Source organism: Bombus vancouverensis, chromosome 6, assembly GCF_051014615.1.
Source record: "Bombus vancouverensis nearcticus chromosome 6, iyBomVanc1_principal, whole genome shotgun sequence".
Taxonomy (NCBI): domain Eukaryota; kingdom Metazoa; phylum Arthropoda; class Insecta; order Hymenoptera; family Apidae; genus Bombus; species Bombus vancouverensis.
Window position 1 is genome coordinate 1,036,239 of NC_134916.1, and position 112,260 is coordinate 1,148,498.

The 112,260-nt window shown below is 32.3% G+C and overlaps 6 protein-coding genes and 2 long non-coding RNA genes across 21 annotated transcripts; 4 read left to right on the top strand and 4 right to left on the bottom strand.

Annotated features, from left to right (window-relative positions):
- Positions 1-2,880: 2,880 nt before the first annotated feature.
- Ipk1 (Inositol phosphate kinase 1) lies at positions 2,881-81,414 on the bottom strand. Its single transcript, XM_033342707.2, has 9 exons — positions 81,130-81,414; positions 45,261-45,349; positions 16,219-16,426; positions 8,198-8,402; positions 5,176-5,375; positions 4,331-4,753; positions 4,046-4,249; positions 3,405-3,760; positions 2,881-3,252 (listed from the first exon to the last, which is right to left on the bottom strand). The coding sequence occupies exons 1-9, from the start codon at positions 81,157-81,159 to the stop codon at positions 3,060-3,062; spliced, it is 1,908 nt and encodes a 635-aa protein (XP_033198598.1). The 5' UTR covers positions 81,160-81,414; the 3' UTR covers positions 2,881-3,059.
- Positions 32,461-40,076, bottom strand: LOC117161286 (protein BTG2). Its single transcript, XM_033342717.2, has one exon. It carries the CDS (start codon positions 39,334-39,336, stop codon positions 38,821-38,823), a length of 516 nt encoding a protein of 171 aa, XP_033198608.1. The 5' UTR covers positions 39,337-40,076; the 3' UTR covers positions 32,461-38,820.
- Positions 65,976-74,869, bottom strand: LOC117161285 (piggyBac transposable element-derived protein 4). Of its 5 annotated transcripts, none has more exons than XM_076619089.1 (5): positions 71,109-72,048; positions 68,632-68,799; positions 67,657-67,972; positions 66,806-67,029; positions 65,976-66,728 (listed from the first exon to the last, which is right to left on the bottom strand). In XM_076619089.1, exons 3-5 carry the CDS (start codon positions 67,721-67,723, stop codon positions 66,183-66,185), a joined length of 837 nt encoding a protein of 278 aa, XP_076475204.1. In that variant the 5' UTR covers positions 67,724-67,972; positions 68,632-68,799; positions 71,109-72,048; the 3' UTR covers positions 65,976-66,182. The 5 variants fall into 5 exon arrangements, with proteins under 5 accessions (XP_076475204.1, XP_076475206.1, XP_076475207.1 ...); XM_076619091.1 differs by lacking the exon at positions 71,109-72,048 and having other exon boundaries at positions 65,976-66,272; positions 66,369-66,728; positions 68,632-69,472; XM_076619092.1 differs by lacking the exon at positions 71,109-72,048 and having other exon boundaries at positions 65,976-66,379; positions 66,501-66,728; positions 68,632-69,471.
- Positions 75,073-80,450, top strand: LOC117161287 (uncharacterized). Of its 7 annotated transcripts, none has more exons than XR_013058586.1 (4): positions 75,073-75,204; positions 75,339-77,055; positions 78,749-79,504; positions 79,588-80,167. It is a non-coding gene; the product is annotated as an uncharacterized LOC117161287 (long non-coding RNA). The 7 variants fall into 7 exon arrangements; XR_013058587.1 differs by having other exon boundaries at positions 75,088-75,226; XR_013058588.1 differs by having other exon boundaries at positions 75,190-75,932; positions 76,007-77,055; positions 79,588-80,194.
- A 1,164-nt stretch (positions 81,415-82,578) lies between the features above and the next one.
- On the top strand, positions 82,579-87,153 carry Sas-6 (Spindle assembly abnormal 6). Of its 2 annotated transcripts, none has more exons than XM_033342691.2 (4): positions 82,579-82,939; positions 83,049-83,575; positions 83,652-84,400; positions 84,631-87,151. In XM_033342691.2, exons 1-4 carry the CDS (start codon positions 82,748-82,750, stop codon positions 85,179-85,181), a joined length of 2,019 nt encoding a protein of 672 aa, XP_033198582.1. In that variant the 5' UTR covers positions 82,579-82,747; the 3' UTR covers positions 85,182-87,151. The 2 variants fall into 2 exon arrangements, with proteins under 2 accessions (XP_033198582.1, XP_076475760.1); XM_076619645.1 differs by having other exon boundaries at positions 82,833-82,939; positions 83,071-83,575; positions 84,631-87,153.
- Positions 87,154-87,767: 614 nt separating this feature from the next.
- Plekhm1 (Pleckstrin homology and RUN domain containing M1) lies at positions 87,768-90,609 on the bottom strand. 2 transcript variants are annotated; one of them, XM_076619644.1, is made up of 2 exons: positions 88,069-90,609; positions 87,768-87,989 (listed from the first exon to the last, which is right to left on the bottom strand). In XM_076619644.1, exons 1-2 carry the CDS (start codon positions 90,016-90,018, stop codon positions 87,933-87,935), a joined length of 2,007 nt encoding a protein of 668 aa, XP_076475759.1. In that variant the 5' UTR covers positions 90,019-90,609; the 3' UTR covers positions 87,768-87,932. The 2 variants fall into 2 exon arrangements, with proteins under 2 accessions (XP_076475759.1, XP_033198581.1); XM_033342690.2 differs by having other exon boundaries at positions 87,768-87,972; positions 88,069-90,605.
- A 1,727-nt stretch (positions 90,610-92,336) lies between these two features.
- Positions 92,337-111,801, top strand: LOC117161316 (serine/threonine-protein kinase PLK1). Of its 2 annotated transcripts, none has more exons than XM_033342753.2 (8): positions 92,337-93,739; positions 103,169-103,273; positions 103,967-104,083; positions 106,207-106,421; positions 107,487-107,910; positions 108,548-108,981; positions 109,268-109,401; positions 110,232-111,801. In XM_033342753.2, the coding sequence occupies exons 1-8, from the start codon at positions 92,939-92,941 to the stop codon at positions 110,573-110,575; spliced, it is 2,574 nt and encodes an 857-aa protein (XP_033198644.1). In that variant the 5' UTR covers positions 92,337-92,938; the 3' UTR covers positions 110,576-111,801. The 2 variants fall into 2 exon arrangements, with proteins under 2 accessions (XP_033198644.1, XP_033198645.1); XM_033342754.2 differs by having other exon boundaries at positions 109,271-109,401.
- LOC143302858 (uncharacterized) lies at positions 93,790-101,002 on the top strand. The gene is made up of 3 exons (XR_013058681.1): positions 93,790-98,899; positions 99,105-99,290; positions 100,607-101,002. It is a non-coding gene; the product is annotated as an uncharacterized LOC143302858 (long non-coding RNA).
- Positions 111,802-112,260: the final 459 nt, after the last annotated feature.

The window sequence follows — 112,260 nt, forward strand, 5'->3', positions numbered from 1 at the left end:
TTTGTATTCATAGATCTATTTTATAATATATTAAAGATTATAAAGTATTGTGTATTGATCTTTTAATTGAACTAAAATATTTTTTCTCTTTTACGATTTTAGTTTATGCTCACACTATTTCATATATTTTATAAAATATAACATTTCTTAGTCCTTACCCATTTGTTTATTGAGTGATAAATTTTTATTTTGATTATTAATAGCAGCTACAATTTGTTATAACACTAAAATTTATAATTTGCTAATCTCGAGTGACTATAAAGGATTTTATTACTAGATTTTTCAAATAGAATTTTCAAATAATTCTTTCAAACGTCTTTTCAGTATACTTTTGAACTACTGCTAATATAGTTACTTCTACTGAATCTTAATCATGTTATTCATAATCTTAGCATGATTTGGTATATGAGGTAATTAATCAGTCAAAAATTTAATCAAATTGTTCATAAAATATTTACACGTTTGTTAAGATAATTAATAGATTAGATAATTTTCTCTTAATTGCCAACATCTGAATGTTCTCTTTTCTCATAATATATTGTATGTATATTAAAAATATGGCTGATTAAAATTTGAAAGTTTAACTGTATCTTCTTAATTGCATTTATTTCTCTTTCCTTTTTGGATATGCTTAAGCACCATATTAAATATGGTGCTAGATATTCTATTTTTGTTCCACCGATGGGAAATGATTTTGATTCTATCATATATCAGTTTTAAGATTGTTTTAAGTACTGTCTATTTCCAATTTCATTTTTCTGAAACAAATTTCCAGTGTTAAGAACAACTTTTTCTTTATAGATTTTTCATGGAACTACAATTTAGTTGAAAATGTCCTAATGTAGTCACTGCAGACTACAATAATATACTACAATAATGTAACCGTTATTTAATACAACTATTTATATTTATATTACTAATAAAAGTTTTCTCTCTCTTACTCTCCCTTAACGCTGTTAGCTGTATTAGTATATACTTATATTACATAGCTATAAAAAAAGTTTTAGGTATAAGTAAGAGTAAATGTATTGAAGTAAAAAGCAGAATCATTCAAAAGTGACATGTTATTAGGAGTGATTTAAATTATTTAACACAGAGGTACATATGTATGAATACGTTTTCGATTAAAGCATTTATTACTTATTAACGTATATTGATATATGTTTTAATGGAAATTGGAACTTACAAATAATTTAAAATGTACTATATAAAATCTCTAGCTTTCAATTTAATACTGGTTATTAATAATAATAGTACACAATGTAAATCATTTTTATTTCGTTAAATATTTATATACTCGCATATAGGTTAGTAATAAAACATGATGTGATATACAGTACATTATAAATTTATGTGATGTCTGTGCATTCACATAATTTATATTAAGTAAACAGTTACAAATATTTTCACGTAATGTACATGCTTTCATTTTATTTTGTTAAATATTAATTTGAAATACAATCTGATTAAGATTGCAAATTGCATATTAAATCTGAAATCCAACTTTAATAGCTACATTTCTATATATGTATATGAGAACTTTTCAAACAATTTATTTGCACATTTAGATAAATAAAATACAATATTGTCAGTCTTTTTCAAATAATGTATCATAAATGAGTAATATAAAAAATGTGCAACTTTACTTTTGACATGTATGTAAATATCCTATCGTATATTTTACATATCATTTCTACTTACTTCCTAGAGTATGTTTTATGTTGTCTTGCACAAAATGGTAATTAAATTTAATAATCTAATGGTTATCCATGAACAATAATTTATCATTAGATTACTTTTAATTAAACTCGATATTATTATCATAAGAAATACAAATCTTAATTTAATAATAATTAGATACTATATAAATATCTCCAAATTTTTAAATAAAATAATGATTTGACTGAATGCAAATATTAATATTTAAAATTTGAAACAGAAATACTACCGAGATTATCTAGTGATCATTATATTGATGAAATAATAGTGTAATTATTTTTTTATATGGAGTGGTATATGAATTACGATTTTTGTGCTGATTCCGGCAATCGAACAAATTAATGTTTCAAACAAAAGTTCAGTGGTATCAAACTTTAAAAGTGTAATTTTTTCATAAAAAGCAAGAATCGTTCTTTATTTTTCAAATGATACCATATTATATATGTATTTTTTGACCATGTTTTTCAGTTACCAAAAAAGACGACTTTAATAACGTTGTTAAATATGTGAACATATATCATTTTAACTAGCTGATACTATAACAATATAATCTGTTTCTTATTTGTAGTATAAGTTGATTTTTAATTACATATAATAATATAATTTATTTGTTTGTATAAAATGTAATTTACAACTTCATCGCCAATTCATTCATTTGTTTAGGAACATTGATATGTATTTACGATCAATGTGTAGGTACTAATTTAGGAACAAATTAAGTTATTAGGATCAGATAATTAAAATGATACATGTTATTGCATCACTGATTTCGTTTTTTAACATAATGTGTTTAAGAATATGACAGGAAAGGTATATGGTGTTATTTAATAGAAATATAAGGATACCCCCGACCCCCCACCCCTCTGTGTGTGTGTTGATGGAAAAATGAAACTTCTTGGAAGCTCTTTTACATCCGCAAATTCTTCATCTGATACTGATGAGTTTTTATTTGAAACACTGTTAAATTATCAGAACAAGCTAAAATATCATGTCGACCGAGGAATGAACCTGCTGATTGTGTTAGATGAATATATGAATGTATAAAGTATATATTTTAATGAACAATTGTGAATTTACATTATTAATTGTGAATACTTTACAATATAACTGTAACATAATAATATTATAATTTCTGTATTATACATGTTCTACAAAAACATATCTGTTATACATATGTTCTCTATATTTATAAATATTACATATACCATAGAGATATGTAAAACATACATATATGTATAACATCTATATTTTTAAAAGATATGAGATACAGGAACGTTACACAGTAAGGTCTTACTTATAGTTGAAGATTACTATTACGGTAATCATTTTTCAAACGACTTTTAATGTTTAATTATAAATTCTTCTTCTAGAAAGGATATTACTGAATTTAAAACGTCGATGTCCCGTTGCCGATGTTTTTCAATGCAATGTAGACTTTTCGGATCTATGTCAGAAATCCTGATGTCACAAACAAAGCTGAGTCCATCCGGAAGTTGTATTATATTTTTATCGAGAATAGGCGATACTGTATTCCTACATATATATATTAGAGAAAAAAGTATATTAGTATCCAAATTTCCAGAAATTCGATTACTGTTCAAAGCTTAAATAATTGTTTCTTTAACATTTTATTAAAATATTTTTGTTATAAAATATTATTCAATATTCATATTTTCGAAACTTACGGATTTATTTCTCGAAATGACATCAATATCGAACAATCTCTAGCACATGAAAATAAGAGATAATTCTGCAGGCATAGTATACTTTCAGTATTTACATAACAATATGTTTCTTTTTCGTTACAGTGTACTTTATCTCCGTTACTTAATACGCTACATTTATTGTACCATAAATTATGTTTTTCAATTGGAATTAAGATTGGTTTCGATATAAGGATATTTTCACTAGGTTTATTAATACGTTTGTTGCCACAATAATCGTCGTGGTCAAACTTGGATTTTTTTGAAATCGAAGTATCTTTGGCATATGTTTGTATATAAGTGTCTCTTAATGTTTCAGGAATACCTATAATAGTTTTCTGAAAAATAAGAGAATTGTTAAGATATCTCTACTATATTACTAAAAGATATCTTTACTACTATAAAAACTCATTTCTATAAAACAGATATATGTACGTATATATAGTTACATATGTTATGATAAATGTTGTAAATGAAATATGTTGTTTCGTAACTTATTATTCCAATGTAGAAGTATTGATATACATGTTAGAAATAGGATTTGAATTATTTGATCACTTACATTGTACGTGGATTAAATATATGTATAATACGTAATATACAATAAGTAAATATTTACTTACTTTTTGTTTGGGACAAGATATTCGATCATCAAGTTTGAACATGTTTATTAAATTAGAATATATAATATCATCAGTTAGCCATGAACGAAACTTTGAATACGTATTATAAACGTATTCTGAGCTAATAAAAGGTAACCGCTGCATATGAAGTATTCGTTCTAGTACCGAATTATTTGGCAATATTTCTCCCTTTAAGTTGCACGTCTGTAAAAGAGATAAATTTATGTTATATTTAAACTTGACTAAACTAAGCAAATGTCACAAGGATTTAAAGTTAATATCTACCTCTCCAGTAAAATACAAATATTTCTTAGCTCTTGCTATCAGATCCGGATTAATGTATGAGGACGTCTTCGAATCTTGTTCGATAACAGATGTGCGCAATTCACGCGCAGGAAATATATTAGACTTAAATTCTTCGAAAATAAACGGACGTAAAAGAGCGGTGCAAATTAAATTACAAAAGTGATCAATGTATTCTATATTTGTAAAATTAATAGAATTGTGAAACCATTCCGTCAAGACACATTCAAGATCACTGCAAGTTGATTCTTGGTCATAAACTATAACGCCATCCTTAAAAATCTTGAGATTATTCTGTGGTGATGTTAGTAGTGCTTTTAGTGCCGATTTCATACGAGTTTCCACTCCCGAGAAGAGATCAAACGGACAATAAGTGCTACGGCATGTAATCATCTTGTTCCTTAACTGAAATGATAAAAAAGCATTAATTAAAAATATTCATTTCATTTAATTTCATCTTCAGTGAAAGATAAAGAGAAAAATAATAACATGTCATATATTGTTCATTTATTGCAACAAAAAATTTTTTAAAATTTGCTGTTTGATTTAAAAGTTGATTTATCGGTATAGGAAGTAGTTCTTATTTATATAAAACATTTAAATATATTTTCTCTAAAATTTTTGCTTTTAAGTTATATCATCGTTGTAGTAGATGAGCGGTATGAGAAATATATGTACATATTTATACATTATGTTTGCATGATATAGCTAGAATAAGTATTTATGTATGTGTGTATATATATATATATATATATATATATATATATATATATATATATATATGTATAGGGCGTGCCGTTATTGTAAACATGAAATCATTATATTACCTTATAATATTGTGTCAGACAGTAAGGACATTTTTGAAATTTGCGGTCAATATCTTGCAGATAGCCCTGTTTTGGTTTAATTTCAACACAAAATGTTCTGTTAGTTGGAAAGAGATTAGTATTGAATTTTATTGGAAGAAACGTGTAATCCGGAAATGTTGTGGCATATATGTCCATGATTTCCTTATTACGTCGTTTATCTGAAAGAAAGGACGATTTTAGAATATGATTAGTGGATAGAAAGATATATCGAAAGCAACAGTCATTTATAAGTACATATGTTTATTAGTATAGTTTCCATGTTATTAGTGGAATATGTACCTATGTATCTAAAATAGACAAATCGCGTGATCATCGTTGATGACAATAACTAAAATTTGAATAAAAATTTGTTCAGATTATCGAGATATAATTTATTGGCCAGTAACTAATACTCGTCTTCTAAAGTTGACCACATATCATGTGGGACATTTGAATTTTGAATACATACGATGCGAGGCGACGCAAACTTAATTGTGTTATCTATCAGTATCGTAATGTATAGCGTGTAGTGTATAATGTATAGTATAGTCTGTATGTATAATATCTGTCATAGATATAATGCGCAGTAGTATAACTAATATAACTCCCCCCGGTCATGGCGCGTTTGGCATTAAATTAATTAGATCCTTAAAGGATAAAAGTTAGAAATATTATAATTTTATTATAATTAGATATTAGAGGATTAATTTTCATCTCATTCTATTAATGTAATTGTAAGTAACACGTATTATGTAAATCCATGGGTCATTCTTTGAAACATTTCTTCACTTTGATTAAAATACGAAAAAATTATTATTTAATAATTAATATACCTACATATTAGTACATATGTAAGTACATGATAGTTCGTTTCAAAGACTTAAAACATTTAAAATGTTTTCGCAGGTTTAATTTGCCAAAAATGTTTGTTAAATTAATAATATGTTATCTTAAAGTTATTTTATAATTATCTATATCGAGTACAAAGTTCTCATAAACGATTATACCTTCCAAGATGAAATACTCATAGTTAAAATTATGCAATTATCTTCAAACAAATAATTGCTACAATGGTAACATTTTGTACTCATTGTATAATTACAAAACATTACCAACACTAAAATAACAACTTTTTTAAGATTTCGTGAAAATTAATGATGTGTACTGTGTATTATATAGTAAAGTGTACTGTGCATTACATCGCGAATATCTTATATGATAGATATTCTGACAATTATGATCTATAACATAATAAGAATAAACGAAGTGAAAGTTATAGCGTAGTAACTCTATACTATATAGCAATAGGTATTTTAACCTTCGAAACGGTAATGTACATTTGCAAACGAATATAGTTATTAATTATGTCATATTCAACTATGAAATTACCGATTTTGGCACGATTATTGTGAAGCAATTTACAGGACTCACTGTTTATTATCATACATATTACGTCGCAACTCGATAGTTGGCGTTTCAAACATGTAGCAAGCAAAAGGGAAAAGTATCGGAAAGCCTAGTCCAGATGAAGTATACATACACAATATACATACGTACGAAAAGTCATTAAGAGGAAGCTATTCAGATTTCCTGTATAACGTGTTTTCTTCGTAATTCGAGAGGTTTCCATTTTGCGCAAACGGTTTCTCATATCGTTCTAATTTCTTCCTATCAGCTTGTCGGGTTCTCGTACAAGCAAGTTTCACGCGCATCATGTAAGTTTCAAAATATGGTGCTCATCGAGCAATAAAACTCGTATTATAATAAATTATAATAATTATTATTAGATTAATAATAAAATTTATAAATTGTACAGGCAAGATCATACCTTGTTATTCCATTAATTCATTTTATTTGTTATTAGATTCGGTATAATAAAATTTGAATACTTTTTTAAGCGACAGAAGCTATGTCGTATTTCATCAGTATCCGACGATATCTTTGAACTTGCGGCAATTATAATAATTCCTAAGGCATCTGTAATAATTCTTCGGGAAAGAGGATAGACCACGCGCGAGAAAATGATTTTGAAGTGAAGTCTGACTTGGGATGTAGCGAAGAAGATGGTGAGTCAAGCTCGATGACTCAGTAGATCATGCATCAGCTTTCCCGAAGGAGAACTAAACGGATATTACGCTGGGGCTGTACCCTTTTCGTAAGAATGATTGATCGCACGTGTATGCTCATCTCAGGGGAGCGTGTGCACCTCTTCGTGAAGGTATATACTTCCATAATAATATACAAAGGAGTAACCTTAATGTTTTCTCGAAAGTGTCTGGCGATACGATGCGACGTCGCACGACGCGGTGTCGCGTCGTCATTCTTTCGAGTTTCGAATTTCGAGTGCACACAGCACAGCTACCAGCTACCAGCTACCAGCTACCAGCTACCGTGTGACGTACTTGACGTACTTACTGGCGCGATGGTGTGTGAACCGTACAGAAAAGCAGCATTCATAACAGGCGCAAGTAAAGCCGAGGAACACTGAACACTATCGAATTAAATTTCATTGAATCCCGAAAAGCCTTCAGATAACACATGATTATAGGTATCTTTGAAGCAAGGTTGTACATATTACAATTTGTATTCCACTAAGATACCAAAAAATATATTTAAAAAAATTTCTTACTATAAAAATTAGCTATACATATTACTTCGTACTCTTTGATTTTTGATTAATTTCGAATGAAGACTATATTCTATTGACTATTACATTTAAAGTAGTACAAACCAAGTTTAGAGAATAAAGAAGTATATTCGTACATGTAGGATAGACTATAGACGATAACCGTTCTCCTATTCGTATCACCATACATAATACATATGTATGTATATATATGATAGCTTTTAAATTTGTAAATCAAAGTCTATCTAATTTAAAAGTATACTAAAATGATTAAAATAAATAATTTCAATGTATCACGTCACTGTAGTCTATTCTATAGTGTTTCATATAAAATTTGTTATAAGCTAGCTATGTACATAGTTTGAAAATAATTACCTGATCGTAGGGGTCGAATAGCTTCTGAAAGTTTAGCAATGTCTTTCGCATCGTAACGAAGAATCTCAGGGACTTGCGTGTACGGGCCCAAAAAACAGAAAGCCACAAACCTCACGAATTCCACTTGTCGTTCGGTTCGTTGTTTGCCGCCATCCGGTGAAACATCATCTGGCAGCGATTTCCGAAATCGAATTACTTTCTGCTCCTGAAACATACAGAGACATTAGATTTATACATATAATACGTATATAATACTTGTATATATTACATTCGAATGATGCACATACAATGTATATACGCACATAATGTCATTACAATGATTTTAAATTTGCGGCAAAATGAAACCTAAACCTAAAGGTAAACCTTTTAATTTCCTTAATTAGTTTAATTTTACATACAGTGAAAGGATATCTGTTTATATACTGACTTGTGTATATATAGATATAAGCTTTTGGATAAAGGAATTTTGTTTTAAAAACGAATAAAATTATACGCATAAATTAAAACAATGTCAACCAGGTAATACTAAACCAGAATAAACTAGAATGCTTTCATTTTTTAATTACATATGTATTTCAATAATTTCGATTAAATTTGAAGACAAAATTACATTATTTAGAATCGTAAACTGTTTATTATTTGTTTATATGCATTTACGCTACAAAAGAAACTGAAGCAAAAATGAAACATCAAATTTCTCTCTCGTTCTCGATAAAAAAGCTATTTATTTAAAATTAAATTCCACATAATTGCAGTTATAAACACTATGCCATAATTACTTCTCGGTATTTGATATATTTCTTACTATACTCACTGTTGGGGCCCTCGACAATTGCATATGAAATACACACAGTGGCTCACGAAAGTATTCGAACGCTTACACTTACAAAATTCAATTAATAAAATGAGGTGTACTAAACTAATTTGTTAAAACAATTTGGTATCTATAGTGACGGGAAAGTGTCAAGATTACATCAGTAAAATTTGAAAACGATTCAATAATATAGACAGAAGTTATGATACATTTATTAGAAACATTCATGATGTCTCACAAAAGTATTCTAACGCTGTAACATAGTTGATAGTTTTTCATCTTCCTTTGCACCGAATGTAAACATCATTGCTAAATGAAAATATTGGTACGTTCACTTGATGTTAGGATATCGTTTCAGTAACAGTAACGTAAAAGTGTGCACAATAGTATTTAAAGTGAATATCAAAAAGTCTGAAACAAAAAAGTGTGAAAGAGAAATAATATTCCGATTACACGAGGACGGCAAATCATATAACGAGATTGCAGGAATTGTGAACAGAAGTCTACATATATCATAAAAAAAGTCAAAGAATGAGGGGAACACTTGCAAACAAAACTCGATCAGGTCGACCAAAGAAATTGACTGAAAGATAGGAGAAAGTTATCCATTCGCGAATGAAAAAAATCCTACTACATCCGCTCCTCGACTCGCAAGTATGGTAGCTGATATGTTTCATAAAGAAGTTTACCCGGAATGATATCGGCGAATCTTACGAGACAACAACTTTCATGGCAGAGTACCGCGAATGAAGCCATATATTAATGCGGTAAATCATAAAAAAGATTGACTTTTGCAAAAACCTACATTAATAAAGATAATTCTTTTTGGGACAAAGTCATCTCATCGGACGAGTCAAAGTTTAACATTTTTGGCTCAGATGGTGAAAATTATGTGTGAAGAAAAGCAAATACGGAATTGGAAATTCGACATTTACATCAAATAGTGAAACACGGAGGTGGATTGGGCATGGTGTGGGGGTCCATGGCTGCTAGTGGCACCGGAAATTTGAAATTTATTGATCGAATCTACTTGATAAATATAAGTATTTAAATATTTTAAAAAATAACCTTAAAGAAAGTGCTCGTAAATTAGGATTATTGGAAGATTTCCGCTTCCAACATTATAATGACCCTAAGCATACTGCTAGAATTGTGAAAGAACGGATCGTACATAACACACCACACATGTTAATTACTCCATCGCAAAGTTCAGACATAAATCCAATTGAAAATTTATGGGCTGAAATCGGAAAAAGATTAAATAAATTTCAGATAACCTGAAAGCAAGTATTGAAAGATAAAATTATAGAAATATGGAACTCCGTTGAGTGTAGTTTTACAAAATCATTGGTTTACAGTATGGGACGTCGATTGAGACACATTATTGCTGCTAAAGGTGGTCCAACCAGATATTAATATTAAATAATTTAATAATATATGTAGCGTTCAAATACTTTTGTCAGTCATTTATAATGTGTGTTTCTAATAAATGTATCGATAACTTCTACCTACGTTGTCGAATCCTTTTCAAATTTTATTGACATAATCTTAAGACTTCCATCTTTCTATCGACATCTACTTGTCTAAGCAAATTACTTTAATATACATTATTTCGGCTATTCAAATTTGCATATGTAAGCGTTCGAATACTTTCGTGAGCCACTGTATGTACATATATCAGTATTAATATCGGTGTCGGTCATCGGTACCGTCAACAATTGAGGCACAGAAGATGGAAAACCGGTTGGATCGGATTGACGGTTTCGCGCTTCTAGCCTAAACCTAAACTTAAACTAAACTAAACAAATATCTGAAGATATGATAGCCAGTTAAAGTTAAATGGCCGTCCGTCTCTATACGTAGATATATATCCATACATATACACATTACATTACACATCCATCAAGTCGCGTTGTCTTCAAGCGTGAAGGAGCAAGGAATAAGGAACCAGTTGGACTCGCGTACGTGCAAGCGTATGAGAACGAGTACATTCTAATCAATCGTATTCTAGTATTTTAGTTAATATCAGTATTTTCTTTCGGCTTTGAACACTTATTGTATTATTTTTCTATTTTTTATTATAGTACTTTAGTTATCGTTATTCTTTGTGTTATTCTTATTGTTATTACCATTATTGAACTCAATACAGTGGTGTCATATTCCAGAAATCAAATCGCAGTCACGAGAATCTAATTAGAAAGACAGAGCAAGTTTCGAAACGGTGCAATGCGATGCAACAAATGAAACTCATCACGAAAATACTTATTGTTGGATAGCATAGAAAATCTGAAAAAACGAGGCCTTTTTCCCGTTACTTTGTCCATTGACTTTGTCAGGGAATTGAAATTAGGTCGACAGCATTTCATATCGTGGCAAACCACAATTTCCATTGCGTAGCAGGCTTCAGTTACTATCAGTGAATTGCTTAAATGACATGGTGTTAATTATTACTGGTGCGTACGTTTGTATGTACATCGCCGTTCATATAGAAAGTAGCCAATATCACTAACGAGATCACATCCTGCCAGATTATCTTCTTGAAAGAAAATAAAAAACGATCATAATCGGTTGGTCAATAATGTTTCCATAATGATCTTTTGAAAGTGTTAGAATTAGAAGTACAGCCATACATGAATAAAACGGGCATATCAATGTGACTGAGCTCGTAAATGTGTGTAATATAATATAATATAATATAATATAATATAAAATAATATAATATAATATAATATAATATAATATAATATAATATAATATAATATAATATAATATAATATAATATAATATAATATAATATAATATGATATAATATGATATGATATGATATGATATGATATGATATGATATAATATAACATAATATAATATAACAAGTGAAATTAAGTTTTGAGATTTTAAAAAATTATCTATAACCTCGGTGATGAATTCGAGAAAAAGATTTTAGAAAAAAGAAATCGTACATATATGTATGTATATAGTTAGATATGCACATTTTTTAAGTTTATAAAATGTTATCAATGTGTTTCTACCAAGGGAATAATCAAGAACCGATAGAAAAAACACGCGAATGCAAATTGAGGTAATTGATAAATATGACATTTCAAGTAATTCTTGAATTAATACAAGTATATGCAGAATCTTCATCACACATCTCAATGGATAATATATCGTTTAATGGAAATTGACATGCCTAAGATTCTGAATTCAACACAAGTTGTTCAAAATCATTGAAGCTACTGGTAGGACTTGGCTTTTAGATCGCTTGGCAACAGTTCAGCGACGACGTGTAATTGGCTCTAATCGAGTGTAATTGAGTGTAATTGAGTGTAATTCAATGAAATTCAATATAATTCAGTGGCGATGAACTTATCATTGACAAACTTGTATTTCTATTTTTGAGAAACAACAAATGGTTAATCGCAATCGAGCTAACAATAAGCAAAAATTTAGCGGTGAGCCGGTTTCGTATTATCGATTAAAAAGAAGTCGATGTAGGTAGGCGATGTCAATATACAAGCAAATATAAAATCTAGAACATCTGATTTTGCGGTATCCATGTGAACTTGTCAGGTGCTTGTCGCCTTTCATAAACGTCCAATCGATATATGTATGTATGTACATACATATACATATACATATACATATACATATACATGTGCATATTCATATTCATGTACATATACCTAAGGTTGTCCTTTGGCTGACGTGGCTGTAGGTAAGTTTCTCGTGCGTCACCCACCTTTGTGCCAACAAAAGTGTGTATTACTGTGGATCTATATATTGTATATATATGTACGTGCTTACTTTCATGACACATACCGTTTTAACACGGTATTTATCAAGGAACATGTTATAGAAAAAGATACTCTCTCCTATAAAAAAAAATTATTTATAGGAGTGTATTCGGTTCTAAACAAGTGAAAAAATTAAACATACATATACCTACATATATCTATATAAGTATGTATCTAATCTATATATCCAATACATACACAATTGATTTAGGCATCATACTTTACATCTTATTACCTGTAACATAAAATATTCTTTCTTTTCATCCTCTCGCAACCGTAATATCGTTCGATATAGCAGTACTATCCGTAGTACTAATAATATCCGTAATTTTTCAATAAAATGCAGCATCTTTTCTAATATAAATATAATTATAACAAAAACAAAAGTTACAATAGAACAGACAAATGATGCACTGATATAAGAATGGACAACATGCATGTATATCTTATTTGTTATTATAATATTAATAATAAATCAAGTTTGAAAACTGATAATTGATTAATAATTGAATTTGAGGATGAAGGAATGTAATCTGTTTTTCATAGCATGATGTACTCGTGTATGTATGTATGTATGTATGTACATCGTTTTATGCACAATCACAATCACAATCACAATCACGGTATCTTCCATAATTTTGAAACGAAAAACTCATCGATCATTGATGAAATCCCCACTCTAACTCTACAGCTTAGTTTCCCACTACCTAACAATTACCCTTTCCAACGATTACGGAGGTCAACGACCATCGTTTTAATTTTAATCACTCTTCTTTTTTTATCTTTGTTCAGTTACAGATTAGAGTTATGCTTCTCTTTTCCTCACTCACGCACGCGCAGTATATATGCGCATCGACACAAAGAGAATGGTAACTTGTCCTTGTCAGTCGTTCGCTCGTTCCCCGACTGTCACTTGGTCTTTCTTTCATGAATAAGTGTACATATGATGGATATGAATAGTGATGAGTGCCGAATATCTACATATATACATATCATGCATGGAAACTCTTCCTATCATAAAACGGGAAGGCAATTAAACGTTGGCAGATGTGCGTTTTTATTTCAATGATTATTTATCAAAGAATGAAAGTATGTATTGACAATGCTAGCTTATATAAGCAGTTTATCTTTATTCATCAGTGTATATTCTATATTCTATCTCGTCTTAAAATGGAAAAATACGTTATACGTATGAATTAATAACCAATCCAAATATCTAATGGACCTAATAGAAGAAATATGTATAGTGAATTCGAATATATACACGTATGTAATGTTTTCAATTTTGATACATATTATATTTAACGACATCCTATAAATGTGTATTATAAGTACCGATCCCTATTTTAATTTATATTCATGTATTGAATTTTTAATTCTATGCTACTTTCCAATTGGTTTAAAGTTTAACGATTGCGTTCAATCCATATATGTACGACTACAAGTATGTAAATAGTATATAGCATAGTCGTATTTGCCAAATCTTAAGAAAACGCGTTAAGCCAAGTGACGATTGATTTCTGATTGTAATTACGACTATGATATGTACAATAGTTATATCGGTTTCAAGGAACCAAGCAAGAAGTAAGCTTGCAAAGACAGACAGGAAGTGGAAATAAGCGTAATTGCGAGAACGTGAGCGAGTGATTTGTAATTCGTTGCAAGTAAGAAAACGGATGTTTATGTGATGATAGACGAATGCTGCAAATTATAAAAGGACGTGGAAAGGTGGTTGGAGAATATATAAATCGTTCGTTTGTTCAATGTACTCTTTGCGACAGCTAATTTTTTCAACGATACCAGAGAATATTGAAATCAGTTTCGAAACTCCTTGATCGCTTGAACAATGTACGAATAAATATATGTATATACATATATGCAAGATAATATCGACACATATCGACGAATGCAACTTGTAAAAATAGTTGGAAAGACATAGTAAGAGATCACGATTAAACAAGTTGAAGAGTGAAAAGTGAAAAATAATTAAAAGATTAGTTTGTATTCAATAATACACATGTATATGTAAAGGGAATTACAAAATCTCCTTACCTCAGGACATTATCTCGATTCTCCAGATATTCGATGCGATATATTGCAATCTATTAAAACATTTTTATAGGTACATGTATACTATATATATTGACATATACATATGTATATTTATATACACATATTTGTTGCCTGAAATAAACAGATTCGAAGGTAACTGCAACAATGTAATAAAGCGACGATAATAATGTGACAGTAATGTAAATTTACGCGTCTTACGAGAAACATTCACAAACTATTTTAGAATAGAAAAACAGAGACCGGTGTGTCGTGACACTGTAAAACTGTAAACTGTAACGATATCGCATAGTCATAATGAATAGTGTCACATGCTAACGCATCGTAACATGTTACTCGTTATCACGTTAAACGTATTTTACTAGATGATGGATATGTTCTGCTAAAATAACTTCCATAAACCATTATATATACACACAAACTTAATTTCTGACGCAAATAGCAAAGGATCATATACACATGAGACGAATTGAAACAAGTTTATGTCAGCCAGCAAAGAAATCTCTTCTCTTTCAACATAAATTGTATAACAAGAACACTGCTTTTTCCGTTGAAACAAGGAAGTGAAAATGAAATAAAATGAATTTGGCTTATCACTGAATTTCGTCTTCGTGGTTCTTCTACCTTGTGTTTTCTCCGATGGTACTATTAGCCGTCCACGTTCTTATTATCTTCCACTCAAATAAAGAGTTGTCTCGTTGAAACCAGCCTACGCTTTTCGAAAAAGGAAACTTCGAATATCTAATTTGAACGGTTCGCCTTGATCATTTAAATTAATAGAAATACATAATTGCATTGAAATAACTCAAATTAGATTAATCATTGGCTGTTTAACATACAAGGAAATTTGCGAGTTAACAACTTGTTCCATCTTTCAACTTGATCTTTGAAGCAGTCATCTCACCCCTGCAACACTGATCTTAAATCCGTGTGCAGTACTGTATAAAGTATACAATAGACAGCATACAGTGCATTTCAGTTCTTACTAGCTAATTTCTTTCTCGCAAACGATAAGTGTAGATACGGAAAAACATTCACGTTCACGATGTAAAATTTTTCAACCAACACAGCGGTAAGTATAAATACAGGTATACCTACACACATATATTAATTTTTTATATTCATTGTGTTGTTCTGTACATATTATGCATAATCTATAGGTTTTGTGATACTGTGTATGCGATTCGTAAAAATATTGCATACATCGAATTTCTCATAAGCCTCTGAAAAACTGATAACACATTTGCGATAGAACACATGAAAAAAAGACATGTAGCGATAAAAGTGAAAATACAGTGAATCAACAAATTGTCTAATTATAAGAAAGAAAGTTTGTCGTCTTACTTGTGGAAGTGCAACTACTATATTCGCATTTCCCTCGCCTCTGTAAACACAATCTCCGATAAAGGACGTTGATGAAGAAGGTGAAAGTTGTGACGTCGTTGTGGAATCATCATCCAAGCTTCCGGTGGAAGTGGTCATCGATTCTGAAGAAAAGGTTGCGGTTGGCACAGGATTTCCTTCGTTGATTGTCATTGTCTTATCTTTATCCCTGTGGAAATAATAAGTAAAGCAAAATAAGCAAAACTTGCTACCTTCACAACTGGCGTTAATTTTGTTTACTTCTTCTTTATTAACTCCATGATAAATTTACAATTTGCTTGTACAAACATTCGGTAAACTGTTTTATCATTTGTTGCTAGCAGTATTAAATTATTGTGTAGTATAGATTTACTGTGTACAATACTGCTAGCTAGGTTATTTGGGTGATTTTCTAGTCGAGCTTTATATTTGTTTGCAATTTGCGGGTCGTTCTATTTCTTCTTTAACTGTTTTAAGATCTGTCCTATTTCTTAGATTATCGTTCCAAGTATTATCGGCTGCATTGATTTTATTTGATTAACATAGCCATCGGCAACTATTCTCCAAAGTTCGATGCCGTATATATAGATGGATTTCACAATAACTTTGTATATTGATAGTTTGTTTTCAGCTACCAATGTCTGTCTCTCGTCTCGATATATTCCGAGATATATAGCGCAACTTGACGCGGGCATTAATTTGATAAGGCATTGCTATATAACGCAGTGAAAAAGTCGTATTATGTGTATGTAAATATCCTTTTTAAAGAGTATTGTTAATTATCAAATATCGTCTCATATTTATTCAACAGTGGATAATTGGCAATTATAAGATTTTCGCAACTTGATACACACACGCGCGCGCGCGCACGCACATACACACAATAAACTAAAAATTATAATTCAATTTCGTAAGTCCTAATCGTAAGTTCAATGAGAAACATTTAACAAGAAACAATTTGCCTATCATTTGCAATCCTTCTATTAGATATGAAACAATTACATATATAACATATTCATTTCCATTTTTCACTTGGTATACTATGAAATTTTCACATTATGCGAAAATTATTAAAATTATTATTATATTGTATTTTCATTATCCTTTACGTCCCAAATGAAAAACAAGCAATAGGTATACATTACTCTACATTTTATTACGTATTATCTTAAACGCATATGTAAATATGAAAGTGCACTTGGAACGCAACTAAAAATATGTACATATGTACATATTTCGAAAATAAACTAAATACATACGTACATACATATTATGAAATATATATATGTCGGAGACAGGTTGGCATTTTGGGGCGTTCGATGAACCTTTACTTACTTTACCGTCGCGAATATAGCCAATATTTATCAGTACGAACGTGGACGCTACAAGAGGCTACGAGTAATGGTAATAGGATGGTCGAGATGATGGTGACAACGAATTCAGGTTCGATAACGAATCTACGATCCACGGGGGGACAAGTATCAACGTACTACTCGATTCGGATCACTCGATCGGCAATTCGTCCAACGGCTCTAACACTCTAACTCTAACGCTCTTAATCCAAAAGAGGCTGCCCTTATATACTTCTGTCGCCGCTTCTCGGGTTGCTCTTTGTTTTTAAGGAGAGCCATATAATCATTTCAGACCTCTGTCAGGTACATGCCCCTCCCGTGACCGTTAAGACTATTTCTTAGTTTTATTACTTAAGGGCGGCTATAGTAAAAGTCTGGACTAGTGTATTGGGATTTTTCCCAACATTCCGGACGGGAAATCCCGCTGTCTTTCCATCTCCGACATATAAGTATGTATATTCAAGTATATATATGTATTCATATATATGTATATTCAAGTTATCAGATATTTTGAAAAGTAATTTTGTCGTATGTATTAATCAGCAAAAGAAATTTAACTAGCAACCGGAGAAGTAATTGAATCTCGTTGAATTTCATCTGTATTTTATCTTATTATAAGCTATAAAGGAACACAGAACCGAACAGCACCGATACTTTTACGTAATCGTTAAATTGGTAATCGTTACAAAGGATTTACATATTATATACGTATGTATTATATGTATATGTGTATTTGGTTCGAGATTACCAAGGTAGTGGATTTCTGGTGACGTAACAGACGAGTTTCGAGCAACGATGGTAATTCGGTCAAGATTTTCGCAGCCGTGACATTTCTCTACTTTAAACGTTCATTACTATATTGAAATAGATACACATATATACGAGTAAAAAGTTAGTAACGTAACATGGAAATAGTGAAATCGACCGATAAACATTCAGGTGATCGATTATAGTTGATTAATCGCAATTTTCTTGAAACGGATATGATCGGTCTACCAATTTAGTTTGTCTGCGCGTACTAATTACACATATGGTCGCGTTCCTACCTATCTAACCCTAATGTATCAGCTGTTAATATTGATCGAGTCATCGATTTACAATTTCACATTCTTATTCGGCAGATCAAACTGCCATTGACCTTTGTCTTTGTCTTTGAATTAACACCATGTCACAATCAAGTATGTATGTATGTATGTATATATTTACATATTATGCACTCGCATATGATATAACATATAACGCAATATTCACTTTAATACTGTCATTGTCGACATTGTCGAACGTTTGTATGAAAGCCTTCTTATTTTTATTCGTTTAATGCTAACTGTTCGGACGGTGACATGATCGTTGGATCTAAACCCTTGGTGGCACCCCACTTTTGCTCATCTTGACCACCCACAGCATACAAGTTGACTTATTGTTACTCGATATGTAACAGGAAGCGTGTGTATATATATACATAGACTATAAAGATTCTCTTCGTGTTAATTAAATCTTAATAAATTGCTGACGACGACATTGCTTACAACTGATCGATATAGTCAAGCTCTCTATAACATATAACATATAGCGGTTAACACGTTAAGCGCTAAACTTTCCGATTACTATTTTTATCTTCTATTCTTATGCACAAACGCATTTTTTGTATTTATTCTGTATTCTGTATTATTTGCGTTTAACATGATAACTGCACGATTATTCGCGTTGAGGGATATTAAGTACATACATTGATATTAGGTAAAGTATAAATTATCGATTAATTTTTAATTTTCGTAAAATTGTATACTTTGACATGAAATTTTAACTTTTCTTATTTAGATGGATTTTCTCATATCGTAAAAGATAACGATAATATTTTCAGTTCTAATCTTACGTGACTCGTATTGACGTTACGGAAAGCAGATACTCATGAAGAAAAGAAGTAACATCTCTTTCCCACCTGATTTGTTCGACTCAAATCTCAAGTGTGATTTAAATTCAAGAAGACACCGATCACCGCTTCGTATCATAATTTACGAGATGACCCTTACATCGTGCATATGTATATGTATATGTATATGTAGGTATACATCGGGATCGCGAGCAACGTGCGCGAAACGGTGACGCAGAAATGATAGTACTTACAGCAAATAATAGCACGTTGTATCGCGTCACGTCGGCCCGAGGAGAGTGCAGACCGACTGTAGTCTGCGGACGGGAACACGACCAGTACGTGGCAATCCACATTCGTGTCCGTCTCCTGCTGAGAGAAAATTTAACGATAGAACCGAATAGGCAATAATACCGCTTTTAAAACCACGCTAAATAAAACTAGAACGTCGCTTGCTCCACAGATTAAGGATCTTTCTCCGAGGATTGCTGGCATAATGGCTCGCGCCAACTATTTGATATTTTAATCCACGCTTCAGGGAACATTATATAAATTGAAGTTGTTATCCGATATATCTATCGTTTAATGTTAGATATAACAAAATCATGTCTGTTAAAGTACATTATCTGAATTAAAGTTAATAATCATGAAACTAGAAAAGAAGACTAGTACCTTGATACAAGTACTGTGAACTACCGTTATTTTACCCAACTCCCGTCTTTATTTTTCAAGAATTTTATCCGCTTTTACCGTAAGTTTTGAAAACAAAGAATCACAGAAAATATGTATACTTTGCGATTATTTTGCGATCCCAGGAAGCAATCATCAAGCAAGCATTCAACTTCAAAGAATGATGTATTTAAATATTAGTAAGTAGATAACACAAGGGAATAATTACTATGTACATATAATTGTATACATATAAAAAGTGATTAAACTCATAAATAACAACAAAATTACAGAAATCTTATGTAACAGATATATAATGTTTCCTTTTAAAAATTATCTATACATTGATAATTGGTTGCTGTGATATTTCAAAAACCGGTTAACAAACTTCAAATTTTACTCGCCTATTGTACAGATATAGATACACGTCTCTTTATCATTTTTACCACCTTTATAACAATACCTTTTTCACTCGATAGCAACAAAAAATAAAAATTAAACGTTTCTTCAAAATATTTTCACTTTTTATGTACTGCTATTTTGTTCTCACTTCAGTCGTGTAAAGTATGTATAAGTGAATATAATGGTACAAATGAAAACCTACCTATATTTCTATCTTTTTATTATAAGTAACAGAAGAGATAAACGTCATAGCCCAGAGTCGTCTCTTTAATATTGATTATTGCATCACACAAAAATTTGCACATCCATCTACGATTTATCTATGGACAAGGGAGAAAAGAAAAATCAGAAAATTCCTAATATGAATTTTAAATTTTATGGGCATAAAATTATGGTTTATATCATATCCTTTGCGCATATTTCGCAGGTGCAATTATAAAATAATGTACTTTTTTGCAGACATCGAAGACAGGCGACAGGCGACAAGCGACAGGCGACTGGTGACAGGCGACAGATAACAGGAAACAGGTAACAAGCAACAGGCAACACTCAAGTTTCCAGTAACGTCCGCGCTTACATCCGTGCCGATGAATGATTCAAGCAGGCAAAGCCGGCCTGCTTTCTCTCGTTATATTTACGAAATGTATTTGAGCAAAAGATTCGTGTCTCTCCGCTAGTATATTCTTGCGTTACTTTACCTCTTGCGTAATGCGTAACTTCCGTTTACAGAACTAGATATTTCTCATACTGAAGAAATAACTCTACCACTACACTTTGCTAAGCAATTTCTCGTTTAGTTTTTTTATATTTTGTTCGAAATAACACGGAAGAAACGGAAATATGCATAGAGCTAGACAGAGTTTGTTAGAAGATATTGGAGACGATAGTAAATATGTTATTTCTAAATGATCACACGTCGAATAGCACTCTTTGTGTTGTTGTAGGTTGTCAATATAATAATGTCAAATATAATAACAACTATAGAAGCGTAATATGATATACTTTATTATTATTAATACAGTATATAAACGACTTTAACGGTGTTTTTCATTATTTATTTGTTATTTTTCTTTCTCTATTCGATAATTTCTAATTTTTAAAGGAGGAATGTGTATGAAAATTGACAAGCTTGATTTAACTTGCCGATTGCTTAAATTAAATTATAGCTACATCATGTTAAAAAAAAAAATATTATAATAAATTAATTTGCGCGTGAGAAAGCTTAAGCGTATAGGGATGTTTCAGGTTTTAATGAATAAATTAAGCTTCTGTACATTTAGTCTGCGAAAGCTTATTTCTTAAATACTACCATATTTTATATTTCGAAAAATATGAGCTTCTTCGTTTTTTAATCCCTTTTGAAGAGATGTGCTTCTACTACATATTTACATGCTAAATATAGAGTACGTGTAGTTACGCATTGTAATATATTAACTCATATTATTTAAATTACATTCATTAATCATTTCGTAAACATAGTATGAGAACGATATAAAACATATACGTGTATAATAAACAATATTGTAATCAAACAAGAAAATAGGGAAATGGAAATGAAAATTTCATATGTAAAGCTTTGCAAACGCTTTCACGTGTAATATCTTACAAGCGTAATATAATAACCATAATTATATACCAACAAATAATACGCAAGCGTTGTACATACGTTGTTTATGATTTTATAACATAGGGTCAATAAGGGGTTTTATCTAAGATCACTCGTTACCTACTGGTTTTATCGAAAAAAGTTTCAAATAAATTATGTTACATTTTAAGGAACTAATCGGGTGGATCTTTTTCTATTTTATATTTTCTGAGATGTTAAAGTAACCTACAGATTTTTAAATGGTACCGTAAAAATACTTTATAACAGCAGTCGACCCAGCTAGACATTCTCATTACTAAAGATATTGACCTATTTATACCGATAAATCATTAGTTTGGTTTTAGATATTTTAGCTTCAATTTGCCAAACTTAACGTACGTTTCCTTATTATTAACGTATTATTCCTTACAAACTTTCCTTATTGTTTTTCATATCATATGCATGTACTTATATTGTACATTAAATTTGACATTAAAGTTAAAATATTTGTTAAACTAATGGTTTTTCGGTATACATAAATTAATGCTTTTTTGTAGAGAATGTCCAGCTGGATCGACCTACGTTATAAAAAATATACGGTACCATTTAAAAAATTCAAGATAACCTTGATATCTCAGAAGATATAAGATATTAGAAAATAAAATTGCATCCGCTCGATGAATCTCTCGATGAACGCAACATAATTCATCTAAGATAGTACTTCTTATTGACTTACTCTGTATATATACGTGCGTATACCAACATTATAATCTTCCACTAACAAATTTGTCGCATTTTACCACAATCAATCAGATAATTGTCTTTTATTCGAACTAACCAGCAGAAATTATTTGTACCGATTAAACGTCATAAGTTCACGACATAACTGTTCTATAAGGTTAACGTTTCAAGGAGAAATCTCAACCATTTTACATTTCGATAAAAGCCGTTATCAAAGTTTCATGCAATTCGACAGAGTTAAACTGGTCGATGAATGAAGATAGAGCATGGACATTAATAATTCCTCAACATGTTTCATGTCATAAGAGTCTTGACGCTTTTTATCAATCTTGACGAATTGATTATTAGATGATTATTTCATTTTCCTAACGTAACAACGATAGACCTCACCGACATATATTATATACATATGCACGTAAGTATATGTATTATAATACATATTTCCATGCGCTAAGACTAGACGGGAAGCGATGATTCATAGAAATGAAGTCATTTGAATAATAAAGAGGGCCGCGTACCATATGCGTCGACTTTCGAAATCTCTAGTGAACGCATGTAAGTATATGTACACATACCATTCTATACTATAATACAGCATTCTATCATACGATATTATACCATACTATATTATACTGTATTATATTATAACGTACTATAATGTACTGTACTATACTATTCTATACTACACGTTTATGAAAACCTGTAGCGCAAACAGCGATAGAACATCATGGAAATATTGCTCAAACAGTTTCGGAGAGATATATTCTAAATAATAAATTATTTGAAATATTATTCAAGGTTGATGAAAATTCTACGTACAGAACACTGAATAATTTTTTTCAGTAATTTAATGCTTTTCTTTTCTACCCGACCTTTTTTCGCCGACATCTTTTCCTCCTGTTAGTATAAACGATAATAAACGCATACACCGGGAAAAAAATGAATTTTACAAATTCACAATTTTACTATGAAGAAAGTTAACTATAAGAAAATGTTTAATCTACACCTTTTTTATTCACGAGGAAAAGCATTACGATTGCTGGTTTTGATTCTGACGGGAAAAGTAAGAATTAATAACATTTGTTATGGTCTGCAATTACATAATGCAACCACAATGCAACGGTATATATAGTGATAAAATAAAATGATATAAAATGAAATAAAATCAAATGAAATGAAATGAAATAGAATAAAATAAAATAAAATAAAACAAAATAAAATAAAAGATTGTAGTAATAAATATACAAAATGATACTTGGAACATATAGATTATACAGATATGAGTGACTTGCACTTTGCTGTTTTACATGAAAAGTCGTTCTTTGACCATAAATTATTAATGATTATCAGAATCGGTAAGAGAAAGCTTGAAATCATTAAAAAATTGTTGAAGAATTAAATTGAAAAAATCTTTATTTCGATACGAGTTGATGTAAAGTGTAAAAGAACATGTATAATGTATTATATATATTTATATAGGTCCTACATTGACACTTTCCACCATAGCATAAGTATATGTCGGGGCGGACATTAGAATTAGGGTTAGGGGCGTGAAACGAATCTTCGTTTGGGTTACACGTTGTCGTTATGCAATAGAGAAGACATTGACTAGTGCAAATACGATTATTATAGAGCTGGACAAGTAACCGTGGTAGTTAGGCACTCGAGAAACTAATGACAATGATCCTAGGTTCAATAACGAATCCGCGGTCGACGGGATGATAGATGAACGTACTCACAAAATCTAAGTCGGATGCGTGATATTCACTGGTCGTAAAGGGTTACTCCTTTCATCAGTGAGATCGCGAACGAGAATGTCTTTCCCGTCCCGATGATGCCACAGAGGAAAACTATAATGGGGTGTGTCTAAGGACACGAGATCATCGGATTCGTCGAGAAAAGCCTTCGTTCAGAAAGTAAGGGAAATTGGCGTTGCTGCTAATTGGTCAATCTCCATATCGGTGGTTAGAAAAAGATGCTAGCCGCCCTCGAGGGAAAGTTGCTAGTGGGAACGCCGCTCGTTGAAAAATAGGTCTCCCCTATTTTCCCATAGTTGGGACGAAGACTGTTTGTCTGATTGAAGGACTTTAGTTGGCTAAATCTTAAGATTTATAACGGGCCCTCGAGCTAGCCGAACATGTACTGCGGAGACGCATCGACATCTAGCAATCATCTTACTCGAAGAATAGGGTCTGCGTGTGGCGAGCTACGGGACAGAGACCGTTGGAATGTTTACTGTCGAGTGTTACAACTATTTCCTTTTTAAGGAGAGCTATAGAATTATTCCATGCCTTTGTTAGACAAAGCGTTCATCCCGTGATCGCGGCTACGTTCGGCGACTGACTGTCGCCTCGAGCCCAAGCTCCATTATCACAACTCTCGAACAATTACAATCGGATTGAATAACTACAATTATTCAATTACAGACCCCGGTGTTCTTTCATCTCCGACATATATATAAGTTGAAAGATTTTTAACGGAGAGCATCGAGAGAATTCAGAAGATAAGTTTAGGGCGATCGTTCAAATACTATCGCAATTACGCTGGTTATGAAGTAAAAAATTAGCTAGCATTGCCGGATGATAATCTCGTTACAAGTTACAAGACCAGTTATCTCATTATTCACTTCGTTGTGCGACCGAATCTGGAAAATGGAAAAAACATCGCATGTTTGTAGTAGTACGTCGAACGTGTACAAAGATGATACGAGTTTACTAGACTAAGTAAACTTAATTAGTCATCGAAACATACACAATCGAGAAACATTATAAACAGCAATTTTCTTGCATTTGATGTTTCGGAAGGTCGCTTGAAATAAAATGTACCTACGTGTTCGAAAGTCGTGAACAGGTAGCAATCATTGTTACGAAAGATGCATAAGTAGATATCAAAAAGATCTAGAAAATGAGACATATATAATTAAAATCAGTCTATATATTAACTTGTAAAAAAATAAAAATATTCAACAACAGTTTTACGAAATTATTTCACTCAAATAATTATATATTGTATTAGGTTGCCCCAAAAGTTTCTTTCGTTTTATAAGGAAATAATAGGTGTACAACATTTTTTGTTTTATATTATTTTATTGAATTATGTATGATCCTATTGGATCATCTATTTATTGTAATATAATTAGATATTATTTATATTAATATAAATATAATTATATATTATAATTATTTATTAATTATATTCTGTATGATTTTATTGGTATCTGTTCCAATAGAACAAAATGGGGATCATACGTAATTCAATAAAATAATATAAAACAAAAAATGTTGTGCATCTATTATTGTATTTCCTTATAAAATGAAATAAACTTTTCGGACAATCTGATATATCATGATTTGCAATGTTCTCAGCAACAAAATATTTACTCATGGACAAAAATTTGTTATCAGTAGTTAAGATGAAACCAAAAGCAGTTTGATCGACGTTCGAAGTTTCTCGAAGCTCGTCTGATGCAACGCGACTTATTCTTTCTAATTACGAAGGTACACCGACGAATATTTAACCCGTCGAAACGGAGCTGATTTCTGACGAAAACGAATGATAGAAATGGTTCGTCGGCTGCATTAACGCCAAGAAACACAGAGGAAAAAGGTTTAATCGTACGTTTAAAAGCACTTAGTCGCCGCTTGTTAAACGTTTCGATGTCTACAGAGAACGGCTCGGCGGCGGCGTTGCCGTTGCTACAGTCCAACTGTCTTATCCATTTTCGCATAAGGTTAACGACCGATGAGTTTGCGAAACTCAGCGACTTGCAATAAGTACGAGCGTCTCATTGGAACTCGTACGGACGCGATGACGTATTCGTGTAATTTGTAATGGTGGGTTCACACCACGCTACAGACCAAAGCATGAAAAGATGTAAGCACGGATCGCTTAAAAAAGCTCGGAAATCTCCGTGACTCGAGATTACAGAAACGAACCTGCTTGTATCGTTTTTGATTACGCCACTGCGAATCACAATCCATCCACTGAACGGCTAGATCACATTGTAAAGACCGATGAGTTTGGTGGAACAAGTTGTACTTACAATGGATAATCTTCGCTGCTAAGTAGAGAAAAAGAAACAAAAGAAAAGAAGAAAAAGGACAAGAGAAGGAATAGAAGAAAACAAACCCCTTTTATATCGGACACGTGAAACGTGTAAAGTGTAAGGCGTCATATTTTCGCGTGCCCTCCAACACTAGAGACGTGCACAAACGATTCTGCAACGTAAATTACACTCGACCAAAAGGAACAATAGACGGCGAAGGGAGAATGCATTGAAGAAAAGAAGCGAGAAGAGGTTGGCAATTCGATGATAACAGCAAAAGCAGAAGAAGAAACGAACATCAAAAAAAGAACAGCTATTTCCTTTTGCGGTACAATCGATAACATTGATCGAAGGCCTTCTTTCCGGACAATTTACTGTACACTGAACATATTTCAATGTTGCATTAAAAACTGAAATCAATAAATGCTACACATTATTCGTCCTCGTCTGTTACGTTATCAATTTATCAGGCTCAGAAAATGAGACCGTTGAAATATATATAACAAACGTTTATGTAATTAATAAATTCTACTACTAGAAATTAGAACCCTTAATTTTATTAAAGAAATCAAAGCTACAATTTCAAGTTTTCAATGGTGCTGTTTCAATGGCAGGGGATTAAACCATTCCAATGTCTAACGTTGATGGAGAAAACAAAAGAGACAAAATTACACGAGGAGAATGATTTAAAGTGCGAACATTAGTTTTTTCAAACAGCCGAGAAGGTTTCAAAACGAGAAAGTATGCCCCCATTGCTCATAGGTCTACCTCTCGTAAATTTATAACATGTACCTATCATTTTTGTAAATGTGTCAAGTTTTCTTTTCCATTTTATCAATTTTTGCAATCCCATCATATAGACAAATCGACAATTATATTCATTAGTTAGGTTCACCTGCAAAAATTACCTAATGACTAATGTAATAAATCAATTAATCGAACATTAACATTACACTTTTGACATTTTACGTTTTACAACAGTTTTAGTAGGATTATGTTATATAGATAGGTCACTATACGTATATATACTGCCTGTAATAAAATGTATTATATTACATACGTGTACATACATATATACGTATCTGTATGATGAAAATAATCTCTAATTTTTATTGTAATAAATGAAAGAATCCAATAGAATATATAAGGTTTTTTTATCCAACTCGAGTCCCTTAAATATCTCATCTTACTTCATGTTTGAAGCGGTTTGAATTTTCGTAGTATTCGAAAAGTTGAAATTATTTCGAAATGTTCACCGTTCGTTAATTACATATATATATATCTAATACTTGTTGTTCTACTAATTCTACCAACTGTCTTATTTCGTTACATATAAACAAAAATTAAATATAAATAATTGATAACCATGTTCGCGACATTATTCTCGAATTTATCATGGGCAACGATCATTGGACTAGAAACATCGAATTGATTTACACGAAAACCGGATAATTCTATTAACGGAGCATCGCATTGAAGAGAAAGTGGCGAAGCAAAGCAGGGATGACAGAAAGGGGTGGAGTTGAAACAAAGAGAAAGGAGGAAGAAAAGAAATTACGATGGTCTACAGTTTAAAGACTACATCGAATGGAATGGAATCGTGAATATCGTGATTCTAAGGCATAAGGGGGGCAGTAACCGAGCGGATCAAGCAACGTCAGGGGGCCAGGGCAACAACCGAGGCTGACCTCTACGACAACCATCGGTCGCCTTCTCTCGTCTCTTGCTTGCCCCCCCCCCCCTCGCCGGCCAATCCGACATCGTCGCTGTGAGTATGTAGTTGTAGATTGTAGTCATCACCGCTGCACCGGTACTGCCATTTCCGCGTCCCTAGCCCCTTTGGTCCCGCACGCTCGTCATTCTCCATTCTCACCAGCGCCTTCGTATCAGCCTCTGTATCCTCCTCCCAGACTGTCATCCACGGCGCATCACCTTTTGTGGTTCCTCTTTCTCTATAGCACAATAATTCGTCGCCATTTCGCAGTCCTCCTCTCTTTACGAGAGGCAAAGTGCCTCATATTCGTATTTGTTCCACATCGTCATGGCCTGTGAACCTCAATGGCGAGAAACCTTAACAACGCTCGGGAACGGGTTTTTGAACTGCGTCTCTGTTCCTTGCAGATAAGATTTAACCTCTTTCGTTATGAAATAATTTCAGCTCGAAGAAGGAAAAACGAATCGTCTCACCCAGTTCCGATGAAATGTTTTCGCCATTTCTATCAAATCTTGTACAACTTTTCTGTTGGGTTTACGCCGCGCCTGAACAGGGTACAACTTCTGTCTCCTTCGTATGGACTCGCCGTTTCCAATCAAACGTTATTTAATCACAATTCCTGCACGTACATCTCTCTGCCGGAAATTTGTGATTTGCTTTATTCCGTACATGCATACATTTGTATAAAATGTCGATCTCTTAAATAATTTTAATCCACGTACATGATTGTGAAGTTCCTTCCTTAAAGAAACATTTTATCCTACCTAATGATTATACTATAAAATTCGCATTGCTCCTCACTTCTACGATCTTTACGATTATTCGTAACTTTTAGAATTTCAGAAGAATTTCTATTTTGCAAGCTGACAGATCCATGTAAATTTAACGAATTCCGAACAGGAAGATACTATTATAATATCATGTATTTTCCTGTAAACATACTCTGATTAATCTGTAAACATACTCTAATTAACATGAATGTATTTCTTCGCCCAAATATATGACGTGTACACACACGCGCGCGCACCGCGCACGCACGCACACACAGAGCGTGCAATTGACGCACTCTCTTTTCGAGGTAAATTGCGGCTGATTTTCAACTTGAAAGTTCGACTTTTAATAGAGTTACGTATCGTATTCCCACGGTAACACACTTCTTCTAACTTTAATTGGCATCGTTTATGACGATAAACTCGTCGTTCTTGCGAAATTAGTTCAGTCGCTCGATCATTGAACATCGACGATTACCTGGTGTTTGATTCATCGTTTATCCATCATTGTCGCTCCACAACCACGACTCCATACAGATATGCTCTCGTTCTAACACTAAAACGTTGAGTAAAAGCTCGTCATCGATATCGATACTGACATCTCACGCGATATGGAGCCGATTTGTATCGTTAGAAAGTAACAAGAAAAACGCGCTCAGATTCATTAATTATACCTGACTATCATTTTGTGGAAAGTGCGCTTTTCTGTGGCACGACAAACTCGCTATGTGAAACTTTTGGGAAATTTTTATTCATTTTTCGAAATAGACATTTCAATTTTGTACATATGTGTGCTATCATTTAAACATCTTCGTTTTCCAAATTATTTCGATAAACTGCAATTACAAAAATTAATTTGCGACTAGATATTATATTATTATGTTAAGCTGTAACATTTATATAATATTTGTTGAATTTAGGCAATTGTGAACATACGATATACAAACAGTCAAGAAGTAAAGGAGAATATATGGATGCTACATATCTTTTTATCGGACAAGTAGAAGAGAAACAATTTACAAGTTATTAATGCATTTAAGAATAAGTATTGTAGGAAACACTTATAAAAACAATGGAAATCATTTTCGTTCAACTGTTTTTCATTTTACCAATAGTACCAGTTCAGTGTCATAAGAAATTTTAATTCAGGAAACAAAATTTGTCGACGTCTGCGCTTACGTTAATGATTAATCTAATTTCTATCACAGACATAGAATAACTTGTAAACAGAACATGATATCGTATACATCACATATGTGGAAGAAATCTTGGCTATTGCATACAAAGGGGCAATCAAGTGAACGATAATTTTATATGTATATCTGTATTTGACTATCAAAATTATGAAATTAAAAATTAAAGATAATATAACATGCGTAGAATAAAGTTTTTAATTCTGAATGAATGTGAATCGAAGTACAGACACACACAATACAATAATTTTTATCTCATCTACAATACATGGCAATTGCGTGATTTGCAGTAGTCATCCTAAATTGGAAATTGTACATGGAATTGTTAACGCTTTTTTTTCATTTTCATCAAAAATTTCGGATATACGTAGTTATATCGTATGTAAGTAATAGAATCACGTCACTTTTAAACTTAATTCTACTATCACAGTATGTACCTTGAAAAAATATAGTAAAACGAGCAATAATGTCTAAAATATCCTGTTTTATCATGACGCGCAAATCGTTTTAAAATAGCAAAAGAATCTTACTCTATTAACAAATATATTCATATACTGCAATATATATTATAAAAATACACAAATACAAGTGTAACTTTTGAAACGAAACTATAATCAAAGCAATAAATGAAATTTTCAAGTACATACATGTGTATGACATATATTTCGATTTGATTCTTGTTATATGTACAAATTATTAAAAATCAAGAGAAGAGATAAAAGAAAATATGAATACTTCATCAAGCATCGTATTGTACTTAAGGAGGTATTCTAGTCTAGAGGCATGAATTTCGGGCAGTTTTTGAACCTCTGTACAAACGAAACAAAAACTATTTTTACTATCCATTTTTTTATCATTTGTTTATTGATATTTTAAGATTACATAAAAAATTAAACGAAAAAAAGAAACTCAAAATTCACAAAGTTATGAGCTGGCAAAGTGGGGGGTCCAAAAAAAAAATTTTTTTCACAAAATGGCGGCCATCTGAAAAAAAATTTTTCGAAACAGAATTCAAACGGCCGCCACTTTGTGAAAAAAATTTTTTTTACTTTTTTAAGGTTCATGCTATAGCGGCATCTGTACTAATTAAGAATCCGTTCGGCTTTTTTGTTTCAGATGACCAGAAGAGTTGAAATCATGCACGCCAGAACACTCTTCTTTTTGGACTCCCCACTTTGCCAACTCATAACTTTGTGAATTTTGAGTTTCTTTTTTCGGTTAATTTTTTATGTAATCTTAAAATATCAAAAATATCAAATGATAAAAAAATGGATAGTAAAAATATTTTTTGTTTCGTTTGTACAGAGCTTCAAAAACTGCCCGAAATTCATGTCTCTAGACTAGAATACCCCCTTAATAATAATTTATGATTTCGTTATACAGGGTGGTTGGTAACCGGTGGTACAAGCGGAAAGGGGGCGATTCTACGCGAAAGAAGAAGTTGAAAATATAGAATAAAAATTTTGTTTAATCTTTTCTTTTTCTTTTTTAAGTTTTTCCATCGAGACAACGATCTACAGTGAGATCCGTTATAACGTACCGCGCGCGTACCGAGCGAAAATTCAAAGTCGATTTTCTCGAAAACAAAGCCTCGAACGAAAAATTTTTATTCTATATTTTCGACTTGTTTTTTCGCATAGAATCACCCCCTTTCCGCTTGTACCACCAGTTACCAACCACCCTGTATAATTTGCCAAGATTCTTCCTAGTATATATTATTGTATAGTTTGTGAACTACTTCATACTGAATATTTATTATATTGAAATAGCGACATTACGAAAAACTCGATGTTCAAATATGTAAATTTATCGATCTGCGAACTAATACAGAGGAAATTGGTATGTGGGATTTAGGACAAAAATCAAAACACTAGACAGCGATATTTTATATTCATGAAATTTCATAAGCACGAGGCCTTTGTTTTTATTATCTCTGTACAAAAACAGTCGAAAAAATTATAGATTTCTTTTGATAAAGATTTAATTTTTTCGAGCTCACGGCATATGTACAAGCGGGAAATGATAAACATAGTAACCTAAAAACTAAATATAATTATACATTGATATAATAATAGATATATAATAATTATAATTCGTAATAATTAATATTAAACCTACAGTCTACAGATTCGAGAGTGTACGTAACGTGTTCCTCGTGTCTGTTCCATGTATCTCGTCAAAGTTTATTCGTCTACGCGTGAGTGTGTGTGTATGTATTCGTGTCTGCCACGTATGTTTTACATGTGTTTGTTAATGACGGTATAGTATACATACATCGGTAAAGTGAATTTTTTTTATGCAGAGTTCTTCGAACAGATTATTTCGCCCGCAATTATTTTGAAATCATAGCGTGTCGTGTTATATCGTATCGTACGCGTCCAATGTATGTATATGTATAAAAGTTTGTCTATGTATGTCTCTATGTGTCTTACAATTAGCTGTCCTGCCTGTTCTGTACGTTTGTGTATATGTGAACGAATGTTTCTTTTTTACTTGTGCACTGGCCAACAGGGTCGCCGAATTCGGATCTCGATAACCTTGGGTCAGTGTTCTTCCCTTTTGGTTTTCGTCTCAAACGAGAATACGTAATAAAATCAGTATGAATTTTCCCTAATCGGTACAGTAAATGCGGTATCACAATTATGTTACCACGATGAGACCCACGGCCCACTTTATCCGAGTTGAGCACCCCTGTCAGGCTATACGCTCTCCTAATGTCCAATATCCATTCTCTTTTTTATCCCTCGTTATACTCTCAAACCTCACCCTCTCCCTCTCTCGCTCTCTTTCTTCCACGCTTTCTCTCGTTCTCACGTTCGAAAAAAAATTATTCGACTCGGACTAATCGCTTGATTTTCCTTGTTCCTTTTTAAACTATACCCTCTCTTTATACTATATATCTCGTGCATTCTCCTTCCTGGTGTCCCAACAAAACAGTTTATTTGACAGAAAAGAAAGACACGCGGCATATATGTAGTTTAATTTCGCGCTTCATATACATGTCAGATTTACTATTTCGACTATTGCCTTTCTCTCTCACACAATCTCAGTTACTCGTCATTTTATATCAACAGAGAAAGCGGAGGGAACACAATGAAAAATACGAACGGAAGACGCATGTATTCGCATTTATGTATATAAATCTATCTCGAAACAATCGCAAAATTGCACGTGTTTACGCGAAGCGAGACTGTAATCGATCAATATAATCAATATATATTATAATTTTGAAACCACAACCGTACAACTTATAATTAAACTAGCTCTAAAATTTCCGGCTATAGAAAATTAAAATCTATAAACTTAATATTAAAATATATACATACATAATGTTTGAATTTCATTTTGAAAAATAAAGAAAATAAAAAAAATAAATTCTCGCTTTCCGTCTCACGCGTCACTTTTGTGAATTCACGATTGAAATACATCGCATTTACATTAATATCGTATTTACAATTTTCGCGAATTTCAAAGGGCAATTGTTTGCAACAATCGCGCATATTTGCATAAAAAAATTGAAATATTAAATTATTGGGATTTTTTGTACAAGTGTCGCATTAAATATACACGCAATAAATATTTTTTCCATTTGCACTTTGCAATATGTTCTCTTCCCTGCATTTCCCTCTCCTTCCTCCCGCAAGCGTTCTTTACATTCGCCCCAACCCTACCATCATCATCGTCATCATCATCCCCACCCCTGGCCCTAGCATACGTACACAGTGAACGACAATGTTTTCTCATGCAGAACTTTCTCTTGCTCGTATCTCATGCACGAGCTTGCTCGCAATTCGAATCTTGTTTTTTTTTTTTTTTATCATTTATCTTGATTTTGTCTCGCTTTATTTAAAAAAATACTGAATTAACCAAGCTAAAATCACAGACTGCTGGTGCCATATCCCAGCGGGTTTGTACAAATTCTTCCTGAAGGACCCTATGTATAGTTACAAGATGTGTGTGTATGTGTGTATATATACATATATATACATGTATGTATATACACATATATATACATATATGTATATACACATATATATACATATAAATATGTATATATAATATATTCGTATATATATGTATATGGATATATAGTAATTACAATTCACTCATGAAACGGTGTTCTGCTTTTCTCTCACTCTCATTCTTGCAATTTGTTTCGCTGAGTTTCCGCTTGTTCTCTCGCTACGCGTGTCATGTCATTCATTTCGTGTATGTGTTCATCTGTTACGTGTGATATAATCTACAACGTGTATAATCCACATAGGCGAATCCAACGGCATATATTAAACGAGTACTCCCTATACGATATTGTGAAAATTTTGTTTTTTCCTGGCTCCAACAAGCGAAGGGCAAATAAAACGGAAAGGGAATGTTGTCTTTTTCTAGCTGTTGTCTGAAACTGCGCTATGTGATTCTATGGTAAGTACTAGACGGTGTGCGAGATTTTCTACGTCGCCGTTCGACTCTCACACTTTCACTTGTTTCGTCCAACATTACTTTCGACAGATTTCCCAATAGGTCGTTTAGAGAGAATCGGTTTGCATTTCTGATCTTCGAGATGAAAGAGCGAATTCGAATCTCTTCTTTTTCTATTCTTGTAGTTTTACGCGCTCGGTCACAATTTGAGCATGCTTAGCAATTTTAATCGAACGTTCACAAATTCGTATTAATGTGTTCATCGACTGCAAATTAACAAAATATGTAAACGTATAGGACTCGTTAAAGGAGAGAAACCAAAGTAACCGATAGGAACGATCGAATCTTTTCCAACATAAAGTGCAGCTCGTTTACGTGGATGGAAGAACATGCAAACAAAAAGAAGTGAAATTAATGCGTATAGACAACGTTCATATACATATATGTAATGCACAATCCGCAGAGGTTGGTCGCGAACATAATTAATCTATAAATTAAATTCGTTTAAAATTGCCACGCATACTTTTCAATATAAACATATTTATATATTATATACTTTTAGATATTAGTACGATACAGGCACGTGTACTCATGATCTTATTCAGAGACGCATACACGCACTTCTAATTAGGTCGCTCTCGCACACAGAGATTGCTCATATTGTCTCTCTATTTTTAATATAATCACAGACATGGTTTCTATATAATTGCTACATACAAACACTTCTGATTCGACACCGAACGCGACAAGGCTACTCTTTCCATTTCGCTCTATTCTTCACAAACATACTTATCTTTTCTCTCTTCGTTTTTTGTCCTCTATCATACTATACGTGTTCACGATTTCATACTATGATCATTACAAATGAACGACATTCTCTCAAATTCTTGCACACCACGTTTCAATTTTTAGCGCGAGTTAATATTACGCGAATATTCCGAACAAGTATTTCCGTCACAGAAGAAAAGAACAAACGATATATCATCCAATCATATTATCGGACGATGGTCGTTTTCATATTCTACTTGATAGTTATCAAAATCCCACTAAACTAGATACGCCATCGGAGAACCCATGATGAAACACTGTGTCTACATATATATATACATATACGAGAGTATGTACATATATGTATAATTGAACGATTTTATCTCGAAACAATAGAATTGTTATCAAGAAAGCTCCGAGAACCTAGGAAATCTCGTACGTTTTCTTAAAACTTTCTAGCTTTGAACAATGTAGGTGTCAGACAATTTTTTCTTGTTACTTTCTACTACTTCTGTAAGAAAATAATCTTTGCAAGTCGGCATGTTTCCCCATTTTCCTGTATACATATTTTGAAAGCCGTAATGAGTATAAATACATTGCTAAAGTGAACATTTTTGTGTAATATTTTTGGACATGAGAAGATTGACAATTCCTAGAATAAGAGTAATACAGTGTGTGTGAGAGAAGAATAGGAAAATATACATTAGCTCTAATAGTAGAAGTGAAAAGGAGAGGAAAAAATTGTCCCATATTTATATGGCACTCTCCTACAAAGTTACGAAAGTTTAAGAAAAATTTCATGTTTTAAGTTAGCAAAATTTTCTTGTAAATGAAATTGAAACACACACACATACACTTGCGCGTGTAACACGTAATATACCCATTACGACTTCTATTGCATATATATATATACACATATACATATATATATATGTATAAATGAAACAAGGTTGTTCGATTGTACCAATTTTGCAAAGTAGAAAACTAAAGCGATAAGAAAAAGAGATCGAGCAATACAAAAAAAACTGAGGTTGCGATGAAAAGGATAAACTTTTGCTCGCTCCTTATTCATATCAATGTACATACATATATTCTTCATTTGACTCGATTCCTCTGTCACGTTCGAAACACCAGAAAAGATAATTATTCGATATATGCACGAAACATGCCCTCTCTTCGTTCGAAGAAAATCACAGATGTTTGCCTCATGTTTGTTGCTTGCTTTCACGTACACTGTACACGACACTGTTCCTTCCTTTCTTTCTTACTCTCATTCATCCTATATGGCAACACACGTACGCAACATAATATGCACGCAACGCACACGGCACACATTCTCACTTTCAATCACGCACTCAGTTTCTTGTGCTCTCTTTTATACATTCGTTCCTCCTCGCTCTATACTCGCAAAACAGATACATAATATACAATTTGGCGCAACGTATTCGCGCAAATATGGTTTCCATCGGCTTGCGCAATACGTGCTCTCTACATACATAATACCTATATATATGTACATATAAAACTCACGCATTTTGTTAAAGGTTTGTACGTATGAAGTGTAACATGTATTCTTATTGTGTCAACGATGCCAACGCGTGGATCGAGTTCGAGACTGCTCGACTACTGATGACCAATGAAACAATGGCTATGGCCGATCCAAGAACGATAATGGGCCACTGCTACGATACCAGTGACATCGAGGATAGTTGATAAATATGATTGCCGTTAGCATGCTTGTTAACGCGTGCTGTAAGAGAAGCTCCAGATCAAAGAAGAAAATGGAAAGGTTGACACAGATTGATAATCGTTTATAGTAACAGGTCTCTTCTGTATGTTGGACAAAGTGGCGACGGAAACATATATATGTTGGTTTTTCTTGGTATGTGTTTGGTATACTCGTATGTGTGTGACTCGGTGGTAATTTGCATTGACCGTGCGAGGTTAGAGAGAAAAAAAATCCTTGAAGCTCAACCAGCGTGTTGACCATGCGGATAGAAGAGAGAATGCAGTATACATGTTATTCGTCAATTTTTCACTGGAAAACCAATTGCTTCTTTTGTCATCTTCGTCCTCGATGTTCGTCCTTCGACTTTCATCAGCGGAGGGAAAGCATACCAAGAACATCGGAACACGAGAGGGTTCAGAATAATCAATTAGATTGATAGATAAAAAACGTTCGTGGAAGAAAAGAGATTTGCGACGATAAAAACACATTGTTGAATCCTTTCCATGAGAGGGGGAGAGGGGAAAGAAGCTTGTTTCGCTTTTCCTCTCACGAGAACGGAGAGAGGGCCACAGACTGGTTCGTTGTTCCCCCACTCCAGACGTAACTTCTTTTCGAGATAAACGGAAGTACGCGGGAGGTGAGCTGAGATCAATTTGTCGGTCTGAGAGAGACCCTCGGAGCGGAGCTCGCCCATATATTATTTTCTCACATTTGCGGGCGCGATCTCGCTAGCAGTCGGTATTTTCAACAGAAAAAGCTGGAAAAACTGGATCTTCTCGTGAAATACGCCAAAACGTAAGAGGACCACTGGTCTAGTTAGACATCGTCGTTACGCGAACGCGCAATATTCTCCTCGAATATTCAAACGATGATGGTGCTCTTCTTGCCATGAATATCCTCTCTTCCTCTTTCGTATGGTTGACAAAAATTCAGGATGACACATATGTGTGTGTACGGTTGGACTAGAGTCGGTCGTGATAACGATCGCTGGGATTCCGACAAAAGCTCGTCGAACGATACGTATTGGACGAATTTTTTCGGTTAAATCAGCTTTAGCCAAAAAAAAAAAACGGTTAAACACTTTTTTTACACGTTTGTTGTCCTTATTTAGATAGAACAGTGCACACTTCATTTCCTTTGAAACTCGACTTATACAGAGTAAAATTGCGCGTTCGTGTGCACGAGTCAAACATTCACCCGACCGGAGGAACGCCATCACATATCATGAAACCCATGTGCTTTGATCAATCCGAGAGCGTGATGCACGTCCAGTGAAAACGAAACAAGATGCTAGTGTTGTTGCATCGATGAATTTACGTAGAAAAACGCTTCAACTGGAAACGAACGCGGCGATCTGCTCGCTAAATTGCGAATGCTCCAATAACAACGAATCCTTGCAACTTTCGAATTGCTGCTGCTGTTGTTGCTGTTGCTGTTGATGATGTTGATGCTGATGTTGGTGCTGATGAGATTCTTCCGGTTCAGGTTCTGTACGTTCGTATAAAACGCAAATAGACCCGTTTTCACCGATTCTGTAGGATACTTCCGATGGATCGATCCACATGGTGAGCTCGCTTGGAAACAAGCTATGCAATACCGTTGGCAGTAAACCGACGTTAGCACCTGCCTGTGCAATGACTGGATCCATTTTACCGTTGATACGTATGCAACGGTAACCGGAACCACGATTTGGTCGATCTGGAAACCAGTGATCCCTGTAACGATGACGCAAAACCTCCGTCAAAGAGGACTTGAACATCTCCAGCTGACGTTCAGACAGTTGACCTGTCTGAAGACGCAGTAGATGCACCAAAAAATCCGCCGCTGACACAATTTCCAGTCTCATGGTTGGTATGCAATGCGACCCAGGACGAACGGTCTATGATAGAATTTTGCTGATAGTACAGTACCACTCTTCTTTTTCTTCCACTTCTTCCGTTGTTTTCTCCCCCGATAGAGACGTGAGAGGACGCGATCAAAAGAAAGCACTATTCCTTCCGTGATTCGAGAGGTCACGGCTCGAGAGAGGCCGTTGTTGCTCGCGGTTCGCACACAGGAGTCTTCACAAAATGGCGTCGCCGCCACGTCGCACGATCGCGTTTAGTATTCGTTCGTCGACGCTCCAGCGCGAAAAGAAATACTGAGCGCTTTTCGATTGTTCTTTCGCAAATATCGACTAAGATATGACACAATTTGTTCCAATCTTAAAAGTCTCGGCGATAGTCGCGCGTATCTTCTGTTTTAGAATTTTCAAATTTCGTTGGGCTGGTCTCCCAAAAGCGACGAAATTAATCTGTCGTAAATCAGAGATGTCGTGACGATCGTAACTTTTTCGATCGTGAACGCGTTCCAACTCGTTTCTCCCAATCGATCTCTGAGATATACCACAGAGATTCGTTAAAACGATGAAACGTAAAATTCAAAGAACGCTGCAACAATAACCTTCTTTTCTTCTACGCTTCACTTAGTGCACCTTGTAACCGGGCAAAACTTTCTCGCGAAACTCAATCGACACACTTTTTTCCGACTTACACAACAACCGCACCCACCAACTGCCAACAACTTTCTAGTGGCAGCGACCGTCGACGCGAATGAAGTAGCTTTGTCTCTTTGTTCGCGCAATCTAGAGTGGGGATAGTAGCCGCACTCTAATTGGGTCGTTCCGATTCCCACCATAACTGTCGGTCACGTGACCGTAATCTGCGCGATTTTGGCTGCGCAAATGTTTGCAGCTGCGTCCCGAATACGGATCGTCTGCGCGAATAAAGGTTCTCAATTGGTTTATGTATACTGTATACTATATACACTACCCACATCAAGCTTGCAATTGATAATTTTCTGTTCTCACAACATTTTTCTGAAATTTCAGTTACGGATACGCATATAAATATACTAATATACGATCTAAGAACTAAGAAATATTAAAGAAATATTAGTATTTTCTAGTGTAGATTAATTATACATTATTACTGAAAAATAAACGATTTAACAAATTGTTTAAACGTTATGTCAACCTTTAGTGGCTACCAAAAGAATTGTACCTAAGCGAAAAATACCGAATCAATTGGTATGATTTGATAAGATTTGAGGAAAAGTCAGAAAAAAAGTAAGAATGATATTTTCAAAATTAAAAAGGAACATAGTACGAAATGAAGGAGAATAAATTAATGCCAATTGTATTTCAATTGGTTGGTCAAAATGTGTTGAAAATCATACTAGTAATACTTATTCAAAATCATTAAGTAAAATGAAACTATCAATTTTCTTGTAGAAACAAGTGATTAGAAACAGCGTTGAGAACAAAGTATTGAGAAAACAAGTGATTAGTGTAGCTAGTATGACATCACAGAAATAACGTTCTAATATTATTATAAACATTTATAGTTAATATTATTATAGTGAATGTGTATTATTTACTTATTATTAGTCACACAAATAATTTACATAGCATTGATGGTTACTAATAAATATATCCTGTAATCCTTTGTTATACAGATTACAAATTGTGCGCGATCTTCGCACTGGCCCACCAAAAATTTTATTCTCGCCCTGTTGATGCAAGATCATTTTGTGAAACATAAGGAGATATTCTGTTACAAACAGTGTTACCTAAAACCTGTGATTACGATCTCAAGCAAATCTCCCGTGTCGAACTTTTATCTTATGGCAATAGCGTATACGGAGTGTCGGTATCAATCATCGCGAAATGTAACAAAAAGTTTAACCCATAAACAATTTTTTCAGTTTGTGGAATATCTCACACAGGGCTTTCGCAGAAAAATTCAAAGATTTACAACGTTTTATAAATTTATTTTGGCATAAAGTACTCTGACGATGCGAGTAGTAAGGCGTCCATCGCATACGCAACGATAGTCATTGGCACTAAAAGGGTTAAATAATATAGATAATTTTTGTAATATGTCTAGACATAACATAACATTATATATTATATTATATATCTTATATAATATTATATGTTAATACTATACATTATGATATACTATTTAATAAATGTAACCTATCCGATACAAATTACATATTATAAGATATTGTAAAATGTTTCAAATATTTGTCACCTACTTGAAACCGGCTTGATTTATGATATAGTATATAAATATGAGTTAGATCATTTAAAATATGGTTTGAAAAAATGTATTATGTAGGTATATATTGTAAAATAACATGCAATTACATATATATACTCTTTTAAAGGTTAAAGTAAAATTGTAGCAGATTTCTAAAATAATATTATACTTTTATACGTATTTATTACACTTTTAATTCTCGATAAAGTATCCTTATTCTTATAAGGTACCTTTACCCTTATTGGAGATTTCGAAACAAGGCATTGATTTTTGTAGTAGCCTAATATATTGTAACATGTAACACGTAATGAATATTATACGGTAGTACATGTTAATAATGTTTTCATTGCTCGAAAGTCCTTGAATACATTCAGTCTTACATTTGATGTAATGCAAAATGATAATGTAAAAATGTATATATTATACGTATATTGGATTTGCGCTGATAACTATACCTTTCAAGAAGCACGAATATGTGTCGAGTATGAGTTTTTCATTATATATATAAAACTGCAAGATATATCACGTATCACGTTAATAATAAATCCTTGCACAATTATTCAAGTACGTTTTTTGTCTGAAATCCTTATTGTATCAAAATATGTCAAAAAGAAAAGCGATTCGATAAGGTACTTGTACCTAACTATAAAATATATATAGATTACTCTAATGTTATTTGATAGTTATTTACATATTGTTAGTTACATATTTATAAACTGTATTACTAATGCAAACTATGAGGAAAAAAGGGTGAGCCTTATTATACCTATTATTCTTCCACTGTTAAGTTAAGTAAATGGATATCATAATACATATGTACGGGTATTCGTTAACTAATATTACATTATGTTACATAATTCTACATTTCTGCCCTTCTTTCATTTTACTTGGTTGAGGTTAGATTATCTTTCTTTTCCTCCTTTATCAATATCAATGTGACGCTAATTATATTTAAATCAAAAGACGATAAATTTTTTTATTTCTATTTTTCTTTTTTATTTTTACTGAATTCTATTTTTCTGTTTTATTTTGCTTCCGCTTTTTAAAAATTGAATAATATATTTCATAGGATCAATAAAAACAACAATTTAAAAAAGTGAACGAAGAATTACGAAAGATGACAAATTTTTATTTTCTGTTCGGAATATGTACTCGGTGCAAAATATATATTTTATATCAGTCAGATATCAGTCAATACATATATTATTTCAATTTCTGAAAGCAAAAATTTGTATTTTTGACCTAAGGAAAAAGTTAGCTAGTCGTTTCTAGCTTAAAACATTTTGAGGTGGTGTTTATCGAGGTATTTGAGGTGTTGATCGAGTTTTGCGACTTTCAGAATAAAGATTAAAACATTTGAAAAAGGAAAGAAGAGAGAACATGACAAAGTTGAAAGTAAAAAGTGAGTATTGGATAATAGGAGAAAAAAGTGACATTTTTCTGTTTCTATACAGTGGCACAAAATGGGCTACGATTACAAGCTAGAATTATAAAAATATATATTTACAAACACATTTACAAACATATATATAATATTATATTATATTTATTTCTTTGCTCGAAATTCGAAAAATTCATTTATATCGTATTTCATTGAATCAAAAAACGCAGTTTACTGTATCGATTTTCTCATAATTTCCCCTGTCCATTTCGTTCTACCGTCGGCATCGCTGGATTAGTTCCCTCCCTGACCAAGCTTGATAACAGCATACCTAAAGAACGTACGTAGGTATATACCTGATGGTCGAGGGTGATTCACTATCCATGATCTTACAATAAGCATCACCGACCCCGTACTGTTTAGCTACTTAGACCGAGCCGATCGATCGAACATTAAACCAGTCCCGTCGCATCAGTTTAGAAATACGTGTCACACATTATAAAATGTAGCCCTGCGACGAGTCTGACTGTTCTTCATTTAATAACAGCGACTACAAGTCCGATGTCGACAACCGTACGCAACCTTTATACCAAAAAACCTTGCCTGCCTACTCTTGTAACCTTTTCAATTCTTCTCAACTGCCCTCTGTTTCCACAAATTCTATCAATAGCGTTTCTACGACTTGGATCAGTAACTCTCAGTCTTTTGAGTTTACAACATATCAAAATATTAACGTAACGTAACGAAATTTTTTCTTATAAATATCGAAATCTACAAATACCATTTAGAATCGCGTAATTTCTACCACTTATTACTTTGAAAAAGAACAAAAAATGTTCATTCGAAATTTTATGCAAATGTCCAATAACTGACTGGGAACCACTGATGGAAGGGTGTTCTGGAAGCCAGAACTACATACGCATACATACATAAATCGTGCAGCTTTGAACGCAATGGACGTTGTTTCCTGCACTCTATACATTATTCCTCGTTTGTTTTTGAATAACCGCGATTACAATTGGAATGATTTAAAATGTATATCGAAGATTCTAAAAAGATGAAATGTACGTATGAAAGCAATTTATGCGGGAAACATTTTATTTCATAATTTCGATATAAAAGACAAAAAGTGAGAAACTAAAAGTCTTAGAATAATAGCGTGTACTAATTTAATTAATTGTAATAAATATTTGTAAATTAATTTATGAATTAGTCGAACGAAATTATGTAATTTAGATCGTCAAGGATTTTCAAAGCTTACAACTAATTGTCACAGTCTCGTCACAATTACAAGTAGAACGATTTCAAAGCATTGTTTGTTTGCATGGAACTATATAGGAGCTTCGCGTAAATGTAACAGACTTAAATTTCCGTTGCACGGATTACGAGAGAGCGCGCAAACAAATTGCCGATATTGTACAACGGTATAATGGCAATGGTATGATCGCGTTCAAGTTTGACTCGGGATTCGTGGAAAAGTTATCGAGCATTTCCGTCCAGCTTTATCGTATAGTCTTAAGTGTAATTAACGCTCGTCTGTGTGACTCAACGCTCAACAGTGAAGAACTGCCTGCACAAACGAGACGATACGATCGTGGTTTCTGTGTGTACTGTGCAATATATATATATATATGTATGTATATTTTCAATATTGTATATGATATTCAGAAACGTGTTTGGACCGCTATACTAGCGCAATCCTCATACATATTATGTATAGTGCGTTGGAAAGTCCCGCGGAGCGACACAAGGGCAATGGAGGTACTTTTCTCTATTCTCTATCGCTCGCCCTCACGCGTTTCTATAATGCCATAATATAATATATATACATATTCCTTTATTTGTATAAATGACACTTTCAGTCAGTACGCGTTCTTAATTAAATAACATACTAATTAAATACAAATAATTCAATATTATTCGCATAGTAATAATATACTATAATATAATGTTGATCGCAATTCATCGTTTTCAGAAAAAATTAGATACTAAATATAAAACATCCGGGAAGGAAGACGGAATTCCGTATATCATATAAAAGGTATATGACAAGGATCTTGCAAAGGTATGAAAAGCAGGCCTGATTTGCCAACTGTTTCACTATGTAGAACATTTCATTCGTAATTCCGGGAGTTTACCGTTGCCAAGTTGGCAACTAAGAGTCGATCGATAAACTCAGATTATTCTGGCTGGCTTCATTCTCTGCGTATATGGACCGGTTTCGAGTAAAGTTTCCATACATATTGAGAAATCGTGTATTACCGCCGGTTCTGCATTCTTCATTAATTTAGCTAAAGTACTTACTTACTTGTTTTTACAAGTTTCCCCTTTTCTCGCCAGCCACGACTCAGCGAAAGTGACGCATGTTCTTTAATATCACCTGCAACAGAAAGCTAAACATGAATGCATGAATATTACTTTCATTTTTCAGCTAATTACATATGTACTACAATTCATTATTTTGTCATTTATTTACAGCCACTTATAGTCACCTACAGCAACCTATAGCCATGTTTTTGTGTAATTATTGTTCACTGCGATAAATGTTTTTGTGTATCTCTATAAATTGTAATAACTCATAACACATATGAGAATAATCCGAAATTTTAAAACTTCATTACTTCTTCATCCGAATAGTCCAAATTTGAGTACTTACTTCATTATACACATATATAATAGGTACTAGGCAATAATGTTATTCCGTTATACATATAACCATATATGTCATATTATAACATTTCGTTATGTTAGCTTTTCAACAAACGATTATTATACAAAAGATATTCAAATCATTTCAACGCGAACGATTTTCTTGTAGCTTCCAAGATCGCTATTAAAGTTTCAAACACATCTACAACATTGTGATAAACGTTAAACGTTAAATGTTAAACGATTGATGTCTAAATATTCCTTTTAAATAGTTGGCGCACTTTGTAGTCGCCGTCTGTAATCAGCTAACGGTAAATCATCTTAGCGCAGGATACACGAATAGATTTAATATTTCAACGAATGGCTACTTCTGTTGCTTCGTATTTTACTTATGTTATGTTATGAACGATCGCAGCAAACGAACTACGATAACTACGAAACTACTATCACTACACTAATATCGTGAATATCCGAGCCGATCAATCCTACGTGAAATATTTTTCAATCTAAATGTCTACTTCTAAAAGAAACAATTGTAGGTAATTAATTTTTTTATGTAAATATTTTATATTCTTTTTGATAAATAAGAAACATCGCTATTAACTCTGTGATTAAAAGTCGAAAACGAAATGTTGCGAATATATTTTTGGAACTAATATGATTTTAACACGTAAATACAAATTATCATGTTTACTCTGCAGATGCAGAATGTAGGTATCGTATATATATATCGTATACATATATACAGGGTGGTTGGTAACTGGTGGTACAAGTGGAAATAAAAATTTTTCGTTTGAGGCTTTGTTTTGGAGAAAATCGACTTTGAATTTTCGCTCGGTACGCGTGCACTTTATCGCGTCTCGTTATAACGGATCTCACTGTAGATCGTTGCCTCGATGGAAAAATTAAAAAAAAGATTTTTATTCTATATTTTCGACTTCTTTTTTCGCGTAGAATCACCCCCTTTCCGCTTGTACCACCAGTTACTAACCACCCTGTACATGCATATAGGCAGTGATAGTATCTTATGCAAAAATAAATCGAAAATAGGGAATAATATGCTTTTATCTGAGGCTGATTACACGGTCGAATAGAAGGCTGTGGTAAGTACCGCTATTATTGCTACTACAAAACCGCGTCTCTATCTGACGCAACGCAACACGACGCGCCGTGGAAGAATACCGGCGAATACCGGTAGATTAACGTGACGCGCATGACCACGAGCACTGAACACTACGCTCGCGAATGTTTGCGAACGTTGACGCATCCTACGGTATATGCACCATTGATGCATCTGTGATAGATACTGATGCTAAAGCAAACAGTTACGTTACCTACTCAAGGAAATATACTATAAGTATAAAGTATAATATATATACTATGTATATAAGTGTACTATATAAGTATATATACTTATATAGTATACTATACTATACCATATACTTTTCAATTCGACAAGTTTAAGATTAAAACAAGATCGCAGAATTAAAAGTTGGATACGACTGCAATGTCTTTTTGCAATTAACCCTTTTACGGCAGCGGCATTAAGATTATACAGCCATTATACAGCCATTATACAGCCATTTACACATACACAAACTGTTGTTGTTAAGCATCCGAGCAATAATGCAATAGGATACCGTATAAATTATATTAATTAGTACTTATTGTTATTACTGAGTGTTATATACATACATATATGTACTTATAATATTGTTAGTTTTTAATTCATTCGTGTACATAATTATTACTATACTAAAGATAATTGAATTTCGTTTACACTTTACCGATAGAGATGTGATAGTGTAGATGTAGATACTGAAACAATGGTAATTGACGTATTGATGCACTTGTGACAATATAATAACTTAAGTGCGTAAACAGAATGATCGAGGGATATAAAGATTGAACACGATTGAACAAATGCATGTTACGATTTATAGAAATATCATGTCTACAAAAATATAAAAAAAAATTAAATATACTGCATGTCGATAAAATAATAGTAGAGCATGTGCGTTTATCGAGCCTACAACCATTTATTTTATATAGTTAAATGGTGAAAGTAATCGACACTATTTAATACATATGTAGCTATGTATAGTAATGTATGTACAGGTTATATACAGGCGACCCCAAAAACACGTCAAGCGGATGAGTGGCGGTTCTTTGTGGAGAGATAAGAGAGAAGTATACAGTACAATTTGTTCGTTCGGGGCTTTGTTTTCGAAAAAATCAAGTTTGAAAATTCATCAAGCATAATTGAACGTGACAAATTCCGGCCTGAACAGAACTAAATAATGGACAGGGGGTCATTCTATGTGTGAAAGTAAGTCGAAAATGTACGATAAAACTTGTTCACAAGAAGCTTCGTTTTCGAGAAAAATAAATTTGAAAATGTATCATACGCGTGGTATATTAAGGCCGATTCTTAACTAAACTCTATTTTCATGAAAATGAAACCTTAAGCGGAAAAATGTTATTCTCAATCTTTTACTTATTTTTGCATCTACAATAACATCTTATTGGTCGTTCATACGTACCCAATTGGTAATTAACCAAGTTCGAGTACGTGCAATTGACAAATTTTCAATTTTGAATATCTCGAAAACTAAGTCTCGGAGGAAAAAATTTCATTTTATACTTTTTTTATAGCGTATAATATATAGTATATAGTATCCAGAATCCGTTTTCACGATACAACGATTAAAGGCGGCATACGCCTCGTTACTATCCATAAATCGTGCCGAGAATGAAAATTAAAATTTATATTAAAAAGGAAAGGGTTACAAGTATATATCTATGAAACATACATATAGTACATATGTACGTATAGTATACATAGCTTAGTAGATGTAATTTCCACATCTAATCTTACGGTACAACTAAATCTAATATTTCTACCATACAAATATATCAGATTATTCATACGGAAACAAAGGATATTAGTGAATTATTAGTGAATTATTAGTGAATAATTATATGTTACAGGCTTGCATGTATGTTTTTGTAAGTTGTTTGACAACTTTTGTAATTTTACAAATACACATCAAATACAGTAGACAGAGCTAACTTATCTGCAACTTATAAAATTTCAATTCGTGTTTTATTACCAAATTTATTACTGTTATGCTATTATAAAAGAATTTGGTATTAATTAATAGCATTAGTTTAATTCCATAACACTGTTTAACAAATTTTAACTTTTTTCCGATGATGCAACCTTCAGTAGATGGATCTTGTAAACTTTTGAGCTAAACACGAATCTGCAAACTGTTTCTTTCCCAGAAGCCACAGTTATTGAAAAAATCAGGTTTGAAAAAAATTGCAAATTTTCAACTTTGAAGATGTTTTGTGCTTTTTACAGTAACAAATATCGAGTTGCGGTTGAGACGACAAAATACTGTGGACTCTCCCGAATAAAAGGATATGTACCGTTACTGCATTCTAAATATTTAAATATTTTTAAACGATGATCAAGGTGAAAAAGACACCTAAAACGGACCACTTTTTGCTTACATTTTCCGATTTATTTAAAAAACTAAAGGACTAAAGGAAATTCTAACATTATTACGCGATAGAGCAGACATTTTTGCTAAGGAAAGCATAAAGAAAAACTAGAAAGTCACCTTTTAATTCCAATGAAAAAACGAAGAAGTTTGGCAAAACACGTGGCTACGGCAATGGCACTCAATGCCGGCGGCTAACGACCGCGCGCATTTAACGGTTCCGGTATGCCGAACGGTAGGCAAAGCATCCGTCAACATTGAGTACCACTGTCGCCGCCCTGTATTCTGTCGAATATGATATTACGTTTCGCTTTTGCATTTAAATCAAAAGGTGATTTTCTAGCTTTTCTTAATGCTTTTCTTAATGCTTTCCTTAACATAAATCTGTTCTATCGCGTACTAATATTAGATTTTCTTCTAGACCTGTAGCTTTTGGAATGAATTGGAAAATGTAAATAAAGAAACAGTGCATTTAAACATCTATAAATGTTTATAATGCAATAACAGTACATATCATTTTATTCAGGAGAGGTCACAGAATTTTTTCGTTTCAATCGCAACTAGATAATGTTACTGTAAAAGCACGCAACATCTCCAAAGTAAAAAATATGCAATTCTTCTTAAAATTGATTTTTTCGAAAACTGCAGGGTTTAGGAAAAACCGGTTTGCAGATTCGTGTTTAGCTCGCAAATGTCTACAGAAATCACCTACTAAAGATTGGAAAATTAGAAATTAGATACATGTTGAACGATGTAATGAACCGTGTTCTGAAATCGAAATCTCAATGATAATCTTATTATTTATTGTTATAAGTGAATTTTGATCAAATGTTCAAATAAATAGTTCGGTATTGCTTTCTGTCCTTCGACTATAATTTTTGAACGATTCAAATTTATCGAAATCTAATATGAAGATTTGCTAGGTTTAAAATTTGTTAAATCTTTTCTCTTTTCATTGTCACACTTTTTAATTAAGTATGATGACTTGTAATAACTTTTGAAGCCATAGCTGCGCAAATACATACAAACTGGGGAAGCGATAGTTTCATGAACGTTACTGATCTCGTCCAAATGCTTACTTTACTGCATACATATTGTTATTACTAACGTTTGCGAACCTCTTGCAGAGAGCGAAGGATTCGCGGCTTTATCGTTAAAGTGTTTACCAAGAACTGTTCCCCGAACCGTTCCGACTAAAACTGCAGTCATCGAGATCTCAACTATAGCACCTTCGTAACTTGGCAAACTTCCACGACGAACGAATATCAACGAACAGTCATAGGGTCGATTTAAAAATAGGATGGTGGTCCTTAAAGCCCACGTTACTTAAATACAGGTTTTCACACAAGAAATCACGCTTCGGGAAAAACATGTTTAGTGTTAAGAACGCTTTTTATAACACACCGTATTTGTTGAAGGTTGAAAGACGAATAAACTTTAAAGAGTAGGTTTTCCTATCTATATCGGTTTTCGTTTCAGAATTATAATAATACACTCTGTATACAAATGTTATATACAAATGCCATACGTTAGTTTCTAAAAATTAATTTTATCATATCTTAATATGGCGCATCCACATGTACCTGCTTATAATCGTGATAATAAAATTAAAGTTTAGTTTTCTAATTAAATTACACGCTATCGAAGATAAGTAAGAGTTCGAATACTTTTGAGCGATTGTTGAATAATAAAGCGATATTTAATTTTAAATAATATAGTTCTCTTTGTTATATGTATATATACGTGTAAAAAGTATCAGGATATATAAAATAATCACGTGTAATATCCAAAGCTTTTAAGAAAGTATTATTCCTAATATGTTTGTACCTAAATACGAAAAGCGAAAAAATTGTCAAATGATTTTCAATGAAAGTAGTATTGCAAAGCAGAAAACGAATGGAATGCCTGAAACCTTACGGCTAAGGGCGACTAGGGTAAAACGAACCATATGGTCGGTCAAATATAGCAAACTCAAAATTCGCCAGCACGAGTATAAACGGGTGCTGTATATTCAAATTATGGAGTGACCCTTCTCGAAAACTTGACGAAGGGGAAAGGAGGAATTACCACGTACAAACCAGTGGGCTTGCTTCTCTAAAAATCAATAGCGCTGCTTCAACCTGGTATACGCTGATTAGTAAAGCTAGCAAAATTCGCTCCAAAAATATTAATTTCCCATTAACTTTTTACTGAATAAATATTACTCCAAGTATCGCTTTTAAATTTTGAGAAAAAGATATCACGAAAGACGCGAAAGATACGGATAATACGTAACGCTACTGCTCCAAAAGTATCCTATTGTAGTATCGTAACTACTTTAATTAGTTTATTAATGATAAGTAGATTGAACAGGTGTTAATTGAACAGAGAATAATGTTAAACACGAACGAATCGTAGTAAACGTATAATAATTAACACAACTGAATAATTAATCAACGACTCTCATCAACGCAATCCGCACTCTCTGACATCTCAACTCATACTGCTGTTAATTCGTTTATTGTCCCCTAGCAACCCCTTGTCTTTTGTCTTAGCCTTACTACATACACGCTCAGCAACCGCTTGTTTATAATCCGCACAACACCTCCCATACCCCTCATCCATGATACTACACTATTATTTCTAACGATGCGATACAATTACGTTCGAATGTTTGAAAAGTAATTTGCAACGACAAAATTGATATTTGTAGATGCCAAGCTCTATGAAACAGTTTTGTTATTTGAAAAGCTTTTCGTCTTCGAGTTACTTAATTTCTACACTATGAGGCAGATAAGTACACTCACAGCAAATAACGATATAAAAAGGTGACAAATGTTGATTTCCCATTAAATTATATATGTACACATTTTAGTGATATTCACATACTGTTATTAAAATTTCGAATTCAAATACTTATGTATGCATAACCTATTCCAGAGAAAACAATGGGATCGACACTCTATTATTGAATTATTAATTGAACCTCTTGTTTTACGAATCCCTTTGATAGTAACTGAAGTAAGAACAGGCTCTAACGCCATATCGGCTAAAAGATACTTTAACATTATCACAATTTGTATTTGATAATGCCCAATTCGAAGAATTCGAGTCAAAGTTAGTGTTTAAACAAAATTTCTCACAAATATAGTTTATCTGTATCCATCATATATCGAGCTGAAATTCTAATCCATACCATGAATTTTCTCGATATTGTCTATATTATAAATTATAAGTCAACGGATTGAGTTTAGATAAGTTTTCAAATAAATATTTATGTTATATTTTATATTTTATACTTTCTACCATGCCAAGTATGGTAGGTAAAGTGGATTTTACAGTAGCTTTGAATACAATGAAACAAGCTTTACAAGAAATGAGAATTGTAGAATATAGGAAGTAGAAATGGATTTCCATGGACAAAAGCAAACTACACGATTGTAAATATATAAAAAAAAGACGCGCAACGATTCGCATATGGAAACCTATAAAAGCGTGCACTTTTTTATCTGGCCAGAACAGAAACGCGTCGCATACGATATCCTGCACGCTGCGCTGGCAAGCTGCCGACAGGTTTGTATCGAAGATTATGCCAAGAAGGACAGTTTTCTTGCGGTTGGTAAGAGTCTGACTCCATACTCGTATCTCTTCTTCATCTTCTGCCAGTTTTGCCCCTTCGGTATCGTCTCTTCCTTCCTTTCTCGAGTTTCTGTCTCACTCGACTACTTCGGTGTGACTAAGAGATTATCGATTCGTTTAGGGAGGTCAATTTTCCAACCTTCTTCTACGAAGCAGCTAATTTCCGATTCATTATTACCAACTAAAAAATAAATTTGAAACAGAGTAGTGAGAAATTGTTAGATTCAAGCAATGACTATGCCTACGAGTTTCTCGCTACATCTTAGAAAGTGTATAATTTATGTATACCATCAACGTATCTAAGCGTACATCTAAACATGTCAAGAAGCACGAATGCGAAGTAGAAGCGGGAGACCAGAGATCGACAGTCCGGAGGAAACGAGGATGTCGATCTGTGAAACCGGTCGGGTCGGTTGTGTGGTCCAACTACGTATAATACGACTTATACAACGCAATGTTCAAACAATCTACTGTGCAGAGATGAGAAGATGACTAAGTAAAGAAGTGCGGATTTAATTCGTTATTTCTGATAGATTCAACACAGACATAAGGATAAGCACGCGTAATGTTCAAAATGGTAAAAAAAAGTGTCATATATACAAGTAACAGCATATAGTGGTATAGCGGTATAGCGGTATAGCGATATAGCAATATAACGATATAGCGATATAGCGATATAGCGATATAGCGATATAGCGATATAACGATATAGCGATATAGCAACGCATGATTACTTCTATTGCGTCCGTTTCTGGCTATCAAAACATGTATCGTCATTTTGACTAATTTTGTAATATCGGATACTTTTACAACTACGAACGTCTCCTTATATTCTATTCTTCCTCCTTTCTTATAACTTTGCACAGTAACACTCTTATTATTTACCTACTTTGTTTACATTATTCGCTATTTATAAAAATTGCTCACATTAGCAATAAAATCAATAGGAGCTTCTGAAATTGATCATAAATATTTAATATTTACGTACCTACACATCGAAATTAGTACGTATAATGGTTCTAGTATTAAGTATATTGGAAATTGTAATACATGTTGCATGTAGTACATGCACATTATGTATTATGTATTATGTTTATTACAAACTCATTGCAATAAACATTTAAAGCCAGCTAGTATTCGATAGATTATAAATTGTATTCTATAATGCTTCAACGAATAAAAATTACAATCCATAGCTTCGCTTAAACGTTCTAGAAGAAATTATTCAAAAGACAATATGTACTAATAAAAGTGTAAGAGTTCCACTATATGTTTCATTAATTATCAATCGTATTATACAAACATTCTTAATCTAATGTTTAATTAGTATTTTATGCTCTCTACAGTTTCCATTCGATGTACATAATATCTAACTAAACAAAGATTTTGTTCAATCTGATTTTCATTCTATATATATTTCAGTTAAAAAGTTAAAAAGTATTAAATTAAGCAAAAATTACGAGAATATTACACGTAATTTGTAGTTGAAAATATGTATCGATTTCATTAACATCGTATGTACAATGTAAATATGTACACCGTAGATATGTACAATGTAAATATGTACATATATTTAGCTGCATAAGTAGTTATCGAGGTTGAGATCAATTTTTCTACCTACGATAAAGGAGTGGAAGGAAGTTATGAAAATACGACACGCGAGAGTCCGAATCCTACAAGTGGATGAAAAATCGAATATAGCACATGTGTATTGTGTAGTGTATGTATCAAGACGAAAGGAGGCGTGAAGGCTTGGCGATTTACTAACATCAGGGCCATCTAACTGTTTTGTAGATGCATCCTACTTTTCTTTCGGCGCGCGCGAGGTGCTCAACTCAAACCACGGATTGGTTAGCCATTTGATTTGGAAATAAACAGAAATCGGAGACGAAAAACATAGATGGTTTTACTTTCGAAACCTGTCTCTCGCCCGGATTTATCTTTTGGCAGATTTTTACCTTGTTTTTCGAACAGAATGATAACTTGCACAAACACTTATATCGTTAAAACTGCAAAGTAGAAACTGGTTTTCGGTTAAATCTACAGAGCTACTCATTTCACAACGATTATGCAAAAATATGAAGCTTCACATTTTTAGTCGATATTTTTAGTTAATAAAACAACGTCGATCCGAAAACAAAAAGAATAACACTCGATAATTCGACTCAAAATACGATAAACGAACCCTCCATAAAAACGTGTAATCCTATTCTATATTTTCATGTTGATAAATTTTCTTCGTGTTACTTTGCGTGCCACAGAATCAATTGTTCGTTGTTCCTACTATTATCCTGACATGGCAAACAATGAAATAGGTGTGGAACAAGTTAAATAGAGGATGAAAAGAGCGGAAGGCTAACAGTAAGAGAGAATGAGATGTCGAACTCTTAAGCTCAAGCGGTCGCAGTCGTGCGATTGAAAATAAAGTCCGAGACGCGCGCACGCGCGGCCGTGCATATGTATGGACGTGAACGCGAACGCAAACGCGAACGCGAACGCGAACGCGAACGCGAACGAGAACGCGAACGTGAGTGCAGTGGTCGAAGTCGAAGAAGCCCATCAGGGCCGGTTAACTTAACTGTTAGGTGGAACCTCCCTCCACTCGAAGAAAACTCTTCGTTCTACTTTTTTTTCTTTCCCTCCTTTCTGATCCTTGCGGTAGATCGGAAGCGGTGCTCAGCCTCCGCCAAATATATCTTACTGCCACTAAAATTCGAAGATTCTCTTCTTATACTTATACACAGGTTTATAATTTAAACGATAGAAGGTAGAAGAAGCGAAAAGAACAAAGCGACAAAGTACGTAATCAGAAACAGCTCAAAGCATTGACCGAGATTAACGAGCAGCGTCTCCTGTATTCGGAAAACAGAAACTCGAGCGAATGACGCTTATGTAAAAAGTAAAAGCTTATTGTTTCGTCTCTGTTGAACAATATTTACGTGTGACATGATGGTCGTGTAATGAAATTTTTATTTCGATCACGGAAGATATGTATGGTACTCGTCGAGAAGGCGTTTCTTGTAACGTTAATACGATTCTTTTTCTTAGTTCTTCATTTATTCACATTATTGAAATATTATTTTATTCTGTTGATAGCGCTTCGCTACTGTAGCCTACAGATGATACTGTATCACGTTGCTTCGCGAGAATAATTACATATACAATTTATCGATTAAATATTACATATGTATAATATTATATACAGCAACATATAATTAAACGAATTAGTTAATTCTGTTGTTTATCAGTAATCCTTACGAATGTAACTACATATAACTTTACTTTTACCTTTCGTTTTTATTTTATTACGATTGGAAAATCATTTGCAGTGTATTTTGTTTTCAATTGGAAAATTGCGCTTAAAGGTAAATTCAACAGAGATGAAAAATAATGGAGATGATAAAAATATCACAGCTCCGTTTTTAAAAGTTATTTTTACATCGGCTGTCGGAAATTTATAAAGAAAACCAAAATGTATTCGGGCTACGAACGTCTTATCAAATGTGTCTTGTACATTCTTCCTTTGACAATGAGTGAAAAATTGAACGAGAATGCATATTATGTATGTAGTACGTATATTGGGGCCGAATAGTATTACGTATACATAAAGTATAAACATGACCAAAGATTAACACCATGAGAATGCAATTATATTCTCAGAATATGAATATTCATCGTAAATTATAACAATACGACGCGCGTATAATCTGTATGGATTATTTGCACGGAATTGACATAAAAAACAAGAGAAGTAGATCCGTATTAACAAAAATTCAAGGACTACAATTCTAAAACAAAATTTTGCATATATATAATTCAGTGTTTGATTAAGAGCTGATTAAGAGCTGATGAAGAACCATTATTGCAAACGCGTGTATGTTAATTATACATTGTGTGATGGTGACAATACCTAGTTTATGACTCGTCACTATTATTATTTTCGCCTGCTATTCGAAAAATAAAAAAGCAAACTTTATTGTATATTGAAATTTGGAATGAACTTTTATTCATATTTATTTATGTGATCTATTAATCAAATAATTTTCACGTGTAATTTTGTGATACATAACATACCTTTTTCTTTTAAGAAGACATGTTTAAAAATGGACCACCAATTTGTAATCAGAATAGTGATAGAAAAACAGTACCAAAAGTAAACAGCAAAATAGAATCAAGGAAATTTTAGTATTTCGACGTGGCACTGATCACGTAGGACGTAGGACATTACTAGATCGTTACACTGTAGTAAACACCAACAATAATAATTATCATCTACAATTCATATACAGGGTAGTTGGTAACTGGTGGTACAGTGGTCGAAAATATAGAACAAAAATTTTTCGTTTGAGGCTTTGTTTTCGAGAAAATCGACTTTGAATTTTCGCTCGGTACACGTGCACTTTATCGCGTCTCGTTATAATGGATCTCATTGTAGATCGTTGTCTCGATAGAAAAATTAAAAAAAAAAAATTAAAAAAATGTTTATTCTCGACTTCTTTTTTCGCGTAGAATCACCCCCTTTCCGCTTATACCACCAGTTACCAACCACTCTGTATCGGAATAAAATAAAATAAGATTCAGGGAAGAATATTTCAACGAATTCGTTTAAAGTGTTAATTTGTTCGAAGGAAACGAATCAAATAAGTAAAATGTATTGAAATTATTTAAAACTGAGATTACAAGATGACCAATAACAAAACAGAAAACAAAACAGTTTTCCAATTTCTGCGTCTGTAGGGAAGGAAGTTTGTGGGAGAGCGTCGGTATTAATGAACAGAAACCTCCCGTTCGAGCGTTCCCGAGGGAGACTAGGTTAATGGTTATGGTTAATGTTAATACATTGCACAGAGTAGGTCTCATCTCGAGACTTTCTCTCGAGCCGAACCGCCACGCTGCTGTATATTTACTTAAATCAAAATAATGTCGAATAAATTGCCCGGAGCTGTCTACTGCTCTTGGAAAGTTGTTCGTTTTGATTCGTTTCGTTTCTCCATTGCAACCTGCGATAGAAACAATATTGGCAACCATTTTGATGCTCGATCCGAGTTCGAAACTACGAACCTCGATAATTACGATCTCTTGTAGTTTCAATCGTTGTTACGTCGCGTGAGACAAATCGCACGCCATCCCTCGTCTGGCCGCCAAAGGCCTTACGCATCGTATTGTCGGTTTTTGGATGGTCCTTAGAACAGTCCTTAGGTTTATTGTGCGCTCTTACAAATTATGGAGAAAGCGGGTAGTGACCTAACGGTAAAAGCGGGTTTTCGCGTGAACAATATTGGTAGAAGGCTTCATCCACCTATTCTCATTCCTTAACGTTGGTCATAACCAATGGGCATCGCGGATCGTTACCCTCACTTTCCTAATGAAAAGTGTGACCAACGAATCCGCTTTCTTCATACAACACACCGACCCCGAGCTTTCCTCCGTAATAACACGAGAACGAACTTCACTTGTTCTTTGCACTTGAGCTACAACTACAGAACAGTCGCCACATCTCTAGACTTGTTCCACAGTAACAGTCAGTAACAAATGGAGTAACAAACCGAGTAACAGATCGAGTAACAATCGAGTAACAGTCTGAGTGAGTAAAAAGTCAGTCATCACAGTCGCCAAATCGAAGACAGTCAATCGGCAGAAGTCACATCATCACCAACACGAAAAGAGTCTCAGGCCGTATTTACTCGTAGTTTGGCAGTCAACATACACACAATTGTATCCAATATTGAAGTTATTTAATTGTTGGAAATATATATATCATAACCTGTTAAAATCAGCGTTATACTCACTCAGCCACCCCTATTATCCTAATCGAAATAGGGGATCGATCTATTTGTGGCGTCAATTATTCGAATCGTAACGGGAATTTACGACTCCCGTTGACGCGCTTCTTCGAGATCGCGTCTCTCCGCGAACGATCGAAACAGTCGTCTTCGTTACTTTTCCGCAGTCTTGGAATCGTCAACTTGGCAAGTTCAGTTAATGATTTCGACGAAGAGATTTCGAACTCGCAGGCGTAATACCTACATTTTACAATAGAGAAATACGGTACAGCCTCGTTTCGACTAGTCAAGTACCTAATTCGAATAACTTGACTTGTGTTCGTATAAATTAAGTAGTAATGTAAATTATAGTCAAGAATTATAGATGAACTTATTACTCGATTTAACAATACAAATGGATGTGATTTACGAATGAAAAACAAGAATCTCCAAAACAGGAAACGAAGTTGCCGCAGCATTACTTCAATTATATCAGCTATTTAGTTATTTCTTTCCAAGAGAATAATTTTTTACAAGATTCGCACTTAAAATTTAAAAGTTATCGGACAACTTATTACGTACATACATACGTAAAAGTAAAATGTAGAGAGAGAGAGAGAGAGAGAGAAGCTACTCGATAGAAAATCACTTGTCACGTAAAAAACTTCGAACGCGAATAACGCCATCAACAAGATAAAAGTGAAAAACGAAGCATAAAATAATGATTCTCGTTGTTTCGATAAACTTTTTACTGAAACTTATCGTATCAGAAGCCTAGACTAAAGTCAGCCTAGCTAGAAGAAAAGAAAAGAAAAATATTTCAATTTCAGTATTTCCTTAGATTAGAAATAGAGTAAACATAAAGAGAATAATCTCACATCGATTTACGTTTTATGATAAATATACATTTACCACGTGACTATTGCCAAACATGTAACTTTCCCTGTGCGGAGAAATACGTTGGAAAGATTTGAGTAAAATACGAAACAACGCAACGTATCGTGTGCAATTAAAGACGCTATACTAAAAGCACAAAAAAAGAGAAAGGAGAAAAGAGAAAAAGAGGAAAACGAAAAGAAAGGATACAGAACAACCTTACAGACTTCTAGAACTGACCCAAATCGACAGCCAGTTTCAAAGAATTTCCAGCAAACTTTCTCGTAAACTCGTAAAATTATAACGATTCATTGACGTCACCAGAGAATTTCGTTTGTTTTTATCTTCAGAAGCAGAATAAGAACATGCTACAAACGGATTTATTTAGCTTACAGTCGCTTTGTCGCGTGTAAACAATCTATATATATATATATATAATATGTACAATAATATATATGTGCAAGTATGTATGTATTTTATACACAATATACAGAGTGTACAACACATCTGGTACAAACCATAACATCAAATTAAAGTTAAAGCGGTAGAAGATAAACAAAATTTCGTTAGGAAAAAGTAAAGGATGCATCTCAAATCTTCAAAATGGAGGCTTTTTAAAGATTTCAAACGCAACTGTGTTTTTTAAGTGCAAACCCTACGTATTTATAATTTCAATTGAACACTTATAATTTACAATTTATAAAATCACGCTTCAAATATTCCGCCTCCTTGGCCGGCACTTTATTTAACTCTTGAACCATTGTACAACATCTTGGTAAAGTCCAACCGTTTTCGATGCGATTCTATTAAGCTGCGTTTTCATCGAATTTTGGGTTTACGGTAGTATACTGATCATAATTATTCGGATACTGATTGTCCAAAGATGGACTTCTAAGTTGTCGATTATTGGAATGCGTAATCAAAAATTCTTCGATTCTTCAGACATGGAAATACTGTTAAAATGTGGTTAAAATAATTGAGCAGATATTACTTGTTATCGATTTCTGAGATCAAATCGACTTTTTTCTGCCGCGTGCGATATTCTTGTCCCTTTTTTGGGGGAGTCATTACAATTTCGTCGGTGGTTTACCAAGCGAAGGGACGTTTGTTCCAGTCAAAATACAACTTATTCGAGAAACCATTGCCTCAGAGAGACAAAGACAGAGACAGAGAATATTTGGAAGATAGGAAACGGTACTTGAAAAATACCTTTCCAGCACGACCGGACGAAGAGGGAAAATCAATTTCTGTTCTCGTAAAATTTCCTGGAACGTATCCGATTAAAGGAAGGTCACAGAGAATCGGTAGATTTTTCTTAAAGAAAACGCGTGAATAAAAAGTCGAATCTCTGCAGGTCTCCAAACAGAAACATCCGAGGAAACTAAGTCCCGGTATCAGGATGGATAACGGTGACAATAAGCGGCCTTTGTCTGAACATTTCGCAGTCTCACTCCGAGATCTACTCTACCATTTATTAATCTGCCCTACTCAAATCAAACATGTATAAAGTTTCATGTAACGATCAACGGTTACTAGAAGAAACGATTATTGTTTCAACCTTGACTTGGTTTCGTCATTCGAAATCAACTTCAATGTATACATATGTATAACAAAGGTATAACGATCCCTCAATTAATATCGCACATGCGTACGTGTATTTAATTTCCCTGTCGCATTTCTTTTTGATGGTGGTAATAAGCATTCCATTATTTGTCACAAATAACTACTACTACGTTTACCTACATATCCACGTCACTCCTTACTGTTTTCCGATATTCAAGAAGAAGAAGAATTTCATTAACTACGAGTAATATAGATATACACCAGCCATCGCTGTTTGTGTTTTATACTGTTTGGTCAAATGTAATTGTACGTCTTTGAAAACAGGTTCTATCCAAAAAAATTTGCAGAAAATCTCGCAGTGAAATATTTGTTTTTGCGGATCAACATAAAACGTCATTGTAAAAATAGATCGAGAATTATGCGGTTGTGATCTCAAAAACGGAAACGAATTGGAGAAATTTTAGCTTTGTGTAAATGCATTTTTCTCGGATATACAATATATGTATGTACATATAATATATAGAAAAGCACTTGGCACAAGATTTCAAATTATCCTTTTTCGTGCAGATTAGTTAACAAGAAATTCAATCAAACCGAGAGTAGTAATGTACGACGTTACGTGACATGGTAGTCGTTAATGACGAATAACATCGCGCAAGATGATAAAGTATAAAGCAGAAAGAAAGGAATCTGGATAAAAGAAAATATTCATTTATCGCCTATTACAATGATCGAAAAACTGTATACTCGAATATTTAAAGTTAGAAAATAGACAAATATTATCTAACGATCGTTTCAACAATTCGATCGCGCAAGTCTTCAAGATTGACTAAAGCTGAAATGAGTTATCGCGTCGTTCGAACGAATTGATTTTTATTATTAATAATTCGCCATTTACACCCCACGTAAGCCCATGACCTATTACGAACCCTTCTTGTCTCTTATTTGCGTCACCTGTCTATTTTATTGTGTGTAACCTACGTTACTGCAAAATCGATCCACAGTCAGTTTATTCTTGTACGAATAAAGCGACATCTTCTCTGCCCGAAACTAATTATAAGAAGGAACCTGCTACTCGTAATTCGTTACTTGAATTTTGGCCGCGTCCAGCTGATATCATATAACTTTATATCATCGGTATTTGCGTCTATATAACATTGTGTCATGGAATTTCTCCTAGAATGCATCGAAAGAATAATTTCTATTTTATTTGATAAATAAATCAATTTTATTTACTCGTACAAGCATATTTATCCTTAATACTGGACATAACTACCATATCATTGTATTTTATACAATATGATGATACTCAAACGTGATTAGTGATTAGTGATTTTCAAAGGAATCAAACAAGCAAAAATTCCAAAGCTATAAAATAGAAGATAGAGCAATCGCAAGTGCAATTGAGAAAATAGAATTTTGCTCAAGCATTATATAAAGGCAGAGGATATTATATTATGTATGTATAAAGAATAGAGAGAACATGGATTTCATTGACGCTCGGTGTACGGTCTCGCGTTTCTCACGATCTTATTCTTTAGTAACTGTTGTAAGTTGTAATTTGTAACAATTCCGGCATAGCATTGCGAAAGGAGATCCAAGTTGGTTCCTTTCGACGAGGAAAAGGCGACATTGAATGTTGCCGATGTGGTCGATTGTTAGAGTTGGAAACAACATATACAAAGAATAACAATAAAAGGGTCGACGGGGATTATTTAACTAACGGTAACGGTATGTATGGATCGCCATCGCCATCACCATCGCTCGTTCGACGCGATGGTCGAGCTCACCCGACTGGTCTAATTGTCGTGAAAATGTTTACAGGAAATCACGCGATAAAATCTTTCGCTTCACGCTATGTCGCATAGAGTTACTATATGAGTTTCAGATTCTCTATTCCGATCAATTACGACGTTGTGTTGCAACGAAATATAATTTAACGATGCTCAGTTGAAATAGAAGAATTACGTTATACGATATACTACATTGACTCATTAAGATAATGCAACACCTAACACAGAAAGCTTTCATTGATTTATCATAATTACATTGGTAACATTTGAAATTAATGCAAGGATATATACGAAATGTACACACGGTTCTAAGTTTAAATTATGACTAATAAATATCACTCATTTTTTCATACAACTATTTACTACCCTCTTTCCCAATGTTAAAATCGTGCAAGTTTCTTTCAAGCAAACGGATATTATTGAAAAAGAGATTACTTGCAAACGCAAGCAAATATTAACTTTTAGCATAATTTAGCGAAATTATAACGAAAGATAGGTCAAATTATCTCTATAATCTATAACATTAGAAGAAATAGCTAAAGAAGTATTGAATGTAATCAAAACGCTCTGATAATCAAAGTACTTGTAATAATAATGAAGTGATTTTGAAGCGATAAGCAGAAGAAAAATCTTACTTCCGTCGATGCTATCGGAAGTCAGAACACACCTGTCGAATCGTAGTGTTTTTTCGAGTCTGTCCAAGTGGAAACAGCAGAAATGCTAAAGGAAAAGGACCAACTACGACAGACGGAAAAATATCAATTTCCTGATTTATGTCGTTGCGTCATCGTATCGGTTCCTCGCAACGTTTGCATTCCCAATTACCTGTGTTCCTCCCTTCTTTCCTTTCTCTTCTCCCTCACTCCACTATATATAATACATACATACACAGCTTATTCATCCAATGATTCAACTGCTAATCACCTGCATAACCTACCAAGAATTGAATTAATTCCGAAAGATAACTTGACACGAGTTTCTATCCTCTAACATCTCTTCTCGATCTCAAAATAAAATATCCTGCATATACATAAGTATGTATGTATTGATTAATGGGGAAGAGGTTATATTTGGAATATTTGACATTTCCATTTTCCACATACATTTGGAGGCAAAGCAAACTTTCTTCTCACTTTTTCAAATGCATATATATATAAATTTTTATTTTATATTTTCGACTTCTTTTTTCGCGTAGAATCACCCCCTTTCCGCTTGTACCACCAGTTACCAAACACCTTGTACATACATACATACATTTATTTATACATACATATATATACATATATGCATACATACATATATGCTGACTTATAACAGATGTAAATATGTACATACGAGTATAATAGCATTGTATCCATCTTTTAGCAGACTATTATTGGGTCATTTGAATTCAAATAATCTTGTATCTGCTATAATTTCCAAACGACATTTTTTCATCCTTGTTATTCCCTCGAAATGTTTCCTTTTGATAAAATCAGTCAACAGTGTAGCACTGTAGCGTGCAATTTTAAGTCGTTCTCTTGTATCTACGTAAAGTTAAATATCTTTTTTGCAAACATTTCACCATTTTCCTTATAATAGCCGTGATATATGTATAAAATCGTGATTGATAGTTGTTCCGTTCGCTCCTTTATACACACATATGAAACAAGAAAGTGAGCATATTGACTTGCGAGTGACATTAGATACGAGTCTCTGAAATTTTATCTGCATAAATAAGGTATGACTTATGAAAGTTATGACAAAAACTTATCTTGAAAACTGACACATAATACATTGGCTTCTTTGAAACCAACACACGTATGTTAAACATGGAGAATATAGAAAATACAGAATATAGTAAATTGTGAGTTTCCAAGTTTTCATTTTGCAAATAGTGTCATTTTCTACTCTATTTTTAACATTATTTACACACTACTTTAAATTCTTACGATTAGTTGAATAAACAAATCTTAACTGAACACTGGTTTCATATAAAAAAGATAAAGGTATTAGTTCAGATATCGGTATCAGGTAATTTTTAAAGCACAGTAAAACAGAAAAATAATTTCTCCACGATGCATTGTCTTGAGGCACAGAAAGAGAGAAATAATCGAAAATCACAGTAACGATTATGGTTGGAATTGGAAAGAAGAAGAAAACAAAAACGGTTTAACAAGTTTTATTTCCGAGGGATCTGTGAGAGAGCAGTGTCTTTGATCGTGCCACGAACAAAGGAAAGGACCTGAGATCTGGCAACAAGGGAAACCTTTCGAAAAAGACCATAGTAGCGATGATGGCAGTAGCGCCGAGCGGAACGGCAGCGGTGGCCAAGCACGGTGCCTCCACCCTCCAAAAAACATCTGTCGGGTTGGAGTCGAACACACAGGCACACAGGACACGCCCGCATGAGCACTCGTTCGAACTTTCTCTACCAGCACCGGCTGTGCCCTGTGCTCCACGAAAAATACCATCGTTTCCTAAATACTAATCACCGAAAAACCTATAGCATCTAGAAAATACAAGTAAACTGGATACGTAATTTTTGTGAATCTCCTACGGCAGAATCTTGCAAAATTACAGGTTCTCTGAAACGACGTGTGATTTCTGTACCGTTATATACAATGATACACACATCTGGGTACTTCGATATTTCATAGATAAATGATACGAGATCCTGATTCATTTTCTTTTCTCTTTTCTTAGCAAACTAAATGAATCAGCTGCGGATATTTAGAACTTCAGATTTTTGTAAATAAGATTACAGAAATACAACTTAAATATGGATTCGTTTCATGTACTGAATATTATTATAAGTGGTACATGTCAGATATTTTATGTACTCTTACATATTATATGTATTTTTGTACATACATTCGAACATCTTTAAATTTCCCATTAAATGCATGGAAATCTGCAATTTAGTAATAATAAAATGAAATTAATCTTTTTAATCCTGCATACAGAATAAAAGAAAATTACATAATCAGAATAAATTAGGATTCTTAAACAAGCGTTTTATTACGTCCCGTGATCCTACCATATACTATAATCCATCCTTCGATCAAGATGGCTACCAACTGTTTAAACATATTTACTCAGATCCGCAATAATCGTAACACGTTGGTCGCCACGTCACCCGTATCTGGGAGACGGGTATGCTTCCGTGGGGGCCCGTTGCCCAAATATAGGTGACGCTCTTCTTGTTCGAGTTAATTAAATATAGGATATTATATATAGGATATACAAAATAAAAGAATTAAAAACACATTATATCATACTTTTTATTAATTTATATTCTGGATAAAATATTACATTATGTTATGTCGCATGGTATTTGTTAAAATATTCCAAACGCATTTGGGATGATTTCGGACACTTCGAACAATATGTTGTAGTTTTTTTTTACATTTTTTCTCACTTCTTGGCATGTGAAAGTTTGCCTCATCTTCTCGTAACATAGGGCGCACATCCTTCTTACAAGCTTGCCTTGCTGATTCTTACGAATCTCCAAATGGTGGGACACCTTCTTCGTTTTCTTCCGATGGTTGTCGAGCACAGTATTTTCTGAGGACACATCGGACCATTCGGAAACGAGAATTTCCCGAAATTTTCCCGTATTTTTCTGTTTGTGGTTGTTTGGTACACAATATGAGCATTTACCATAGTTGTTCCTAAGAGTAAATGTAGTGCTAATTTCCGATACCACTTGATGCTTTTCCGTATCGTAGTGACATATGAGATCATCTGGTTACTTCTGTCGATACTAGTTTTTCCATTATTGTATACAATTACCGCCAAAGGTTTCTGTTTCGGAGGACGTCTGCGATATGTAGAATTCGAGCTTGAAATCATAATGGGTGCATGTTTTGTTGATAATATTCTAACATCTCGAACATCTCTCCGTTTGAGCATCACAATACCGTTCTTATCTTCTCGTGTTATCATTTCACCTCTCTTCAAGTGGTACGACATTATGAAATTGTTCTTTCGTTGTACCGTACAGTTCCAACGACATGCGTCCTAAAATTTAAAAATTTGACTGCTAACTGATAGCTTGTATAAAAGTTGTCGACGAACTAAGTTCGTCCTTCATTTACCAATTTATCTACAAATTCAATGCAGACGTTTTCAGCTGTGCCAACTTGCTTACTTCCAGTGATATCTCGTCCGGAATATACTTTTGCAAACCATGTGTAACCTTCGGTGGAACACAGTTTGAATAGTTTTATACCATACTTATGTGATTTCGTCAGTATGTATTGCCGAAAAGTTAGTCGTCCCCTCCAAGAAACCATTGTCTCGTCGATTACAATATCTTCGTCTGGTGAAAAATTTTTTTTATAATTGTCTATCAATATGTTTATAAGTGGTAAAACTTTCCCTCTGCTTTTCTGTACTACGGTTTCGTTATTTGCAAAATGCAAGTTTGCTAATAGCAATTCAAAACGATTACGGGACATTCTGTTGCGTGCAAATGGAAAGTTGTAAATAGGGTTCGTTGATAAATTATTCTTATATTTTTTTATTACCTTTTAACATAGTTGAATTAGTATAGTTAAAGTTAGTATAGTTTCCATTCCATTAATTACCTTTTAACGAATTATAGCTCTGAATTTTACTAGAATATACAACTTTCATCGTTTACATAAAATTTTGTTCAACTTGGACAAAACACATTTACAGAAGTTAAAATAAAAAGCAAGACTAATTTCTTTGTATTTTTGCAGTCCATTTGTCTTCAATAAAGCATTGTCCTATCCTTATATTTTCTATCCTTATATTTACTCAAAGTAAAAAATTTGGGAAATTATAAAAATGTATGATATAATGTAATAAATGTATGATATAATATAAATGTATGTAATAATAATCTGAAAATATGATAGCAAGTATCTTATAAAATTTATAATGTAAATTAAAAAGTCGTATATATATTTGTTTCCCTTACTTTGCATTAGTGCAGAATATTTATCTTGTTTCCTATTGATGGTTATAAGCTTCGCAGTTAACTTCATCGAAGAATTATAGCTGACGTGTGATAAAAAAAGAGAAATAGGAAATAAGCACTATCAAGCAATCGACAGAGGCTGCTAAATGACATGAATATGACAGGAAGTGGTGCCTCCACTCGATTTCTTGTGGGTCAGGAGCGTGGGTAGAAGGTAGAACCAAGTAACTGGAGCGCCCCTCCTACTCCTACAAACCTGCCCCTCCTCATTTCTACTTTCACCCTTCCTTACCGATCCTTCTGCGCTTATCCAGCTCTGTAAATGTAAGATACATAATACTGAAAAACATCTGCTGTACGTTCGTTTATCAAGAGCGAATATCCATACAAATATTTATAATTGAACTACATAGGAAAGATTTCTGAAACATCATTAATGTCTATTGGTAAGAATAATATTTTTAAAATAACATTGAAATGCCATCATAACTATGATATAGTGTGCGATTGTAAATATAAATGTTAATTATCGAATAGAGAAATAATGAACTTTGCTTGTTCTTATATGCTTACTTAGCTTCTAAACTTACTAACTTCACTTGAAATTAATAATGTGAAATTTCCCTTGAAATTTAAATTACCTTAGAAAAGGTATGTGAAAAAACGACATCACAAATAAATAAGAGAATATACAAAAAAAGGAGATTAAATATGTTCTATTACTTTGTCCATTATTTAAATAGAATTGCTTGTTTATAAAATTAGATAACAAAATTGTACTCTCTTTTTTAACCTTGACCTCCTTTCCACTAACACATGAAATCGAGTATAAGAATAGAATATAATATCTATGTAAATTACAAAAGAAAAAGCTTTTGGAAACAATGAAATTTTCGTGCACGAACCTTTGTCCTTTCGTAAATGTTTGTAAATAAAAAATCAAGATATTATTGCATCGTTGTGCAATTTGCGTACCATGTAACATGCTGTAACATCTGTCAGGAGTTTTCAGATTGTAGATACTCCTACAATATAGCTTCGAACAACGGGACGGACAGCCATATTTCGGACAACATTTGAGCTCTGCCTGCTCAATACACGCTTGCACACATCAGTTTCCATTCAACTTTCCACCTTTTCATCCTGGTCATTTAAAAAAAAAACTAATCGAAAAGATTTTACTGATTGTAGGTATGCAATAGTAATGTAACTGAGATGTATAATAGGTCGGTGATGGGGCCTAAGGGCTGGTTGGTGTGTGTGAAGGCCGGCTGAGATAAGGTTCTGCTGCGGGCGTAAATGTCGCTGCTGTTTTTCTTCCACTTTTGATGCGTAGAAGAAAAATCGGGCTCCGGTCGCCGGGATTCGAACCCGGGTCCCGTACCGTTCGTAACCTAAGGCGCTAACCACCGCGCTGCTGTCGTTCGACACTAGTTAGTGTCGAGTGGTGGTATTTGCTGTCAAGTGCCGCCACATAACTTAAACGTAATAACATTCTCCTAATCTTTTACAACACCGTTTTTATGCGTATACCCCATAGTAAACTTTACGTGATTGTTTGAGTAGTTACATTTTTATTTCTAGCTCTCATAGTAGTAGTAACGCAAATAAAACCAACCACCACAGGTGATCTACCGTTATATGAATAACCTAGCTTAATCATCTTTTAAATTTTATCTTTTTTTGGTGATAAGAAAACAATATCAGAGGAAAACATTATTTTGTTTCGAAAGACTAAATATTATGGTAAGCATATTTTTTTTAAATGGTAAGTACTATATATTAGTAGCATCATTATATATATTTCTAATATAAAAATACTTGTAAAATGAAATTCATGGGAATCTCTTACTGAAAAAATCATATCATTTTTATATTTAATGTTTTATTTTTTAAGAAATGTAACGCCTATACTCTTTACATAAATTAATTATGTAAGAATATTTTTGAAAAACAAATTTTTTAATAGAAAATTCATAATAATTTCGTAAACTAGATACGTCTATATAAGTAAATCTCATTGACATCGAAAAAATCATATCATTCATCAATTTTCCATTAATTTATACACTTTAATAAAACTCACTTGTGAAATTCGCTAGAAATTAATCAAAGTGACTTATGATGGTATATATACATGTACGTGCATAAGTAACTTTCAAGTTACTTGACGATACACGTATGTACATTGTACATACATATATAAATACATAGACGGTTATAAAGACTGAGAATGATATTAAGCAGCGCGGACGAAGCATCTTTAATAATGACGAGCAACTTCTACAAGTCACCGGTATAATGTAGAGCTTATTCTACTCCTGTTTTATCTCATTGCAACCGGTTTATGAAGAAATTACGCATGGCATTAGCCATTTACAGAACAAAATGAGAGTGCGCGGCATCGTACGTACCTATATTCAATCAGCTGCATTCTTCTGTTTCGTAAACTCGAGAAGATACGTTCTATATTTCCTATTCCGGTTTCCAATAAATTCTGGCAAATTATTACGTAGTATTTATGTATATTGCTAAAGGATTCTATATTATATATATATATATATATATATATATATATATATATATGTTGCAATAAGTTGTATTAAAAAGTTTTATATATATATACACATACATATTATGTAGATACTTAAATACTCTGTATAACTACAATATTGATATTTGCCAGAGAAAAATTTCTTTTATTATTTTTATTAACTTTTTCATAAAATAAAGGGAAATAAAACAAATTAGGTAGCAGAAAATTGATAATCAATATACCTATAAACAAATTCTTAATGTATCGAACTCAAATATAACAAGATTATATTACATATAATACTCAATATGTAGATACATGTTCCTCGTTTCGTCATTCCAAGCAGATGTTATATTACTATTGTCAAAAATGAATTTTTATGAGTATATATAGTATATAGTGTGCGTTCAGTTACATTCAAATTAAGAGCGGCAGCTGATATCGTTACGAGAGATCGCTTATTGCATTACACGCTCCAGGTGTTTGGTAAAGCTTATCACTATGTTCTGAGAGTCAAAAAATAGGACGCTGTCACATCGATTCTATGTCAGTTCATGAGTTTGTTATTAACCTACTTATTATATACATATTACATCCCTAGTGCACAACTTGAACAAGAAGCACAACCTCGATTCACATTATGCTACGTACCGTAGTAAATAATAAATGTTTATTTTAGAAAACAATTGATGAACAATTTATAATAATACGCACTATTTACACGAATTTATAATAAGACACACGTTAAATATTATTAATATTAATAATAAATAATATAATTTAATATAAATAATATTAAATTATAAAAATTAATAATATTAATAAAATAATATTCATTCAGCTGGTAGTGTCTATATAAACTGGAAAAATTTATTCTTAAATTGATTGTGAGTATATTTAGTTAGCAAACACTAACCTATTAGACGCGATGAGTTCCGTTTCTACTTGAATTTTTCTGGATTTTGTTTTTTCTCTTGGAAACTAAACAGGAAGAAGTTCTTGATAGCAATGACGCTAGAATTTTAATGCTACGGTATTTTAAAGAGATTTGACAACTTCTCCAATTATGAATCGCGCTCGGTATTGATGTGATCCTGCACAAGTAAACAAGATATAATTAAACATCAAAGGATGGTGGTTATACTAGGCTGATGAGCGACCGGAACAGAAGCGCAAATCTCTTCATATTTATAATAGTATAGGTATACTATACTAGATAGGACGTTTTCTAAGAGCGCACCTTTTGAATAAGTGGTAGAATTACGTGGGACGAGAGTCTCTGTACGCGTGAATGATCGCGGCTCGACTCGACTCGTGGTAAAAAGAGATACGATAAAAAGAGAGACGCGGTGAAGGGACAAGCAGCAGGGAACAAATAAAAGTAGACTGTAGAGTGCAGAGTTGCAGAGACAGCTGGTCGCTAGGGCTCTATCTCCCCAGAGAATAGAAAGAGACATAGCGCACGGCACGGTGACGGCGAACAACAAGCCTATATGACGCACGCACGGATGCACACACAGTCTGAACATAAGTGCGCACATGCGCATCGACTACCACCTACCTTCCTTCCTATATTCTGACTCTGGCCAACTTCGTGACCATCGTTCCATGACGCACCAGGAACCAGTACACTACTTATATATACCAGCGATCGTGAAAATTCACTGAATTCATACTGTCATTCTCATTCAGATCAGTTTTTCTCCGTTGCTCTACCAACCAAACATAGAACTTCATCTTTTCAAAACGCGAATTATTAACTCAAAATTAAACGAAGATTATAAGATTTCATTATGTAGAGTAAGACTTGGTTATTATCGCTTATATTATAAAGAAATATGCAATATTGTTTCGAAGTAACTAACTACTAACAATAGCATTCAAATAAAATGCGTTCAGTTAGTATTCAAAGAAACTAGTATTTGAAACAATAAAGGATATAGTTCAAATAATAAAGTAAATGTTCACTACAAATAATTTCTAATGTATATGATTCTTATTAATTAGTGCTTTCTTTTGTAAAATAGTATGAAATGTTTAAGTACACGGTACGTGTAGAACATATATTACTCTGCGCATACAAACAGCATACACGACATTGTCATGTATCTAATTATATGGCTCTTCGCAACGGGAAAATAATATACAGGGTGGTTGGCAACTGGTGGTACAAGCGGAAAGGGGGTGATTCAACGCGAAAAAAGAAGTCGAAAATATAGAATAAAAATTCTTCGTTTGAGGTTTTGTTTTCAAGAAAATCGACTTTGAATTTTCGCTCGGTACGCGTGCAGTACGTTATAACGGATCTCACTGTAGATCGTCGTCTCGATGGTAAAATTAAAAAAAAAAAATTAAAAAAAAATGTTTATTCTATATTTTCGATTTCTTTTTTCGCGTAGAATCACCCCCTTTCCGCTTGTACCACCAGTTACCAACCACCCTGTATATATAAACATTTCTTAGTTTTCCATGTGTGTTGATTACCCGTTAATTAAAACTAAATATTACAATTCTGTGTCATATATATCATAATATTTCAAGTTTCATAAATCATTATTCGCTAAACATACATAAATCTCCCTTTATTAGATTAAAATCATGCAAAAAAGAATTTTAACGTAACACTTGTTTAGACTTTAGATAGTACAAGCGATAAAATCTAGCAACGTAAACAGAAAATATACAGCTGTGATTATTTCGTGAGATATAACATAACAATGGTGAAAAATAGTAGCAGCCAAGTTATGCTTTTGCCATAATCATGCTATAACCATTTTCGTTATAGGACCGGTGGAGCCTACCGTTGTTATATCATCTTGCCATTTTTTTTTCTCAATATCATTGACTTCATGGTTTTAAATGCTTTAAGATTTTATACTAATGTGTATGTCTAAACGTTAAACATACTGATTTACACTATCGTTTGTCTGGTATTAAAATTAAAACTGTCTAAGTAGTATACGCTATAATAGCATAGTGTATAGACAAACCACTAATACAATAGGTGTCTTAAAAGTAAGTTAGGTTTCGATTGTTGTATGGTTTCCATTTCCATCGCTTTAAGAGCTTAAAACTTAGAATTTAAAATCCATGATGCCTTGAAAATTGAAAAAGTCGTTTAGCAGAATTTTCGTTTCTTTTGTTTGAGCAAGAAACATCAAGAACAACAACAAGAAAAACACGAGAGAGAACGAGGCCGCACACCGCACCACAGGATGAGAAACGGCGTAGTGAAACGAGGTCGAATTGCGAGGTCGGGAGAGCTTCTTTTATCGCCCTTCCTTTGAAAACACATATTATGTACTCTTGCTCGTATACGCACTTTGAGTTCAAGTTGAGTTTAATTTCATGTTCTTCCTATTTTTTATTTATTTTAACTTAGAACTTTTATTTATAGAACTTAGAACCAGTAAGAAAGTATGTAAACCGGAAGTCGTCCAAAACCGAAAGGCAGGGACTATGTTTAATAAATAATAACTTAGAACCAATTTTACCAAACAAAAATGCTTATAACTAATAATCATAATTATAATAATTGTAATAAGTATATAGTTTGTAAAAACTGATTATGCAACTAAATGTAAAAACTAATTTTCGTAAATATCGCCATCAAGGTAGTATTTGAACGAACTACATATGTTACTAATTACGTAGTTGAAAAATAGGATGACTTCGATAAAAGAAGGCATATCAACTGAAAAACAAGTATAATGCGTGTAATTAAAATCTTATATGGGCGCAACGAAAACGAGCATAAACAGTTACAGAGACAGAGAAGCAATTAATCGGATGATAAACACACAATTGAAGGTGATAAAAGTGTGTATATACGCTATCAAAATAAAAATGAGAAATACAAGTCCATTTATGTCCAAGGCTAAGGTTTTATCTGCCAGCCTACGTTCAATACACAGTATATCTGGAATATCTTAAATTATAAATGGATGTGATATTACGAAAAAAAATCTAATCCAAGAATGCTAGAAAATACGTTACAAATGTCGATAATATAATATAAACGAATTATGTATATTATCGATAATTCTCATATTACCTAAAACCACTCGTTATTCTGTGCTAAAAACACCTACAGTTAATGATAAAATTGTATTATGTGATACTACGACACTTTACCGCGTGCTGCGCCGTAACCGACATGGTAGCGTCATTTCTGGAAATTGAAAACCTACTTTGTTGTCTTAGGTCTTAGTCAATAATAACGAGGAAACACCGAACCGAAAGAGATTTATAGATTTATCATATACATGCTACAAACAAACCGGTTCTTCGTATGCACCTACTTACTATCTATCCAAAAGCTCGTTTCAATCAGATCGACCACGAATTTTACCACCGTATTCTAATCTGATCACAGAACAAGCACTCGAAACTAGTTACTTCGAGAAAGACACAATAAAGAACCACAGGGATAAACTATTATTTTATTCATATGTATGCCTCAGTTTGTAAAGTGAAGTTTAGATAACATTGCGATTGCGATATGCATATATACTACGGTATATAATGTAAAAATACAATACCGCAGAAATTGTAGAAAAATTTAAAACGGTCAAAAAAAGCAATTTGTTAAACACATATGCGAGTGTTTTATATGCAGCGTGCAACACATTCTTACTTACGTGTGTATATGAATGTATACATATGTGGAGGGGCGCAGCATGGGAAGGCATGGGAAAATTATATAGAAAGACCAGGGTTCACAGCTGGAGGGGAAACTACAGAGTAGATAGACAGAAGGGAACGTCGCGTCATGTCGAGACGCACGTTGGACGCTCCGTTGAAGCGAAGAGAGGCAAGCAGCAGAGTTGAGAATCGGAGGGTCTCGGAATATGAGTGGGGCACCGCACCGCAGAGTGAAGGGAAAACCAGAGAGGCGAACAGCGAGGCGGCGAGCCAGACCTGCGCTGCCTCTACCGCTTCAGGCTTGAGGGTTAAGGCCCGTTACGCAACGTAATAACACAGTGAATTTTTTTTTTAAAAACATCGTCCAGGTACAAACCAGTCGGAAACTCGGTACACACTTGTATAACAAATGAAAATTTTCTTGTCATTTGTTTTACACTTATATTTTATTCAATGTCTATTTCATTAGTCATCTACTTATTAACGTAAATAAATTCTTCAGCAGCTTCATCATTGTTTCAAAATTCAACGTTCTTCATAGTAAAACAATAGTAAGCAATAGCAATATCGCTCAGAATGTATAGGATGCACAATAGAAAGAAGAAAGCAACATTATGTCTGAATACGCAAACAATAGGTCACTACGCAAGTAATAGATTGTCATGTTTTCGCTTCATAAAGTAGAGAAATTCTGATAACAGTCAACGGTTGTTATCAACTCACAGCGATTTCAAGTTAAAATATTTCAATTCAATCCTTAGATATGTAGGTACTACTAATTGTAAACAAAACCCAAGTATATATATATGTACATCAATGTTTTCCTATACTCTTTGTGCGTGCAAGCGTATATCGTATACACAACGTTGCCGAATTTCTATCAAGCAGAGAAAAATGGCCACCGACCAGGCATGGAGGGAAACGGGCAGTAAAAAAAAGTGAACATAGAGAGGAGAGAAAGGGAGAGATAAGAGAAGAGAGTTGGGAAAAGAGAGAGACAGAAGCCAGTGTGTAAGTAAGAGAGACGCGTGAAAGCCGCTGATACAGTGTGCAAAGGAGGGGACAAGGTGAAGAGGAGGATACTCGGCTCAGTAGCGTAACTATCATGAAGCAAATATGTATAAGGTATAAAGCAACAGATATATATAATGGAAACTGGTCAATTTGCAGTTCTTGGTAAAATTACGAAACAATGTATCCAAGAAGAAAACATGGGTATAGCGTCAAAGTTTAGAAAAAAGAAATTCGAAAATTTAATACAATTGTAAAAATTGTTTTTAATTTATTATTTAATTTAAATGTAAATTTACGTATGAATGTAAAAACGATTGAATATAATATGAGCATGATAAAGCAAGACAAAAAGGAAATTTAAAAAAATGTATGAAAACGAACGAAAATATTTTAATTAAGTATATATGTATTATAGTAAAATATTGTAATTATGTATGTATGTATGACGTATATAATTATGTATATTAATATTGTCGTGTATAGGAGACTATCTGTAATTAGGATATCAATGTATGCACAAATATTTTTCGCTGTATGTGTTAAAGTAACAAAAATTATGCATTTTGGCAAATCTAAAATTTATAACATTAATTTTTAATAATCTCAAAAATATTTTATCGCTATGTATTCATAAACTGTATTAGAATAAAACTAAATGACGATTACAGTCGATTAATAGTTAATAATATCAGCTTGAATAGCTTTTGCAGTCTTTATGTTGTACTGAACATATTATTCAGAAAAATAAAAGTGTATTAATGAAAAGAAGTTCTCGTTTACCCTGCTGCAGCGGGTATTTTTTGTGAAGGCTTGAGAAGGGAATCGAACGACTGTGTTTCCCCTCTCTTGATTACGCCACTGGCTCGACCCAGCGAGGCAGCACGGACAACCGGGTGCGCTGTTGCCAAGCGGAAATCACAGACCTACGGCATTTTCTTCTTCCACGAAAAGGAAGACGAAGACATGTATTCGTTTGCCGTGTTGCCTTCTGCATCAACCAAGCTCAAAAACAACCATCTCCATAATTGTGCGTCAATTTATTAATCTTATTTAACAATACTATCCTCAATATAAACTGCCAGTAGTATCGATCGATGTAGTAAACTATCTGTACGTCATCTGTACTACCATCACCATCACTAACGTTAATCAACGTTAAAAAATATTTTTGTCGATTAGTCCATGTCCTTTTCAGACACAGCGAGGTAAATATAGGATTATATATAAATATATATATTAGTAAATACCAAACATTTTCTTTTATTCAAGATGAACCTCCTGTTTTAATAAGCCTTTCAATCAAATAAGGACGGTACATATATATATATGTACTATATACGATACAGAAATGCTACAGATTATTGCACTAATTTGTATTCAAAAATCGACATGTGTAATAAGTGAAATTCTGGAATAACCAGAAAATGATTTTAGCATTTACTTTCACTGTTACTACTACAATATCGATAATCGACACGTTTTATAAACGTCAGAGAAATTGCGATAGATCGACTGGAATGTCATTTTCCAGTATTTCTGCACTAACAATAACAAGAATTTAAATTATCTATCTTTTCAATGCACTTACTGATCGTTTGATTATAGCGAACTATTTATATACATTGCTAATTTTAAGAATATACTATACATACATGTACTACTTGAAACGATTAAATAATCATCAAATCAAAAATAGATAAAATATTACAGTTCTGACATTCTCAAGAAATATTGTTTTATATAATACACATTACAAGAATCCGTAATGTTCGATATTTCAACAATAGAACATCTATAAATATTGCATTGCTGATTATTATAGATAAATTTTATATTTTCACAGATCAATAATATGTACATAGTACTTGAAATATCAGATCCTAAATTAAAATAACTTTTAACTCGCAAAAGATCATTATTAATTTCATTTTATTTTATTTATTATAAATGCGTAACTTTTGCGAAATCTTTCAATTAAGTTAAAAAAAATGTTTAACAGACGTCCATAAATTTATCAAAAGAATTTATATAAACATCTTTTCCTTTGATCAAGTTTTTTTGAGCAAGTAATTTTGATTTTCTTAAAAATTTGGGTTTTTCATCGATTAGAAATTTTTAGCAATATATGCATAAAACTATGCTTCTGTATGTCTAATCAGTTCTGTTAATTATCTGTAACACTGTTCTATTCCTTATTATCCAATACCCATTGCTATTGAGGATAGTGCGTACGGAACAAAGTTTCGCAGGAAGTGATTAGAATTTCAACTGCGTAAAACTACTATTTAGACTTCTTGCTACTCATCATCTGATACAAGCTAAATTTAGTGAGAATAAAGATTTATTTAATGAAAACAAATTCTAACGAACGAAAAAATCAATATCAACTTATATGTATATAATACAATTTCTGCAAAAATTCATAAAAAAGAAGGATTTGATGAATTAACATTTTTTAACTAACATACATAATTTATTAAGATCTTACTAACAGTTTACAGAATGCTTTTTTAAACTTATTTCTTAAATAATTCAATCAACGAAAAAGTATATCATATATATGAAAACGTTTGTAAGAATAAATTCTTTGCATAAGAACTTTGAAATAAATGAGCACTGTTCTTTCAAAAAACTTATGCAACCAAGTTACACAAAGTTAAAAGTATGAGACGGTTAAATACAAGATAAATTATATTTCATTAATATATAAGGATCAAAACTAGTTTACTTATCTTTTAAAGTTCGAAATAAAATAATATTACTAAAAATATTATTATTTTATATGCTTTCTGCACGCTACTCTTCGCATAGAAGAAATAATTGCAAAGCTAAATTTGAAAGTGTACAGATGCAAGATTAAATTATTACATGTATTACGATTATTCCTCGATGTTTCAGATACTGCCTCAGAAGTGAAACGCGTGCCTTTTAAAGTAACAGATTAAATATACGCTTTTGCTTAAAAAAGGAAGTATGTTCTGACGATATCCAACTTAACGACCTCGAAAAAATCACGTAAATCGCGGTTTTATAAAATCTCTTCGTGATGATTTTCAAGTAAAGGAAAATTAAAGCAACAATTGTACACTATAAAAAGAAGAGCTTGTACGTGAGTGCTTATTCCCTGTTAATGTCGTTAGCGTATCGAGACAAGAATATCGATGGAGCAATACCACAGTGGTCAGTTTCGACAAATCCATGTTGAAAAAAAAGTCAATATGAAATGGAGGTCGATAGCGTGATGACCTCGAAGCCAATCGGGAATTTTACAATGCCGTGGCCTCTCGCACGAAAGATACATGCTCATGGTATATATATAAGGATGCTCTGTTGCCACGTCTTGATTCAGTATAGACTACAAACCAATAAAATAAGTTCTCCTCATGAATCCTTGGCTTTACGCTGCACTATTGATAAATCTTAAGGCAACGTCAACGATATGAGCATATCTCTTTATTTTACGTGAACCACTCGCTTTAGTCCTCTCATGAGGCGATCAAAATTAATATGTATTATTATATGTTTGTTGTTATTATATATATTAAATACATACTATGTATGTATATTCAATTTGGATTGTCCGCGACCAGACCAACTATTAATCAATAATTAAACTTGTAACAAACTTGTAACATTAAAAATTGAATAGCTTTGGTAGGAAAAATTAATTACAATTTATTTCATTTAAAGAATTACACAATAAAAATATACTTAACTTAAGAAGATTTTTTTCTTAGGTGTTCTCAATTGCATACATGTGACTTAAGAATACAAACTACAACGCGAATAACGACTATCAACAGGTTTAAGGACTGGTGTAAATAAATGCTGCAACATGGTATGGTTACGATTCCGCATTAGTGACACTGTACGTTTTAGCAGATTTATATTTCAATAAGAGAATCATTCACTTGTTTGTATTGCACCATTCGAAGGATGAATCTTCTTCAAATTGTGACGATGTACACAGATCGGAATATGTGATAGAAATATGACAACCACGCGACAAATGTAAAATCGTTCTAGGATCTGTTTTGACAATTACATTTTCAAGGAAATTAGGAAATCACAAATATATCAAATGTATATGATCAACTTTCTGCGAGGTAGAAGATATTAAGACTATATTGTATCGAAAACGAACGATACAAAGGAGAAACAAATAATATTCCGGATTCCTATAGATAAAAACCCATTGTCAGCAATATGTATGTAGAATCTATTTAGATATTTTTACTCTTCACTAAACTTTTGTGAAGATCATCGTCGATGTTTCACGGTCTATATCATATAAACATTAAAATTTTGATTGTAACGTTAGATTATATTGTTTTGTATGCACGTATGTAATATTATAATATATGTAACTATGCATGTATGTAATATTATAATTATAAATATATATATAATGTACGCGCACATTAGAGACTTGATTTTTCCACAACCAAATAATAATCTTAACATAGAAAGAGTAAGTCTAACGTGTGCATACGTATGTAAGGACATAGATATATCATGAACATAGATAAGGTAAAATTGAGGAGAATACTCCGCAATTTAATTTGTCACTTTATCTCAAATGGAGTAGATTTTGTATAATTTGTTCATAAAACAAAGAATAAAATGAAAATAACCTCCAGTTTACATGGAAATCCGAGGAAAATATACCAAACTGTTTCGCATGCAAAAGATTAAATTCAAATGGAAACTTTTAAAAAGATGCTATTTGAATTATATTGAATTAAATGAAATTGTATAAAGAGAAAATTGAATGTTTTTTCTAAACCGTTTTAAATCAAACCGTTATTTGTATAATATGTATATGTACATATGTTTTATATGTATATACATATATAACATGTTCATATTTTTCAATTTTACCAATTTCTGTGATTAAACCATAAAGTATCTAACTACTCATATGTTCTATGACTACTTTGCTCATGTGTTTGTATTTTACGTATTTATCGGAAACTTAAATATGTAAATACTTGTTTAATTGTGTACATAAAAATATAAATTTGCATAAGTATTCACAATCTACGAATAAATATTAAAAAACTTGCATACGAAATTAAAACATGTACATCTGTTAGAGGGCAGCACAAGATAATCAGTTACAGATCAAAAATGAACAAAATGAGCGCTGCGAGCAAACCGGTCGACGTGTTCTTGATACGAAGGTTTTCATGAAGTACAAATTTTATACTTAATGTTTGTTATAATAAAAATTACTCGAATAATATACAAGTTGTACTTAATACAAAATGAAAGCTTACCTCCTTTTTCTGTTTATATCTTGAATACATAGTAAAATTCAAATTGTAACTGCTGTATCCAACCTCTAACAATATAACCGACAGGGTGAAGACTCGAGATTTTAACTCTCAAAAGAAAGTCACTTGTCGCTTCATAGTAATTATGCACTCACTTTTTCGACACTATCACCCCGTAAATTTTTCTTTTTGAAACAAAGATAATAATTTCACAAACACTTTCTCAACGACATATTCAGGAACGAAATTGTCAATCACGAAACAACCGCATGGCATGGCGACCGCGGTTACAACTCGACATATATGTACAGTATTTTAAACGATACGTCACATCCTTAATCCTTGATACTATTGGTTACTTTCAAAAGAATCAACCAATCAGTTTTGGAAGTTTCTTATTACGCGGGAAAGTAAAGTAAATTCCGTTAGAAGTGTTGAAAATATATTTAAGAAGTCAAGCATATGCTTTTTTCTTGACAAGTTTAGATACATATCAACCTAAAGACAAATATAACACTTTTCTTAGAAGAATTAAATATAAAAGTCAAATAAAAAATTATTATCGTATAAATTACATAAAACAATAATGAACACATATACTTCGATTATATGCAGCCGCCATTGCTCCACTATTTAGATCGGATTCAAACGTCTATTGCTTTAACTGTATTGTATGTATATTATTTATAACATACTTGCGAAAAGAAAATTAGTTTCACTACTTATATGCACATATGTATATAGTACTATTTATAGTATATATTGTATAGCTAGCTGTATTAATCTATAATATATTAATAATCATATTAATATTAATACATATAGAATAAAATTGTTTATGTCAAACTAAAAAAACAATATTAATACAATATAAAAGTTGGACAAACGAAAAAGCATATATATTCTATATATTTGTTTAATGAAAGTAAAAATGGATTTTAATATATAAAAATATACATATCTTGATATATGCACATATGCATATGTACATATATAAAATATGTTAATTCATATATTTCTATACGTAAATAAATGTCAATGCAAATTTTAAAAAAATGCTGTTTTTAAATATTATTGTTTATACTTACTTACATAAGTACATACATGTGTAAGTATGTATATACATATTTACTACACAAGTATATGTAATTGACATTTTTATTAGTAGTTATTAGTATTTACAAAAATAGCATAGCATATGCAATGACATTTTTATTAGCAGTTATTAGTATATGCAAAGATAACATTTAAATAAATTTTACTTCGCTAATTATGAACAGTAACAACATACAGTATTTTTAAGAAGCACTAAAACGAAATTAATTTATGTAAGTAAATCAATTATTATATTTATTGTTAGATGTAATAAGTCAAAAAAATTAATTGGAAAATTTGGAGTGAATAGGAGGGGCATTCATAGTAACGCGTAACTTTAAAAGATGGCAGCACCTGAAATACGCGTACCTCGGCTTGATATGTAGATTATAGAATTTGAAAGCTTTCATGTAAACTTTTTATAATTTATGAAAAATTAACAAATGAAATGAAAATTAAAACGTCCTTATTATTTGAAATACAGGGTGATCTAGGATTAACAGATGTTTATTAAACCTATAACCAAATGATGAATTATTTAAATAATTCGATAGGTGGTGCAGTGACTGGTGATTCTGGTTTACAATTGAACAATGTAGAAATATTATATACTAAAGTGCAAAGAGTTTATATGAAGCCACAAAATAAAGAAGAACGTCAACGTGAACTGAGGGTTAATGTGGAATGCCATGCGGGTATTAGTCCTGTATGTCGCAAGGTAGCATACATTTTAATGTTTGCATTAGCCTATAATTTGTTGATATACTAAAGGATAGTTGGAGATATATTTTTATTATTTAATAATATATTGTGTATTTATATTACAGAGTTTATGTGTTTTGTTAGCAGATGACGATGATCCTTGTTTCCTTTATTCCTTATTCATCACAGAAGACGATTTCAAAATTTTGAAATCTCAACAAGGATTATTAGTAGATTTTGATAATTTTGCGACTCAACTAATATATTTATTAGAGCAATGTCAAATACCTGCTACAAATCTATCAAAATCACCACCAAAGTTTTTGTTGTTATTAGCAGAAGAAGGTGGAGAATGGATGTTAAAATTGGTTGAAACAAATAATTTTAAACATTTATGTCATTTGAGCCTAAATATATCACCTGCAAGTGATTCAGATTTGAAAACGCACATGGCCATGAAAATTAAACAGTTGAAAGAAAATATTTTACAACAAAATAGAGATGCACTTGCACTTGAAACAAGATTGAATGACTTATTAAATAAAGTAGAAACAAAAACTAGGGAATTGGACCAATTGGAACAAAAGTATGTAACAGAAAAAAGTCAAATGCAAATACTTTCATCGGAACAAATAGGCCTTGAAAAAGATAAGTATGTAGCAACATTCATATAATTATGTGTGGTCATATATATGAAATATTTATTAAGGATTTCTAAACTTCGATAGGTTTGCCAAAGCACAGTTAGAGTGGCAGTGTCAAGGTGAAAAACAAAAAATAGAAATAGAACGTAGGCATACAGAAATAATAAAACAGCTTCATACTGAACTGGCAGAATTACGTACACAAAATTCAACGTACAAAGATAAGTTATCTCTTCTTGAAGCAACTAATGTGGAACAACTTAAACAGCTGCAAAATCTTGAAAAAGACCTTAATATTACTCAGAGAGATTTGAATCTACTGAAAAAACAAAATTCTAAATTAGATACAGATTATCATGACAGAGATAAAACAGTAAATAGTTTGAGAACAAAAGTTGCTGTACTTGAACAAGAATTAAAAGATAAAGGTATACTTATTACCAAACATACCGAAATGTTAAAAACTGCCAAAGAACAGAAACAGCACCTTGAAGATCTTCTAACTGAAAAAGAAGGTCAGTTACAACGCAAACAAAATTCTTTACGAAATTTAAGTGATGACTTGGTTAAGGCTAATGAAATATTAACAAAATTACAAAACGAACTTGCTTCCACAAAATCTAAATTAAAATTAAGAACCAGTATAGCACTTGAACAAGAAAGGTTATTAGATACTAAACAAAAAGAAGTTGGTCAATTAGAAAACAAAATGGAAAATTTAGTGAAAGAAACAAAAGATGCAAAAACAGAGATTGAAAATTTGAAAGAACAGCTCAAAACTCAACAGAATCAGTTAGAGGAGAAAGAAAAGATAATAAAGAATAATGATAATGGTAATTGAGTATTTTTAATACATTTTATTATAAAATTTTTGATTAATGATGTATACACAGAGTAATAATTTTAAATTATTAAATATTATTAGTTATATTATTTTTGTTTCTGTAATATTTAATATTTTTATATCTAATATTATTCAGAAAAATAACATTTAGTATTCTATTTTAGTATCTTAAAAGAGATTGCATTATATATTTAATATTATTATTTTATATTCTTGCAGTAATAAGTTGGTTAAATCGACGATTAGCAGATAGCCAATCTCCACTACAAAATGCTACTGTAACAGCACCAATTACAGTACCATCTTCGACTCATTTAACATTACCTCGAACGAATAAATTAGTTAGTAATAAATATGAAACACGTACATCTGCACCCAATATAGTACAATCGAATGCATTATCTGGATTACCACTGAGAAATCCCATTGTACAAAATCCAAATATTAATCAAACCACACGTATGACAGCACGATCAATGGGTGTTGGTATTACTGATAATACAATGGGCATATCAACGTTTAATAAAAGTGGTCAAATTTCGAGTACTAGTACACCTATGGAACGTATCAATTCTTTGAACAAGTTATCTGGAAATATCGCAGGTTCGTCTTTGGTACCAGTCGCTGTAGAAAATAATAATTCATCTGTACCACCAAATGGTACAAAGATAAAAAGTACAAGTGTCACACTACAGAGTGGATTAAGAAGGGCAGGTTTATCTGATAAGCCAATTTTACCATCTGCATATTTTCCTAAAACATTACATTGATTAAATATACAACAAAGACTATCAGTAGTAATTATACATCAAAGTTGTGATGCCATATAAAAACATATCAGAATATAATATTATGTATAGTATAAATGGTTATTATTTCAAGTTTAATGTTGGAAAACAGTACAAAATAGTTATGCAAAGCAAATGATGTTAAAACATTTTGAATTTTATATCTAAAGATATTGTTTTTATAAATTTATATGCATGTATTATGAGGAAATGATAGACATACTCATTTCTTATTATTTTTCCTATCTACGCGATTTAATTCGGTGTTTATTGCTAAAAGATAATAATGTAATAAAAATCATAAGAATCTATATTTTTGCAAGTACGTACTTTGCTTCTATATTCGCTAAAAAAAAAAAAGTAAATGTTGGGAAGCATAATCATCTCAGATATGATAACAAATAATATAGAATATTAATTACTAATCATCACATGCACATAATATTTTTTAATAACACTGTGTCAATTCATCACTGTTTTTATATAGCTACTTTATCGTGGATTTCAAATTTTAAATCAACAAAATGCTATATAAGGATTCAATTAACATTTTGTCTCAAAATTAAATACTGCTTGTTATTATAGTCCATAAAATCATAATCTTATTCTTTAAATAGGTACCTGGGAAAGCTTTTATCGTACAGATTAAAGTGTGTATATATCGTAGTTGTTACAAATTTTTTAAGCTATGTTAATCTCTAGTAAACTGAATAAATGTATTGAATAATTGGAATGTCTTATGATAAAATTAGATTAGCAGGATTTGTTATAAATTTACATTTAGTAAAATTCATGTAATATTGTCTTAAAATAAATGTATATTTTTTATAACTTTGTAATAATAAAAGCGATTTGTACGTATTTTGTATCAGGTATTTTCAGAAATAATCGTATTTATCAGATGTAACATAATATTTTTTCAGTATTTTTAAAATAGATAACGAAAATAAGATGTTGATATAAATAAAATGAACTAGAAGCTTCAACAAATTGTACAATTTTTATAAATACTGGGCGTCCTAAAATATTGGCAACAAACTTTAGGAGCATGTAGTTACTCATGAGAACAAACAGGAAGGTCTTAATAAACAGGAGTCAAAAAACCATTAGTTTCGGAATTACAAGATGTTTTTATCAGTAAGACATTATTACCTTTATGGCATACATATGTTCAATATGTTCTCCGTTAGTTTTAATACACACTTCGACATATTTCCTCATAGAAGCGCGCACATGTTGAAAGATCCCCGGCATTTCTCTTATATATCTCTTGGCAGCAGTTTTCGATTCGTTGTATTATCTCATTTACGAAGCAACTGGTTTACTATGCACTATTTTTTGTACGCTAAACATCTCGTAATTCCAAAATTATTGGTTTTTCGACCCATGCTCATTAAGACATTTTTGCTTATTTTGATGATTATTACGTGCTTCTAAAGTTTGTTCCAAACATTTTAAAACTCCCTGTATAACAGAAACTGTAAATATATCAAGAATATGTAAGAATAACAAATTAAAGTAATTGTAACATTTTATTATTCAAGAATCTCTTAATATTTGTTTTTCTACAATTTTTTATATGGTTATTTATACAAATTTTGCTTATATATTTTCTTTCAGACATGAAATATTTCTAGTCTACAAGGTATTTGATACATATATTTCAATTTTTTCAATAATACAATAATGAAATTTCACTAAATTTCATATGCTGGTTATATGTATATATATATATATACAAAAAATATAATTGCATGTTTTTATGTATCAAATTCTTATTAATGTTTAAAAACATTACGACGACTAAGTTTTATCAGTACACATGTAAAATATGTATTTGCTGGGTATAAGCCATACTGAAAGAGATTCGTTACATCATATGGATGGATACATATAATAACAGTATTAAATACAATAAATATAAAATAACTTAATAAATGATTGATATATTTTATTACCTTTTGTACATAAAATTTTAATAAAATATATATTACATAAATACATGTACATATTTCTTACATACATTCTAAAATGTATCTCAAAAAATTAATAGAACTTGCAACACACTTTTAACATATTGCAGGTATGGAAATGAGAATTTTAAATATTAAATGTACAGAGTTTTCTTTATTAGTTATTACAAATGAAATTATATAAAGCAGAAATAACAATTATTTACAAGTATAATGCCAATATACACCATTCTTGATTTAAGTGTACACGCGCTATTAGTATTTCTTTAACTAGTGAAAATACCAAAAAATATTTTATATGAAAGCTGTTGAATTACATACTCGAAAGTTAATGAAATATATAGACCTGTTTTCAAGTGAAATTATACACTTTTATTACTACTGTCACCATCTTCTTTAATATTTCAAAATGAATTCAACGAGTATAACGTGTATATTTGAAGAATAATTTGTTGAATATCTAACACTTAAACTGGACTTGTTATATACTTATAAAATATTGAATTATTGAACTTCATAAAAGTAAATTTTAATGAAAATATATTCTATCAATAATTAATTTACAAGGAAGAAAATATTATAAACACTTTGTACATAAAAAATAAAAATACGTGATTTATTAAAAATTCTATTTATTAGTTTATATCAACTGAAAATGTTGGTGCATCACTCAGTGACAATTCTGTACATCCCACATCTAAGAGCGGGAGATCCATTCGTTTGCGTCTCCGTTCACACTTTGGACATGGTTTATAAGCATTTAAACATTCTGTGTGAAATACTGCATTACAGGCTCCACACTAAAATTACATAATATCTAATAACTTATTAAACTAGATTTTATTTAAGCTAGATTAAACTATTTTTATACAATTATAAAAAAAACATTTACTCACTCTGTATGTAGATTCCATGTCAAAAGGATAAATAACTTTTGGATTATTGCAAATTTCACATATAAAACCTTTCTGACTACAAAGCCAACAATTTATAACATGATTTCTTGCAAATTCTACTACTTTCTGCAGTTGTTGTGCAAGAATTCCATTGGATATATCATAAAGGTCAGAAACAGAATATTGATGAACATGTTCATACAAGTAATCTCTAGGTGCAACTTTTTTCTGTAAGGACTCGATTATAGGTTCACGACATGTAAATAAATAAGCTCTTAATAAATTTAATTGAATTCTTAATGATTGTAATTGTGCCATACTATCTACAGCCATATAAATTCGTGGATTTAAGACTTTAAGATCTAGTAGCGTAGGACAATCTTGTAAATATGCTGCAGCCTTATTGCAAACAGGGTAACATTTTAAATCCCAATTATGAATTACTCGTGATGGAATTAGATATTCATTTTGTGACATACAGTTTAAACAATAATAGTTACCAGAGAAAGAGCAAACATGTGCTTTTGAAAAGGTCATACCAATTGCATGGCCACATTCAAAACAACTATAATCTTGTACATCCAAACCTTCCTCTTTGGGAAGTTTACCCAGTTGTTCGTCAAAATTTATTGCAGCTTTATTTTCTGATTGAATTTTGATTCCATCATTAGATTGTTGCTTTTTTGGATATTTTTTTAAAAATTCTTGAAGATCTATGACTGATGCATTTCCAACAGTATGATAGCTTTGAATAATTGCATCATACGTAGGTCCATCACCAGGAGTACGAGCTGCATTTGTTCCAGAGTCATGAGATACTGCAGATGAAGTTAACGAAGATTCACAATCTTCAAATGACGTAGACCAACCTAATCTTCCAATTAATGAATTCCCTACTGTAGTTGAAACAATATTTTGCAACGTTTCATGATTCTCTACAATATGTCCAACCCCCAAATCTTCAATATTGTTGCATATATTAATTTCTGTATTATATTTTGGACTGCCATTATTTGAAATTTCCTTTTCTATTTCTTCTCCTGTTTGTAAATCCTGTTCTTCTTCTTCCTCCTTCAAAGACGGAGTTCCTCTTGAATTATTGGTTAAATGATCTATACCAATGTTATTTGATTTCTTATTAGCTAGTATAATTTTTAAAGCTTCATCTTCTGTGATACAACCTGCATTATTAAGAGCAGACTGTGATGAATTAAATGAACCTAAACTACCAATAGAGCTAGCAGTTTCAACTTCATCAAAATTGTCACCATCTGTTAATTCTGTAGTTATTGTTTTTGCAATATCTACTGCACTAAATATTGGACAAGATTTCATCGGTGGTGACCATATGCCTGCTAAAAGAAGAGGAGTATTTGACCAAAAATTTAATAAGCTACTATTACAAGCTAGTTTAAAGCATATGTTGTCTAAACTTTCAATTAGTCTCTGTGCAACTTCAACAAGGTCTGTATCTCTAATGAATGCAGATCGATTGTAGTATGGCTTTAAAGCTGAATTATCTCTTTTAATGGAACAAAAATAGCTAGCTAAAAGGCCTTCGTTTAGAGCTAATCGTATCCAAGCTCTGCAATATCCAACTTCTGTCGTAAGCTGACTTAATGTTTGTATTTGATCTATAATTTGTCGATGTGAAAATACCAACAGCGGACCCCAAAAACTTGGCTGTGGCACTGCATTGAAATCTGGGCCGCTTAAAACTTCTGTTACTCGATTTAAAAGACTGTCTTTTAATCCATGTAGGAAGATAGCTTCCAAAACGGAGCACAGGGTCATACTTTCGTCGCAATTGCCAACTGCATCGTTTTCCTCCACTCCTGGTGCACTTTGCATTTCCATCACGCTGATATTTAACTGTTTTTGCAACGATTCTCTGATTAATACAATTCTCTTGTTCATCATTGGATTGACTGTTTTCAAAAACGAATTCATCTTTTCGAATTTGACGTTTCACAAGAGTAGTAGTTGCGCTATTATAGTTTGCTCTTTCAAGCATCTTTGTGATTATAATAGAAAAAGTTACCTAAATTTTAGAAGGTAACTCGATGAAATCACTAACTGTGGTAATGAGACGTAGTAGATATTATGTAAATTACATTGGCAGAACTCGTACATTACGCTGATACTAACAAAGAAACAAGGAAGTACGGTCAGAAAAAATACAAATCACAACGTGATAAGAAAAGCACGCGAACTTCGAACCAGTAATAACGCATGACAACGTAATCTCTTGATGAATGTGTGAGAAATAGGTTACATCACACAATAACAAACTATTTAACCGTGTTTACTTTATATTTAACTTAAAAATTTACAAGCATTATCTTAAGATACGAACAACTAAATCAATTTTTAACATAATGATGATTCGTTACTTTCTGACACTTGAAACATTCCTTGGGTATTCTTATACACAGATTATGAATCAGCAGCATTTCCGTCAGCTTCGTAGTTTTCTTTGATAGTAATACGTATCAAAGCGATAGATTGCGCTGATATACATCAATGTGTGCTGTATCAGCTAGTGGTGACATTTGACATTGATATATATATTCGAAAATGTTTTTAATACAAGCTAGTAATATTAATTAAGTATCAATAAATGTGCTTTAATATGTTAATAGTAAATATTTAACAAATGGTATTGTAGTTATTTGTTTCATTAATTCATTGATCGGTAGATGTAGTAGATGACAATTCGTTTCATTTACTATGGTAATACGTTTTACTTATTTCAATAAAAAGGAATGATTATTACAGTTTATAGTTAAAATTTTCGTTTTGTTTATAGATCAGTATTTATAATACTAAAATCTTTGAAGCAAAATTATAGCTTTATATTCTTTAAATGATGTTCTTAATTTCAATAATTTGCCATCAAAATTTAAATTGCAATAGAAATTGGAAAATAGATATAATAAATAAGAAATGTAAGAAATAATATTATGGCATAGTAAGTAATAGTAAATGGCATATAATTTGACTATACATATTTCCTTACCGCGAGTAATGTTTTTTTCCTATGCATATTTCTTTTCATATATTATGGAAATCTATTGAATTTTATGTTTGTACACAATTAGGTTCATTGTGCAAGAACGTTACCAAGATTTTATCACTGGAATCAGTTTCTGAAATATCGGACAAGCATTAAACAGTCTTAGAAAAAAATTAATTTATCAAATATATGGGAGTTGCTTTAGATTCTATAATCAAGTTTCCATTGCTACACCGTTCCTCTATATTTAGATATGCATTTAGCTTAGAGTATCTCAAATGTTGGAACAGGTATATGTACGTACATACATACTTGTGTGAACGACCGAATACCGAATACGCATGATAGGACAATGAGTGTTCTGAAGTGTTCTTAGTTTGACGGCGGTAGAGTTCTGGTATGGTAAAGAAGAGAGACAGAGGAAAAAAGTAAGCAAGTTGAACACGAGGACAGCGAAGCAAATACTAGAATCAGGGCCGTAGCATTCTATTGATTATTATTGCATATGGCCTTATTATTGCATATTTCCAAACTTTTATTCTGAACCTTATTAAGGAAATGAACGTTGTGAATGTATATGAAGTGCATTGCTTTCGAAATATCAATTGCATTATCAAATGCATTAATACATTTTCCCTATAACATTTTGAGGAAACGTCAAGAAATGTTAAGAAATCTGATAATGTAGGATGTAGAGTATGATAAAAATGTATATATTACATTGTAAATTTAAACAATTTTCTTTCTGCAAATAAAAGAATAGTGCCCCGATGTCGGCATTTCCCTTCTACACATTAGAAACAAGAAACAATACATTTTCTCACGAGTTACTGGTGTATAGGTGAGGTGCCTTTATGGTATTTTATTAAGTTACAAAGCTGGCAGAATATAATTTTGGAGCGAAAAATGATTTGCATGGGAGCATATTTATATTTTTGACTTTTCATGAAATATAATGTAATTGAATATATGTAAGAAATTCAAGTGTTTTATTTATTCTTGAAAAATAATATTTCGTGTTAATAATAAGAGAAAAAAGCGTAGTTGTAGATCAAAAGTTCTATCGTAATACAAAACGTTGAGGCGTACGGACCATGGGTATAGGAACAAAAAAAAAAATTTTTAAGGATTACGGTATGCAGGCGGAAAATGTCAAAGCAACGTCGTTTTTATTTACGGCACTGACAATGAGAGGTCAGGTGGTGGAAGTAGTGGGGAGGACAGAGACGTAGGGTGTCTGGTCGTTTGGTCGGTGCGCGCTGCGCGCGGAACAGTGATGATTCGACTGGTCAAGATGTTGGTCTGTGTTGTATATGTAATCGTTACTGGTTGATCGATGATAAGAGAGCGTGTGCGTTTTGTTTCAACCCGTACGCGGTTCCGAATACTGTTTGCCAATTGACATTTGGAAGTTGTATTGGAAACGCTTGCTCTTTTAATAACAGATAAGTTGTTTGACAGTGTTTAATGTCGCGACACCGTTATCGAGCGATCTCAGAGTGCTCGTATGTCATGGATGTGAAGAAGTAGGCGTTGTCTGTGTTAAATGCCAAAATCAAATATAACATGACATCCCGCAGAACAAGGGAATGTAATATCATAGTGTATAAGTTGGCGGAAAAACGCGTTGCAGCGGTGGCAGTAGCAGCAGCAAAAGAAGAAAAAGAAGAAGAGGAAGGAGGAGGAGGAGGAGGAGAAGGAGGAGGAGGAGCAGAAGAGAATCGTTGTTACGTCGTTCAGGGTGCGCTGAATAATTGATTTCTTGAAGAAAAGTAAAAATATCTTGCTATAGACTATAGACTAGAGACTACAGACTATAGACGCAAGGTCTTCGAAACTGTAGGGCATCGTTAAATGAACGTAGAAGTAGAGATGTTACCTTCGAACACGCTCGAGGTGGAAGTCGGGAGTTCATCGCCTCCGAGAGAATACGAAACGAGCAATAAAAGTCTCCTCTTGGAGACGATCCCTGGCGAGTTGCATACCGAAACAACAGCTTGTCGTTTGTTAGAGGCGGAGGTCGTTGGTCGGTGTCAGGAGGAAAGCAACGAGACGGTTAAAACTAAAACTATCCTCGAGTCCGAGTGTTGGAAAAAGAATATCGAATCAGCTGGTAGTAGCAGGTCCGTAAATAATGGATCACGTCAGAGCTTTTCCAAGGTTTCCGCATCCTTGCAGAGCCTCGTTCGTCGAAAGAGTCGGAAATACGGTGCGACCTCGTTACCCTTGGACGTAGATATTTCGACGTACTCTGCACATCCTAGCTGTCTTCTCGAGGCACCGAGGGAAAATGGTGTCGTCGATATTTACAAAAGAAACGGCGAGGAAACCACTTGCATCACCACGCGCACATCGACACTTATTTATGCTTCTTCCGTGCAACTATATTCCAGAGGTGACAACAACGTGCAAGATGTTTCCTCGTCGACGAATAACGTCGCGATCGTCACTACTACCACCAGTACCAACAACGTAACTTGTTCGGTCAGTGGAAGTCGTCTTGGTAATACCGCCTCGTCTTTGATAAGAACAACCAGCGTGATCACGGCAGGACCTTCCACATCTTCCTGGAACAATTCCGCGGAAGAGGAGTTGGATTACGTTGTCGACCCGGTTCAAGGAAATGCCTATTACAAGGGACAACTTCTTGGCAAGGTAAAAACCTTACACAAATAAAAGGCAAACACCTGTCGAATATCGGTTTTTCTTCCCTATCCTTACCTCAAGTAAGGTTTCCTAATTTTAAAGATTTAGTCTCTAATTTTTACGTGATTATTCACAACAATTATGTTTAATAACATTGAGAATATGGTGTGTAACGCGCAACATTCGTTTTTGTTGGTTGCTGCTTAAATTGATATACATATTTTGATATTAAGATTACTATTATGGTGATTATTTACGTCTGCTACTTACAATGCTCTATGTTACAATGCCCAATGCTGTCTCTTTGTTACGACATGAAAACATAAATATAAGATAAATTTGAGTATTTCGAAATTCTTGTTTACATTTGGTAATTTAGTATTTAGATTGAAGAGCAGAAAATATATGAAGTGGTCGATGGTTAATTAGAAACACTAAATTACCTTACTGAGTAATATGATTTAAAATCTAAATACGATTAGTTACCAACTGTACCAAGTAAGTATTTACACACATATGTTATTAGTCAATTAACAAGTACACTTAAGATGTTTAGATATGAGAATATTTTGTATGTGTATATACATTTGTGCATATTTGTGTATATATACATCGTTGGTACTATGAGGTCACATTGGTAACTCGTCTTAGATCTTTGTTTTTCGTTTACTTGATTACTAATTTCTCGTGTTGCCAACATCGTAAGCAGTTCATATTTCGTTAAATACTAGTACTTATCTTTCTATAACACTTTCCATACGCTATATACTATACGTAGTATATAGTACCTACTAATTCGTTATTTTACGAAATTATAATTTCAATTCCGTTTACCGTATCATCTGATTGTAGTTGTATGGGTCTAGTTGTCTCTTAATTGCATTCTATATATCATAGCGAGATATAACCTTGTGTTTGTTTCCCAATGATTAATTATATTCTGAATGCTCGAAAAGCGAAAATCGAAGGAACCACTTGGTATCCGTTTTTGCTTATCAACAATTTTAATGTAAAATGTTTAGAGAACGTTCTGTTGCCATAGTGGAACCTATTTATTTCAAAGGAAGCTTATGATAAGCAAAGAATCGTGAAAGAAGCAATGATCTACAATGTCTAAGTCTACACTAATGATAAGTAAATATGTAAATTGTAAAGAGTTCAAGGGAAAAACGATCATAATTGAATTGAAATCTTCAAAATCTTCATCTCGTGTCGATCGAAGCGTATCTCGCATGTATTATATTACGATTACGTAATCTTCTTGATGTTCCTGAATCCTGATGGAGTGATTTTACGACATTTGGCAAGCGAAATCTGATAAAAATTCTAAATATCTGAAGAGCATCGGTGAGGATCGATCGGCATCGGTTCACGTTCACAGCTTGTAGTTGTAAGGAATATTCTTTGTCTCTGGCTGGTGCGGTGCGATCGATCGGTAGCAAGATGCGAGTTTGCGAGGCTTCTCGTCGTTCTTGTCAACGGGAAAGAGGAAAGAGAGAGACAGACGATTTCAGAGGATGTACAATGTATGTATATACTCTGAAACTCAAACTGTGTATCCTCTATGTATCCTCTACTCGAGAAAACCGGTCGTTGTTTCGTCATCCCGATTACTCGGACGTTACTCTGTCTGACTTGCATTTTATGTTAGAAATCAAGCTCTCCGTTATATGTACATAGCTTGCTCTTCGATGATTTCGATGTTTCATGGAAACTTACTTCTGATATTTTCACCTTTCCATGCCTTTCGACCTACATCTATGTAATTTAGTTTGCACCATTACTTTATTATTTTCGACTGGTTGTGAATATGTCAGCGGCTTGTTACGGAGACCGAGCTTAAAAGGAACGAATTCGTGCCTCTTATCCTGGAAACATTTCTGTCGGATACATTTCTGTCTTACTTGCTAACAAATTATATAGAAGCTATAATAGATTCGCATTGACTTTTCATTGAAACACAGGCAAATGAGATGATCTATTATGAGTGCAATATTATCCTTTTTATATATGTACATATACTTGTGTATTACTTTTTTAAAATTATGAAGATCGCTACTTTTATACAAGAATAACTTTTCAGTCGATAAGCTGTACAATAAGCGATATATAATAACATTGCCATTAAATTTTATTTAGACATACTAAAGAACATAAAAATACAATAAAAAGCAATATCGAAAATATGTAATAAATTTGAGTATTTGTTGTTGATGATTGTAATTGTTCAAGGTAATGCTATATTACATATAAAGGTAAACCTAATGATAAAGTAATTTTGATTTAATCAGCGAATTTCTGTGTTTGAAATAAGACAGAAGGAAAATAACTTGTTAGCGAAGATTAATTGAGATATTTATTGCAAAGTAATTATTATACTTTAAGACGTAAGTAATGCTTTACGGATCATCTAACTAATTGTAAGTTGTTTAATTATACTTATTTAGTAATTATTTTCAACTATGCAAAGTCTACTTTTGCCTATACGTACACGTCGTATACACGTGTCACTGACATTTGCGCCTTGCACAGATTGTCCGCTACATATGTATGTATGTATGTACGTGGATATATACAATAGATATACAATATATATGTGCATCTTGGCTGTTGGTGTATTTGTGGTGCAACCATGAGGATAAGTTCAACAGATGGGCCTCTTCCTCTCCTTTCTCTGTTCCACCTTACTCGTTCCTTTCTCCTGCAATTGCTTTTTTCTTCGTAGGCGTTCACATGCATAAAATATGTACGCAGTTCTCATCATTTCTATGGAAGTTGGAGTTGCTGGTGTCTATTAAATTAATTTCATAGATGGTACTTCCTTGGGAATTTATTTTCTATTTGAAATTGTACAAAGAGTAGGAATGTGCATGGTCAAATTAAGTTGTCTATAATTTGCTATTCATGTTATCTCGAACTGTCATATCGGCACTCGCTATGCAAGTGTCGTCTTCAATATTCTTTTGAAATTACTTATTATATATATAAGTAATAGTTTATGTTAATAAAATGTTTAGTATCGTTATGCCGTGTGATTAATTTGTTTGTGTCGAACTTTCCTTAATGAGAAGGAAAAATGTCTGACAACCTACAAATGAAAATTTTCATGTGTGAACGCGATTTTCTTAATTAAATGTCGCATGACTTGTTAACCTTATGACTTGTAATTTAACTTGAACTCTGAACGAGTTTCAAGTAAAAGTTTTTAGTAAGCATACATATATGTATTTATATAGGTCGTAGGTTTATATTTTATCTATCAAAATTTATTATCACAAAAAAATTATTTTAACAAGTAACTTACAGATTACTTTATAACCGTATACCCATATGTGTAATTTATATTATCAACTGATAAAACAACCGTGTTGTAAAACAATCGCGTCTTATTTATTTATTTAGGTTGGCAGTTGACAAACTTACATATATAGGTACTTACATCTTCTTTATAATCGTTTACCCGATGAAAATCTGTTTAGGATTAAATTAACTTAATTCGAGATTACGCAAACTATTAATTTAGAAAGACAAAAGACTATTACTGAATACTGAATACTGAAGGGGTTTAGTCATTTTCGAAATGAATGAGCGTGATTACGTTTCACGTTTGTTATTTTACAATTTTTTTTTTTATTAAGACGACTTTTCTTTCTTCTTAAATAATTAAATATTTATTTATTTGGTAATTTTAGTACTGATCGTCTTTATTAAGTAGTTAGCAACGACTTATTATTAATGATCTTTGGTAAATGATCTCTGGCGTCTGGATCGTTTATCGTGTTTGTTACCTACTGTACGGAAACTAAAAGTGCTTAAAACATTTTAATATTTGTTGCGATTGATCAATTTATACCTATCTATAAAATGTTCCTTATGGTCAATATGTTGGTACTGATGCTTTATTTTTAAAAGGTCTTAAAACGACAAAAATGATCGGGCAAACCTTTCAATTACTGATTAAGTATCGAGGCTGATGCTATAACATTATGTATACAAATATCTTGTTCTGATTATAGAAACGAGTAATAGAGATAAAAAACTAGTGTAGAATCGATAATCGAAGAACGTTCAGCCTAATATAAATATACATGCATATGTATGTGTACATAAACGTTTTTCATTTGAAGTTACTTAGAGGGCTGCGGATATTGTATTATGTCTGACGAAATGCTACTTGTATGGAATTTGTGATAACTCTTACATTGACATTTATTCTGTGCTTTTTTATGAGCCTTTTGAAGAAGATAAACAATTTCAGAAAGGAAGGATGTAGATGTAAAAAAATATAAGAATAGAATTTGTTCTTTTGTTACGGATTCTTCGCTAAATTAATTGGATTATATGTAACAATAAATCGTTTCAAATTATTGACGTAAGTTTGGTTATACAATATGTATATATTTCTATCGGCAATATAATATTTATATTGATTAATTAAGTCACGTGTGTTTCGATTCTATCAAGTTCTCTGTGAAATGAATAATCAGAAGCTCTTGGATGACAATTCATTCGGTAAAATCAACCGTACGCGATTTAACAGCGACACTATGAGATATACCTACTATGCAACAAACAAGATTGTATGTAATTTCAAATAAAAATTTGTACGACGTTCCTTTCATTAGATCATAATATTGCTACAACTTGTTTTCAGATTCCTTTCTGTCATTTTATTTAAATGCAACCACGAAACCATAATGAATTTAGACGATAAAGTCAGATTGTTCAAGTTTATTAACCTCTAGGAAATTTCACGCAAAATGAAAAAGTATCTTTATTTAAGGAAATATAATATAACAAGGTTTTTCAATGAACATTTTCAATACTTTTATGAAAAAGAAGTACGTCGTGTTTTAACCGATATTTTGTTTTTGTAAAAGTTACGATTAAATATTCAAAGGTGTAATATTGAAAATATACGATTAAAAATCTACCGTTAATTCGAATATGTTCAATATATTATTATTAAATACTTAAAAATTCTTTAGTTAAGTAAAATTTGTACGGGTTTAAGTTTGCATTCCAGCTTTCGCATGAATGTAAAAAATGTTTTTCAAAAGCAACCTATACAATGACTAAACTGGCAATGTTGATCTTTTGCATAAAGGGTGGATCTTTTGGTAAAGGGGGGATCAAGCTACGCAGTAGAGGAATGTAACAATTTTTTAAGTAAGTACTATTATTGTAATATGTAATATAATATATCGTATGTATATGATATATATAATATATATATATATATATATATATATATATATATATATATTAATATACATGTGTATATACAGTGCTGCGAATAATTCTAAACACAAAAACATTTTTGCGTTATCATTGTCCATACCTGAATATGTTAAGAGAGATTATTTTTGTAAAGGCTAAATTGAACACTATAGGATATCAGGAGATGATACATGACGAACTCTATTGCTTTTCGTAACCGAAATAGAAGATAAAAGGACAATTTTTCAACAAGACATTGCTCCCATTCATAGTCAGCTGCCACTACAAAAAAGTGGTTTCAAGATTTCGGAATTATTATCATAGCCAGCTTTTAGAAACTGTAAGTATTTACTTACTAACGGATAGTGTACCTAGCAGATTAATGAAAGTAATCAAAAGCAAAGGGGAATCCACTAATTATTAAAACGGAAAGGTAACAAAATTAACATGGAGTTTAACTTCTTTTACCCCTTTACAGCCAAAAACACAATTATAAAGCAAAATTCAATTTTTTCTTCAGCTTTGTTTTACATTATAATATTAAATTATATAAATGATTTTGTTAAACTTCGTATTAATATTATGAAAAATGTAAAAATCGGACTGGGTTTATAATTATTCTTGTCGCTGTACATGTATATAGCTTTCATCGTTACTCGAGTTTCAAGTTTAATTATAATTATCACATGATATTCGTATCACATAAGTACGCTATGTAGAACATATGTATCTATATAGATAGCGTTACGCGAAGGAAAGAGTTGATTTTGTCATATGGAAGCAATTTAGCTTCATGCGTCCGCTTGGGAAGTTTCGTTTGTATCGATGTACGATGGTGTAATTGTAATGTAAGGTGTGAAGTGTAAAGGGGTAGAGATCTTAGATTTAAACGGTCTATATAGGTATGCATCAACTTGAAGGAGAAAATCTGCGCGACCGGTTTCTATGGAATGCACGTAATATAGCTTATTAATTCGATTGTAAAGAAATCATTTTATCTACGTTTCATTTACTTTTTGCGTCTCTTGTTTTTGCCACATGTCCTTATACAGAAGTTCGGACTATCGTAACATCATAACTAACTCCCTTTTTATTGGAAGGATATACAAATAATCTTAAAAAATAAAAATCCTACATATAAATAGTTAAACCGATTACCACAAGATCACACCGAGAGGTTTTTAATAAAAAAAATCAATCCGATATTTTTCAAATAAGTCGATAGTTCGAGACATTCATTTTTATTATTCAAGTAGTATGTAATTTGGAAGATAGAGTAACATTTCTTCTTCGATAGGTCAAGGTCAATTTAATGAAAAGCTTTTCCTTCCCAAGCATTTTACTTTATCGTTTATCTATTGACTATTGAGCGCTCATACATATATAGTACGTATATCTATGCACATATAATATATGTATATTCGTTATTATTGATCACTTGGAGTGAGAAAAAGAAGCAATATTTTATTCAAGTAGAAACTGAAAGATAATTTACATTTTGTAGAGACCAGGATAATCCGCTAAAATTAAAAGTTGAAATTATTTTAAATAGTTGTGTTTGTCTCGTAACTTTCTATTCTACTGTTGCTTTCAATATGTTAACAATTTTCAGTCAACTATCAGTGTTATCTGAATAATTATTTTCAATATGTTTAGAAAGTGGTAAGTTGACTTGAAAAGGAAAAGGATAATCTTGAGACGAAAGTGAAGGTGAAAATCGGCATAAGATAAAAGAAAGGTAAAGAAAATATAAAATTCAAACATTTCTAATATCAAAGGTAGACAGCTAGACGTAGAGTAGATGTAAGATGTAATTCAAATCTTGTGCCCTTCTTATTTAACAGTAAATAGAAACTGTTCTGGCAGTTTGTCAAATTGATACGTATATTTAGATGAGTATGCACGTGAAAATGTCATCTACACCTTATCTCGAAATAAAAGACATTGATATCGTTCGAATAATCTAAGATTTTGTCAAATACATACATGTATACATACGTATATACATATATAGCTAGACTTATGTTAGTGTTAGATCAACTAGGTATTCGACTTGCTTTCTAGTGTTTTTATAAACAGGCCTATGAACACTTGTATAATACACGTTATACATATTTATATCGATATAAAATAAAACTGAATTCTTAATAAAAACCGTGTATTTTCAAAGGGCATTGATATATTATTTCTAGTCGCAAACATAAACATAGCAGCCGTTTTTCTGTACCGTCGAAGCTGCGCGGCAATTTATTTTCAAATTCATGGTGGTCCATTCCGTTAAATGATTAAACAGAAACGAAAGGCAGTGATTGCTTTTTATCCATGCAGCAACGCAGTTGTATGGACTACAAATATGCATTGGTAATGTATTTTTAGAAGACTACGGAGGATACTTAAAAATAAACGTACGACTGTTATTAAACAAGCCATAAATGCTTTAAACCGTACTTACGTGGTTGGCTTAGCTAGTACCTAAAATCTACGATCTATAGTAAATTATTCTTGAAAGTTTAGTTTAGTACCAAGTTATTGATCGAATTGAGCACAAGAACAATATTGTCATAACTGTCATAGCTATAGCAGATTTTCTTCAAATAATATTTTTATAACGGATCAGTCGAGACATTTAAGATATTAATTGTTATTAATATCTTGTACATATAGAGAACATTGCTGGAGAATTTCGATATAAATAAAAATTATTTTTGTATTATCGAAAACTTCTTCATGGAACAAATAAACGCGAAATATTCATTTTCTTCCTGAAATTTATAAATTTAGCGGAGCGGCAAATGCTACAAACCAAATTTGGCCTTCGCTCTTTCATTTGTTTCAATATTTTCCGAACGTTCGTTTTGTTCGTTTGCTCCATTTATCATCATCGTATATTATTTTACATCGTATTTTGACGTAAACAAGTAAAAAATTCGCGTCGCCAGGCTGGTGCGCGAACGGTTCGTTTTCTGACCCTGAGCAAAGATCAGATGTAAATACGTCAGGGCAGCGGTTATGGTTACCGGCAAAGATAATTTAAATTGCGTGACGATCGCGGATCACGGATCACGGATCACGGCCTAGACGCTACAAGAATTTCCCGCTCTGTAGTTTCTCACGTTTTTACTGTTTCTAGGTCTTTGTTCCTGTGCTATTTCAGCGTTACTTTAGTTTTCCTCTTAGTAAACTGCGACTGGGGGGATTCTTAATACCAAACGATTTAAACTAATTAAAAGTCGTTAATTGTTGTAACAGAAATTTTTAGAAGCTATTGCAATGAAAAGAACGTAGGTAAGAATTACGCTTACTGTATCGAAAATAAAAGGTCATTTATTTACATTCGTAAAAGAAAACTTCGTAAACATTCGTAAAATCATTCTTTTTGATGAAAAGTTAAAAGAAGAGTGGAAAGTCGGTTGTTGCTAAGAATAACGCAATGTTTATATTATTTAGTTGAGGTAAAAGTGTCCCAGAAGGAAGGAAAATGATTTGCAAATGCTGTGAATGCTATGTCGCGTCGTGACGGCTGTTTTTACTTTCCTTCTCGCTAAACGTTAAAGCTACCGTAGCAAAGCAATAAAAGATAATTTAAAGATATTCTCGTAGCAGCACGAAAGCAAATGCCCCTAAAAGAGAAAACCTTTCACTCCGAGAAGCTGAAATGGATGTTACAGGTGAAACTGTAGAATCTAACGTGAACTTGAATTATAAGCTTAAATTTTAAACGCATGACTATTTTCCCCTATGTCTCTTTTTTTTAAATTTTTTGAATTTCTACCTATTTGAATATTTTCTTTAATTCAGATATATACTCTGATCCTAAAGTCTCTTGCGATCAGATTGAGAAACTTAAATTCTGTTTATCGTAGATTGTAAGCAACGCATCCCGTCTTTTCTAGCTCTATAATTTCACTACAAATTTATTTCATACGTTCATATGTCTTAGTAAAGCAAAAAAAAAAAAAAAACAAATTCTATCTAGCTGCTAATTGTTTCTTCATCAGCAAATACGTAATTAATTTAAGTTGAAATCGGATTTATGATAGATTCAACGATAAAAACGATTATATCACAAATCACATATTAGATATGTGATTTACAGTGTACGTTATTACGTAATATAATCTATAGGTATACATAAGTACATGTAATTATGTAATTATACCTATCTCTTCATAAGATATGAAATAAATTATTATCTGCGTGTTTTTGTATTATTTTCAGGGTGGATTTGCCAAAGTTTTTCTCATGACCGATGTCAGTAATGGAAATGAATATGCCTGCAAAATTATTCGGAAGAATCGGATGCAAAAAATTCATATGCAGAAGGTTTGTATTCTACATATGTACGTACATACTTATATCTCAATTTTTTTTTTTTAATGATTTTTTTAATCAGTATAAAAGTAATTTATATCTTTATATAACACTATAATTACACTGTTCGATAGAACTCATTATGCATTATAACTCGTATATAGTTGATAACGCTTATTTAGTATCAAGTTTCTTTCGTAAAATTTAAAATTTTCTGACATCATGAAGGTGACATTCTTTTTAAAGAGTCGGCAAGTGCGTAACGGTTATTTGGTTGCGTTCCAAAGCATTTTTGGAATCAATAGCATATTCTTCAATTATGGGACTATTAATAAAATTTTTGTGTTCAAAAAACCACAAATCTCCACCATTCAAGGGTATTATGCAAACATGTCATAATACGTATACATATTTATAATTTTCACTTTTTAGAAAGTACGTATGTAATATGAAGCAAAGTAAGGAAACGTGCAAAGACATTTGTTTATTACAATTTACTTGCTGCTTTTATCTAAAATTAGGTAAAATTTAGATAAAATTTAGATAAGATTTAGATATAATAATAGTAGGCGTGCTTAATTTATAATATATATAAACTACTTTGAAGCAGCTAAATTGGGCAAAGACCGTCACTAAGATAATCATTTGAAGTTTTGCAGGTGGTCAGAGATGGTCGCGAGTTTAATAATGATCTATTACTTGTAGATCGCACGCGAGATTATGATCCACAAAGAGCTGAATCACGTGAACGTTGTCCAGCTGCATCACTACTTTGAGGATAACCTTAATGTGTATATGCTTCTAGAAGCCTGTCCTCGAAAGGTACCTATCGTATGTCTTGTATACCTACCTTCCTGTTGTACACTGTACACTGTACACTTTCCTACGACATATTCTTTCTATACGTTTGCAAGAATTTTCCAACCTTCTTGCTTTCGAGTCAAGTCGAGTCGATCTCCGTTGCAAGGCAAGTTCGCTTGCCTGTTACGTTAAATAAAACCTCGCTTTTATGTTAGTCAGAAAGATTACGAGGAGCTCACTCAACACTTGGAGCTTAGGGTTAACCGTGCAACAATTTATAATCCTCATAAAGAAATAAAATTGTTCCGCTGTTCTTTTCTTTAACGCCTTGTGCAATCTTCATCCTGAAACCTACCATGTACATATTTCTTCTTTCTCGGCTTTTCAGGAAGATTTGTCAACCTTTCCGACAACAGGTACTCGAAAAATAATGTGCAATACTTTGTGTAGATCTTCTCTATAGACCTTGTCTTATAAAATAGTATGTATCTGTTAAAAGTTAATACATTATATGTGTTATTGACACTAAATTCATATCAACATGCAACCGTAAACATTAATTAGAATTTCCTCTGGATAATCTTTGGCAACTTTTATTTTCACTATGCATGTACATATTTCGTTTCGTGTAACGCGTATCATTGTTATATGTATGTACATATATATGTTGGCTAGAGTTAGAATTGTTAGATGAAACCACAAACCACAAGCATCAGATTTTCGTGTGAGCAGGAAAGAGAACTAGCACTTAGTTACACTATCATCCATGACTAATCGTTCACTTGTTTATACCGTTACGTTAGGATGTGCTGGTCCGTTAACTTTAACTTCAACTAATCGCAGATCGATTATCGTTAGCTTCTAAAAAATCGTCAACATTGCTGATATTATAATAATTTCTTTATCTAAGATATCATTGAGAAACTGTTCTCTATAATAACAATAACAACAACAACAACAACAACAACAACATACGAATAGTTTACAACATAAGAACATATTAAGGGGGAAACTGCCGCTGAAATACTAAGAAGATGATCTGCTAAATATTAAATTATCATTCAACAAATATAAAAGACTTAAAAATGCAATTAAGACTCGAATTTAGACTAATATTTTGCTTTTCCCTATGCAAAAATTTATTCAATTCATGCCACGATTTTTGAAGCTTGTCTAGATAACTACCGACCCGCACTTATATGGCTAAATTACAATCGGAAAGTTTGTCTCTATGTAAAATTCATTTAGATTTTGACTAGACAGCATAGCGAATTGCCACCCTTTTCCATTTCAGCGAAAGAGAAAATAGCGTTTACGAATAAGTTACTAATTTCGAACAACGTAACAATAACAATTATCCGTAATGTGAGCAACGCGAACGTACGTACATATATACATACGTTTCCATGGGACGTTTCCTTTGCAACGAACTAACGACCCGTCGCGTCGTAAACTCTCAAAGCTAACTCCGAACGAAAATCTCCGATTTACACTATGCATCATTAACTATAACACGAAATCGCATACTTTTGCTTCTTTGTGATCACATTTTCTCGAACGTTAATTAGTCGAAATACCGACAATGTGCCACGTCTTCTGTACTTATTTTATTGCCAGAGTGCAATATTTAATATTCGTTAACTTTGTATCTATAATGATATACGATATAGATACGGCATGATGTAATGTATTATCCAAATTAAATAAATTAGTAAAATACAAAATAAAATAGGTATTACCGCTATAATTAAGAGTTCAAATAATTTTCCTATAAAGAATAACTTGAAATTGTTTTCATATTTACCTCCGGACAGATTTCTCGACGCTTTTACTTTCTTAGAAGTTAATTCATTTCGTCAAAGCATTAAACAGAAATATTATTATACCTGTTATATATAGGTATAATATATAGATAAAATATTACACGTGTGTGTATGCACGCGCGCGTCTGTAACGGGAGTTGCGTTCAGATAAGTGAATTCAATTGACATTCAAAATATTGTGAATTGCGCTGTATTATCAATTATCAGAGATATTTAGAAGACAAGCGTCAAAGATCTCTAAATGATCCATGATTTATCCCACATTAAGCCTTTGCGTTAACTGTTAAATTAAGTTAAAACTAAGTCACTTTTGTTTGACAGAGCTTGATGCATGTGCTCAAGTACCGTGGCAAAGTTACGGAGCCGGAAGCACGCTATTACATGAAACAAATGGTAACGGGCGTTGCGTATATTCACTCTCAGAAAGTTGTTCATCGAGATTTGAAGCCAGGTAATATGTTCCTATCGGACCGTATGATTGTCAAGATCGGGGACTTTGGACTGGCGACAAGGCTTGACGGACAGTGCAGACGGGTGTAAGTTATCCTCGATCTTTCTTAATCATTTATTATTATTATTATTATTATTATTATTATTATTATATATTATTATTATATATTATTATTATTACGCCATACCTACGTAGAACTTGGCCCAAAATACGAGAAACTGCATGCACAGTGAATTATTTCGTTTTCCTAAAGATTATCAAATTTCTCTCTCTTGTTGATTAGTCAGAGCATATTTAATCGACTGCACATTTAAAAGTAACTAGAATTTTGAGAAACTACCTAAATAATACTAATGATATTAAGTGCTTCGATATGAATAGTTCCCTATGAACGATGAAAAGTTATTGCAATTAAAAAGTTATGAATATTTTGTAAAAGACTTATATATATATTTATTTATTTATTTATTTATTTATATGTGATGCAAGAAAACAGCTCATTGTCAGTAAGTTGATATCCAAGTATAGGTATAATTCAAGTATAATTCAATATATTATATATATACTGAGAATACAGGAAATAATAAAAAAAAAAGTAATACACATACATACTTATATTTATATGTTCCTTACATTTATTATACATATAAATTAAGAGAACCACGTTTAAACATAGGAACTTTCGCTGATTTGTTACGCTGGTAGAATACTAATTTACATTCAACTTAAACTCTTGACCGATATGTATATAATATGTACAATATATGCACATATATTACTATTACACATATACATAACTATATATATGTATACATATATAGTTATCTTTTAACCTTAACAGTCTGTATACTTTTCATATTTTCGAATTGACGCAATTTCTATTTTCATGATTTATTTTGTTAATATTTTGCATACGTTACAATGTTTGATGGAACTGGTCGATCGTAAATACGTTCCTATTATTATGTAGTCGAATAAAATAATCTCAAGTACGCCGATCAGGTAAGTAATTTCAATTTCGAGTTCCTCTGTAATTCGATTTACACGGCAGCAACGCGAGCGTATGCCACACATATGTGTGGCTTGAGAATAACAAGTAGCTTCATAATTAATACGAGTAAAATCGTAATAATTTCTTTTATATGCGCAGGACGATATGCGGAACACCGAATTACATTGCGCCGGAAGTGTTGTATAAGCAAGCATACAGTTACGAGGCGGATGTTTGGGCGCTCGGATGCATACTTTACGCCCTATTGGTAGGGCAACCACCTTTCGACACAGCGTCTCTTAAGGAAACTTACGCTAGAATATGTAACAATCATTATCGAGAGGTTGACGATTCGATAGCGAGCCGAAACGGACAAGATCTCATCAGGTGGCTTCTGCAGCCGAATCCTGAACTTCGGCCGTCTTTGGAAAGAGTGAAGGAACATGCTTATCTTACCAAGGAATATGTACCAACTTCCTTACCTCGCATTTCTTGTTTCCAAATGCCACGTACCTCTATAATCGATTCATCGCCTTCATCCAATTCTATAACGTCTAGGAATCAAAAACTTAATAATACTCAGGTAAATTACCGATTCGTATTACGACATCGTTTTTCATGTCTTGAGTTATTAGATCCGGTCGCACAGATCCTTCCACATCTACGTCTACAATATTACATATTTTTGGTCTTACTATTGCGTTGTACAAATACATACATGCATATATATATATATATACATATACACATACATATGTATGTATGTATATCGGCTTAGGTAAGAAATTATATGACAAAAGAAACAACTTAACAATGTTTACCTAATATGTATACACGGCATAAAACAAAATTTAAAGAATTTTGTATGTACACATGTAATTTATTTTTGGATATTTAAACACAACAGTAGACACGTACCAAAAGGCAAAAAGTAAATATTTAGTCGTAATTCCTAAATAGCAAATTATTTTTAGTAATATTTGAATAATATCCAAACCACAAACTTTCCCAGGTGAAGTAAAATTTTTGTTTCGTTTGAATCTATAGTAATTACATTTATAGTGTGATGTAGAATTTAGCAATTAATCAAAAGTTAGATGATTTCTAATATTTGTTCTAATTTTGTTCTAATAATGTTCTAATTTTAATTAGTAAAATATTTTTCATCGTAGGAGAATATTTTTATTTCATTCAATATTTATTTAACTTTTTTATTGCAGTTACAGGTTCATACTATCCAGCAATCTCAACAGCATCAGGACCAACGGCATACACAGCAGCATTATCATCAAACAAATCTTTCCCAGAAAAATTTACGAAAGGGGTCGAAAGTGATCAGTTGGTTAGCCAGAAAATTTCGAAAAGTGCCAAAATTCAGACAAAGATTAAACAGTGTTCTTTGTCCAGATCATAAGAAAACGGGATACACCGCTCAGAGTATGCAAATGCATCAAGCGTTAGAAAGCTGTGTCACAGAAATTAAATGTAGAAACAAGCTACGTAATCATCCACCTGTAAGGGATGTCGTACCTCTGTTCATCACTAAATGGATCGATTATTCCAACAAGTATGGCCTAGGCTTTCAGCTCTCCGATAAATCTGTCGGCATTTTATTCAACGATCATACAAAAATTAGTTACACACATGACAGAAGGTCGGTATTTCTTCTTTTAACATTATACCATATATTATATTTTAAGTCTTTGAAATAAATTCTATTTCGAAAGAAACTGGATAGAGACACTAAACAATAGTTACGACATCCAAGCCTTTCGCTTTTATATTTCATTTAAGAAAAAGTAGTAATTGCAACAAAAATTGCAAGCAAAGCAAATAAATAGCTATTAGTAATATTTAGAAATTTCTATAATACTACAAACGGTTAAACATTTTTTAATCGTGTGCTTAACTTATTCAAAAATGTGGTTCCATTTGCAAAGAAGGGTGGAGTATGTGACAACCGACGATGAAGTAACAAAATATCATAGAGAGGAAGACGTTCCAGCTGCTTTGCAGAAGAAACTTGTACTATTGCAACGTTTTACACAGTACATGGATAAATTTATGACTGAAGGTAAATTATACGTGTTATACCATCTAGTTTCAAATGTGTCATAAATGGCATACAATTTTCTATTTTTGTATCTTTCAACATATTAGATTGATATAAAATATTGTTCGATTACGTTAAACACTTTTTCTAATTAAAAAATAATGTTCTACCTTCAACAAGTTTCGTGTTTCGCTAGCATTGTTTTGAAGAGATGAAAAATTTGACGAAAAAAGAAATTTGAAGATGAAAAAATGAACGCTACATGTAGTTTTCAAACAAATAAATTATTAAATATGTATTAATTTACAAATACTATACAAAACGGACTAATCAAATATTTTGCCGTTGAATTGAGATTCATTTGTAAAAAAAATGTTACGAAGCAATTACTATTTAAGAGGTAGAAGTGCAAAAGTACAGCTAGTGTGATTGCATCAATTTAATACTTTAATAATTTGTGTAATAATAAGGTTACACCTTACGAGTTTTATAAATACCAAGTTATTATAATTATTAAAAATATTAAAATTATAAGCAGAAAAATTATTATACATTTTATATAAAAATTTGATGCAAAGAATGTAAAAGAATAGATGTAGCTATCAACAAGTATCGCAAAACAATAAGTGGAACCTACAAAAATCAATACCTTTTCAATGTAATTTTAGCTCTATGAATACATGATTCCTACTTATAATTTTTGCTTCTATTAAACCTCATAATTATTTATAGTGTACATACTATATTATATATATTATTATTATATATACTATTATTATATATATTATACAGTTGTATTATAGAGCAGGGTGGTGGTAAAGAATAAGAATTATTTGTTCATTGTGTTTAAGGTGGTGAAATTAAAAAACAACGAGTTGCATCAAAACACTCAAAAAACGTTTGTGTACCGCGAATGAGAAGATGGTTAAGAACTGACAAGACCATTATGATGGAACTGTCAGTACCGCTTTTACAAGTGAATTTCTTCGAGGATCATACAAAATTAGTAGTCTCGCAAGAATCCTCTAACAAAGGACACCTAATCACATATATCGATACCAGTAGACGTACATCTTCATATTGGTTAAACGATATACGAGATTTTGGCTGTACAGCAGACCTCTACGAGCGTTTATATTATGTTTACAAAGTATCTAAAGAATTTGCAGAAATGCATAATAACACAATCGCTTGACTATCAAAGATACATCGGAACGTGTGTTACTCGTTAAACGATTGAAGTTTATACTTTATGCGAAATATTATTGCAGTAAAAATAAATATAAATATTATATATATATACTTCTTGTTTCGTTAGCTGTGCTCGTTCGATTTTTTATACGGTTCTTTATTTTTCATGTTTAAAATTTATCCAATATAATTCGTTATAAATAAAATTGAAGAATAGAGAAGTAATAGAAAAACAAAAAAGTCATTCGAACCGAGTTTTTCAAATTAATTATTGTTTTTTATTTCTTCTGTATCTAATTGGGATATGCATAATACATACCTCTGCCAATGTGCCAGACTTATTTAGATTTACATATTTGGACTATATATATTAATTTGTATCAAATTATTGCATACATCGATATTATGTATATTGATTATTAATATTTTTGTTTATTTATATTATAAATGAAACTTTAAAGCGCGCATGTACGCACGTATTTAATACTAATTTAATTTTTATAGGAAAAAATATTTATAATGTACAAAATATTTTATTAGTACCTAAAAAATATATTTTTAAGGACACGAGAGTTTATTGCATTAAAACATTTAATTTCACAAAAGTTCTTCTGACTGAATAAAATGTAGTATTAATGGTAAAATTCCTGCGTATTACAAAAAATTTTTAAGATGTTAAAAAGTATCTGACGAACATTAAACGAAGAGTATATGTATACATAATATATACACATAACGCATATTACTACATAACGTTAAGAAAAAAAATGTTTAAAAACAGCGAGTACTAATCTTACAATGTAATACATATTTTTATATGATAAAATTGATTAAATAAGATAGTTAATAAAACTATAAAATTCAGAAACTGAAAAATGGAAAATAGAATACTATTATGTAGGTTCTTTACTATCATATACAGAAGAAATCTAACAGTTATTACAACATTTCACGCATATAATTTTTATCGACTAATTCATTTCTTATGAATTCGATTCATAATTTTATGAAATTCGAAATAGTTCGAGTGCAGCTAAACGTAAGCTACGTGATAGGCATAGTTAAGGAAATTGTATGAGGAATGAAGATGAATGTTAGACGACGTTTGTTTGAGTTCTTCGATCCAGAGATATTATCTTGTTTCCTTTCTTTTTTTACAAAATGTAGCAAAGTTGTGATGTACATATTACGTTTTGTATAAGGTTAGATAAAATGAATGATGAGACCACAGGGAGACTGACTTAAAAAATGAGGGCAATTTTACCTCGTTTTTCTTCCTTAAAAACCATTTAGACGTAAAGGTTTTCGTAAACTTTTAATTAAAGTATATAAAGCGAAGAATAGAATTCTAAAAACAATACTTGTAATAAAATGTCAAACAATCGCGTATTCATATTTTGTAAAAATCGTATCCGCAGTTATGTCGTTGACGATATACACAATCGTACCAGCCTGCGACTAAAATGATTACCAAATACAGTATCACACGCAATACCGTGTGTATACCTACATTTACTCTTGTTAGAATTCGACTAGTTTCAGAAATTTCAATTCATGCTTTGAAACAAATTAATCGTTCACCCAAATCAAATGCGAAGTTTGTTTATACAAAATGGGAAAAAATATTAGTTTTAACATCATTGTTCCATTATATTGTTAGTTTATATATTTTTTTATACGACTATGAAT

Coding starts and splice junctions, on each gene's coding strand:
- LOC117161286 (XM_033342717.2), bottom strand. CDS start 39,336: ATGAGACTGGAAATTGTGTCAGCGGCGGATTTTTTGGTGCATCTACTG.
- LOC117161285 (XM_076619089.1), bottom strand. CDS start 67,723: ATGAAGTTAACTGCGAAGCTTATAACCATCAATAGGAAACAAGATAAA. Junction 67,030..67,656: donor ATATTCTGCACTAATGCAAA/GTAAGGGAAACA, acceptor ATTTTTCACCAG/ACGAAGATATTGTAATCGAC. Junction 66,729..66,805: donor TTGAATTTGTAGATAAATTG/GTAAATGAAGGA, acceptor TTTAAATTTTAG/GACGCATGTCGTTGGAACTG.
- Ipk1 (XM_033342707.2), bottom strand. CDS start 81,159: ATGTATTCAAGATATAAACAGAAAAAGGAG. Junction 45,350..81,129: donor GATATAAACAGAAAAAGGAG/GTAAGCTTTCAT, acceptor ATTCATGTTTAG/CTTTCTGTTGCAGGTGATAT. Junction 4,250..4,330: donor ATTTGTATTTTACTGGAGAG/GTAGATATTAAC, acceptor TCTCTTTTACAG/ACGTGCAACTTAAAGGGAGA.
- Sas-6 (XM_033342691.2), top strand. CDS start 82,748: ATGATGAATTATTTAAATAATTCGATAGGTGGTGCAGTGACTGGTGAT. Junction 82,940..83,048: donor TTAGTCCTGTATGTCGCAAG/GTAGCATACATT, acceptor TTTATATTACAG/AGTTTATGTGTTTTGTTAGC. Junction 83,576..83,651: donor ATAGGCCTTGAAAAAGATAA/GTATGTAGCAAC, acceptor AAACTTCGATAG/GTTTGCCAAAGCACAGTTAG.
- Plekhm1 (XM_033342690.2), bottom strand. CDS start 90,018: ATGAATTCGTTTTTGAAAACAGTCAATCCAATGATGAACAAGAGAATT. Junction 87,973..88,068: donor ACATGGAATCTACATACAGA/GTGAGTAAATGT, acceptor ATGTAATTTTAG/TGTGGAGCCTGTAATGCAGT.
- LOC117161316 (XM_033342753.2), top strand. CDS start 92,939: ATGAACGTAGAAGTAGAGATGTTACCTTCGAACACGCTCGAGGTGGAA. Junction 93,740..103,168: donor AGGGACAACTTCTTGGCAAG/GTAAAAACCTTA, acceptor TATTATTTTCAG/GGTGGATTTGCCAAAGTTTT. Junction 104,084..106,206: donor TAGAAGCCTGTCCTCGAAAG/GTACCTATCGTA, acceptor TTTGTTTGACAG/AGCTTGATGCATGTGCTCAA.